The sequence below is a fragment of the Drosophila santomea genome, chromosome X (genome assembly GCF_016746245.2).
Source record: "Drosophila santomea strain STO CAGO 1482 chromosome X, Prin_Dsan_1.1, whole genome shotgun sequence".
Lineage (NCBI taxonomy): Eukaryota > Metazoa > Arthropoda > Insecta > Diptera > Drosophilidae > Drosophila > Drosophila santomea.
In genome coordinates, this window is record NC_053021.2 from 14,435,736 (window position 1) to 14,561,327 (window position 125,592).

The following is a 125,592-nucleotide window of genomic DNA, read 5'->3' on the forward strand; positions in this document are numbered from 1 at the left end:
ACTACAAAAAGGAAGAAACGATTTTAAATGTCAACTAAAACGTTCGTAATAAAATGTATAAGCAGTTTTAAAACCTATAAATTGATAACTATAGCTATAAAAGGTTGCCTTTAAAATAATACATTTTTGTGATATTTTCGAAGAGTATCTAAAAAATCTGCAGAACTGCCAACCAAGATAGACTTTTCATACAACTTGCACAACTCGTCCGCCACTCTTTCCATTCATTTCACATATATGTCACACAATTATCAAAGCTGTATCTATGCATCGCCGCCCCCAAAAAAATAAAATACAAGACAAAAAGGAGCAGCCTACGAGGAGAGCGTTTTGTTTACACGAATTACATGCATTTTACGCAACATAAACGAGATTAGTGCTCACATTTAAGCCAAACGGAAATGCCAAGCCCGCTAGAGATGTGCACTTTGCAGTCGTGTCACGACTATTCATAGAAATATGCATATATTTTAGGTATTTCCTTAAATATAAGCTCCTTAGATATTTCCTTAAACTCCTTAGATATTTTCTTAAATAGAAACTCCTTAAATATTTTCTTAAATATAAACTCCTTAGATATTTTCTTAAATATAAACTCCTTAGATATTTTATTAAATATAAACACTTTAGTTATTTTATTAAATATAAACACTTTAGTTATTTTATTAAATATAAACCCTTCTGGTATTTAATTGATTAGTTCTTCTGAATGAATGATTATAATGATAATAAGGAAGAAGGATATATGTGAAGCACCCATCTCTAGCGATTTGAAGCAACCCTTTTCTACCAGCTCCACCCCATAAAATGGCCCAACCCTTGACATTTTTACTAGACAAGAAGACTTGACTAAGATACGACTCAGAAGCATGGCGAAAACGAAGGAGTTGGGCGCCAATTGCTTTTGTTTTTTACTCGCCTTGAACTTTTACCCCCACCGCCCACTTACATACAAACCCCCTCCCCCTACCAGCATTCTACCCCATCCGTGTGATGTGTAATTGTTGTGGGGGCAAGGTTATACTCATATATGTATGTAGCAAGTATGTATGTGTATATGTGTGTTTGCATTGTTAACAAGCGTAGAAATTTTTCTCATCTTTCTGTTAGACACAAAAATTTCTATAGACCATGTCGACGTTTTTCGAGTGTCCTGCGTTCCAGCTACAAATACATACGTATGTACATATACCATATACATATACGTATGTGCACATTCTTATATCTATATTTTTTATGACTTTCTGTTGATCTTGGCAGCGAGGGCCGAGTTCTCCAAAAAACGGGCATGTTTATGCCTTACAATTCCCTATCAGAAGTTCTATAAAACGGATGCATCTTATTGTTTAAGACGGCGAAAAGTTGGTGGAACAACTTTTAGAATTGTATGGTATGCGTTAATCTTGTGCTTGGCCATAAAAAGTATTTCTTTTATTGTGTGTTTAACTGCAATCGTGATTTTTTAATTGGCTTTGCTTTGCTTACTTTTTACTCATGTAAATGTGTGAATTTTGATACTTAAAATATTGTGAAAATAATTGTGAATCTGTGTGTTATGATACTAACTTATGGTAAATCTATAATTATGTATAAAATTTGGCCAAAAAAGTAAATGGACTTTAAGAACCGCAGCGCCGTGCAAAAAGTTCTATTTTTGCAAACGCGCAAAACTCTGAGGTTTTTCACATGCAAAAATCGACAGGAGGTGGGGGTTTTGGGGCAAGGCAACAGCTGGAGTCAACTATGGGGGGGGGGGGGGGTAAGCAAGGACAAGCATGGGAAAAGTCAGCGAAGAGCCGGGGCCAAAGTGGAAAATCTCAAATCAAAATGCCATTAAAGCGTGTACCGCTTGACTATAACGGTAAAAGTGGAAGTAAATATTGTCATTACTCAAGCTTAAAATTAAAATTACCCACCTGAATGGATAGAGTGGTGGGGATAATGGGGCGCGTTGCAAAAATGATAAACTGCATAAGGCAAAACGGCAAAACGGCAAAACGGGAGCGCAACAACAGACGAACGCGTTTCCCAGCCAGAAATTTCAAATGCAAAACTTTATTTTTTCGCCCGTATGTTGGCTCTGCCCCGCCCCCAAAATGTTCGTAGCCGCCTCTTTTCCATAAATGCCGCAGAAGCAGCGGCAGCGGTAGCAAAGAGCAAAGTAATTTTCATAACGACAACAACAAAGTCGCCGAACTTGGCAAAAGGTGCGCACAGCAAAATCTCCTGATGAGCTGCAACCCAGTCCACAAAAAATATATATAAACCCATCCTTCCATGCTCCCCAAAAAACCCCCCACCCCAAAAAAAAAGTGAGACCCACTCCCACTTTTTCTTATGGAATGTGCCACGTTAAGCACATCTGTTTTTTATTGCTTTTAATTTGCCATTAATAAACCATTCCAAGGCGACCGTCGGTCGTCCAAAAATGCTAATTTATATATAGATAGATGTACTCACTCTCTCTTCCATTTTATAGTAATAAGTAAAATATATCTCTGTGCACTTTTGGGGGGCATCCAATTTGAATTTTAGCCAATTATTTTGGGTTGGGGATATTATAGCCCAGCTAATGCCTCATAAGTCAATGAGTTTTTGGCATTTTTATGGCTTATGAACAGACACCAAAGTGGCAAAGTGGCGGGCAATGGGGTCAGGTGGTGTCCCGCAGCTGTTGGCGGAAAAACTCTACTCAAGTTGAGTAAAACTTTTCCAGACGGAGTAATTTCTGCCTTGCATTTACATGGCCACCTAAAAAAAAGCACCAAAAAAGGCACAATATTACCTAATATATATTACAATTTGCACATACATTTCAATTTAAACTAGTTGCCAATAAATGCTGTAACAAGTCCAACAACATGCAGAATTCTACTGCTACAAAATATTATAATATTATATATTTTACGCAAATTTTTGTAATGGAATGGGCATCTTAACTGGGCCTTTTGTTGCAGACAACATCAAAGACTCTGTCGAGCGGCCTAAACAAGAGAACCTTTAGTACTCGAGGCTATTTTCACCAAGGCCTTCGGCCATTGGCAAAAAGCAGTGCGAAATTAGCCAAAAGTAATCCTTTAAGTTTGCTGCCCAAAAATTGCGCACAATTGTTGGTGTCTCACAGTGTCCTTCCTTCGTTCTCCAGCCACATCCAAAGAGTGGCCCCAAATCCCCAATCCCAAAACCCAAACCCAAACCCACATCCAACATCCAACATTGTCAGCCACCGTTGATGACATTGTGTAAAATTTTGTTGCTGCTGTCGTCGCTTCGTGTTGCCGTTGTCGTTGATGTTGCTTCTGCTGCACTGCAAACTTTGAGATATTTTTTAAAAGTATCCATCGGATTCAGAAATATGCACTCAGCAGCTACTTAAGATCTTTGCCATTTTAATCTTTCTGAAATACTAGGCATGATACTAACGAGTTTTATAACATTTTCTGTGCCTGGTTGCTTCTGTATTTCTATTTTTTGACAGTGTCATTTTCGCGGATGCTTCCACTGGCTGGCTATAAAACTTTTATAGTAAAAAGTAAATGCCACAAATGAGCAATCGAAAATTTCGCATTATAATGCAAACTGTGTGCATTTTTCGGGGTTATTGTAGTCGGCTTTTGGGCGAAAAGACAAACGCATACCGGCGGCAGGCAGCAAGGAACATGGAACAAGGAGCCAAATACAAGGACCTAAAATCCAAAAGCCAAGGCAGTCGTCATGGTCGCAACGCTCAATGCCTTCGCCTTCTTCTCCCTCTCTCTCTCACACACTCTTCCTCTCTCGCTCTCGCCTCTATTAATAATAATAGAATTTTCGGAAAATTTTGCAGCACTGGAAGGAGGAAAAAGGAAAAGGAAACGCTGCCTTTCGGCTTCGCGATTTTTGCATTTGACAACGAAAACGAAATGAACGAGTTGGGTTTTCTCACCATTCCATTGCTAAAAATGAAAATGAGTGCCCAAAACGCCCCATTTCCCCCCCCCCCCGGACTGCATTGCATAATTCAGCGGAGTCTGCTGCTCCGCCTGTCCGTTTGTCCGTCCGTTTTGTCCGTCCGTTCATTTGTCCGTTTTGTCCGCCGTGGCTGACAATAATGCTAATAATGATAATGATTATAATGCATGAACAAAATATTCCCGGAGATGCCGTCCTTTGTCTATCGAACCATGGACTCCACAGAGTCCCCATTTCCCCGCTGTTTTTGGCATCTAATGAACTTCTTTATGGCTGCATCATTCGCATAGTTAATGCGCCGTTATGCCCACGAGAAATTTGGCAAAAATGCAATACTACAAGTATAACACTAGTAACAATACGATTTCCAAGCAGTTCCCCAAACTTTAAATACTATATTCAACATAATACAGCCACCATAATAGTCGAATGCCTGCCATAGATTATTGATAACGGCAAACACCTTCGCTACGCCCATTAAGTTTTACTGCTTTTGGGTTTTCAATTTTCCGTAGCTCTCGCGGAAAAGCCACGTGGACCAGAATGCCATTTAACGCTGCATAGGAAATCAAACGCGTAAAGCGAAAGGTCAAAGACAAAATGGCGGGGTTATGGGGTTATGGGTTTATGGATGGGTTTTTGGTAGTGCTGGCAGTGGTGGGTGGATGGGTGGGCATGGTTATCACCTTGTGATATATGCCAAAAATGAAGTTTCTCCCTGTGTGTCTGTAGCATCTTTGTGTGCCAGCCATCCCATCCTCTGGAAAATCCGGCTATCCGGTGGACCAGTAACCCTTCATCGAACTGGAAGAGAGATGGACGGAGGAGGGGGCAGGGGGAGGCACTGGGGAAAGGGAAAAGGGTGGCCCAAAAAACCAGCAGTGTTGATTTAGGGTTGCAAACAGAAATTATGATAATGCCTGTGAAAACAACGGGCACGCGGAGATATGGAAACGAGTAGAGAGTCGCCGAAAGCGAAGGAAAATATATTAAATGTTATTGAGAGGAACTAATTTTCATTAAAAGGATTAAAAAGCATTTGGCGAATAGAGTAAGGAGTCTGCCCAAAAAGGGTGTGGAGATGGTCGCTTGTTTTTGAGAACTGGCAACCGCGACGTTGTCGCTGCTGCCACCGAATTAACATAAAAATCGTAAAAATATTACACTATGAGATGGCAGCACACCAGCAGCCAGGAACCATCAGCATTATCATTTTCGCACAGAGGCGCCGAGAAGGGATTATAATTAATATAAAAATATATACATTTCAAGCAAAAATATACTAATTTTTTAAATCAAATATAACTCAAGTCTTTCCGTAATTATTATGATTATTTTAGAAACATTTATTTATTTATATAAAGTTAAAGTTAGAAATATACTTTGGCTTTGAGTATATGTGCTGTTTAGTACCCTTTTCTTCTTCGGCGAGCCTCTGGTCATTATCATTACGATGATGACGAACGCATGATGCTCATTAGAGAGGGGGGCTCTGCAAAAAAGGGGCAACGACTTGAGTTTGGGTAAAAGTCAGTGGCGGCGACTGGCAGGGGGTGGGGCTTCCATTGATGGCAATGCGCGACAATCAACACGAGGCGGTGCTGATACCGCACAGCAGTGGGTGGCTTGGGTGGTTTGGGTGGTTTGGGTGGCTGGGTGGTTTGGGTGGACTTTTGAGTGGTTCGAGTGCAGAGTTACTTGGATTTCGGGTTTGGTTTGGTTTTGGTTCGGTTCAGTTCGGTTGGGCTGGAGGATTAGTAATGGCCATGGCCAAGGACTGTGTGGGCCAAAGGTGGGCAGAGGAACAGCATCGTTTTGATGATACCAAATGCTGATGACGATACCGTGCCCCACGAAAACCCCAAGAACCATCATCCGCCAACCCGCCAACCCATCAGCTTTCTCGTTTCTCAGGCCAATGCAAATAGCATTCGCTTTTGGGTGTGGGACGTTGTTTGCTTTTTTGTGGGCGTCGCTGCTGCCACTTAGTAACTCACCCGCAGTTTATTATTTTCAAAATATTTAAATTTTTTGGTAATAAGCGAAAAATGGTTTTAATATAACCGAATGGGCGTACCGAAGCGGACGTGCCTGATGAGGATGACGATGACGATGACGATGTTCATGATGCTATGCTGCTGCTTATGTTTCGTAGGTAATCCACCTGGTGGGGCGTTTTGGGCACAGGATAACTTTTAAGGACATTACGGGGATGATTGGTTTACTTGGCACAAACGGATTAGCCTGCGAATAAAGTCAGCTGCAGTATAAGAAACTAAGAAACTCATTCCCAATAACTCTCCATTTGTATTGAAAATACTTATATACTTATAAGAAAAAGATTTATTTATTTTCAGACATATGTACATTCTCCAAGTTTTATTCATCTCCAAAAGTGATTATTATATCCATGATCATTTGATACGACCTACATGATCGATTCGTTGTGCAATCAGTCAAGTTTTGCTATCAACATCGGAACGAATTTAACAAATGATGTCAACTCTGACGGAATTAAGATAATGGATCACTGATGTGACTGGGATATACATATACATATATATGATATATATTTTGGGTAATTCTGTTATGACTGGCACGTTAGGCGGTTTTTTTTTTTCGGGATTATTGATCCTTGGGGGACGACTCCACGTTCCTGCCCCAATAATTGTACTGCTGCTGATTTCTCTTCTGTTGCTGCTGCTGCTGATGTTGCTGCTGCTGATGTTGCTGCTGCTGATGTTGCTTTTGGTTTCGTTGCTGTTGCTGTTCTTGTTGCTGTTGCACGTGCATCATTTGCAGATGTTGCTGGCGATTGCGTGTGTTATCATTGCGTGCCCCACCCGGTTGCATGCCTACGTGTATGGTCTTGGCATTGCGCTTATACGTCCGGACCGTTTCCTCCCAATCGCGACCCATCACCTCACGTGATATCTCATCCGGACTGCGCATAAACTGTTTGCGCAACGATGTCGGCTCGGTTTGGCGGAAATTCGGTCGATAGGCGTTAGGATCACGTGGATTTAACCATTTCGTATCGATATAGCTCTGATCCCGCCACATATTATCCTCACGATTGATGCGCCGCTCGAATGCACTCGTATTCACGCCACGCGAATAGGCGCCAGCATCACTCATCACCGTCGATGTGGCACTGGCTCGCGGTACGCCAGCCCTGGGCGTATTCGAATTTGTTTTCCAATTTGAATTCGAATTTGAATTTGAATTCGAATCGCTGTTGCCATCACCCCGACCCCAGGAATCTGAGGCCATGGTCCTTCGAAGAGCAATCCATCCGCCGCCCAAAAGCCGTCCACTCAGGCGGGGTCGCACCATGTGGCACAGTGGATAGGAACGCTGCATGATGATGCTGCAACCAAAAAAAAAAAATAAATAAATAAATAAAAAGGATGTTACTATACGGTTTTCCTTTTGAAAAACTACACGCTTTTTGTTATCTAGAAAAAAAATTAATACTATCCGGTTTTCTTTTTGAAAAACTACACGCTTTTATTATCGAGAAATAAAGTTACTATTCGCTTTTTTTTTTTGAAAAACTACACGCTTTTATTTTATAGAAATAAAGTTACTATTCGCTTTTATTTTATAGAAAGAAAGTTACTATTCGGTTTTCTTTTTGAAAAACTACGCGCTTTTATTATCTAGAAAAAAAGTTACTATTCGGTTTTCTTTTTACACGCTCTTAATGTCTAGAAAAAAATATCAGTTTCCACTACACGAAAGATTTTCATACACATTCGAAAGATTTCCAAAATATCACAAAAATCGTCGTACCTTATAGATATACACAAATAATTCGGTTTACAAAATCTTATGCACCATATGTTTGTAAAATTTGGAATTTTAGCTTAGTTTTTTTTTACGATAGGATTTAGGTCTGGTCTTGCCGGTGGAAATTTCTAAGGTTGAATGAGAAAAACCCAGAGTCGCTACCAAATGCCTTGACAGGCCGAGTAACACGAAAGTCAAGGATAGCTTAATCTAAGCAATGTAGCATGCTTACTACGATTATGTGTTCATTTCATTTCACAACACATATATTTATTTCGCATACTTTAAGCACTGACTTGTTCTCGAATTCCCTTTATTTCGCACAACAAAGCAATATGCACATTTCGCCATGCATGTGGCTATAATTATAGGGAGCAAGTCTTGAAGCAATTGCAATTTTGTGGCAGTACATCCGCCCGTGGAAAATCCACTACTGGCGACCATTAACTGCCTGAGTTGGTACTTTCGAGCCACCCTCCTCCATTTTCTTGTTTTCGACTTAAACGTTGACACTTGAACTCTTTTTGATTTCGCATATGTGCGTGGTCGCTGGAACAATGGCACAATTATGTTAAATATCGACAAGTGGCCATCCAACTGCTGCTTTTGTTGTTTTGTTCTGGGGAAATATTAAACACTCGTGGGCGGCCACCAACAATCGAAATTCAAATTAAATATGGCAAAATGTTAAGAAGGGATAAGAAATGTTAAAAAAAAGGGGTTAAGCACCTTGCCAGAGTGCAAAAGTTGCAGTTAAAGAAGGAAACATTCGCGCATTCAAAACCAGTTTTTCTTGATATTCAAGATTTCAAAAGTATTTCCTTTTTAGTAAGTATTATATCTTTCTTCCTTTAAGAGCTACCAAACTTTGCCGCATTCAACGAACCCTTTCAGTTACTTCCATTGATCTCAGAAGAGAGCATTTTCCCGTTGGATATAACTTAATTATGCAATCTAAATGCATTGAATCACTTCAGCCAAATGACAATAATCATAATGACAGCGGTTGTGGGTGGCTGATGGCTGATGAAAATTGTTATCCACCAAAAATGTTAACTCATTTGTTGTCCTTTTTCGCAGTTGGCTCGCTGACAGCCAAGGAAACCACACAGAAGGGCAGGTGAAAATGGTTGGGGGGGGGGTGCTTTTCCTCGCAATTTTCCCATCATCGTTTTCTTTAGCGAAAAGAAGAGGGAACGACAAATCTTCGCAATTTATTTACGTGCCATTTCGTAGCGAACATTTTCGTTAGATTTTCCTCATTCGCCTGGCGGAATTCCAAGACAACTTCAGTCAGGAGGTCCAGGTTACCCCATGCCCCCATTCCAAATTTTTCAGGGCGACCCCTCCCCCCCCCCCCTTGCCACTCTCGGGGTTTTTCCCCGCCACTGCCATCTACCAGCTAGCATCTAGCAGCCAGCATCTTCTTTGGTTTTTTGGCGACGACAAAAGTCATGACGCGCTGATGACGTTGCCAGTGGAAGGATTTAATGGCACATTAAGAATTTTATTACCGCCCAGCAACAACAACAACAACAACAACGTGATAAGGTGCTTGGGCAGGGGGGTGGGGTGGTGAAGCTGTTGTAGAAGGGGTAAGAAAGGTGCTGTAGAAATGGGGCTATAGAAAGCACCCATCGCCTACCTTGGCAGAAAAATTTTTCGCCTGCGTACACACAAAATTTTTGACAAGCATTTGCCATGAAAATCTTTCGGTGTCAACAGAAAACGTTCATTTCGTTTTGGTTCATTTTCATTTGGTTTTTTCCTTTTTTTTTTTGTCGCTACTTTATTTTTGCGTTGATTTTTGGTACGCGTCAGCGAAAGGGTGTGGCTGTTTAGGGCGTACACAGGATCCTCGTGGAGCTTCATCTTCACTTCCTTAGACGGGAGTTTTCGACGTCTCGTTGGCTAAGACGATTGTCATTATTACAAGTTTTGCATAAATGAATGAATGACATTTATGTATTTCATTTAGCCAAAGCCAAGGACTCGACTTCAGCAGCTGAATGGTGGCTACAAAGAATGGATAAGAGAGCCTTGATGGGGCGGGGAGATGGTAAGCCAAGGAATGTCAGAGATGCGTTCAAAAGATGCTTAAGAATTCGCGTTTATTTGTAGGCTAACATAAAAATTGTAGACATATGTACATACATATTTTAAAAATAAACATGAATCAGCAACCATTTATATTTGAACAAAGTACACTTAAGATTCTGCTATTGGTTAATATATTTAGTATATATTTTTAATGCCAGTTTATTGTTAAAAGTGTTATCACCATTCAGGCATCACTGGTTGATAAAGGCGGTGGCAAGGTCGTGAAAAGAGGCAAGTAAGGTGGTAATAAGATGTTGGAGGCCATTTGGTTGCCTGAAATGATGCGCGAGTTTTTCAAATCTTTATGTCCTTTGTTTGATCAACTTTTGCGAGCGCTGCTCCTTCAAGAATTTTTGGACAAATGAGTGGAATGGGTTGCATTTAGGATGAGGTCAGGTGAATGCCATCGTTGTGCCATTTACCCATTATGTGTCAGCGAAAATTTCAATCCAACCACAATTTCATCATGACATTTGTGCATAATTGAATTAATTCCAAAATGAAATTCAGACATTTTCATTTTCGTTTTCGGTGCCTTGGCAATGGAGTGGCTAAAGAGCTTAAAAAGGATTGCGGATAAACATAAAGATTCCTAATTGCTGAATGCTTACAATTGAAGGCAAAAGAAAGGTAAAGAAATTTACCTACAAGTATATATTTTGATGAAGACAAAGAAATCTAGTTATATTTCGACAAAATCTGAACGAAAAAGATCTATGGAAATGAATGAGCTGAAGCTGAAGCAGCCAACCAATTAAAAAAGTATGTGACCCAAAAGAGCAGCTGTTGGATATGCGAAATAATCCCCAAACCAGCCAATTAACGTCGATCCGTAGAACATCTGGAATGGAATGTTGCGGATAATGGAAGTTCTTGTTTTCCGCCCTGTTATTTATATGCAATTTGGGCATATTCTTTCGCTTTTTTTCCTTCAATTTTTGTTTGTGCAACCCTTTTGTGGCCCAACCTCAACCCTGTACGCCTAATTTGAATGCATTTAAAAATGTTAAAATATGAGAATTACCAAGGCAAACGAAAAATAAAAAAAATTCAAAAAAAAAAAAGGAAGGAGGCTGAATTTATCTACAGAGACACGCACTTTGAACGTTAACTTGAGCGCGGGAGCTGCTGGCCATTCGGTTTTGGGCAGGCCTCGGTACACAAAAGATTTGTACGTGTTCCCACTTGATGAGGCCAACACCCCCACCACCCCCCTAAAGCCCGTCTTTGTCAACCCCACGCCCATGACAAATACTACGCGAAAAAATGCCTCGGAAAAAAAGCGAAGGAAAAAGAGTTAGGCGAGGATAAGGACTATGGTAAATGGAAGTGGAAATGGAAATGGAAATGGAAGGGGGCTATACACTACACAAATATCTATAAAATTTACAATTAATTAGAAGAAATATTGCAAACTAATTTCGGATTATACATATACAGATAAAGATATTTATACTGCATTTAGGTTATACATATACAGATAAAGATATTTATACTGCATATTGGGTGACACAAACATGCTACAAATGCACACATATTCAGATGTATTTTTTCCGGTGCAAGCATAGGCATTATTATAAAAAAAAGAAGTGGAGTAACAGCAAGGGGGTGGCGCATTACAAGGTCCTTCACTACCAACCCCAACCCCAATCGCAATCCCCACACCCCAGCCCCCTTGCCAGTGGCTCACGTTACGCCGAAAAAGAGATAATTTTATTTCATTAATCCTTTTTTGGGACAAATTCTCTGTCGTTCTATGTTTTTTTTCTTTTTTTTTTTTGCTGCCCGTCTCGCGTTTTGTTTGTTGCCCTCTTCTTTTGCCGGATTCAGCTTCTGTTTTTTCGTGTACTCCTCGGCTTGGATATTCTGGGGCGTGGCTCGAACGTAATATTAGCTTAAAATTGTGTAAATAAAAATTACATTCGTAAGAAGGTTCCCGTAGCACTGGCAGCAGCTGCTTAAGTCCCCATTCCCATTTCCATTTTTTTTTTTTGTTTCCATCCCATTTCGGGATGGGGATCACATGAATCAGTGACCACAAGTTCTGGGCTCCATTCACTGGGCTCGGTTTTTTTGGATGTCGTCACTATATATTCATTTTCGTGTACAGTCAAGCTCTATTTGTATCTCTGTAAATCTCTTCTATGATATATGGTACTTTCTAGGACATATACTGTAATATATGTATAACATCTTAAAGTTAGAGAAGTTGAAAGTCGTACCTCATACCCCAAGTCGTGATCAATATTAACACCTTGGCGAGTCATTTGTCTGGCAATTTACAACACTTTTTCGGCCAATATAATTCGCGCTTAATGGCCTTACGGCAGACACTTTGGCAATGGCCGGTAAGAGTGGTAAACTGGCTAACTGGCGAACTGGCAAACTGGTAAACTGGCAAACCCTTTGGCACGCATAATTCAAACGGCGCAAAGTTCAGAACACACACCCCGCCCCTCATTTGCAAATTAATGTTACATTTTATTTGAAGTAGAAAATATATAAATATTTTCGCAGCGCTACAAATAAATTTGCCAGGCGGCGCAGGAGTGCGCGAGCCGTTTCGCTTCTTCATTTCGCATTTTCATAAAAATTATAAACAGTCCAGGATGTCCCAGGGTGTCCCAGGGTGTCCTTGCCGCCAGCTACGACTCGTGGTCCTGGTCCTGGTCCTGGTTGGGTATATAACTCCGCTCATTAGTTGCCCTACACGCAATTAAGCACAAATGGCTTTCGAGGCGGGCACACGTAGTCCTGAGTCCTGAGTCCTCCGTCCTGAGTCCTTTGCCATCCTTTGCTCTGCTTTTTGGCAGGAGCTGAAGCTCTCTGCCTATGGATGTGGATGTGCTGCTCCATCGCTATGACAACTCGGTTTTAGCCAAGCACCCAGGATCCTGCTCCTGCTCCTGCTGCTGCTTCTCCCACTCGCTCAACTATAAATCCTTGGGCAAAAGTTATTCGCAGCGGAAACATTGTCATTGCCAGCGCCGTGGAAACTTTGACTTTTCATATTTCTTGGGCAAATCCAAAGCCGACTGACTGTACCTGTGTACCTATGTATGTACAATGCAAATCGATTGATCAGTGTTAAAAAAGTATATATTTCAATAATAAATATAAAAAATATATTTAAATAATAAATATAAAAAATATATTTAAATAATAAATATAAAAAATATATTTCAATAATAAATATAACAAATATATTTAAATAATAAATATGAAAAATATATTTAAATAATAAATATAAAAAATATATTTAAATAATAAATATACAAAATATATTTAAATAAATAAACTATTTGAAAGACCTTATGTCTCAAAGGTCTTTTGTGAATAAGGAACTCTGCGTATACTATGAAGTGATCATGAAGTGTTTATTTTCTTTTTGACACCATCTTAGTAATTTGACAGGCCAAACGATTTCTGTTGCGTATTACTTTCATAATTATAATTACCATATTACTTCGCATATTTTTCCACACGTTGGCAACCCTGTTTTCCTCCTGTCGAGGTCACCATTCGACATTCGCGGCTTTTTTCGCTGCTGAAGCCGAGCCGCATTAAAATTTGTCGTTCGTAACTTTGGTGGACGGGCGCATCCGTTGTTTCGTCTGGGACTATCCTTCCCCCATATCCTTCCCCCCATATCCTTGTTCCCATATCCTTGCCCCATAGCCTTCCCCTATATCCTGCCACCCAAAAAGCAACCGCCCGCCAATTTTCGTTGTAACATTCGGGGCAAAGCCAACAAATTTATTACACGTAAAATTTCACCTGCGCAAGACATTGCTTTGCCCATTTTAACGGTTAAATAAACTTTTGGCGCCCATTCCCCCTCTGAGTTTTATTATATTTTATTTTTTTGTTTCTTCTTCTCTTATTGTATTTCTGACATAAATATACATAAGCGAAGCGAAGTGTAGAGGAGAGGAGAAGCGAGGGGCAGACAGGCACACACAAAGGATTCATAAATTTCATAATTGTGAAATGTGCATTTTAATGTGCTCGCAAATGAGTTGAAGACAAATTTTTGAATTATTTGCAAAATTTTGTTGATTTATTGAAATTGCCCTGGTATGCCAGCAGCTCCTGGAATTATCATTATCCTGGCTGCACTGCTTGTTTGAGTAACCAACTGCTTGTTGATCGCTGGAAAAGTGGAAAACTGTGCGACTGCAACTTAATAACCATTTTCAAACTGTTGCGCCGTAGTAGTCCACAAATGAAACTGTAGCTGAAATGGAATAAATTTCAGATTTGAAAATCCCTTTTTTTTGTGTTATTAACTACCTTTTCAAGGGGTATATGTTTTTTCTCAATTAACTCAAAAATTACACACAAAGTACGTGTGTAACAGGGTTTTAAATTGAACTTTGATTAATAATTTTATAGTGGCATAACATTATTGATATGTGCTTTTAAGGAATATTTAGTAATTAGGAAAAGGACATTCAAAGGTCTGTCAGTAATTTGCTTAGTCGGCTGGGGCGCAAATTCAGCCATGTGCATGATTCGTTTATGCCTTTGTCAGGTTCGTCAGTGAGCAGCAGCAGTGAAAGCGGATGGAGAAAGCTGCAGAAATGTGGAGAAATGTGGTAGCGGCAGTTTGCTGCACCTGTCTGACCAAGTGGCCACCACCCCACCCACTCGCACCACTCGCACCACTTGCACCACCCAATCCACCCACTCAGTCTATCCGTCGAGTCAGTTGTTTGATTTTACAATTGTAGTCCAATTACGATTTTGAGCGCATACCAACCGCACAGATTTCTGCCTTCAGCTATGTGTGTACCACCGCAGTTGAGCTCAAAAAAATAGTACAAATCTTACAAAATTCATACAAATGTTTAAGGAACTGAAATTAAATAGTGACCATCTTCAAATAAACAAATTAGAAAGCCTAAAGAAACTAAAGCAGAAATTATGGTAAGAGTTATTTTATATATAAAATGCAAACTTCTAGTGTGCGAATTGCATGTTGATAGTGTACTATTACTATGAGCATATGTGTTCCGTGCTGGCAACTGTCTGTCAGCGCTGCAACATCGTCCTTTTCGTCCTTGTTTCTCGTCCTCAGTCGGTCATGCTCCTTTCGAACGGTTTGCACGCGGTTTTCGGCCAGCTCACCACCTGGATTCTAGATGGGTTCGTCCTGGCCTGCTAGTCCTGCTAAATTACATTTTAGCAAGTTAATTGAAATGGAAATTAGTTGAAATTGTAAAACGAATTGAATTGTATGTGATTAGCTGCAGCATTTTCGAATTGGTTAAACAGCAGCAGCAACAGGAGGCTGACTTGCTTTCCACCTGAAGAGCTTTTTGGCCAAGACTGCCCTTAATATTCGAAGGCACAACTGTACCTGCAAAGGAAACTCGTCAAAATATTTAGACGATTTAATTTACTTATTTAAGCGGTGCAACAAATAACCAAATAGTATCTCAACACTATTTCCACTATTAAATTGGAGACCAAAATTAGCAAATATTAAAAGAACTGTATCCCTTTATAGAAAAACGGTGTGTTTAATCACAGAAGCTACTATCTATTTGCATTCTTGCCCCTTCACTTCGAAATACTAACTCACTCACATCCTGCTTCACAACGACCGCAGACAAACGTAGCAGCTCGCATATATTTAACCGTAAGTAAAATTAATACCCATTTTTGTTAACCAAAAAAAAAAAAAAAGAAACAGTGAGGAGTATGCTTTATGTGCGGGTTGCTTGCTGGATGGGTGAATGAGTGGGTGGGTGGTGTATGGTGTGTGGTGTGTGGTGTGTGTAAAATTATTATCCTTCACGCTTAATATGCACAAACGGAAGCCGTCATTTGTACGCCACGGAGAGATGACGATGACCAAAACCCAGGACCGCTGGCCATTTAGCATACGCAACTGGGTGTGAGTGTATCCTGGTGTCTTTTTTCCAACTTTTTTAGCCAGGCGTTTTTTATGTCATCGTCCAAGTCGACGTCTACTTATGTACCACATGCTTCGCTTTGCACTCGCAAAAATTAATTAGAACTATATATAAGTATAAGAATAATAACTATAAGAACCATAAGAATTTCAAGAGTAATCGGCCGATTTTGCAACGGGTTTGAATGGTGACGCAAACTACGGCTTTTAAAGCCGAATCTTTATTTATTTAATGTTTTGATTTTTGGTAATTTTGTTTCTTAGTTTAGTAATATTTATGATGCTACCAAATGCAAACTATTAAAAACAAAAAATGTACCAAAAATGTCGTTCTTTAATGTGGACACCAGAAAAATTGTCTTTGGATTAGGATAACTCAATAACTCAAAACTGTAATTCAAACATCCATAACTTAGTTTATTGATTCTAGATTTGTAAGTGTCATGTCCTAAAAGTTTTGCAATTAAATTATCTAACTAACTATACATTAAACTTTTAAATTAAATTTTTTTACAATTTTAATAATATTACCCCTATAAAAAATGAACAATAATTGCAGCTAGCACTTTAGTTTAGATATAATTTCTCAATGAACAGAGTTGCGCATTCAATGATTCAAGAATTTTAAGCCATGTTAGGGATTTTATAAATTTTGTTAATTAATTGTTCGTGCTAATTTTGCACAGTGCTTTCTCCTGCTTGCTACGTGAGTTGTCCGTTGTCCAAGGGAGAGCGTGTCCTTACAAAATTAGTGCTCTTTTACATTCATATGCACACATGCATCTATCCCAAATATATACGATTTTTTTCACAATTCTCGTACATTATTTCGGTTGTACATTTAGCATGGGCTAAAAAAAAAAAATTATTTAAAAAAATGGGAGGGAGCAGCGGACAACCGGACAACCGGACAGCAATCGCAACGCTGATATATAATATTATATATTTTTTTTGCAACTGTTTGTGCCACTTTGGCGGAAGTATCGCAGCGACATCAGCACGAATAAACCCCACACACACCGCCCCCCCCCCCCTTTTCTTTAGCCCCATGTGCCCCACCCGAAAGCACATTTTTTTTTCCAACAGGACACTCTCGAGCATTATGCGTTTTTTGTGTGTTTAGCAAAGCATAGAAAAGTGAGCGCATAAAAAATTGAAACCATTTTCTCATATTAAATGTGTGCCGACCGAAGAAGAGGCGGCGGGGGCGTGACAGGAGTAGTTAATAATGAGTATGGCGCCCCCCATCGGCCAGCGTTGGCATCTGGTCGCAAGCAGTGAAGAACTTGAGTGCAAGCAGTGCCCGAAACATATCCTAAAATAACCATCTTTATTCTAGTTTTATTAACACATTTAGGAATATTTTTTAAGGAAACTTATATTCCAAAAATTACCATGTTTTCTGTATAATGAGGTTGATGATCATTTCTAAAGCCACTTTATAAACTCATATATTGTATGTATATCTTCTAATGTTTATTTCCAACGAAGTGCTGATCTGTTCGCTTCATTCTTCTGCTACTCTGGCATGATTTTCTCCCATTTCCCCCACATTTTACGCTATCCTTCTTCGCTTGACAGTACGTGTCTCCTTGTCAGATATATATACATATAAACATATATATATTCACATATATAGCTAAGACACGGAGACGCGACTGCTGATTATTATTCCGCTGACCGTTTCGTATTTATTTGAAAGGCATTTGCCGGCAGCCACCAACACACATGCAGGCGCGCAGGACACACACATCTGTGTGTGTGGTTCCTCCTTTTTTTTTGTTGTATTTTTGTCCTGCAGGCGAGGAACAAAACGACATATTCGTCCTGCATAAATGATGTAATTACAGCGCAAGATTTTTGCTATGAGCAATTTTTATTTTAATTTCTTCCCCCCGGTTTTTTCATTCTCTCCATTACCCCACTCATTTATTTCCCTCCTTTCTTTTTTCTATTTCTTTATTTTTTTCTTCTTTTTTTGCCCTATATATGCATGTATGTATGTGTAGCCTCTGAAATGCAAGTACGTACATATGCCATACACCACTTGGTCACATGCAAGTCAACCAGCTTGTGAAATATTTCGCATGCTTTTATCTTAGTTTTTTAATTAAATGCACAAATTACTATCATATTTATATATTCATATTTATGCGTTTGAGTTCTGTTTGAGTTCGAATCCTTTGAAAGACAACGATTGGTGATACTATTTCGATACTATTTCTTAGATGCTCCCATAAAAACATTTGTATCTTTTAAGATACTTTAAAAATGATTGCTGCTCGTTCTGTAAGAATATTTTTAATTAACCCCATTTCATGGTTGACTTTCTACCATTTATTTTCACCATTTTACCAGTCAAAGTCTCGAATAAAATCAACAAACAAGTGCTTATTTCTGCCACCTTTTTTTTTGGTAAACCTTTCTTTTTTTTGGTTTTTTGAAATGGAACGCTGATATTTTATGGCCCCAAAACGAGACCCCAAAAATATGAACCCACCTGCCAAACAGACTCTAATGCATTTCTAACATGGGTTGAATGTGGGAGGGATTCGGGGTAGGGGGAGGGGCACAGTGGGCAAAAGAGGGGGCGGTTGCGATTTGTTGACACAGCCAACGCCGCAAAAACATTGGCGGGCGTGTTAAATGAAATGAAAAGCCAAACGCGCGACCGCGAAAATCAAACAACAATAAAAAATAAAGGGGAAAACCGCAGAAAGGTAGCTACAACAACAACACCAGCCAAACTGGACCAGGAAAATTGCGATGGCAGCGGAAAAACATTAAAAAAAAAACACAACAAGAACAACACACTCGCATATACACACAAACAAAAAACAAGCGGCAAAAAAATAGTAGCTAAACCCAATTTGTAATTTGTTTGGCAAATCGTGGGAATGACGGTAAAGGGACACCTGAAAAAAATGTGCACATATTTCCCAGTGATTGTAGAACGTATTTAATGTACCCATTTTAAGTAGCAAAGTTAATGCTTAAGAGGTATACAAGTTTTATTATTTCCGGAACCATAAATTTATATGATTTCCATACGAAATAAATATTTTTTTTCCAGTGCGCCAATATAGCAACAGCAACAAGAAAAGCCACAAAGCTAAAAACAGCTAACGGGTAAACGGTAAACCAGCGACCGCCTGAATCCTGAATCCCGAGTCCTCAATCCTTTTCCCCCTCCTCTCTCTCTCTGTGTGTGTGAGTGTGTATATCTGTGTGTTGTCGCGATGAGAAACGTGCCGATGCATAATCATTGAGGCCATTATCATTTATTTCACTCAAAGGTGTCGTTGCCGTTTCGCTTCCGTTTTGCGCCGTGTGCCACCTGCAAAAATCAAAAACACACGCACCGCCAACAGAAACCGCCAACAGAAACCAACGGAAGTAACAACAAAAAAGCCCAAAAGCTTAGCCATGGCCAGGAGATTTTTTGGCCCTAAACACGGTTGCACGGTCCGATTTGATGAATTTTTGGCCAAATACAATTGCACGGCAATTTTCCAGCATACACATGGATTTCATATAAGTTATAAACATGAAACGTGTCAGAAATGCAGTTAACATAATTATTTGCCAACTACTCTCTTTGGAATGTGGAAACTTAGAACCACAACCATCAATTCGCCAAAATGCTATCCTTCTTTTTCGTGCACAGTGTAGGCGATTTTGGCATATTTGTTTAGGTCAAAAGCATAAAAATCTAACAAACTATAGCGTAATGAAATCAAAATAAAGTATTCCATGAATAAGTCAACAGCAAAAGAGGTAGCATTATATGGTGCTGATCAAATATTATTGCATTATAAAAATGAATGTAACTCTTCAATGCGAAAAGAAAAAAACATAGATATCATGGCGAGAAACGTAGGGTTGACTGTCACAGTTCTGAGGCTCACACATTCGAGTAGAGTTTAGTTTTCTCCCACCCGGTGAACGATAAGCAACAAAAAAAAATTAAGAAATACAATTCTTTATTTATTTAACCCTTTTTTTCTTAACAAATAACAAATTCGCAAGCAACTCCAAGACTTACCTACCAAACTGATGGCCTTGAAGATGAACCACAACCAGAACCAGGTCAAGATTAACTATGTGCAGCAGTATGTGGGCAGGATGACGAGTCCTTTGGTCGAACCCATATTCCCAGTGCCGCAAATGTCATCGGCAACCCTACGCGTTCGTCGTGCTGTCGTCGAATCCTATCGCGGTACCCAGATTGCTCCCGATGATGCCATGCTGCCCATGCCGCCCCACAATAAGCCCCAAAATATGGTCGAAATTCTGCAGGACCTTCGATTGAGGCTAAAGGGTTTCAAGTTCTGGCAGCAAGTCATTCGTGTGCTGAAGAAACGGGTCTAGTCATGTACATATATCTGATGGATCTGTGTCGTAACACACCTGAACCCCCTTGTCTACTCTCAAAATCCCAATTAAACTAGTTCGCTTTGTGTTCAATGTTAGGAGATTGTACAAGCTATTTTAATCAACGTAAAATCAATCACACATGTATTTGTAGTCCCGGCGTCGTCTCGAAATTTGTACACGCCTAATAATTAACAAATGTTATTCAAAATTAATTTTACAAATAAATAAGTGCGTGGTATAATAGGTGCAAATAATACCAAAAATTATGATGATCCTTCGCTAACCACACAGCTAGCAATTTAAATGTATTAAGAGTGGAGTTGGGACATCTGGCCAGGCCCAAATCGCAGAAGGCCAACACTGCCAACTGGAACAACAACAATGCCAAAAAGCGCAAAAAAAACGCGCACAAAAAAAACAAAAAAAAAACGAATTAAATTCCAACATTAAAATAAGTTTTTAAAACTAAGCACCGTGGCTTATGTCACAGAGGGAGAGTAGCAGTGGCACAAAACAAAGCATGGCAGCAAAAAAGCCCAGCAGAACCGCAGGACAGACGGCATTTAGAATATAAATTTAGTTAAACAAATCTCGGACGAGGCGGCCTCCCTAAGGTACGAATGCAGCCAGAGTTGCCACCGACATGTATAAGTTTTCGCGCGAAGAACTAACAGCGCGGCGTACAAATTGTGGATCTCCTGCCATTTGCTATAGGAAATATTATTTTAAAAAGAATTCAACAAATTTCTTTGGTTTATAGTTAATTAGGCAATAATTTATTAATCAGCAAAATCGTCGTTTTTAACTAAAACAAATGCACATAATAAATAATACCCTTTAAAAGCATTTAAAACTGGCTATGCCGACTGTAGAGCATTCGACCCCAGACCCCCAAAGTGCATTTCATACGTTTTGGGGTTAGGGTTAACGCGGCACTGTGCCTGCGACCCCCTTAACCCCTCAACCCCTCAACCCCTTAACCCCTGCATCCTTCTGCACTTTCTTGTTTTGCTTCTTTATCTTTTTGCCATGTAGGCTTCTCTGGCTCGTATTTCCCACCTCTTCCCCTACCCCTACCCCTTTCCGCACCGCCGCCAACCGCTGACAAACGTCAAAATATAATTTTTGCGTGGATTTGCGTTGGCCCAACAACACAGCAACAACAGTAATAAATGTGAGGGGGGTTTGGGGAGTGGGGGCTATGAAACCTCCCACCGAAAAAGTACAAAAAAAAGAAAAGAGTGAAACAATTTTTGCAACTGCTGCCTGCTTCTTATCTCAGGCACGTTAATGTGGCCTATGTGGCTATGTGGGGAAAGGGTTGCCGGCATTGCATGTCCTACTGTGAGACATAATTTTTAATAATCTACAACACAGCCCGGCCACCAAAAGGGGTGGCGAAAGGCGGGGAGGGGGGGAGAGCCGACGCCCAAAAAATACGCGCATGCAAATGGCTTAATTTAATATATAATTATACCCTGACATCGCAGGCGGGCACCCACAGGAGATAGGGCTACATCGGTTAGGGTATGCATTTATATCATCAGGAATTTCAGAATATTTAATATCATTTTTATAGAGCATTTTTATAGATTTTTAAATAAACATCCATCCTCAATATATTTTAGTGCCTTCCACCGCGCTTCTTAAGTTTTTAATAGAGCTATGATGTCTAATCTTCTCTTTTCAGTATATTTTTAGCTTCTTCTTCCGCGATCTCAACTTCTCTCTTTAGTATATTTTTGGTGCCTTCCTCCGCGATTCTCAAGATTCTTATATAGCTATGGCATCCTAGCTTCTCTTTTCAGTATATTTTTAGTTTTTTTCTCCGGTATTTTCAGTATATGTGTAGTGCCTTCTTCTGCGATCTTCAGTGTATGTGTAGTGCCTTCTTCTGCGATCTTCAGTGTATGTGTAGTGCCTTCTTCTGCGATCTTCAGTGTATGTGTAGTGCCTTCCTCCGCGATTCTCAAATTTCCATGTGGCTAGCGCCCTTCTATGCGATTTTCAAACGTCTTAAGTGAGTTTCCAGTTTCCTTATACCTTCAACTAGGGCATTTATTCGTCTGCCATTATTAATTTCTGACGCCCACACTGGCGGGGATTTCCACGGCTTCGGTTGTACACCGTGTGCCTGTTCGTTTTTTATCTAACTCGTAAGGTTGGCCACACGGTGTTGAGACTAAGATGCCATATACTCGTGTGTAAGATTGTCTTGTCTAAGCTCCAGATTGATGCCGCCTTTGCCGCAAAACCCAATCCCAGTGCTGTAATTAAATTATCATGCCAACAGCATAACGCCGCCTTAACCCCATCATCCCATTGCATGTGTTTTGTTGGAATGTGGGCGGTGTTGTAATTCAAACAGGAGCCAACGGGTTAACATTAGCGCACTTTTATGGCCTCCGCTGGATAAGTATGTGTCCTTTAACCCCCCGCCAGTTGTGAGTCTCTTTTTCCTCTATGATTAGCTGCGAAATTTATGCCAGCCGCAAAGGCAATCTGCGCCAAAGAGTTAAAACAGCTAAATCTGCTTAGAAAACAGGTGATTTGCATGGCGAAATATTCTAGTTAAAGATTAACGTTCAGTTTTCTATATTGAAAGCAAGTATAGAGCTTAGATCAGACTGTGACTCAAATGAAAATCCGTAGAAAAAGAGAAGGAGAGTGCGGAAAATCGTTTGGTAGCTTTTCCATCTTGGACAGCAGCTGTTGACCAAATGTGGACTTAGGACGTGCTTTTAATTTTTAAAAACTGCTCTTAGAACGCGATAAAACACGTTAAAATGACAAATAGAGGACGGAAGAGGGTGAAGCACGGAAAAAAAATCAAGCGACGGAGAGTAAAAGATGTAAATTAGTGGAAGAGTCGGCGAAGGCGGGTTACATATGTACTTAACCAGTTACATGTGAGTATGTGATATATATTTTATTCATATAGAGCCACAAACACACACACACACTCGGCCAAATCCCAAGTTGGGAAATAAAAAATATGTTAAAAAAATTAAGAGGGCGGTAATGGGTGGTGGGTGGAACTGCCAGAGTGGACAGTGCATCTGGAAAAAAATGTGTAAAGCGTGCATTTACATAATGAAAGATGTAGCAGTGCAAATGTGTGTGTGTGTGTGTGTTTTTCCTCGAGTATATGTGAGGCAAAAGGATTAGCGATGGTCGTCATGTGCGTGGCACAACCAAAAAATAAAAAAAAATAAAGGCAAAAGTAAAAAAATTAAATTATAAAATATTGAAGCGAGTAAGAAATGCGCAAAAGGGACAGAAAAGCGAGAACACTGCTTGCTCACAAATGCACTGAAAAATACTTTTGTTATTGCATTTTTAAGATTTCATTTTGTGAAATTCTTAAGGTAACGAAAACAAACAACGTATGTTTTTAACATTTTAATATTTAAGTTTTTAAAGGTACTCAGACATTTTTCGCATACCATTTGTGTTTCATTGTAAAAAGAAATTAAACATTTTTGCAACGTGCAACCAAAATGAATGTCCTTTTAGATACAAATGCAATTTATAAGCGCCATCCCATGTGTGTGTGTGTGAGAGGTTCCGAAAAATGCTTTCACATGGCTTCCATCGCCCACTCAGCCCACTCTTCTTAAATATATATATATATATATTATTTTTTTTGTCAACATAATTTTGAATAGCATTAAAATTATTAGCTACAAATGAATAAAAAACGAGCCGTGGTGCGGGACAGAAAATGAGGCTGCGGGGCAGCTGAAAAGTAAAAAAAAATTAGTGCGAAGGACTAGAAGTAAAGGAAAGAAATGGGCGTACCATCATTCTCATCCTTATGTTGGGGACAGCCCCCCATTCTCCCCATTCCCCCCATTCCCATGCCCGCCCAGCACAAATGCGCATAATGAGCTCTGGTCAGCCAGCCTAGACGGCCGTGGGTGGTTGCCATCGCAGAGATTTACGCGCGACAAGTTTTTCTTGCCCTTTTCCACAACGTAACTTATTTTGTAATGCCCTATCTACGGAGTTTGGGCATATGCCCTGCTTAGTTCCACTTTGCATCGAAATACAACGGCATCTTTTGACCCTTTGCTACTAGAAGTTATAACCAAACCATACCAGTCACATAAGCTATGCATAGATATTGGATTAATAGATTAAACAAATTTATTTTAGGGTATTAACCACTTGGCTGCACTCGTCTCGTATTTTAGGTAACATTTTTTGTAGCCTCGCAAACTGCAGCTAAACACTTTTCAGTTGATATCGCAAATCCTTTTTCGCTGGCGCTTACATAATGATATGTGGCCGCAGATGCCAAGTGAGGGAAAATTTGAAAAAAGTACATGTACAAATAGAAACGGGAAGGAAGTAGCGTCTGCTGCTCGCCTTCTTCCATTCGCATGCAATTTGCGTAAAATGTGGAAACGTTTTTAATTCGATCGAATAAAATATAAGTCCACAGCAGCATAATCACGCTTTATAATTAGTGAAATAGTTTGAGCAGAATATTAATAGTGACAGAAAGATAGATTTAGAAAATCACTTTTGTTGGAGGGCCACGCCCGTTAATTAAAAATAAAGGCTCGCATTATTTATGGTATATATTTAAAAATCAGTTTTATTCCGTTATATCATGCTTGCTGTATTGTGTAATATATCAGTTAAACGTAACTCTTAACTAGACAAAAAAATAATCGATTATATGGTAAATAGGGTGACCGTGAATATAGTATGTAGCTACACTTTTCCAAGTTTATAAATGTTGCATTTGATCCTCGACCAGCTTTTTGGGCCTTCGCTTGCGGCGTTTTCTTGCCTTTCGCCGTAGACGATCGAATTTTCGGATCCGGTCGCAAATGAAATGCTTGAGGTCATCGCCCTCGGCGGCCGATTGACGACTGCACGACATTGTGAATAATATTAGCGAGTTAAGGTAGAAAAAGAATCTTATATCATAGTCATCTAATGATGTTTTGCCCTTCGTTCGATGATTATTATTATTATTATTATTATTGTTATTTTTATAATAATAATAATCTTTCTGCCGGTCTTCCTTTTCCCATTCCTTTTGGTAGTTACTAAAGTTGTGCTTGCGCATCTTGGAGGCGGGATACATACTGGCCGATGGATGGGGTTCAAAGGTCGAGCGCTGGCGCTTCGAACTGGCAAAGTGTTGCCGTAAATAGTCGTAAATGCTCATGTTCCTTATAACGATCGTGGTGTTGGTGGTGTTGCTAATGTTTATTATCGGTCCCGATTTATGCGGCGCCACATGCTGTAGATTTAGCCAACTGCCGCCTGCCGCCTGCACGCGAGTTGGCAACGATGTGGCCACTAACTTATTGTAATTGTTATTGGCCAACATCGTTGTCGTTTTTAATGTATTTAGCATTGGCTCATTGGTGTTATTGTTGCCGATGTTATGGCATCGGTCGTTGTTGTGTTGATGGTTCTGATAATCTTGATTGTAGTAAGGTTTCTGTTGGGTTATTGTTGATTTGGTTGTATTGTAATCTACAGCAGTGACTGCAACCCGTCAATGATCAGCGACCAGCGGTCCCCAGAACATTTTCGATATCTTCGAGTCGTCCTCGGTTAAGAAGAACTGGCGGCCCAAATGCACAAACTCCTTGAGCGACAATTGGCCATCGCCGTTCTTGTCTATCACAGCGAATGAAACGGCAGCATCGTCTTCGGTCAGTCCCAGACAACGGAAGAAGAGCTTGTATTGTTCGAGATCCAAATGGCCAGTGTGATCAAAGTCCACAGCCTAAGAGAAAACCGACAAATTAGTTTCAATCAGTTCAATTATGGTCTTATTTCCTTAAGACGAACCTTAAACAAGTAGGGCAGGAAGCGACCAATGCGTTTGGCCATCTTCTTGTCGTTGAGACGATGGTGCAGATCGGTGAGAAACTGCTCGGCAGTCACCAGATTGTACGGGGTTATCTCCCCAAACTGCTCTTCCCAAGTATGTTTGATCACATCGTTGAACTCGGCAGCGACCTCTGGGGTCAAATGGCCCAGATCGTTAAAGCGTTTGGCCAGCAAACTGAAGTCGTCGAAGGACACAACGCCATCGTGGTTAACGTCCAAAATGCGGTGCAGAGTGCGCATTTTGCGGCGCCAGAAGGCTGAGTCGCCCTGAAAATGAGCAAAAATATACATATTAATTGGTTTGCCTTGCGTTTTCCTTATAAATTAATGTATAATTGAGTTAAAACAAGACACAGAAAGTCCTGAAAGCTTTCTAAACTACAAAGTTCTTTCTGATTCTTCTACCTTTTTCAAAGTACTTAGGGCCTCCAAAAGTAAAGCTCTTAAGCTTTAAAGGACATGGCTATCCTTAAGGACTGCTTGCGAGCTTTTAGATGCTTTTTACAAAAAGCGCTTCAAGGACTTTAAGGAACTGCTTGATGGACTGCTTGTAAAGCAGGATACTTTGCCATCAGCCAACTGCTTTAAGCTTCAGTTTGCTTCATATTGTTTTGGGGAAAAATTTTTATTCATAACCAAAACCAAAGCTTTGATCGTAATACAGTCCGTACTCAAAACCAGTTACTACTGTTAAATGACCGCTGTTAGCCAGGTTACAATGTTGAACTATTTTAAAATGCCGCTAAGCAGGTTCAAAAAACGACATTGAGCGCGATAACCAAATTTCGAAACACGTTTTCTTCGCCTGCCCAGCGAACACAATTGAAATTTCTCGTGGGCCACAAGCCACGTGGACCCGTGAGTTTTTTTTGGGTATATGGTTTGATTGGATTAGTTATGGTTATGCATTTCTGATGCAATTCAGTTCACTCACCCTTTCGCTGCGCTTGGAATCCATTTTCTGGCGACGACGCTCGAACTCATCGTCCGAGTCGGAATCGCTATCACTTTCCACCTCACGTCGCAATTTGGCCGCTCCGGCCTTCTTTGAATATTGACGGACAGCCTGGACCACGGCAGTTGGCATTTGATGCCACAGCAGTGAGTGCTGTGCTCCATGTCCACACAACATATTGTCACCAGTTGCCAGAAAGAGGCGCTGAAATCGACAGAAAAATTGGAAATTAGCTAATTTATAATATTGAATAATTTGTAAAAATTTGATAATCATTTTAAATGTGCTTGGGAAAACTGATGCTAATGTATCATTAATAATATTACCCAATCATTGTGCTATTGTTCTATTTAATTCGGTTTTCATAGCCTCCCATGCTGAATGCTCTTTTTGTTGTTGATATGATTGCTGTTGTATGCCCTTCGGTTTGTAAGCAATCATTATGTTTTTAATTACAACTCGGCGCACTGCTGTTTTCCCGTGTTGTTTTTGTTGTGCTTGTTGTTTTCCCATTGTTAAGGTCAGTTCTGTTTACACACAAAACAATTCTAAACCACATTCGTTATCTGTTTTTACGAGTTTTTCCATCTTTGGTTCGCCATAAAAGTGCCAAAGCATGACTGTCAAAATGTATCTCAAAAAAACTGACAGTTTCACAGTTTGAGAGGCTCTCAGCAATGGTAAGAAACCACGTGGCGATCATGCATGTTACAAACTTAACAGAAGAAACTGTAAGCTATGTAGTTGGTAAAGAATTTTCAATAAATATCAAAAATATATGGTATATATATAACAACTGCGTGGTATTTTACAAATATAATACAAACAGTGCAACAAAGATGAATAGATGAAAAAGATAAATACATATATGTGAAAGATGCCAAAAACCAGTTCGAAGAAAGGTGTTTTCCATCATCTGTTCGACAGCTACCGTCAAATGCCATTAGAAAAAAGATAAAAGGTTCGTCTCATTTTTAATTACAAGAAACTTTAAATTTCAATGGCTCTCGATAAGAAAGAATCCAATAACAGATGTTGCCAGCCACCGACGACGATGATATCATACAACACCATGCCATATAACATTATCATAAAGCCCGCACGCTTATTGTATTGGAGTGTTTTGGAACCTTTTTCGGTTCCAGTTGCTTCGTTTGGTTAAACGAACTTTGGATTGTTTCTGTTTTTCTTTTTTTTCGGTTTTTTCGTAAACAAGTTTCTCCAAAATTCGAATTAATGAATGCAAAAAACACGGGCCTCCTTTCATTTAAATGTCTGCGCGTCTCAACAAAAAAAATAGAGAGAAACACGTTTCGACCATAAGAAAATTGAACAAAAAACAATGCCAATGATTTATGTAGAAAATGAAGATGCAGAGTAACAAGTCGGCAAATAAAACCCAAAGTCGAGCAACAGGTCAATGTTAATTTAGCAGCAAACAAGAAGTAGAAAAATCGCGATTAAAACCACTTAAATCATTTCCTGTGATTCTAAAACTGCTTTTTCCGGGGCGCCAAGAGAAAAAACGGATGAGGAACTTTTGTTGTTACCATTTTCAATGCTTTTGCGCAGGATTTTCCTGCCACAGAATTTGCGCAGTTTTCCGACTTTCAAACTGAGGGGGTTGGTTGTTGTCGGTGAGAAAGGAAAATAAGCTTTCACCTGAGTACACGGTGGAAAATACCAATAAGTATTAACATTTGCTTAGCTGGTTACATATATACATACATAAGTATGTATGTTGTGTCAATAATATCAACATATCATAAATTTCGTTTCGAAACCGATACATTTATGTAAATACTGTGTTGACAAATGTTCGCCGGTATTTTCAAAGCTAACATAAAAATAAGATGAAACATGTTTAAATATTAACTGAATAATTTTGTGAATGTATTGATTTAATACCAATGTTTTTTTGTGTGTAGTTTTCTTTTGTTTATCTTACTGTATCTTGTTTTGTTTTATTTAGGGATATGCCTCTTTCGGTGCCGGTTTTCTTGTTTATTATTGATTGATTGAAGTGCTGCGCCCTTTAATGATTGATTTGCAAGAAATTTGCTTTTACCTAAATGAATTTTGCAGTCAATCATCAATGGAACTCAAAAATCAGAATGAAAATCAGAGGATTTATATTATTAATCTTGTATTGCTAAAATAACAGTTCAGAATAAATGAATATATTTCTAGTTATCTATAAAAACAAAAATTAAGTTCGAGTTCGTACAGTTTAGGATGCACTGCTACAGTTTACTTAGCACTGGCCTCGTTTCGTGAACATTCCCGCTCCCAATTTTCATTCTCCGCTTCCCTTTCTTGCCTCTATTCTCCCCTCTTCCTCCCCAATTACATTTCCCCTTCCCCCGCATGTTACCGTTTTTCGAATTGCGATTCTATTTCTCTGCTTTGTTTTGATGTACATATGTATATGTACATATCTTGCGGAAGCTGTTTTTTGGTGGAACATCTTTTGTGGAACTGGTTTTAAACTTTTTAACTTAAAACTGTTGCATTTCAGCTTGTTTTATTAACTGTTCTTGCCTGCTCTCTTTGTGATGCTAATTTTAGGTAAGTTCATTTCAAACTGCTTGTGTTTAACACTGCGATTTCTTTAACATACAGTTTCTTTCAATTCGCTTAGATATGAAATGCACTGTGAGAAAAAAGATGCACTTACGTGACAATCGCTGTGCGAAATGGGCGTGTTTGGGGGCGGGGAGGCGGTCTGCTGCAGAACGCCGACAGTTGCGGCCATGTTGCGTTCCAGAATTTCTCTTGAAGTGCGCAAAATACCACGGCTCACGATTGAGAATGCCATTTTGTTTTTCGGTCAAGTTTTAGGCTCGGTTTTCTTTCCTCAATTTTCGCTTTGTTTTCCTTACAGTTTGAGCTGCACTCGAGAAAATGTGCAACGTTGCTTTAATTTTTAGGGTTTTTGTTGTTTAACTCTTGCGATTATTTCGATTGCAACGCGCATTTAACAACCGGTTTTTTTGAAGATGCACCACAAAAAAATGTTTTCTTTGAAGTTTTTGTTTTGTTGCACTTTTTGCTTTTGAGTCCGCTAATTTGTGTTTCGATTTCTCTGAGTTTTCAGTTTTTCAGTTTTTCTTTTTTTTTTATTGATATCTTTGTTTGGGAGTAAACACAACCGTTCGCTTGAGCGTTCGAATTCGTTTTGAAAACCATCGCTGCGCAAAGAAAAGAAGTCGACGTCGACGCCTGTAAAAGCAGAGCGGTCTTTCAGTGTGTGTGTGAGCGGGAGTGCAAAAGTGTGTGTTGTGTGAGAGGAGTAGAGAGGAGAGGACAGCATAAGAAGGGAGCGGGGAGAACAGCTGCTACTTGGAATTGTTACCACAAGCAGGCAACACACACTACTGCAGCCAAAACAATAGTAGTTTCATTTTTAAATATTCACAAAATCCTTCTTAGATCTGCATACAAGTGCGTTTCAAGAATACTTCGAATATATTGGTTTACCAATGTTAATTTAATTTAATTTAATTATGCTTAATTTAATTTTATATTGTTTCTAGTTTTGCGACCAATGCTGTACGTATGTAAGTACAAACACACAGACAGGCCATGTAAGCCGGTTGAAGAAGAAAATGAAGAGGAAGCAGGAGCAAAAGAAGAGGCAAAAACAAACAAACACAAAACCCAGTGATTGTCAAACCTCGCTTAAATGGTGAACTTTATCCATTTACAAATGAAAGCCCAAAGGAAAATGCATTATATAAACATGGGATTCCACACACACACATGCATCACCGTTCTCCATTGATAACGTGAAGGAAAGAATCCAAAAACAAAAACAAAAGCCAAAACTCAAAATGAAAATATCATCAAGTGTGCGTATTTAGGTCGCTGCGTATGACAAACTATCGGTCCAATACAATATTCCCCAAGACACCCTTCCCCCCTCGCGGCACACCTCCCCCAAAAGTGCCCTCTACACACACACACACACAATCACACGTACACGCACATGAAGTTACATACACACGCACCAATAGTTTCTGTTTTTCCGTTGCTGTTCTACTTCATTACCCCACAGCAAAACGCATGTTTACACCCATACATATGCGGCAAGTGTAATAGGATCATTACAACATTTTTTAGAAACATAAAACATCAAAAGACTGTTCTTAGATACAGATTATTTTGTAGGAAATAGCATTCTTAGTTACCTAAAACTAAGTAATTTTCTCCAAAGTATCTAAAAGGATACGTTATATGTTGATCATTCTTCGCAGTGGAGCACTATTTCTGGTACCTTCACTGTAAACACCCAAACAGACTAGTTACATACATACATATATACGTATGTATGTACGTTTACGTGTAAGATTGTATAATAGTCTTGATCAAATAAGCGCCAGTGGACTTGGACCCAAAAAAAAACTCAAAGAAGAAAAAAACGAAAACAAAAAAGAAACTACCGAAAAATTAATAAGGGGGGGAGTAAATCCGAAATGGATATATCAGTGGCCGGTAAAAATTAAAGGGAATTATCAGCTCCACTAGTTTGCTATTATCTGGCTTCGTTTTAATAATTTTTACTGCCCATCAAGATCAATGCCTTCATAAATCCCCCTACAGTTTTGCGGGCACTGGTCCCCCCAAGAAGTGCAACATTTTACGTTACAATACAACGAATCGAAGGCCCCCCACTTTACCGTTTCGTATGCGGCAAGCGGAGTGCACTGCACTCTGCGGAGGCAAAAACTTGAAAATACAGACGGAAAACCAAAACATGTGAGCAGCCGGGAAGTTTCCAATGCGGATTATGCGGCGGTGAACTCGAGATAAATTGAACCTAATCCGTTTATAAAGATAATGGAGCATTTGGGCGAGAACGTTCTGCTTCTGGGGTATTCCTTAAATAAACAAGCAATAACTGTTGATGTACATAAGAGTTTTAATTCAAATTATTACAATTTCTATTAATTCGAATCAACAAACTTGCTGATAATACTAGATGCGTATTTGATATACCTATAATAGCTGTTCATAACATTCTCATAACGTTTTCATAATATTCTTATAATTTTCTTTTAATATTCTTATAATATTCCCATATTGTTCTCATAATATTCTCATATATTTATAATATTCTCATGATTTTTAACACCGCATAAACGTCACTTGTTTCGGGGTGGACGTGTGCTTGCAACGAGAACAATTCGACCGGCGCATCGGCTGTCTGCTGACTTTCCGACCGTCACGTAACACCAGGTCCAGGGACAACAAAAGCAACACAAAACAACTGCAAACATATGACCACGAAAACAGGGTCTCAGACATATAGTATATACATACGCATATATACATATGTCAGTATGTATAGGGTGTGTGCAGTTTAGCATGCGCCCGCTACAAATACATAAATTATAATCTATTTGCCGCTGCACCTGCAAAACTAAACAGAGGGGGGAGGTGGGAGATGGGAAAAATAAACAACGTAAATTGGAGCCACACGACCTGTGTCTAATGACGTCACAAATAGCATTTAACATTACACCCACGATCCACATGACATCTATCTACCATATAATATACATACATAAGTAGTTCCAAAAATCAATTGCCGAAAATTAAAATGCGTAATATAAAAGCGCGCGCAAAAGAGGTGAAAAAAACAGTAGATACTCGCAAGTTTGGCTTTAAAAAGAAAATTTTTTAATGAAAGAACATTTCAATGAAATGCTTAAAATCTATAAATGTAAGAGATGCATAAATCCAAAACTTAAAGCAAGAGTTCTTAGGAACATTTAGTACTCAGTACTTTTTTAGACTGCCACCTTAGCTAGTGCCCACTGTATTGTAATTGTAAGTCCGCTACCGCGATTTTGTTTCTGTTTTATGTGATTTTCGGGCGTGTGCCTGGGTTCCAATTGGAATGGGTGGATCGTTGTCGAGCACACACACACACGTGTGCGTTTTGAGGTACCCTAGAATATTGGACAAGATCGTCTCGTCTCGAAGCCTTGTGCTCCATGCTCCACGAATCTTTTCTGTTGTGTTTTCAGCTTCTTCTTCTGCTTCTTCTTCATCAGCTTCTGCTTCTTCTTCTGCTTCTGCGTTTCTAGTATTTCTTGTCGCGCTTTTCAAGGTCCGCAGTTTCACAGTTCCACAGTTTGGATGCCATTTCAGATTTCCGCAACGCCATTTATATTAATGTGCGTACATACACATATGTATGTATGTGAGTGATGAGCGAGTGTATGTGAGTGTTGTTATTGTTTTTCCAGCCTTTCTGTTTTTTGGCGTACGTGTTGCGCCCCAACGCCGGCTCAAAAAAAAGTTCAAAAAAATAAATAGTGAATTTAAGCACAGCAACATGTGAGCAGAAATTATTCTAGTTTCGCGTTGGAAGCTGTTTTAAACCTCTGTAATGACAACAGTTGAATATTCATGGGTTTTTGTCGAATATTTACGCAAAATAGAAAGTATTGCAACATTTATGTAATGCAACATTTATGTAATGTAATATTTATGTTATGTGATATTTAGAACAAAAGGTTATTTTAAATTTGAATTCAATATTCTATAGTTATTATTTTGAGTTTATAAAAATGTCATTTTTTTATGCGTTTGATTTTTTCTACTTTTTAAACTGTCCACAGTTTGTTTGTTAACATCGCTGTTTGGAGGGTTAAGCGAAAGGGTTGTTTTTGTTGCGGACTCACTAGTTTTTCTTTCAGTATGCGGATTTTGGCACGTCGACACACCGGCGACAGAGGAGCGACGTCGACGCTGGCAGAGAAGTCGTGCTGCGGCGGCTCTAAATAAAATGACATAAAATTTAATTGCGTCGTGCATTGGTGTGTGTGTGTGTGCGTGTGAGTTTTCCAGTTGCCTGCACCAAAAAGAACAAAAAAAGACAAGAAAAAGGCAGCGACTACGTGCCACTTGCAACGCATCCTTTTCCACGTTGTTGTCGTAGGTCTTTCATTTTTTAAATTCAAAACACTCTAAATTTCACGTGGAAAAACTTAAAAGGGTTTTTATACACAGTAAGAAAATGCAAGTTTACTTCTAATTATAAGTACGATAATTACAAACAAAGAATGTTTTTAAAAATTGAATGCAATATACATATTTGTAATTTCAAAATGCGTGATCTGTAATAGTTTGGTTTGTTAAAATGTATTTTTTTTTTTTCGTGTAATAAATTAAATTACATCTGACGGCCGCCTTATCAGCGACCTGCTTATAATGGCTGATAAAAGGCCAAAAACAACAGCAACACCCAAAACAAAAAATAACAACACATGACTTTCTGACCATCGCGGGTTACAAAACCCAAAAAAAGCTGGCGATAAAAGCCAGTCCAACTTTACGGTAAAGATTAGACCAGAAAACAAATACGAAATGGAAATAAAAATGAAAATGAAGTAGGCAAACATAAAACAGATTTAAAAACTCGGCATTGCCTTTCGAAAATGTTCGGTACACAAAGAGCTCGAAAATTTGGCGGGTAAACAAGGCTATTCATTTCGGATTACAGTTTGAGAGCCACTTAATGTAACGTGTTTGAGCGCTGTAAGTAATAATATGTTAAGTAAACAATATTTAAAAGTCCATATTGCATATGTAAGTAAATAATAACATGTTTGTTAAAAGAGACAGATTTCATTAAAAGTTCATCTTTGCTTAACTGAGCTAAAAGACAATCGTAATTTTATTTCAAAGAAGTAAAATTGATAGATTTATGCGGCTTGAGTTTGCCTTTATCGGTAATGATAAATAGCCTAAATTAATCTTTTATTTATGGCCAATAAACACACTTTTAGGGCTTGTGTAATTGGCCTTCAACCACAACGGCATTCTGAGAAAGGAAAACAAAAATCAACAACGTGGCCCAGAAAAACCAAAACCAAAACAAAAACATGCTAAAAATCTAAACAAACATAAGAGCCATGTGAGTGTTTTTTTTGGGTGGCAATCCACACCGGCATATAACATTAAACATTTAACCCTGATGTCGGCCGATTGAAAGCTCCTTAAGTGGCGAGTGGAGATCCACCACACTGAGAAAAAAAAACAAGTTTACATCGGTCACTATTGCACTTTCGAGTTTTACGATCTTTAATTTCAATACCATAAACAGTTGTACTTTGCTGAGTGGTTTTGAAACTGTATTATTTATGTAACCATTAACAGTAACATATGCTGTAAAAGCTTATGTAAAGTTATGAATTGTACTGATAATCATTAATTATTCCTTTACACAATTATGTACTATTTAAAGCAATATTTTTTCCTGTGCAGTGTGAACTCCCGTTTAAAATAATTGTAAATAGGTTGTTGTTTTTCCCATCGCCTACTATTTTTAGCTGCCAATTAGAATTTGCCTTTTGGCTTTATCTGGCTCCCAAGAAGAAGAGTGGAAAAAGGGTAATTTCATTACGACTACGTTGCTCCCGTCACGTTAACACAAAAATTGGCGTAAACAAAATTGTAAACAAAGATTACGCAGTAATCTAACATATCTCTGCATGCTTTTGTAATTTATGGGCGCTGGAGTGGGCGTGGCTATGTTTTTCGTTTGGCCAAAAACAAAACTCGTGACAGTTCTTCTGCAGTTTGAGGGGGATTGAGTAAAATGTAAATGGGCTAAACAGCTATTTTCTAAATTTAAGTAATGTCGTGCCAATTGCAAGGAGATAACACTAATTGAAAAACGATATCATGCATATAAAAGCACATTGCATTTGTTAAGAGCTAAGCAAATATTCTAAAATGTCAGGCTATACGGTGGTTAATATACTCGTACTATCACTGGTACTCCAAAGTCTGGCTGAGAATCTTTGCAGACAGGATCTCTGTCCCACAGGAACCACCCATATAGCGTGTGTAAGTGTTCTAAACCCAACTGATCTATTACATTAAACTATGGTTATAGTATAGTAATATTCATAATTCCAATTTTAAGTAATAGCCTAGTAATATTAATATTTTAATTAATATTTTAATTAATGGTATAGTAATAGTAATATTAATAATTTCCATTTCAATGTGAGCAGCAGAATGTAAACGGATCCTTTAGCAGCTCATGTCCCAAAGACGCCAGCGTGATTAAACTGAATCTTAAGGATAGGAAACTTCTGGTCAAGGCGCACAATTTGGTGAGACAAAAGTGGGCTAGTGGCCAGGGTAAGATTAAGCGGACCGCCTGCAAAATGGCCAAAATCGAATGGAACAAGGATCTGGAGAAGTTGGCGCTCTTGAATGCCAAAACCTGTGTTATGGCCCATGATGCGTGTCACAATACCGAGCAGTTTCCACAATCTGGTCAGAGTCTCTATGTGGCCACATATTCGCTTGGGATAAATGTGACGTCAGAGGTGATCCTCGAGTCGGCAGTGAAGTGGTGGGCAGGCGAGGAAAAGGACATTGCTGCCGAGGACCTGGAGAAATTTAACCCTTACAAACTAGCGTATGTAACTTACATTCTTTTCCTTATTTTCCATAGGTACAGCTTTCTGGTAACTTATCTTTTCAGATTGATTGGCCACCTGACCGTGTTGATCAACGAGCACAATTCTGCCGTGGGCTGTGGCTTGGTGTCCTATAAGTTGGGTCAATTCAGGCGTTACAACCTGGCCTGCAACTACGGGTATACCAATGTTATTGGTCAACCTGTTTACGGCGAGTGCGCCAAGGCCGGCAGTGCGTGCCCAAAGGGCATTGACCCCAGGTATGCGCCGCTCTGCGCTTAAATGCAAATGTTTAAATACACTTCAAGCAATTCAATCTGAATTATATTTATTTGACTATTTACTATAATATTTATGACAAGGAAAGGAGCTTCTTTTTTTGGTTTGGTTAACAGTCGGAAATCACTTAAATTTGTAGCTGACTAAAAACTAGTCTTACGTCTCCTACTTGGAAACGAGCGTCTTGAAAACGGTGGGGCATTTGTGGGCGGGCAGGTGGCGATAGCAGTACGTCTTGATGGCATCCAAATCAATATCCGCATCCGGCGATACAATGCATATGACGCCCAGGCGATGGCCCCACAACTTGTTGGGTATGCCCAGGACAGCCACATCGTTGATGTTGGGATGTGAGATCAATACCTTCTTGATCTCCGAACCGTAGACCTTGTAACCGCCGACGGTGAACACATCGCTGCTTTTGCTCAGAAAATAAAAGTTTCCATTGCGATAGGCGCAAATGTCGCCGGTCTTAATGAAGCCATCTTGGGTGCTCTGCTGCTGCTCCTGTTCCTTATTGTTTGCAGTTCTAGGTTCCATTTCCGGATTGTTGCTGGCCAAAGTGGGGGATACCAAATGGGAGCCAGCGATTTGCAGTTCACCAATCACAGTTTGCGTCAAGGAGGTGTCACCGCCGATATCCTCCACCTGTATGAGGCCATGGTCCACGGTGCCGCCCAGTTCGTTCTTGCAGGTGATGAGCTCGTTACCCGTATTGCTGATCAAACGGGCCGTGACTCCCTTCAGCGGCGCACCCAACGTGCCCGGCCGGTAATCATTGAGAGCGTTGCTGTTTGCGGCAGACACCGGCACAGTTGCACCATTACTTGCCCCATCGCGTTGCTGTTCGTCCAATGCATGACCGAGAACCAGGCCCGTTTCCATCATGCCATAGTATTCGTATATGTTTTGGCCCGTAATCTCACGCCAACGGTAGAACACCGAGTCCGGTAGCAGCGCAAAAGCGGTGGCCATCAAACGGATCTTTTGCCGACAATGATTCACAATGTACTCAACCATACGCGAGTCCTTGGCGAACATTTTCTCATACTCGGCAATCAGTCGCTTGTAGACAATGGGCATGGCCAAAAACAGCGTGACCCGCTGCTTGGATGGGCTATTAATGCCCAAGAGCGCACTCCACGCATTGTGACCGTCGAACTTTTGCTGCAGCACCACATTGCCACCGACATTGAGCACGGCACCCAGGGCGGCGTGCATGCGATTCATGGATAGGATGGGCAGCATACAGTCTGTGGGTCCCAAACGCCAGCTGGCGATCAAACAGCGCACCTGTGCGTCGATATTCCGATGGGTGAGCAGCACTGGCTTGGGATTGTTGACCGCATTGGGTGTGTAGATGAGCATGGCCGGTGCCTTGGCATAGAAATCACTGGGCAGCGTACTTTCGGTTAGTATAACACCATGGATGCCCACCAGCTGTTTGGCATACATCGTGGTGGAGGACACACTCTCGGCGGTGGGCACAAATGCGTGATCCAAAATAATGGTGGCCGATTTGAGATACTGCGACAATTCCTGGGCAAGTGACTCAAATTCCGGTGTGGCTATCAGTAGCTTGGTCTTGCAACTCGATGCCTGGCGCTGCAGTTGCTCCATCGCCTGGCCGGATTCCAGTGGCACCGCCACTTGCCCGGATATCCAACAGCTCCACTGTATGGCTATCCACAATGCGTTGTTCGAGCACAAGTATGTCACATTCGATAGTGAAGCGCTGCCTGTAAAAAAAGAATGAAAAGTATTTACCATTTATTAAATAAATAAAGTGATGTGAAATAGTTTTCACACTTACCGCAAATGTTGGAGATCTGAATGGCCAGACGCTTGGCGGCCAGATACAATTGGAAGTAGGTGTACTCGCCGGTCATGTCCTTCACGGCGATCTCATCCGGATAGAGCATGGCCCTCTTGAACGTGGGCACCACCAGATTGCTGCGCTCATCCTCGTCGAAGCTGTGGCGCAGCTTCTCTATAAAGCCATCCTGAAATTGAAAATTCATTACAATATTAAATGAAAATAATAAATTAGTTTAGATTGCTTACCTTATGTATCAATTCGGCGGAGCAAAGGCGAACCAATGGACGCAACTTTAACTTGTGGCAACGTCGAAGTAGCAGCATCTTTTATTTTTGTTGGTTTTCTGATTCGTGTGACCGCGAAAGCGCTTTTTTTTTTTGAGTGAATAGTACGGAGTGTTGTCCGTAAATTTAGCTCCGATTTTCAATTGCTATCGCTTGAAAAGCCAAAACGATTCTGAGATTTTTGGCATGGCATACTTGAAATAAAAGTCCGCCTTTAATTCGATTGGTTTGATTGTTGGTTGGTCTTTATTTACACAATAATAGTTTGCAGACACAAAAATTAATAATTACAATAGGCATAATCGTAAACGTAAAGTAAGTAAAAAAAAAATGTATGTATTTCAAGTAAAATGGAAGTCACAAGTTTTCTTTTGGTATTTCGTTTGTTCGATTTAATTGGTTTTTATTTTTATTTTGATTTTTTTTTTTTTTGTTGTGACCTTTGCATAATACTCAAAACTGTCGTTTACAACAATCCTGGCTTGAGAACTCGAACGTGCATGGGTTTTAGATGGGGGGTTAACTTGATTTTAGGGCTAAGAGAGGAGGTGCAATTTAGACAATTTTAACCACTTTCAAAAACAAACACTTAAGAAACCTATATTTACAGTCTAAGATTGGACAAGCGAATGGAGTCAACTGTTTTCGGGAGATTTGGGAGTTTGAGATAATGGCATTACACCGTTTGTTCCTATGGCAGCTATATGATCTAACATACAAAAACGTATAGGAATAACAATTCGAATAAGCAACCGATTTATGTTATATGTTATATGGCAGCAAAAACCTTGAGAAGACGGACGGATAAACCAACGGAGAAACAAGTACAATTGCAGTGTGTATTTTAAATCTAGTTACATGAAATATACAAAAAAACACATATATTTAGCACAAATCGCATACACATTTTGTAAATTTGCGTTACGTCCAGGGGATTCAATTGAGTTTCTTTGTTCGTTTCAATTAAACTCTACATTTTAAGTAAGAGCCGGGGGAATTTGTTTTCGAGTGCGATCAAGTGGCGGGCAGTGCTTGCTAAAAATGTAACAGCTTTACAATTAACAATACAATCACAGATTACGAATTTAACATAATTAACGAAAAAAAAACAATTACACGAAAAAAAATTGAACGATTCGAATGGTAATTTGTTTTTTTTTTTTGGCATGGCGAGGGAAAGGACAGATTCTTTGATTTGGAGATTCGACGCACTTCCTTTCCTCGATTTCCAGCCGGTTTCAGTTTTTTTTTCATTTTTCATTTTCATTCTTTTTGTAGAACTGTATAAGGCACTCGGCAGTCTCTTCTTTTTCACTTATACTCAAAATCGAAATGCGATTTATGAAAATATGTAGAAAGTTACTGGCACGTTACTGTTTTCAATATTTCGATTATTTTCCTTTTTTTGTTTAACATACATATACATTTCATTCTTGCAAGCAAATGCTATTTCAAGCTTATTCATCTGGCGTCAAATAACAATAAAAATAGTCATGCATTTGACGACTACTGGGAAAGTCCAACATGATTGTTTCATTGAATTGAAAACAGCAACAGTTCTGGGACAAATAAAAACTAGGACTATCTACCCCCGATCCAAACCACAAACCCCACTGCACCCAGTTCGATTCCAGGATCTCTGAATCCTTTGCCACCTCGCTACCCAAATCCTCAGTGCTTTCTACACTCGCTTCGGTTTGCTGACCATTGTGTAGTTGAGGCCATTGTAGCTGCGATGATCAATGGCTGCCGCCTCCAGGCTGCTTTTGTTGGCCGTGGCAGTGGTGATGGTGCTGCTGCTGATGCTGCTGATGCTGCTGCTGCCGCCGCCGCCAACGCTGCTGCTTATATTGCTATTGGAGATTCCTAGATTATTGTTGTTCGTTGTGGTGCTAGCCTTGCGCAGCACACCGTAGCCGCGATGGCTATCATCGGCCTTACGGAAGCTTTCCGTATCGGGACTAGCGATCAATTCGTATTCATTGGGCGGCGGTGGACTGCAGCGTATGCGATTGCCGGGTGTGACATTCACAATGGTCTTGTAGCCACTGGATGTCTTGTTGTTCGGCGATAGAAAGTCCAAGCGATCGTAATTGGATTCACTTATGGCCGTGGCACTGGTGCAACCCTCACCGATATCGATGTCTATGATCTTGGGTGTATTCTGGCCGCCACAATTGGATTTCGATACTGAACGCTGGCGCACAAATTCCGAGGTATCGCAGAGTATGGGCATACGTTCGCAGTGCCTAACATCGCCCACGCCCCTTGTGCGCCACGCCTCTGTGATATTCTCGATGCACTCGTAATCCCGCTCCGGTGGCGGTGCTGCCTTCGAGGCGCTCTCATTGCGCAGCGGCAAGTCGGGCGGTAGATCGGGTGTTGTCTCCGGCAGGGATATCGATTCACCCTCGTGCGGTTTCAGTATCACTGAACTGTTCACATCGGAGGTGGCGGATGGCGAGGATATTGTCGTTATGGCCACAGGCTCATATTTAACAATGTTCCTGTATTTATCACAATGGGTTGTCGGGCTTTTGCGTGGCGGTTTGTTGGGAATGTGTTTACTGCTGCTGCTGATGCTGCTGATGCTGTTGTTGTTGTTGTTGCTGTTGCTACTGCTATTTGCGGGCACGGATAGCGTGATACCACCAGTACTTCCCGTTGCTGTGGCGCCACTTGCTGCACCTCCACCCGCCGAGAAGTTGTTAAGCGAATCGTTGGAGCTAATGAAGCCCCTCAGGGATATGCAGCTCTGCGTCGAGTTGATCTCGAACTCGCCGCCGTGCGGATTACTCGACGGCGATGGTGGCAGGGGGCTGCGTGAGCCGGGCTCCATGCCAGCTGCCGCACTAAACTGATTCTCGCCGCACTCCAAGGTGCTCAGACTGTCGCCGCTAATCAGTTTCTTCATCGACTTCATTTTGGCGGACATGCAGCGGAATACCTCCTGCGGATTGGTGTGATCCAGGGTGAAGACGCCCTCGCCGGTGGTACATTTTCTGCCCGCCTCAAAGGTAAACTTGCCATCGCGATAGCCGTACTTCCTGATGAAACGATATGGCCACATGGCGATTGTGGCGCCCAAATCCTCCGATTTCAGCTGCAGTTCGGTGGGCGTCATCTGGAGCATGTACGTCTTCGGTTCAATGCAGCAGCGAATGGAGGCCTCGGATGGAATCAGCGTGATGATGAACAGGCCATCCTGCAAAATGTATGAAAGAGTTGATACAATTATTGTTGAAGTTCGTTTTTCTTAATATAATAATAGATTTAATAGTAATATAACATTCTTATGCTCAGTATTTGATTGTACTTTAAAAAGTTGGCTTTGTTTTTCCTTTTCAGTGTAAATTATATTTCTTAGAGCCTTTATTTATATACATTCACTACAGTTTTTTACTAAATAAGCCAAACAAAGAAAAACACCCAAAATCCAACGTTAAAAACTATTATGTATCCTCTAACATTATGTCCGAAGTATTTGAAAATCATATAAACGATAAAGAGAGGGAGACTCCCAATGAGGGGACTACAAATGAAGAAAATCCCAATAAAGAGAAACCCAATAAGGATAATCCAAAAGAGGAGAATCTCACTGAGATCTCACCCAGTGAAGAGCCTTGCAATGAGGATCCTCCGAATGAGAAGACTTCTGCTGAGGATACGATGGAAAGTAAATCGGAGGAAACAATTACAAGCGATAGTGAAAGCTCCGAAGTGACAGAAGACACGGAAAACAATGAGCTCTATAAACTGCCCTTTGAAACACCCTTTTTGCTGAAAAAGCCCTTTGATCTGCGAGTGGGCAACTTTGATCGTGTTCTAGATAAATTGCGCACCAGCTCAACGGCAATATGTTATCCGAGTATATCATTCAAAGAACTGGCCAAAAAAGTGGATCCAGATGAAACCATTGCTCATGGTTTGGATAAACTCTGGGCTAAAGTCAAAGGTCCGCGGCGTCAGGCAACCGGCGAAGCATTGCTGACAATGTTCCAGAAGAACCTAAGACCTGGTTTGATTGTTGTGGTTGAGGACAAGCAGTTCCGCTGCCACGCCATGGTGCTGCAAGTGCTCTCGAGCTTCTTTCGGCGACCGGAATTGGCGCCTTCTGAAATCTACCAGCTGCCCAGTTCGATGGTCTCCGCCCGGGCCTTTGTCGCCATGTATCGTTGGGGTCTGGAGCCAGCCGACACCATGTCCTCCACACTACTGATGCAGGTCTTCAGGGCTGCGACGTTCTTCGATTGCCAGGAACTCATTAACAACTGTTGGACGGGAATCAATGAGGGCACTCGTACTCCGGACCGGGCATTTTGCACATATCTGCAGGGCAATTTGATGGGTATGCGCCTGGAGGAGAATCTGCTGGAGCGAATGAGCACTCTCTTTTTGCAGTTCGCCGCCAGCAAGGAGTATTTGTATCTGGAAGCTGACACGGTACAGAGATTACTGGGCTTATCTTCGCTGGCTGTGAATTCGGAAATGGAGGTGCGTTTTTTTCGCTGCCATCTCAATGAGATGCTATCAATAGCTTAATCGTTTTCAACTACTTTAACGTATGTTTAGGTTTTTCTAGCCGCCATTTATTGGCTAAATCACAAGTGGCCACAACGCATCAAATATTCATATCTGATGATGGATGCCATTCGCTTCGACTGGTTGCCTTACACGTTTCTAATGTCTCTTCTAAAGAAAATCGATAGTGGGCCGCCAGTGCTGAAAATGCTGTCCCGCACTCCGTTTGTGAGTAAGAAGGCCTTCAAAGCCATCAGGGTCATGTAAGTCTCGGTCGTTGATTGTTATAACAACATAATTGTTATGCAATTCTCGCAATAGGCGGGGTTCGAGAAAAAAGTTACAGGGACGAGGCGGACAAACTGATCGCATCTGGATCTACGATCGCCGAGCTCTGCATCATCATACGGTTGAATGTCGCCGTGTCCAGTTCGTGGGCTATGACACCTTTGTGCGTTACCTGGAGTTTCTACAGACTGCCGGAAATAATCACTGGCTGTCGTTTCGCACCATCGACGATCCGGAAATCAGATGTTGCCCCCTGCATCGACGCTACTAATCTTTCAAGGCAAGGTAGTACATTAATCTAAGAGCAGAGTGTAACCCCTTTCCTTATTAAGTGTATCAGTGAAATGGACGTGCCCTGTAGAGTGCAAAATTCTTGTGAATACTTTGAATACATATGCAATGCAATAAGATTAACCAACTATGTATAACGACACACCCCAGCAAGTTTTGCGCGCTTATACAGAGATGATCCAACACTCACAAAGGAGCTGCAGTAGAGGTCGTTGTCCTCCTCGATGGCACCGATTCCGCCCGATGGTGAGGTGTCACAGAAGGCCACCGTTTGCAGGGCGGTGATCCAATCCTTGAGCTCCTCCTCGCTACTCGTGCTCAGTGTGAGGGTTGCCTGCCGCTTCACGATGTGGATGAGGCGTTCGGGCGGCGGCTCCTGGGTGATCTTCACACAGTTCTCGAGTGTGAAGATCTTTGGGTTGCGGTCCTCCTTGCTCTCGCACATCTCCAGGCGGGCGATCCCATGGCGACTGGCCTTGAATAGCAAACAGTAGCGGCTGCATGCTTTCTGCAAAATGATTCCAAAATGATAACAATTTACTAACGTTCTGTAGGAAAAGTATTCAAATGTGGCATATGAATAAGCATAATGAATTCGAAACTATCCTACATGGGTTAGTGCTGAATATTATGTGAGTAGAGTGTGAGTAGGGCTGAGAGATTCTGGTTTACATAATGGGCTAAACCGCGAAGTACTCATTCACCCTCACCCTGCCCCCTTCGTTGCGACCCCCCCTCCACCACCCTTTTCCCCCAGTTTTCTGCTGGCTCAAGAATTTCCTGTCGCACATAAACACAAATACCATGAAAAAGCATGAATCGCCAGCTGTGTGTGCCATCTGAAACTCCAACACTGCGGGTAAAGTTAATAGTACCTCACACAAGATCAACATAGACTATGTAATATGTTATATTATATATTATTTCACAATATCAATTAAATCTGAAGTTTAAAGATATTACAATGCTTTATTGTTCAGCTCTTGTTATGGCAACTATCGCAAAATATCAATTATATCAAAACTATGCGTGAAGCATTGTTTGATGCTAGTATTTTGGCCCTAACTGTGTGAAGTCGGCAACTCTTGCGCTCACCCGCTTAGTGCGTCTCACTTCCACTCGCACAGTGGGCCTCATTTGTATGCAACAAGTATGCAGACACAAACACACGCACACGCACACACTCACATAACACATAGGTCCTGTTTGGGGTTTGTCGAAAACTACGCACTTGTGAGATAATTACAAACAGCATAAACAGTTTTTCAAAACCCGATAAATGGTGAAATATTTAGAATGGAAGGGCGGAGAATACGGCGATTTTCCATACCTTTTTCGAGATGCGATTTAGCGAAAATCCAGTTTGGGTCGGCACATTAAGATATCCAGCCAAAACAGGTATTTCAACATCCATTCTGTGCACCACTCCTCCGCCTCTCCTCTCCTTCTGCCCACTCTCCTTCGTCTCCTGCTCTCTTTCCCTCTCCTTCGTCGATCTAGCTCACACAATGCGCCTCTGATTCCGAATTGTTGTTGTTCTTCTTGTTGTTGCTGGTGTTGTTGTTGCTGGAGTTGGGCTATGCGATTTCTGGAGTTTTCCTTCAATTCATCCGATTTATTGGGCTTTACGATAGCTTCGCGTTCGCATTTAGTTGATCACTTCATAGTTAAACATCACATCATATCGCACAGCGAATACCCGAGATTCGAATTTCGAAAAGCGCAGCCGCAGCACAAAAAAAAAATCACCCAAAAAGCGAGCAGAGGCAAGTCGACTTTATTTATTTATGCGCTGCACGGTTGCATGCAACTGCTGCAATCGTCATCGATAAGTAACGGCGATCGATAAATTATAGTTTTTCAAAAACAAACCGGTTTCGTGATTTCGTAGCACAAAAATAATAAATGAATAGCTTATATATAATGTTAAATATAATCTTGTTATATTTTCCTGCCTAGCGTGCACATTGAATTTCTCATAATTGCGTTTTTGGAGTTACCAACTTTTTGATCGACACAAAAAACCTGTTTACAAACAAATTCAATTTATTTATACATTTTAAAGTTATATATTTAAGATGGAACTATTTACTGTGAGCAAATATTTTAGTGGCTCTAAAGTTATTTTTAAAAATAGGCGACATTAATCCAACAGTCTGGCAATGCTAGTTTTGAGCCTCGCCCGTTCGCGATAGTTCAGCGCTGCCATCGTTCACTGTCATGTGCCATCACTATTATCAAAACTCATTGTTTCGCCCATCTGGCAACGCCGCCAGTCGTATTGTGCAAAAAGTAAAATATAATTTAGCCAAAACAAAAGCCAAATAAGGAACATGGCCCACGACCGCGAGGTGCTGCGAATGATCTGGGAGGGCCAGATAGGCATATGCTTCCAGGCGGACCGGGACGAGATCGTGGGCATTAAACCGGAGCCCTTCTATCTGATGATATCGCGACTCAGCTACTTGCCTTTGGTCACCGACAAGGTAAACAAACAATGGCTTTCAAATCGCAATGTTCGCACCACTTATAAGATTCTCACAACTGTCGTTTATGTCCCGGCAGGTGCGCAAGTACTTCTCACGCTACATTAGTGCCGAGCACCAGGATGGAGCCGTGTGGTTCGACTTCAATGGCACGCCCCTGCGCCTTCACTATCCAATTGGTGGGATTTCTATATACATTCACTTGATGATATCATATAGCTTGGCTACTTCATACTAATGGTACTGTCTTCAATGTTTCGCAGGTGTCCTGTACGATCTGCTGCATCCGGAGGAGGACAGCACGCCCTGGTGCCTCACCATTCACTTCTCCAAGTTCCCCGAGGACACGCTCGTCAAGCTCAACTCCAAGTATTTATGAACGAAATTGCGCTGCAGTTTGTGTGCCCTACAGATATACTATACTCACACTATACTATATTATAACTAATAGCGCAGTTGTGGTCAGCAAATCTTATCTATAACCCATCATAACTTGCGCACATATACACCGTGTAGGGTAAACCATTGTCTATCAGCCAAACTCCATGTTACAAGCGAAGTAAACCCAATATGGCAAGTTACGTTTGAATAGCGCCCAATTATAAAATATAGAGTATAATGATTCATAAGTTTAACTTGGCCTAAACAATAACGTACCAGAATAATTTATAGCATCAGTTGATTATATCATATTTAATGAAAAGCGTATAAGTTTTATCTACAAGGTTGCACAAACTGCTGTTTCCAAACTGTGAGTTTTAACCTAATGATCTGCCACTTTCAGGGAGCTGCTGGAATCGCACTACATGTCCTGCCTGAAGGAGGCGGATGTGCTCAAGCATCGCGGCCTGGTCATATCCGCCATGCAGAAGAAGGACCACAATCAACTGTGGCTGGGACTGGTCAACGACAAGTTCGATCAGTTCTGGGCCGTCAATCGGCGGCTAATGGAACCGTATGGCGATCAGGAGTCCTTCAAAAACATTCCCCTGCGAATCTACACGGACGATGTAAGTGGAAAACCAGGATTAGATGATCTCAGATCAAATCAGTTCAGTTTAGTTCAGTGCAGTTATGTGCAGCTAAAAAGAATTGATGCTTCTCTTTTGTCTCCATTATTGATAGGACTTCACGTACAGCCAGAAACTGATTTCGCCGATCAGCGAGGGCGGACAAAAGAAGAGTTTGGCCGATTTGATGGCCGAATTATCGACACCTGTGCGCAAAGCTGGTGAGTTGGGATTTTCGTTTTTAACCTTCGCATCTTTGGCTATCAATTACCGCAGGCACTCTAAAAAAAAAAAAACTCAAAGTCGTCTGTAAGGGAAAAGGAAAAACGAGAAAAACGCATTGTCTGCGCAGACGCAGCGTCTCTTGGAAATTAGGGAAAAGGTGCCAGTCAGTCTGGCATGGCCAAGTGCATGTCTATCTGTATCTCTTTCAGATGGCCTGGCCCACACCCGTCTGACTTATTTATTTTTCTATTGAATAACACAAACGAGCCGAACAGAACCGAAAAGAAAAATCCGCCCTGAGCGGACGGCACTCTCCGGCAATCATTCTTCAATTCATCAATGTCCCATCTGAACAAAAAGCCGAACCAAAAAATACAAAAACAAATAGGAATAGTAGGAATACGAATACGAATAGAAGATATAAAAGGAGATTCTCCGATGGAAAGACAATGGCCCCGGGGTGGAAAAGCGACCCGGAGCGAAGCGGATCGGATCGAAACAGATCGGAGATCGCAGATCGCAGGTCTTTTTGGTCATCTCGCTTGCAACCATTGAAAACGTGGCCAAAAATGCGCCCTGTTTCCCTCTAGTTCGTCACATTTTCCCTTTTTGGCCATTCAGACGGCGGAGTGCGTGCGAGACAATAATGGAATGGAAAATGCTTTGTTTGCCGCCTGAAAATTTCTCGACAATGAAAATGTGCGTGTGGATTTTCCGGCAGAGCAACAAAATCATCCAGCTAGAGCTGCAAATCAACGAAAAATAACAACCGAAAAAACCATAAGCGATTTCAGGCAATAGTTTCAAAATGTAACTGCCATTTTGAGCGACTTAAGTCAGCAATGCAACAAATAAATATATATTGGATATATATTAATGATTCATTTAAGTAGCAAACATAATTGTAGAACCTAGCTTAAAATAGCTACATTAAATAACAGACTTTAGTCAATAGATTGTGCAACATATGCAGCACCTGCAACATTAGCCAACTTGCTACTTGCAACAGCAACCATGTCAGGTGATAAAACACCAACAATAGAGAGTGCAACATGCAGCTGCAGTGTAAACTTAAAGCCACTTGTTGAAACATTCAAGCAGCAGCAGCGAATGCGTCATCCTAGGGAAGCTGCCACACAAGCTGTGCAACCTGCAACCTGCAACATCAACGCAAACGCACAGCAACAAGCGTCACAGAACCTGCAGCATAGAACTGCCACAAAGCCTGCAAGCTGCAACCTGCGACTGCAGCAACTGTTAGAAAATGCCACACATCGCTGTTGACCTGCGGCGCCGGCGACAGCACGAACCAGAGCGGGATGGCAATAACAGAGAGACAGAGAGAGAGAGAGAGTTCGAGCGAAAGAGATGGAAGCAATTCACTAGCAGCAAAACCTCCCACTCCAGTGGCTTAGGTGCAATAATAGCATTGGGAATTCCAAAGTTGGACAAAAGGCGGAACTAAATACCTGCGGCTGGGATTTACGAATTATATTGTGAGGGTTTTCTACAATTTTTTTTTTTCGGGAACCACTTGGATGGATGGATGGATGGATGGATGGATGGATAGCTGGTGCCTATGGCTATAGAGCTCTTGCCATTTCCATTCAGAGCGACAGAGATCCCTGTGTGTGCGTCCATATGTTTCGTGCAGGTTGGGTATTTCCCAGGTGTCCCTACCGATCCTCATCCTCAGCGTCATCCTTGTTGTTTCGTGTCCTTTGGCTACAGTGCACTCTAGAGTGCAATAGTGCACCCTAGTGCGCTGGCCAAGGTGTGAAATCTTTATTTGCATGCTTATGGCCGGCCTTCTCTGCACGAACGGCGATGATCCTAGGGAATTTCCCATTCGAAAGGTGAGACATTTCCAACGATTTCCCAAACAATTGCCAATGGATGTCGATCAACACGTAGTTTCCCAACCCAAAAGGTCATTCCGGCAACACTCGGCGTTGTCCTTGGCACAGGATTGCGATTGCGATTTCGATTCGGATTCGTATACGGATTTGGATTTGGATTCGGATTCTCGGATGCAGCAGGGTTTCCTCAACGGCTCCTTTTTAGCCGCACGCCTGGCTTAAGTGGGCCATTCAAGGCAATCCCCTGATGATGATTCTGGTTCTGATTTGGGTTCTGTTTCTGATTCTGTTTCTGATTTTGGCTCAAATCAGTGGATTTTCTAGTGTTAGGATCTTTTGGGATCAGTTTGGAATATTGCGTGTTTTTGGGGGAGATTTTGCGTGGGCAATGCAAACAGGTTTGTTTGACTTCTGACTGCTATTAAGAATTATTCCAAGTTAAATCTTATATTATATTATTAGCTTTCGATTCCCATAAACGAACTATCCATCTTTTTGATGCCCCCAACTGCAAGAATCCAAGAATCTTTCGCATTTTTGAAGTACACACAACTCGAAATTGAAATCAAAGAGAAATGCATTCAAAACATGATCAATTTGTTTCCCCGGTTTTTTTCTTTTCTCTTTTCATAAAACTCGGATGGTATTATGGATGGGGACAAAGAGGGGAGGAGGGGCCGATGGCTTGGATAACGATTGCACGTATTTGTGGTGCGTGCATTTTCATAGAAAATCGTATTTAAATTGAAATGAAATTCAAATATACAATGCAGTCGAGTCGAGGCGAGTTGAGTTGAGTCTTCCGATCCGTCGGAACGTGGAAGGTTCAAAGTAGATGCGATTCCAAGAAATCAAAAAACACAACAAAAAAACACAAAAAAAAAAATAAAAATGTGAAGAAAAAAACGAGGCGAGAAGAAGAAGCGACAGAGGAAGAAGAATCTAAGACGCGTCAAAAATAAAAGAAACGCATTTCTTTTGGCTTTGCCTCTTGGCTCCTGCTCCCTCTATTGCCGTCCCGCTCGTCCGAGCTGCCCCTTCTCGCTCGCACTCGTACGGCTCCTTGCACATTGGCATTCGCTTCATTTGTTGTTGCTGCTTTCATGATTTGCCGCCGGCAGCGACGCCGACTGCGCTGCCCGCGAAAGCAGCAAGCACAAATGCAAGTGGCTTTCAGTGTTGCCAGGCTTTAAAAGTTTTCAAAAATTTAGCATTTTTTTTAAAGCATTGTTAAGCAATTTGAAAAGTCCAAATAATGTTTGGGTATTCGATTTTATTATTAAGTATATTTAATTATATGCATACAATATAATCCATTGCTATATTAAACGATTATTTTCGATTTTTCAAATATTTTTTCAAGTGCAAAGGCAGTTTGCAAAATTTCTTCTATATAGATGTGTATATATTTTTGCTGTGTCTTCCGTTTTATTATTTCGTTTATTTATTTATATAAAATTATAAATTGCAATATTTATTATTCAAATATATTCAAATATTTTTCCGACTGCATTAGCCAAGAAATATGCTGCATTTTGCACAATGTCTTCTTTAAAAATGTATATATGTTGTATGCGTATATTTTTTGCTGTGTAAAAATAGCTAAAGGCAGCTTGAAACAAGCTAAAGCTAACTGAGCTGCTGCAGCGTGTGTGTGTGTGTGTGTGTGTGAGGCATGCTGGCTGCGCTTGTATTTGTGTAGGGTGCCCTCGAATGTGTGAAAAGGAAGTTCTGAGATATCACCTCCGCTTATTTGTATTTACACCTTCGCCGGCACCTCGATCCCCTGCCCCTCCTCCTCCCCTTCCCATCCCTCATACTCCTTGCCTCTCCTCCTCCCCCGCGCCAGCTGCACATATTTTTCTTATTTCTCGCTGCACTCCAACACAACAAAAAAAAAAGGAAAAAACTCCGGTGAAAACGGCGGCGCACGGAAATCGCACCTCAATGTTTATCACTTGCATGCCCCTCTCTGTCGCTCTCCCTCTCTATCCCTCTCTCTCTCTCTCGCTCGCTCGCTCGCTGGCCAAATGCCCCAGCCCCGCTTTTTCGATCTCCCTCTTGCTCGCTCTTTCATCGGCGCATTTGCTTAGTCCCATTTCGACACATTTTTCGTTTGCATTTCGTCAATCAGACAAACAATACAAATACAAATACAAATACAAATACAAATATACATATGTACAAATACAAATGCAAGTACATACATACATATACAAATGCCAACCTGCAAAATGCAACCTGGACAATGCCCATGTATGTAACTTAAATGTGTGAGTGTGTGTGTCCATGTGTGCAGCAGGTGTGTGTGTGTTTCAGTGTTTGTGCGACAATTGGTGGTGCCACGCCCCGCTTTTTGGGTGGGCTGTGCAGCTACATATGTGTGAGTGTTTGCCTGTTGATCTTCACAGCATCATTATTTAAACTCACCTTTTTTTTTTCTTCTTTTTTTTTAACACCCGGCGATCATCAATCATACTTCATTTGAATGATTTGAATGTTGCCGAAACCCAAAGGAAACCTTTTACATATAGAAGCATTTCAGAAATTTTAGAATTTTTAGAAGCTTAGATTTTTAGAAATTCTAGAATTTTTAGAAGCTTAGATTTTTAGAAATTCTCGAATTTTTAGAAGCTTAGATTTTTAGAAATTTTCGAATTTTTAGAAGCTTAGATTTTTAGAAATTCTCGAATTTTTAGAAGCTTAGATTTTTAGAAATTCTAGAATATTTAGAAGCTTAGATTTTAGCTTCAAAAACATTTGCATATCACAAAATACCAACAATGATGAGTAGTTTGTTTTTTAAACTTACTTTTTGTTATAATTATGTAATCTCTGTAATTTCCAGCGCCAAACTTACAAAACTGCCCACTGTTGGCATGCAAAGTCAAAAAAAGAGGGAGAAAGCACTTGAGAAGCCCTCGATTCTTGCACTTCCTGCCACGCCCCCTTGAGTGCATCCACTCAATTGCCCACTTTCTGGCTGTTTTTTCTGTCTGTCTGTCTGTTTGTCTGTTTGTTTGATTGTTTGTCTGTTTGTTTGTTTGTTTCTTTGTGCCTGGTTGATCGGCCATAATCGGGTGCAATCTAGAGTCTTCAATTCACAATTCACAACTCAACTGCACCGTCAACGAAATCCGATGATTTGATTTCTTTGCGCTAAACATCCGTAACCCCACACCGCCCCCCTTACAGTCGCACCCCTTTTGATCGCAATTTCCCCCACTTTGTAGCTGCATGAAAATAAACCGAAAATTCAAATTGAAGTTATGGGGCATACAAAATGAAAGAATGAACAAATCGTTGGCAAAACACACTGACAAACTGACAAACAAGAGCAAAAACAATTGATTAGCACTTTTCGAATTCGCACTCTTCAATGGCGTCACTGAACTGCAAAGAAGCTGAGTTTTCCAACTGCAATTCGCGAAACGTTTGGCATTCTGGAACCGGAGATAGAGTATCTTTTTTTTCACTTTTTTTCCTATTTCCTTTTTTTTTCATTTTTTTTTATATATTTTACTGCTATTTAATGGCTTTATGGAACACAATCTATTAAGTGATTATAATGATTGGGCCGCCTTATCAGATCGATGAGGCGTTGTTATTTTTAGCCATGAGCTATGCGCAATGTCGTTCGTTTTCCAACGCCCCCTTCGCTACCGCCCCCCCATCGCCCCCCATCGTACCTTCCACGTTGACGATAATAAAAATGGGATCAATAAATTTTCAGACTGTTTGGCGCCACTCTCGCGCTCTCGCTCCTTCTCTTTCACGCCGCCGTCTCGCTCCCACGCTGCCTCGCCTTCTGCGGGCTACACACATGTATACACACATATATCATCGAGATCGGGGGTATATATAATGCTTGTCTGCGGGCTTGTCGCCCATTTAGTATAGTATGGTATGGTATAGTATGGTATAGTATAATATAGTATGGTATAGTATAGGATGCCATATAGTATAGTAGGTAGTATATCGTTTGGGTCGGTTTCCTATGCAAGATTTATGATCTCTTTGGCGCTTTGGAGGTCTTGTCTTTGGTTTTATGGTTTTCCGATTGGACGACACCTTTAATTGCTTTACTTTATTATTTTGCCATAAAAGCGGATAAAGTTTTGAGTTTTGTGGGCTTAGAGTGATTTAGCTTATAGGGACGTACATATTTTAAACTCTAATTAGATTTTATTTCTTTGCAAAATGCCTATATTATGCGGTTTCGTATTATTATATTACTTAGCTATGCCCACACAAGTCATTAAACATTTTTATTTGCAAATGATTGTGCATTGTAATCGCTCATTTACTTTTTACCACTCGCTCAACTCGACGAACTTTGGAACAATCTAATAGATTTACATCCATCATTTTCACTTGTAGCGTTTAATATTTATTGCTTTGCTTTATTGCTTTCAACTAGTAACTGGCCTTAAATATACAATATTTATATTTATTTCTAGCTGGTAGTTATATTAAAATACAGCCCGGCTGTGAAACTGATTCGGCACACACATTCCAACATCTTAGCTTTCGCAAATCTGCGCATCTTTTATGTAAATATATATATATATGTATTTTGATAGTACATATTCAGGTGCCTGCCCCTGTATCACCAATCTATTTGCCACTCGAGGCAATTGCATGCCGTTCATTTATTATTTTTGGGCTAGCGCCATTAGCCTGGTCATTAAACTCGTGACTTGCTCAACCGCAACTTGATCTAAATCGAAATCAAAATCAAAATCGAATGAAATGGAATGGAATGGACGGTAGTATTGCCGGTTCCATGGATCCATAGAGCCATGCGGCCTACTTGAACTCGCGTCCGTTGCACAAATCTTATCGCCGCCACCTCCACCGCCTCCCACCACCTCCCAGTGCCTGTAATCAGCCATTATCAGCCCACACACACACAAACAGCAATACACACACATACCACCATATAAGCACATACATATAATAGTTATAAAGCCTTGTCCGTAACGCCAGTTTTAACCAATCGAACGGATGGCATCGGCAATTGGCAATTGGCAATCGGCAATCGGCAATCTATAATTACACTCTGTATGCTAAAATTAAAAATGACGAAATTGACACGATTAGTAGCCCAAAAAAAAAGAAAAAAAAACAAAATAAGAAATAAGAATAGCACGCGTTGATAAGGCGCCAAAACTTTGATTTCCAAGCCATGGCAAGTTTATGAAGAGCCCGCCTCCCAATTTCCATTCCGATTGCCGCAATCTTTATGGCTCGCCAAATTGATCATGATCCGCTGATCAGATGCGCTGTTTATGCGCCAAATGGAAGCTACTGCGATAATGCTCTTATCAGTGCAGTGTGCAGTAATCTGGCTAGCTGATCTCATTCATTATAATATAGGCGTACTTGCATATGTACTGCTGTCTCATTAATCAAATATTGATGGCTGATCTGTTATGTAAGCACGTTAGTTCGCTTAGTACGCATTTAGTAAATCAAAGTACTGATCGTGAATATCCTGTTTTTGATCCTGGTTTCATTTTTATGTGTTGTGCAAGCGAGTGTAGCGGTGCAATTGCTTTGAACTTGAAGTAAACTCATTAAATATTTAATATTTATGAAGATCGATTGTGTTTGGCGGTCTTAGCCAATGATCGATAATGGAAAATAGAAATACTAGGGCAATTTCTAAATTCAAGCTGACGCCTTGAAGCGCACCAAGTTGATCCTTGGAAATATAAATAAAATATATATTTGATATTATATTAAAATATTATTTATAATTATAATGCAATTACGAAAGGTGAGGACTTTGTTTTTAGAGTGCCATTTTTAGATGCCATTAATAACAATAGTTACCATAGTTACCATTGTTATTATAGATACCATAGATGGTGTAGATGGTGTTACCAATGTATTAATGCGATATCCTTCCTACTTACTTCCAGTTGGATGCCGCACCCACGGCATCGATCTTCACGAGGAGACGCAGCTGCAGTGGATGTCCGAGCACCTGAGCTATCCCGACAACTTCTTGCATTTATCGGTGGACTACAAGGATGCTTAGCCCTAAATCTATATGTATATAGCCCTATAATTTCCACGTTTTGCCCAGTTCGCTTGTGTGTGTGTGTGTCTATTTGTATTTGTATTTGTGCTTGTGTTTGTGTGCCTGTGTCCATGTGTGCTTGTGAGATTGTGTGCGTGCTGTTCTATTTTTCGATTCCAGCAAATCCCAGGGCGATCCTCTGCGATCGATTTACAGTCATATACGAGTATATATATATACATATATATATATAAATATATATCTCTAAATAATGAAAAACGCGTATAGTTAAGCTAATCTGTATGTTAAATTTACGATATATGTGAGCATTTAAAAGTTTAAAAGTAGCGATCAGCGCAAACCAAACGATTACTGAAACTACCCACTAACTAATAATACCAATACATATTATTGCATAAAGTTGCACTTTTTTCTATTCTGTAGCCTCCTAGCTGCCAATTTATGTTGCGGAAAACCCTTTTGAAATTTAAGCACAGTTTTTTTTACGTTTAAGTACTAGTTTTATACACTGAATTAACATCACGCCACATTAATGGATTAATGGAAGCTATTTTGTATTGACCCAATCAAAAAAATATATATACACAAAAGTTATATTTCGTAATATTGTATATTTTGGTGGGAAAAATAAGGAATAAACTAAATCATTTCTGGCAAAAGTTGGCCATCAAACTTGACTGATGTTTGGTATCAAAAAGTTATAGAAACACGATTCTATATATACATATATATATTGGATTGGAAAATCTGTGCAGGGCAGTGTTCATCGATCAACCTGCTGTGGTAACTTTTAAGCCGCCGGAAACTGGAAAAATTAAAAAAAAAGTGAAATAAATATGAAAAAGAAAAAGTACCGAGGGCGAGGTTATCAATTTCGGTCGCGATTTATCTGTCTGTCAAGATAGTGCCTGGAATTGGAAATTGGGTCTGGAGTGCTGGTGCTATATCTGTTTGCTTTTCTCTGTTTTTTTTTTTATTATTTTTTTTTTTTTTGTTATTTATTTGCTATTTGCAGACGGACCTTACACAATATGTTTTTGGCCAACCCCGAAATCGGAGATCTCCTTTATTTGAAGAGCATCGATTTGTGACTGTCAGCCGAAAGAAAAAAAAAACACCACATAGTCACAGTGTAACAACAACAAGAACAAGAACAAGAACAACTAGAACAACCACATTGTCCTGTTCTATAATTAGTTAACGCTTTTGCACCACTCGAGAATGATTTATTTGATTGTTATTTGTATCGTTTGTATTTGTCTGGGCGCGTTTTGCGTTTTGCCGCCGCAGCGCGTCCAAAAATAAACCGCACATCTGATAAAAAAAAAAAGCCAATCCAAATTAAAATCAATTTTCGTATGAATTATTAGCCCAAATCGAAGTTTGTAAGACATTTTGGGTTTTAGCATTATCACGTGTATCTGATGGATCCATCGAACTGCTGCCGCCGAACATTGATGGATCCCTGGGCAAATTGTGATCGATCGGGGATCTTTAGCATTTAGAAGTGCTTATAGCATACAGACATTCAATTCCTTTCACTTTTTTAGGAGCTGTATTGTGTAATCGTTGCTCGAATTGTACGGTAGCCAGAAGCCAAAAAGATATACATATATCCCAGCGATTGGTACAGTTCACAACTGAAGGTATTCATATAAGAGATTATGTCACGATCGCCGATTGGATCGCGCGAGATCCGTTCCTTTGATTACAACATCACTCGCTTGATCAATAACAAACTATATATCTATATATATATATCTACATATATCTATATCAGGTATATATATATATATCTGCCTGAGACGATCGCCATCTGCAAAGTACTCGAGATTCTAGACTCGAGACTCGAGTCTCGGGACAGGTGAATTCTATGTGCCAGTGCCTTCTTCTTCCCCTATTTACTTTGTAAATTTTTGGCTGGCTGCAAATCAAAATATATATATATACATATTTTTTGTTACGTCCGAACGATCGAAATTTGTCACGTGGCATCATGGGTGGCAGCAACAACAAACACATAGTTTCTTGGGAGATAAATGAAAAGCGAGCAAAAGTTTACACGGCAACGCGCTTCGAGGAAAATGGCACGAAAATAAATTGAAATTTAGCAATCATCTGCGCTCGCTCCTCCCACAGTTTTCCCAACACCCCAACACCCCTGCCCCTCTCTCCTACACCCATAAGATGCTCCTCTCGGGGATTCTGGCCCCGTGATCTTGGCCATCTTGGTACCTTCCACTTTAGCATGGTCCTCTTCTATGTATCTATGTATCCATCCTCCTCCATTGATCCTTCTCCATAGTTCCACGTCTTACCAAAACTTCCTATCGTTTTCAGACTAAAGATTATAGTACTGTACTTATACACCAAGTTAACTGTTTTTATTCACAAAGTAAGCTGTTTTTTAAACTAAGTAAGCTGCTTTTATAAACTAAGTAAGCTGAGTTTATACACTAACTAAGCTGTGTTTATACACTATGTAAGCTGTGTTTATACACTATGTAAGCTGTATTTATACACTAAGTAAACTATTTTTATACCCGTTACTCGTAGAGTAAAAGGGTATACTAGATTCGTTGAAAAGTATGTAACAGGCAGAAGGAAGCGTTTCCGACCATATAAAGTATATATATTCTTGATCAGGATCAATAGCCGAGTCGATTTGGCCATGTCCGTCTGTCCGTCCGTCTGTCCGTCTGTCCGTCTGTCCGTCTGTCCGTCTGTCCGTCTGTCCGTCCGTATGAACGTCGAGATCTCAGGAACTACAAAAGCTAGAAAGTTGAGATTAAGCATACAGACTCCAGGGACATAGACGCAGCGCAAGTTTGTCGAATCATGCTGCCACGCCCACTCTAACGCCCACAAACCGCCCAAAACTGCCACGCCCACACTTTTGAAAAATGTTTTGATATTTTTTCATTTTTGTATTGGTGTTGTAAATTTCTATCGATTTGTCAAAAAAAATTTTGCCACGCCCACTCTAACGCCCACAAACCGCCCAAAGCTGCCACACCCACACTTTTGAAAAATGTTTTGAAATTTTTTCATTTTTGTATTAGTCTTGTAAATTTTTATCGATTTGCAAAAAAACTTTTTGCCACGCCCACTCTAACGCCCACAAACCGCCCAAAGCTGCCACGCCCACACTTTTGAAAAATGTTTTGATATTTTTTCATTTTTATATTGGTCTTGTAAATTTCTATCGATTTGCCAAAAAACTTTTTGCCACGCCCACTATAACGCCTACAAACCGCCAAAAATTGTGTTTAAGACTCTCCTTCTCCCTTCCACTAGCTGAGTAACGGGTATCAGATAGTCGGGGAACTCGACTATAGCGTTCTCTCTTGTTTAAACTAAGATAGCTGTATTTATACACTAAGTAAACTGCATTTATAAACTAAGTAAGTTGTCTTTATAAACTAAGTAAACTTTTGTATATAAACTGTTAGTACTTCCCAATCTGATGCAGTGCTCCAATTCGCTGTGTTCTTTTGACTTTTGTGCTGATCTATCTGTATCTGAATCTGTATCTATCTATCCTCCCAAATCGATCCCCCCCTTCCCCGTTCCCAATTTCATGTGTCGCCAAACGTCGTCAGCAGTTTGACTTGACTACGTGGGAACGATCACCTGAACGCTCAAATCGCATAGATGCCAACAGTTCCGATCTGCCAGCATCATCACCATCACCATCAGCATCAGCATACCCGCCCTTTTCTACACCGAGCGAAATTTCGTAGTTTAAGTAATAGGAAACAATTCAGCATTTTCCCACACAATGTGCATAACTTGTTCCATATAATGGGTGCTCAAAGTGCTCAAGACTAACACAATACCCATTATGGTTCTTATAGTCTAGTGCATGACTATAGGGTATAGTCTTGTGACTATAGGGTATAGGGTATAGGATATCCCATGGGATCTGCGATCGCTCTCTGTCCGTCCGTTTGTTTTGTCCGCAAATGTCGCAAAAATTCTTTGGCAGCGATCGCTCGGATTCGCCATTTGCTTCCCTTCTGCAGAAGGGAAAGCGCGTCAAGTGAAAAACAATGAGTGTGCCGCTCTGTCTCAAGAACCGATCCCCCAAAATCCAATCCAATCCGATCTGATCCCATAAGATACGATCCCAAACGATGCGATAGCTGGCGGCGGTGGCAATTGCGGTGGTGCTGATGCTGATGTGGTTGTGGCTGTGGCTGTGACTGTGGTGCTGAATGCTGAATGCTGAGTGTTGCGGCTCGGGGCTCGTGATTGGCGCACACATTGGCAAACGAGAGCACTTTATTTTTAAACGTTTTAAAAATACGATCATTATAGAATTTGCGGCTTAGTCATAGCCCGCCGTTGAAATGTGCCAAGCGAATTTGACCAGAAATCGAGTTGTTCGTGTATGGGGGGGCGGTGGGTGGTCTCCTCTCTGAGGGGGTAGGGGTAGGGGAGGTATAGGGGAAGGGATAGGGAAATGGAAAGCCACCAAAGCCTTAAGCTTGAGTGACGGATAACCCATGAGTTGTCACAATGAGGCACGCAAATAACGCAAACCAATTCGAATGGCACATTCGCCATCAACGCAGAGATCAAACGGCGATATCGGTTCTATAAATGGGGTCTTAAAATCACCTAAGAGCTAAGAGCTAAGAAGCATTACGAAGCTGAAGGCAGGGCGATATTTCTAGAATCTAGCATCTACTATCTAGATTCTAGCATCTATCATCTAGATTATACCATCTAGCATCTAGATTATCCCAATTGATGGAGGAGCATTTGGCCAAAGATACAAGTCAGTGCTTAGGCGAAAAGTTTTAGAACTGAAAGATAGGGTATATATAAATATATATATATTATATTATATATATTATTATCGATTATAGCCATCTGCAAAATGTAACCAACTGTTGAATGCCAAAAAAGACAGGAAGATCTTATGAAATATTTGCAGCGATATTTGAAAGCGAAAACCCAACACACAAATTCAATGATAAAACCAGTTCAATTTAAAGTTTTTTAGTTTTCTGTTGTTAATTTAATCAATTCGTTTTCTTTTGGATTTTGTTGTTACTCTTGTTGTTGTTTGTTGGCTTATGGTCACACAATTATTGTTGTTGTTGTTGTCAAATGTAATATATAAAAATACTGATTTTATATATACACATGCATATATGTATGTATCTCTATGTAATAGGCTCATTTAATATTTCCCTTGGCAATGAATAAAAAAAAACGTTTTCCTCTTGTTTGTATATAAATATATTGTATATATGTATATTGTATATCATTAGAATTAACTTTAAGATGTAACCCTTAATATTACGTTCAATTTCTTGCTCTCTTTTGTGTTTGTAAATATATATATATTTATATAGATATATAAATATATAAAAATAAATGTATAGCTATATATTCAATAAGCTTCAGTTTTCAACAATTTTATTAAAATTTTGTTTTGTTGTCATATCACAAGAATTTTCAATTTCCAAATAAAAACGTGTGTATTTGTAAAGGTGTGTATTTGTTTCGTTTTTAAAGCTTTACTCTTAACAATTTTCTCAGTTTTTCCAGTTGCATTTTTTCACATTTCCTCACTTAATATACTCCATATACTCCCACAAGTTATACAAAATGAAATGAAGCGTTGAAATTCTTAAGCAAATTCAAATGTTTCGCCTTCTTTTACTTTTTTGTACACAACTATTTACACAAGTTAATACAAAACGAAATAAAAAAAAAAACTAAACTTAAGCTTAATTTGTTCTTAGTAGGTAACCAAAAAAAAAATGTAATATAGATGTATGTATACCTAGGGTTGGGGTTTTTTTTGCTGATATGCTTGGAAGATATATGTTTGCGCTTAGATGTACAATTTTGCATTAAGGTTAACTTAGTTGGTAGGGCTAAAAAAAAAGGGTTTTAAGCTTAAATATGGCTTAGGGTACTAAAAGGCCAGGCCCAGTGACTGCCATTATAACATCCGATTGGTGGGATTGCTGCTTCCTTACTTTCTACTCTGTGTGTGTTGTTTGTTGTGTGTGGGTGTGGGTGTGGTTGTGTGTGTTCTTAGGCCACCAGGGTCAGGTTTGTGGGCGCAGTATCCGCCACCAGGATCAACGGTCGGCTGACCGATGAGCTCCTCGCATTGGCCAAGGACTCCTGATCCAGCCAGCGCTGCAGGTGTTGCTGATGTTGCAGGTGATGTTGCTGCTGCTGCTGCTGTTGCTGCTGCTGCTGATGCTGCTGCTGCTGTTGCATGTACATCAGATTGTCGTTGTAGACGGCATGCAGCTGGAGATTGAGGCTGTAGTTGCTGCCGCTGTCGCTGTAGGTGGATGAGCTGCTCTCGTAACCGGAAACGGGCGATCCTTTGGGGCAACAGAAGCCGGTGGGCGAGAGGGCGGGCGCCGAGAATGGGCTGAGGGGCGTGGTGGCTTTGCTGGAGCTGCAGTTGTCCTGAAATTGCTGATTAGGACTCCCGCCGGCGACGGGAAATGTCTGCGTCTGCTGCTGTTGCTGTTGCACATTGGTGGGGCACTGAAAGCTGCCGGGCGATGCACAGCCACCGGGATACGGATGATTGCTCCAAATGATGGGCTCCCTTTGTTCGTTGATTGCCGCTGGCTTCTTCTTGAGGCGACGCTGTTTCTTGTCGGACGACTCTTTGGCGTCCACCTCATCATCGTCGGCATAGCGGGATTCGTCCTCCTCGTCGTCGTGCTCCTCCTCGGCAGCGCCCTCATCCAAATCCTCTTGCCTATGGTAATGGTGATGATGATGATCCTGCTCCTCATCATCGTCCAGCAAATAGGGCTTGAAGAGCTTCACCTGTTTGGAGGGCAGCTTGTGCTCCTCCGGCTGTTCCGGCTGCTCCGTCTCCACATCCACGTCCACCTCCACATCCTCGTTCTCATTCTCCGTTTCCGTTTCCGTTTCGGGCTCCTTCTTGATCACCTCCTCCAGCTTACTGATCTTATCCGGCTGCATCGGACTAGTGATGACCTTACGTTTGCGGAAGGTGAGATCCACACCAGATGGATCCTTATCGTTCAACTGCATTTGACGGCGGGCAGATGATCCAAGGGAGAGATCCATGGGCGCTGGTGTGGCAACCGCCTCCAGTCGATTCTCCAGATAGCCATGGTGATGGTGATGGTAGGCATAGGGCATGTGTGGAATGTGACTGGCTGACGACGTGGATCCCGGTGATCCACTCAGGATTGGCACTTGTATTGGCACTTGGTTGCTGTTGCAGTTGTTGCTGCTGCTGCTGTTGTTGTTGTTGCTATTGCTGCTCGGCAATGTGTTACTGTTGCTGCTGCTGCTGCTGGCGGGGATGGTTGCTGTCGGTGTGGCATTGCCATTGCTGGTGGCCATGGCGGCGGCAACAACAGCGGCTATTTTGGCCGCCGAAAGGGCACTCGTTGCTCCCTGATTGCTGCCGTTTGTGGCAATGGTGGCCGGTGTCTCCTGCTGTTGCTGCTCCTGCTGCAAATGCTGCTGCTGCTGCTGCTGCTCCTTGGGATGCTGCATTTGAGGATGCATTGCCACCGGGACATGCAAGTGTGGATGGGCGGCCAGGGGGTGGGGTACCATGCCATTGGCCGCCAGCAAATGGTGGGCGGCATGATGGTGGGCTGCTGCTGCCGCGGCTGCTGCTGCTGCTGCCGCCGCTGCTGCTGCCGCATGATGATGATGGGCGGCATGATGGTGGGCGGCATGATGATGATGATGACCCACCGCGGCGGCATGATGGTGATGCAACTGATGCACCAGCGGATGGCTCAGCTGATGGAACACCTTGACCGCCGGTGTCGGCGATACCGATTGCTGCGGGAGTAGTTGCTGCTGCTGCTGCTGTTGCTGCTGCTGCTGTTGTTGCTGCTGCTGCTGCTGTTGCTGATTGTTGGCCACCGATGAACGCAAATTTGACTCGCACTGCAACCATTTTTGGATTTGCCGACGGTGAATATTGTATTTCCTGGCCGTGGCCCTCTGATTGCCCTTGCAATCATTGTCGTTCCTGTACGATTCGAGGACTTGCAGCTTAAAGTGGGGCGTGAAAATGCGACGACTACCCATTTTGGGGCTGCCCGAAGAATTGCCATTGTTTGTGTGGCTGTTTGTGGCATTCTCCGATGAATCCTTGGGCCGCTTGAAATTCAAAGCTCCCGAGCCGTTCAACTGTTCGCTGCTGCTATCCATTATGTATTATGTATGATTTTCGTGGCGTTCTCTACAGAGTGTTTGGTTTTTTGATCTTTTCCCAAGATTCTGGACAGTTTTGTTGATTTTGTTTTGGCAAAAAAAAAAATAACAGCTACAAAAGTGTGTTGGCTGGTGTTCTGTTTTTGCAGTAGTTGTAGGTAGTAAGTTTTAGGTGCTTTTGTTGTAGCTGTTGTTGCTACTTGCGTGCGACGCTTGCGCTTTCATAACTCGCGATCTGGCAGCTCTGTCCCCAAAGCAGCGACGTCGACAGCGACGCGTCTCACATACACACACTGGCACACACTCGCTGAGATACTCTTGGAGTTTATTTGAAAGCACTTTTCAAAATCCGTTTCAAATCTATATGGTTGTGTATATTTCGATTGGTATAGATCGGATATATAAAACACAGTTAAAAAAATAATATATGTCTGCGTGCTGTTGCTTCTTCTGCTCTTTTCCTTTTTCTTGTTAGCTACTTCTCGTACGTTTTACTACGCTCTTCTCATAACTCGCGTTTGCGATCCGCACGGCAAGGAATCCAAAACACAATTGTTCTGCCCTCGGCGTTCTAGTTCGAAGATACGTTCTAGACTGCCGCGCCTCGGCCGGCGTCGCTGCCGGCGCCGCTGTCGACAGCGGTTCACTCAGCAATGCTCACACGCACACAGGCGTAAAGTGCCTGCCTGTCTGGTGTGCGCTGCTGGCTCTTGTTGTTGCTGCCGCTGTTCGTGTGGGTGTTCGTGTGCGTGCAGTGGGAGAGTGAGTGAGAGAGAGTGAAAAAGAGTAAGAGAGAGGGGGAGCGAGAGAGCGAGCAACAAAGAGAGAGCGCATGGCGCTGAAGCTGAGCATTGCAGACAAACTGACGACAATCGTGTCGCGAGGTGTCTGCGCTTGCATGTGTGCGTACTTGGAGTGCAAGTGCGAGCGGGATGCCAATATACCAGTTCGCTGTAGCGGCGCTTTTGTTGCTGCTGTTGTTGTTGCTGCTGTGCCGTGCTGTGCTGTGCTGTGGTGTGTTGTATGCACGGTGGGACCGAATGGACAACAGGGGACGGAACAACCCATTCCCCCGACCCTGTGCGCCGGCCCCCCCTCCCTCTCTTTTTCCACTCTTTTCGATTGCCACAGTCACCCGACTGACTGACTAACTGACAAACACCGCGAACGGCACAGTGGGACCAATTCGCATGGCATTTCTGTGCATAAACAATATTAAATATATAATTTGCTTATATTACAAGAATTAATTTACCTAGAATAAATCAAATGATTAAACCGAGAGAAAGTATAAAATATTTATTTCTTTAAGAAAAATAGAAACATCGAGTCAATTACTGAAACGGTTTTTTAAAATCATTTAATTTTAAAACACTGTAAGCTTTTTACCAAGAGCACACTTGAGTTATTCATAACTCTTAAGCTAACAAAGGTACGAACAAGTTAGATATCACTTTAAATCCCCGTTTACATATAACTTATTTTAAAATGTAATAGTAGGCTTAGACTTAACCCTTGCCGGCAGCTTTTTGCGCCACTGTGCTGCGACTTTCGTTAGCGGCTGCGGTTGCTGTTGCCGTGTTGTGCTGTGTTGTTGTTTCTGGCTGCGCTACAAATTCGCTGGCTCTGCCAGTTGCCCGCACAGATACACACATGCACACGCGTGCAAAAGGCACCTTTGAATGGTGTGTGTGTGTGCGCCAGAGTCGTGGCTGCCAGACATTCTGGCACTGCCACTCCACACGCCCCCTTCCCGCGTAACCCCTTCCACGACTGCCATAGCCCCCACCCCTTTTGACCCACACCCCTGTGCCCCAGCCCCCCTCCTGACAACGCACACACACACATCCGTAGAAACGACGCAACAGATCGCCGAACGAACTTGTTGAGCGCCGCTCTCTCGCTAACCAAACCAACCGAGAGAGAGCGGGTTCTTTCGCTCTCTCTTGAATCAACTGTTGAATGCATTGCTGCATTTTTTATATTTCACACACACACATAGAGCCGTGCAAACACAGAGGTTTCCAACTATCTTGGTTGTTTGTACTCGTTGTTATGGCCGTGGGTGCATATACATATACCATATAGACTTGCATGTAGCTTTAGCTTATTTCTGTCGACGTTGCCGCCGTTCTGTCTAAGCTTAAAAAAATTTTAAAAATAAAACAATGCAACCAACAACTAAACTAAAAGGGCATGCAATAAGTGCAAGAACATTATGTGTACGAGAGAGCCAGCCTCTCCGCACTTGTTGCAAATGACAAACCAAAATGCTACCTCTACTTGGCTTCCTCTTCTTCTTCTACTTCTTCTGTTCTCCTGCTTCGGCAAAATCTGGAATTCATGAATGAAACACACACACACTGGCGCACACACCTCGCTCTCTTTTGCTATTCGCATGCGAGTTTGACTGTGTGTGTGTATGTGTGTGTTTTTTTTTTGTCGGTGACAGTGGGCTGCTTCGCTTGCGTGTGTATGCAAATTTATGAAAATAAAAATAGAATAAATGACATAAAACAAATCAAATATATGGTGTTGTTGTTGAGCATCAATTTGCGCGTGCGATATGGTAAGATGGAGTGCGAGCGGGATGGAGCGAGCGATCTTTGAGTCACCTATGTAGCTCTCCAAAAGAAAAAATAACCAATAACCATAAAAAGAAAAAAATCAACAACAATCCATAGATACCCGGGGTCCAGATTCCCACGTCTCCGACACTTAGCCGCCCCGCCCCGCCCCACTGTACCCAAAACCAAACCTCCGCCCCCGCCACCCGTCCCACTGTGCCCACGAATCAAAAGCCGACGACGGACTGTCTGGAGCGATCAAGGAAGCTGGAAAGGGATGGCAAGACAAGATGGTGCCTGCGAAGCGCCTGCACACGAAAAAAAGGAATACAACAAGCGGGGAGAACAGCGAGAAATAAACTTGGATGCACTGACAAAAAAGGGCTTACAGATGCGATCGTGACGTAATAAATCCTTGGATCCTTGAAACTAAAAAGAATGGTAATGCTGGGGGTAAAAAAACTTAAATTGTTCAAATTTATAAATTAAAAATCAAAATCCAACATTTTTAAAAACCAAAAATATCACAAATAAATAAAAAACCAAAATCTAATTTTAAAACGCTACGAAATACACAGAATTGATAGAAATGTTGAAAAAATCTGTAGGACAACCAACGAAAAAAAAAACCCTTTGAAAAAGGCGAGAGGAATATATTTTTGAATTGCATTTCCAAGTAAAGCGGCCACAAACAACCCAAAAATATGCCGAAAAAACGCACACACACTCGGGCCGAAAAATTTAACCGACAAAAAAGTTCAAAAGCAACACACACGCACACACACTGGCAGAGAAAAATCAAAAGAATTCCACTTTTTTTTTATTTAGACCCCGTCGGCTTCTAAATCGATTTATCAAAAACAAAACAAAAAAAGAAGCGGAAAAGACGAAGGCGAAGAGATAAAAATTGAATATAAAAAGGTAACGTAAAAATCGAAGAAACCTATACACACATCCACCCATACCCATGAATTGATTAAAAAGTTGAAGAAACAAAAAAAAAAAGAAGTATAAAAAATTGGGAAAGGGAAAGGGCGCGGCAGCCGACGAAAAGGGAAAAGGAGGAGAACGACGTGCTGGGGCACTTATGATCTCCAATCTCGCAGAGAAGGGGCAGGAGGTGAAGGTGGAGGAGGAGGTGGAGGAGACGGAAGACGAGCGGTAGGAGTAGAAGAACCTCAGGTTGCTTTTTTCAACGACGCTGCTGCCGCCGCGCTGTCTGCGTTTGAATAAGCCCACACAAACAAACAGAAGAACAGTGAAGCAAGGAGAGAGATGAAGGAGCGGCGAGAAGAACGAGCGCTTGAAGTCCGAAGAATCGCAAGATGGAGCCCCAAGAAGATGAAGCACATATGCCAGGATACGCTCAAAGTTCCGAAAATGGAATAGTATCGAAAACCATACCAATCAAAACCGTAAGAAGATATGGTCCCTTGAGTATCCAGCATTGAAAAAATCATATATTTGAAAAAGAGACAAGATACTATGTTTTGAATGTGTTACTATCTACTGTTAATCCAAAAATGAACCATATTGAATGATACACCATTTTTTATAGAGCCGATATATTGAAGTTGGTGTCCCTATTATGACTTTTGAACATACATATGTACATCTACCATAAATGTAGGTCTACCCAACAATTCGGATGACAGCTCTTTTGATTTATACCCACACCTACATTTATGTAATATAATAAGAAAATAAAACAGGAAATTCCTCGACTGTGAAGGCAGGCATACTCATTTAGCCTATGACTAAACGCAAGGAAACAAAAATATAGCTACATATACATATGTACTTGGGTACCTTATCAGGTGATAAGATCAAACAAAGGCGATTCAAGTGCCAAGTTCTACTTGTCGGCCAATAAAAGTCGATTCTGTAAACAATTTTCGACGGAATGGGGTTCGAGCAATTACAAAGTGCACTATATAGTGGCATCCACAATCAGAATCGTGAATATGTGTATCTATGTATGTATGTACATACGTATGTACATATGTATATGTGTATACTTATGCGATCGCACACTCATGTCGGCACTATCTATCTGAACACGTAGTGCCCCCGGGTTATCGGTTGGGGGCCCCTGCTGCAATCTCTTCGCCACCGGCCACATCGGTATCTTTATGGGGCTTTGGGGGTACGTCACCCCTCGAATAAGCCCTATTCGCTAGTGGCCCCCACCGATCCACGCGGATCGATCACGTTTCGGGGCGGCGAACAAAAACTAGATCCAGGAAAACATTGTACGAGTGTTAAATTATATCAGTTGAAGGCCTAAATGATATACATAGTACGTATACGTATACGAATGGTGATTTTAAAGTGCACCTATAGTACTATATATGGCAAGCGATCTTGGAACACGTCTCTTGTGCATTCAAGATTAATTCATATCAAACTGTTTATGGAATGTAAAAAGAAGTAATCCATCTTAAATATAGCTGATTGGCTTTATAAACAACTTAACCCCCATTATTCTTTGTAGACTGTTCTCAAATGCTATGATTATTACGTCTATTGGAAAGAGTAGCTGCAATCCAGGATTTTATCAGCTCTTAATCGCAACGCATTGCGGCTAGTAACTAAAGCTTTTCAATGTTTTATATAATATAATATATAATATTACTATATATGTATATAATCTTATTTTCACTAATGCGATTAGTAAGCTTCCCAGTCTGCGCACAAATAATGTAGTTTGGTCTTTATTAAGTGTCCTGGTCCTTAAACATCATGAAGATAATTGCGCACTCGTTGGCTTTTCCTTTGAATGACGCTTGCATTTTCCGATTTTCCGGTTAATTATGTGCTGTGGCACTGGGAATGTGTGAAATATCCATTTTCAGTTCATCTCCTCGAACGTTTTCCTTCCCTTTTTCGAAGTACTGGTGTTTGCCCAATCTTAACGACTTCCAATGGTAACATTAAGGATCGTTGGCTGCACGATCGTTTCAACGTGGTGCCTCATCCAAGCCCCATGCCTCATACCCCATACCCCATACCCAATGCCGCATGCCCCATTCTCCTCTTCCGATTCCCAATTCCCGATTCTCGAAGAATCGACTCGCCAGTCCGATTCCAGGTAACTACGAACCGAAGCGAACTCAGGCGCCTAATGGATAGTTCTTCTCGGAAAAGAAAGCGGCCTGCCAAAGCTGCGAGCCAAAAAGCCAGCGTCATGGTAAAGTAACGTTGTCGTTGTCGTTGTCCCATCCCCAGTATTCATCCCCAGTAACCCCCACCCCCTCCCCCTCTTTTGGATCCCCGTTGCTCTCTGCCTCTGCCCCCTGGAATCTCAAGACCCCCGTTGCCCCCTTGGTTGCTTGTGGCCCCTATGGGCCAGACATTTGGCCGCCTTGGCGGTTGGAAGGCGCATAAAAATGCACGCTGACCATATACAAAGGAAAAAAACCGCGCCACGTACATAAATACATATATATATACATACATATATATCTATACATACATATATGTACATATCTATAAGGAAGGAAGCGGAAAGAAGTGGCGGTTGGGGAGTGGTCAGGAGGGCTGCACTGTAACAAGTTGAAGATTTAGTTTATATTATAAGTTACCATTTTCTATTCTAGTTCTGATACAAAGTAGTGCACATCCTTATGTATGACTCATACTTAATTAGATCATTGCATCTATATTTATACACATGCATGTATCTTGCGGATAGCTTTTTGTCGCAGTGCACACATGAGAAAGGCAATGCGCGAAGGCAAAACTTTTATTAACTTTTCCGAGAATTGGAATTTCTTGGATCCTTGTGTTGCCTGTTTTCGCCTCGCTTCGCCTGACTTTTAATGCGCTGCCTCTGCCTCCTTTTCTTCCTCTTCCACGGCTCCCTCTCTTTCGCTCCCTCCTTCGCACAAGCACACGCACACACACACACACACGCACACATGCGAAGCTCAGCCTGTGAGCTTCAGGTGTTTTGTCGCTCCCGTCTTCTTCCTTTTGGCACCCCTTCGTCTCTCGCACACCCCCTCTCACACTCTCCTTCTGGCTCTCGTCCTCTTCTCATCCTTTTTTTGGTCTTTGGCTAGTTAGCAAACGTCGACGCCGGCGCTGGCTGCGCAATCGCTGTTGGCGTCGCAGCTTTGCGGTTGCACTTTTCTGACCACGGGCGGTGCTAAAAGGGGGTTCGCAAAAAAGGGGGGAAACATCGCCGATTTGAGTCAATTTCTGTTTTGCAGTCGAACGTGAACGAAGCGCATAAAAACGTGAAAAAACAACAAAAACATATAGGCATAGAGCCCCAAGAAAGGGGTTAGGGGAGGGAGGGAGAAGAAGCAGCAGAAGAAGGCGCTGCCTGGGGCCTGTGCCTCAACAAAAATATTGGGGGCCCTCCAACGCCAACACACGCACACACACTCGCGCACATTGAAATAGAAGCACAGAAGGCAGCTAACGCACAGTGCGGGTCAAGAAAATGCAAATTTCTTCTTGACTTACACATGTTTTATTACTTATTTTTACTTACTTACTTATTTTTATTCAGAGATCTTATCTTATCAGGTGTAGTGATTTACTCGTGCTCGAAGCACTAATCATGGCAAATGATTAATCAAAAATAGCAATCTAAATTGCAAACAATTTCGAAATTCTTTAAATGCTTTAGGATTTAGAAGTTACTCCTAAAACTCTTTTTTTCCAATTACGACTGTGGCTGCTATTTTCGTGGCTGCGTCTGTGCTCACAGCGACAGACGAACGGACGCCTACGTGCTTGCCCAGCAGCAAGAACTACAACAACAGCGCACGAAATGTTGCCTCTGCCGATGCAGCTGTGTGCACAGCGGGCCGTGTTGTGCGGGGGGTGGGGGTGGGGGAGCTGAGCGCGATAAAGGGGGGCAAGCGACGGCGTCAGTGGAGGGGGCGAAGAAGGGCTGGGGGAACACAATCGAAGACTGTGTGGCGCACTCTTGGCAGACAAACTGGCAGGCGGTTCTTCCTCTTCTTCTTGGCTCTCCCCCTTCTCACAATGTCTCACTCTCTCTCCCTCGCACTCACTCTTTGCATTCTGCCGCTGCTTCGGCTTCTTTGGCTCCTCTTTTGCCGCTTCTTCTTCTTCTTTCGCTGCGCTCCAAGCAGCGCAGCATAAAGCGCCACACCGTGTGCGTGTGTGTGTGTAAGTACAGGAGTGTGTGCGAGTGCGATTACGAGTTCACTCTCGCACTCGTGCTCGTTGGTTTTGTTTTTTGCCGTTCTCTCTCCACCGCGTCTTCTTCTTCCACTTCACAGCTTTTGTGTGTGTATCTGTGTGTATTTTTAGTTCAAAATTGTTGTTTAAACAAACAGGTTTTTTTACACCGCCAGCCACACATAACTCGTCTGTCGAGCTGTTCTCCCCCGTCCCCGTCACCATCATCGTCCCAGTCCCCCTCCTATCCCCTCTCACTCTTCCTCTTCTGCCGCCCCCTGCTACCTTTCTTTTGCAGCGCCACACTTTGTTGTTGTTGCGCCGTTGTCGATTTTCAATTGGAAAGACAGACGGAGCGGCAGCAAAAATGAAAAAGTGAGTGGGAGAGAGATGTACAGAGAGAGAGAAAAAGAAAGAAAGAGGGGAGCTTGGCTAATTTAATATGCCAGCCCTGGCGCCATGTTCCATGTTGGATTTTCAGCCCTGGTAGCTGCACACAGGAAATAGCAGCGATCCCCCCTCTGTCTTGCTCACTACCTCGCTCTCACTCTTATTCCTATTTCAGGAGTGAAGCAAAACTTTGCAGGATCTTGGCTTTTGCCACGTTAACAACAACAAAACAACGGCGCCTCAATGTCTGCTTTGGCTACAAAAGAGAGGGAGAACTAGCCAGAGAGTCGGAGAGCCGCACAGTGGCAATCGCAAGGTGTACCAAGCTAATGTTATTTAATTTATTTTCGTATTCACACATTGTGCTGGTACTGCAGAGCGCTAGAGCGAGATGGCGCATGGAGAAGCGGACGTGGGCAGCAAGCGCCAAAGTTTAAGCGTGTAGGTGTGTTTAAGTGTGTGTGTGTGTGTGGATGAACGCCAGAGAGAATGAATAAGAGAATAAGGAGCACCGCACTGAGTGTGAATGGGCGAGGGGAAGATGGGGACGGGGGCTGGAGTTGCCACACATTTATTTCATGTTCATCCACATTCATCGCTGACGTCGCTCTGTCTGCTCCAAAGCGAGCAAAAGGGAGAGAGCAAGCGAGAGCGCCCAAACAGGTACTAGAAGAACAAGTGAGAGAGACAGAGGGAAAGAAACTGACAGGGACAGAGAGCGAGCGGATTCAATGAAAAGTGGCAACGTTGCGGCGATCGCCACCAGACAGAATGTCGCCAGTCTTGCTACGCCGCCAGACACTCTGTCGTCGCTGCCGACAACTCTGCCGCTGTCGCTGCCAACGTCGACGCTCTGCGGTACAGGCGAAATTCCAAAAGTGGCTTTATACTTGTGATCCCCACCAAACATTTGATTCGTTACCTCAACTCATTCAATTGTTCAAAACATTCGATCTGCGTCTGCATTTCCCAGCATTACAAAAGAATCTCCTGCTCCATAAGAATCTAAAAGATGCTATGAAAATTGTATCTTTTATAGAGCCATTAGTATTTCAAATCAGCTACTAAGTTGTGCTTGCGATCAACTTCAATCTGGAATGCCTTGTGATCGCTGTTAAAGGTTTCACTGTAGTGTTTAGGTGCCCCCTAGGCTTTTGTTTTTGCGCACATGCTCATGCCACCCTATATACCCCCATTTATTCATACACAGATGTATATTAGTACATAGTATACATACATATATACCCCTTTGTGGTGCGACCTCGACTTTGGCAAACTGATCGATCGATCGATTGCTGCACCACCACGCAACCAACAATCGCCAGCCAACTACAACTACTGAGTTCGGAATGTGGCTCGGTACTTTTCCACTTAATGGGTATGACTATAGCGATGACTAAGGTATATAAACTATATATAATATATAGTTAATAAGGTTCTTATTATGAATGCCTATACTCACGCAAGCAATCAATTGATAGAGCCCAACTCAAAGGGTGGGAAATGTGAGAGTTTTATTCGGAAAAACAGCACAATAAAGGGTTTATCTTAAAACAAACAACTATAAACAACTGGAATGTACATATATGTAATAAAAATACATGATAAGACTTTAATATGATTTAAGCTTTGTCGTGCAATTTCAAATGCATTTTGCAGCTCTATATGTCTTTAAACAAATTCTAGAGCCCCAAGAATTCCTTAATTGTTAACCCATAAAATGCAGTACGTTCGTATATATATGTATGTGTGTATATGGGTGCAAATGAAGAACAGCCATATAAGGCCTTTTGCTATGCAGTTCTTTTGGGGTCTCGTAGATACATACATACATATATGTATCTTAAAACTGCACATAAATATGTATGTATGTATATATGTATGTATATTCAATGCATTGGTGGGAGTACGTTGTGAATGAATTTGTGTATTCGAGATGGCCATAATTGCAACGTTTTTCCGCCCAGTCAACATAAAATTAGCTAAATATGTTTGTTTGTATAGCACGGCTTGCGTGTGTGTATGCATGTGCACGTGTATGTATGTATGAGGGGAAGTTCTTTCACTTTCACTCGCTTTTGCATTTCCACATTCAACATTCCCCACTCCCCACTGCACCTCCCACTTTGATCAGCAATATTTTCTGGTAATTTCAGCATTTTCCCCCCTTTTTTTAGGAGCGCGTGTGGGTGGCCTGGCCAACGATCTTTTTTCTTTTTTTTTGGTAATGCCCTGATCTATTCTACTTGGCCAAATATTTTTATATATGTATAAAGGTGTATTTAGATTTAAATTTTGCATAGGTTGGTGATTTTGTTGTCACCATATTGTTACTCTTTGTGCTTTCGAACGTAGCAATAAAGTGGGTGGTTCAAGAACTACGAAAGCTACTAAATCTAGAATTTAACTATAAATTAAATATATGGTTCAAGAACTACGAAAGCTTTTAAATCTAGAAATTAACTATAAAATTAACTATAAAATTAACTATAAAATTAACTATAAAATTAATTATAAAATTAACTATAAAATTAACTATAAAATGAACTATAAAAAGATGAAATATTGACATTATTACTTAATCATATGATCGCATTTAAAGCCCAGATAATTGTGCAAGCCGAAGGTGTGGAGAGGATGGTCAATCTGCGGTGTCTCCATTAAGAGCTTCTCCCTTTTCATCGTGATCGGTCGGAAAAGCACAGAAAAGTAACTGGCAACGCGTGATCTCGCTGTATGGAGGTTAATTTACATAGTTACGAAACTTGTTTCTCACACAGCCATCCATCGTCGATCGTCGATCGTTGATTGTCGATCAAGCTGAAAGCTGAGGTGAAAGAAGATCGAAGTGCTCGATCGAGGAAAACTGATGTGGCATTCGATTCGAAAAGCAAAACCCTATAATTGTGCAACGCAGAAGTTTTAAGAAGGCTTAAGAAGTCCATGGATCAGTTGGTGATCATATCTTCAGAAATCTGATCACAGATCCATCGCCAGTTGGATGGATTTTTGGATCGGGTGGATCATCTTCTAGGTCTGATCCTCTGAGTTTGTAGTTCCATAATGTTTGTGGGGTATTAGTTGATTTATAAATATCATTCCTTTTATATTAAGGCATATAAAACTCCTTAAATTTGGTAAATCAAAAGCAAAGATCGGCTTATGTATAGACCTATATATATATATGTATATCCCCTTTATCGTAACCGTTTATTATGTGGCGTTAAGGAGATACAGTGGCGAGGTTCCCTAAACGCCACTTGATAGTTGGCCATGGATTTTGTTGTTGTGGGAATCTCCCAGAGGTGCATATCCTTCCAGGGAATGTGAACCTGTGTCGGGTTTGAAACATGTGTTGCCTCTGGTCCAGCTTGAAAATGGGGCTTTCCCGTCCAATGCAAACACACATGTGTGCCTGTGCCCTGTGCCTCTAACTTTGGCTTAAATCGAAGGAGCGAAGGATCGGTATCGGGCTCGGGTTGTGTTTTGGATTTCCCGTCGGATTAAGCAACTTAGTGCACAATCCACAATCCATTGCGCTGACCTGCCAACAGTTTCCTTCAGTTTTCATCACTCTACACTTTAGTTTCCTTTAGTTTACTTCAGTTCCGACTGCCTCACAACCGTGTCTTTTTGCGGGTCAGCTCAGGTCAGTTTGTGTTCGTCCGGCTAATTGTAATCGTGGGAAAAACCAATCAGACGCAATATTCGTCCCTGGACCACTGGCCGTTTTTATTAGGGGGCAATATTAGCGTAATCCACATATAGGGTTTGTGCCGTACAAGCCGTAAAGAACTTGGCTTGCGTTTATGGCCGCACCATAAACCACTGCGTTCCTCAGCTATTCACCTACCTGCAACCTACCTGTTCGATCTTTTTATTGGGCGTCGGATTCGGGAATCAATTCGGTCTTTGGTTTGATTCAATAAAAGGTTATCAATGGCTTAATAATCATATCAATTTTCAGTAAAAGTAACAGAATTATTATAGCCTTCAAGTATATTAAATCATTTTTCATCATGTAAGTTTGAAAATGCGCCCAGTATAGTTGGAAACTTATTTCAAGTTATTTAAACGTTAACAAGCCACTAACAAATGTAATATTTTATACATTTTATTGACGTTTGGCAATTGAAGTGGCACTTTCGGATGTCATCCCACAAAAAAAAAAAAAAACGAACAAACCCCAGTCGTTTATCATAGCCGTCTAATGATGATGGGTCTACCGGAGATGTTACGATGATGAATGGATCCATATCCGGTAGCTGGCAAGATTATTGGATACGTTGGTCATGTTTATGCATATAGCGTCTATTTCGATGTCGATGTCGATGTCGATATTTGGTGATTCAGCTGGGGACATCGCAGGTGGCCATAATTTAGGCGGCGGTATCTCTCGTTTAAAAGTTAAATGAGCCACCAGAGACCTCATTAGATACGCACTCCCCGTTTGTCCGTTTGTTCGCCTGTCCGTTTGTCCGTTTGTCTGCCTATCTAGCAATCTATCTATCAATCCATCTCTCTATCTATCCACATATATGCATGCTACTATATCTGCGATATACGCGCGTGGCATGAACAATCGTGTGAGGAAATCGGGTGCACAGTAGCCAGCCGACATCGCCACCTGTCCATAAATCGCTCAGACCGCGAGACCCTACAGTATACTACAGTATAGCACACAATACGAAGTATACGCAGTGTGTCAGGGGGGAAACGCAACCGAAATACTAATTATGGGTATGAAATCTATGGGGCGTCATAAATCAAATTCGAATTCCGTTCGCAGGCGTTACATTGGCACCAAATCGTAGGTGTTTTTTTTTTTGTTTTTTTTTGGATCTATAAGCGACGTACCATTTCGGGTATCTGAAATCTACTATAGAGGCGAAAGGCAGAGATTGCAGATAAGAATCAGATGGGTTCTCTATGGCATACCAAATACTCAAATACTAGGCAACCTAGGAATGATTTGTGCCCGAGTGTCCCATGTCAACGGGCCATCGCATTTGTGACGGGGTAAAAAAACCCTTCGCTGAGGATCGTTTTAGAGATTTTAAAAACTTAAGAACCCCCCATATCTGGCACTTGATTTGTGGCCCTTTATGGTGGTGGGGGGATTTGGGATTAGTCCTTCTTCAAAGTCGAAAGGAAGTGCTTGTGAGGTGAGGAGGTACTGAGGTGAGATTATTATGATACATAGAGTAAATCCTAATGAATCGGAAACCCGAAACTTGTAAGAAAAGTTCTCTTTGATTAATAATATAATAATAATTAATAATCTAATATAATAGAAATCAGCAATTTTATATATTATATAAGTACATTCGGAAAGCTTTGCATTTACGCAGTGGCTCTATAAGATTGCATTAGATTGTTTTGTTGTTCCATGGATAGTTTTCTGGATCTGCTTGGATGTGGTATTTATGTATCCCCCGCTGTTTTCAGTGCCCACCTCTGTGAGCACACTTCTCCAGTGCCTACTGTACGCGGGACATCCAACTGAGCGCACCGAAATGGGGTTTGTTTATAGGGCTGGGGTCAACTATCTATGTAAATCCAATATTTGGGGTCCGATAACGCGCATGTACGCTGAACATATGGGGCATATAAAGCATGCTGCAAATGCAGCAGGCGGTTGTTGATGGTGGCTGTTTGTGGGTGGCAGGGGGGTGAGAGGTGGTGAACAAATAAAAGTTTATTCCTTGGGAGGGCATACAAATAAACTTTTGGGTTCTGCTTGCGGACAGACATTATGTGCGCATTATGTCGAAAATATATCTAGATAAATTATTTCCGAATATTTATGTGTGCACGTCTTTGTGCTTTTTGGATTTTAAATAGATTTGGTATTTCTCACTAAAAGTATATGCGTTTTTTGGATCTATTTACTTGTCATTTGGCTGTATAGCAAGTTTTGCACTTTATAAGCATTTCCAGCAGAAGAATAAGGAATATTCAGGCAATTAAAGGCACTCCGGGACTTGAGCACCGGGTTTCCTTTTCCTTCTGAAGGTCAGAGTTTCAAAAGGGAGCAAGAGCAACCCTTTCAATGGTTAAGTTCAAGCTCTACAACGAGTGCCCACTGTACGTGTGACTGTGAGTGTTTGCGTTTTGTTTTCAGCTTGGACTTGGACTTGGGCTTGGGTTTGAGTTAGAGTTTGGGGTTCGGTTTCGGTTTTGGGATACCTACAATCGTACAATCCAGCACTTCCAGCCGTCCCACAATAATGCACTCAACAACTCACCAACACAGCAACACACACCAACACCAACACACACCAACGCCAACCCATCGAGAATCCATATCAGCACGGAGGAACAATAACAAAACGCCGCAATAACAAAACATTCGTGCCCCGGACAAATGGACAAACGGACAAATGGACAAGCGGACAAACGGAGCGGACGGAAAGTTCAGACATACACACTGGCACACCTACGTTCTTAGAGCCACTGGCACACACACGGACAAGAATCTAGAGCCAGGATATTTTATTTAATTCAGATAATATTCAGCAAAAATGTGTTACAAGTTCTTTGAAAACTTGTTCATATTTCAAGTAAGAAAACAAGAAACTGAGATCAAAATCATTAATATTTGATAGTTTCATTATGTGATATAAATAAATAAACGAGAAAACACATTATATGCAATGTAATTTACAAATTTGAATAACACAACAAATCGTCGTATGCCATAATTGTTATCCTGTAATTTTTTTTGTTTTGTTGCTATTTTTGTGGCCTTTGGTGTGCGCTCGCACACACTGACGCGTTCGCCATATAAAGGCAGGCCAAACAAACGCGCACAGAGGCGTCGCAGTCGACGGAGGCAGCGACGCGGGCAGAGGCGTCGGCAGAGTCGGGCCAGACAGTCTGTCGCCAGAAAAATCCACGCTCACACATGCAGCACTGCACTCGCACACACACACACACGCGCCCGTACACTGCGAGAAACGGTGGTTGGGTGAAAGGGTAAGACGACGGCGGACTAGGCGGGGGTGGGGGAGTGCGGAGGCGGAGGCGGAGGCGGGGGGCAGCGAAGGAGTTGTTGTATCTCGGCTGAGAAATCGCTGGAAAAAGCAAGGCTCAGAGCAAAATTGCAGTTAGATTATGCTCTGTGGCTCATGTACTTCTTATTCTCGTTGCACTCAAAGAAAAAATGCATCTTTTGCAAGCTGCAAATTAATCTTCCTAAGAGTGCTCCAACTTCCGAGGAACATGTAGCTAAGTTCTCTGCTTGATAGCTAAAACGTTGGTTATTCAAGTGCAGCATCGTTGAATTTTGCTCAGTGTATTATTTCATGTTGTTGTTGGCGCTTTTGACGAACTGAACGCGCTGCTTCGGAGGTGTTACTCTATGGGGTGTGCACACACACACACGCACACGCCATGAACCCCAGCAAAACGGCCACTCTATGTGGAGTGTGTGTGTGTGTGGTGTATTTGCGTGTGTGTGTGTGAGTGAGGTGTGCCAGTGTGAGTGCGAGTGTGAGTGCAGTGTGCATTGCATTGGCAGACCGTCCGGCGCGCATAACGTCATCGCCACTTGGAACAGGCACAGAGGCGCCTTCTGCGAGGGGTTTTATTTTTTAAAAAGGAGAACACAAAAAAGAGCGTGGAAAATGTTTTGCAACTCTGCTCCTCAAAGTATGCAGCACTAGAATGAAAAACTTGATTTTACGATACTATTTGATCAGTAATTTGGTTAATTTTTGTAGCCCCCTTTGAGTGCCGCCCCTGGACGCCAGTTTGAGTACGAATTTTATCGCCCACGATTTTTGGTTTTTGTTGCTCTACTGTTTGTTTTCGATACCCAGGCACACAGACGCACACAGACGCACATTGAAGTACGCAGAGGGGGGTGGGGATACTTGAGTTCTATGGCACGACCACCCCCCCTCCCCGCATTCAGTCCATGAAAGAAAGAAATATTCAAACAAATTTCATCAACTAACAATCGAACGCTAAGTTTCATTTGCTATGTAAATGCGAAGCGATGGTGATAAGTCGACAGTGGCTACTATCTTGTAAAGCTCAGCCAGTTTGAAAGATTAGAAAGTAAGCACACTTGGAATAAGTACATAAATAAATAATTTATGAAAAAAAGGGACATTTTAAGAGAGAGTTATAGGTATTTTGCAAAGGTATATATAGAAATATAAAAAGAGATACTTTGGTAAATTCACTAAAATAATAAAAAGAGATCGATTGATAAATTCACTAAATTAAAAAAAAGAGATCCTTTGATAAATTCACTAAAATAGTAAAAAGAGATCCATTTACTAAAATAATAAAAAGAAATCCTTTGATAAGTTCAGAGTAAGAGTAAGTAATTTTAAGTGGCCACCTGTTGCAGTCACTAAGAATGGGCTCGAAACTATTTAATCTCGTGGAACTGCAAATTGAAGTGAAATGAAACCGAATCCTGGCCATGGCATTTGCACTGATACAAAAGATGGATTATCCCGCAAATTCCTTGCATCTTTCTCGACCCTTTCGGCCTGTCAAATGGCATATTGCTCAGGTGCCCGGCTGTCTGCAGATTTTATTTGTTTTTTTTTTTTGGGGATAAATCAAGTAAGGTGGTAGGGGGGGGGAGGGGTCAGTTTGAAGATCTCCAGTCAAACTGTACTAAAGATAGAGCCGAACACGTTCGCAGTGCCACCACCACACAGATACACACACACACACACATACACACACCAATACTGTGGCATAGGAAAAAAACAAAACCTAAAACTGAAAAGAATACAGGAAACGCGGACGCCAATGGTGGCAAAATACAGGGGCGGGGCAGCGGTTGGGGGAAGGGGGATAAGTGCATATGCGGCCCCTGAAACTTAACACTTCTTTGGCTCCGGCTGCGAATATTAAAATACCCACTTAAGGCCAACAATAACAGCGGCAAGAAGCGGAGGAAATGTGAAAAGGAGGAGCTAGAATTGAACTCAAGTACTTTCGTCGCGCACAGAAAGAAAAAATATATATATAAATGAAAATGAAAAATATTTGTAAAATATAGTTATATTTTATATAAAATCGAACAAATAAAATACCAATTTAGTTAGCATAAAAGTTTAAAGCACATTTAAAAAATACTTTTATCCTTGCAAATGATAGCCAGCATTTCTTGAAGTGCATGAACATGATCTGGCATTGGCGCCCATGCGTCTGAATATGGAAATCGAAATGGGTCCGGTATGGGTGCATTGCACATACTTGTATTTGGATGTGGGTATGGAATGGGATATGGATAGGACACTTGAGTTTTAGACCGGGCTGATCTGCAGCCTAGGAAAAGGGAATGGAGAGGAAAGGAAACCACTTGAAAAAAGGAGAAGCAGGCAGTCTGCATGGATATTAACTAATTGTCGGCCACAGAAATGCACGGCAAGCCGATCGCAACACGCCATTTAACACATTTGCACGCTTTCAAAGTATTTCCTTTTCGAGTTCACTTTGCATTTGGTGGTTTACGCAGCAGTGAGACGGAATTTTTGATATTTTATTTTTAGTTTCTGCTTCACAGAAATATTTAATATCTTAATATCTTAGCTAAATGTTCCTGCAAACGATTGATTACTTTCGGTTAAACAATAAGTAATGGTAGAAATCCTACTTGAAAGTTATATTGCATTAAAATGATTTTTTGTCGAGTAATATTAAGAAATTTGGAATATTTTGAATATGGCGCCAACAGTGTGACCCCGACGGGCTCGCAAAAAATATATTCTGCTGGTATGTGGCAACGCTGGTCTCAAGTTTTTCCCCATGCTCGTGCGGTCACACCGATTTCTTGTAACGCATTATCGATATACTATCGATTGTTGAGTAGTGCAAAAAAGTGGGCAAAAAAGGTGCAATGTTTAGCGTTTAAGTGCGTTAAGTTGCATTGCGGACGACAACAACAACAGCAGCAGCATTGTAATGCCGGTCAAATTGATATAATTGATTTTCGGGCAGCGCAACAACAACAAAAACAAACCAGCCAAGTAATCCCTGCATACATATACACACACACAGTCACTAACACAAAGGACGAAAAGCGAAAAAGGAAAAACAAACACAAACACAAAGAAAAGGAAAAAAAAGGAAGGGAAAAGAGAGCGCAGCTTTTCCAGAAATTGGGTCATTTGTTGTTGTTGTTGCTGTTGCTGGTGATTTTCAAACGAATTTCATTTGTTGCTGTCGTCGTCGTCTTCGTTGTTTTGTTGTTGTTGTTGTGATGGTTGCGGACGTTGTTGTTGCGGGCAGCTAAATGTTATGGCAACACTTGCAACCTGCATTTGTGTGGGTAAGTGGTGTTTTTATTTTTATTATCGTTGCATTTACTTAATTTACCCACTACTTCTTGGTTTTCCTCTATGAAACAATGATTTTTGCTCCCAAAGAGTGAGGAGTGGAAAGCGAAAGGATAATAGGGAAATCGGAGAGGAAGCCTTATATTTCCACCAGCAAATCCTGGCCCAATTTATGGCAGCTCTACACTCGTGTGCGTGTGTTGGTGAGTACACTGAGCTTAGCTTTCATCTATTGTTAACATGAGATATTAGATATTTTAGACATAAACATATGTATGTATGTATACTTCATAGGGTTTATTTGCAATGTGCATAGGTGTTATTTTGTTTCATAGTTTGGTCAACTACATTTCACAAAATCTTATTGGGTAAAATATAATTCTGCAGTATAAATATAGCTTATTTAACATTTAATAATTTTGAAGTATTTTTGTATCTTAACGTATTTGTTTTCCCCCTTATTCGCAGAGTGAGACAGCGGAGTAGCTACGAATCAAAGGATACCAGCCAGCCAGGAGCCTTAAAAAGCTGTTCAGCTTGAGAACCCGATCCGCAGACTATAGACAAATAATACCAGTAGATACCGTGCACAATGAGCGTGGTGGGCAAGCAACTGAATCCGGTGCAATCCTCGAGTGCGGGCGCAGTGACCACGTCGTCCTCCTCCGCGGCCGCAGGATCCTCTTCCGCGGGCAGCGGTGTGGAGGCCAATGGAGGCAGTGGCGGATCGTCGGGAGCTGCGGCAGCGGGCGGTGGTGCCTCGAATGACGCCAAACGAGCTGCGGAGCCGTGCAGCGTGAGTCCCGATGAGGTGCTGCACCTGACCAAGATCACGGACGACTATCTGTGCTCCGCCAATGCAAATGTGTTCGAGATTGACTTTACACGGTTCAAGATCCGCGACCTGGAGAGCGGTGCCGTGCTCTTCGAGATCGCCAAGCCGCCGAGCGAACAATATCCGGACGGACTGTCCGTGGAGGAGACAATGCTGGCGGCAGCCGAGGAACTGTCGCTGGAGGACACTGCCGATCCAAATGCCGGACGCTATGTGCGCTATCAGTTCACACCGGCATTTCTCAACCTCAAAACAGTGGGTGCCACGTAAGTTATGCAGCAATTGTTACTTTCAATTTATATGTAATTTTTTGTGGATTTCAGTGTGGAATTCACTGTGGGCAGCCAGCCTGTTAATAATTTCCGTATGATCGAACGCCACTTCTTCCGCGATCGCCTGCTAAAGACGTTTGACTTTGAGTTCGGCTACTGCATTCCATATTCGAAGAATACGTGTGAGCACATCTACGAGTTTCCTAATCTTCCACCCGACCTAGGTGAGCCACTTTTACATAATCCCACCCAGCAGGACACGCAATTGAAAGTTGCTGCCAAAAGTAGCTGCGGTTTGTGGGTCAAGGTCGCTTGCGATTTGCGCCTGTGAGATGAGGGTTGTCCCTGGCACATTTATGCTATCATTTGTATTTTTAAACGAAATTTACAATTTGTTGTATGCTAGTTTATAAGTGAAAATGCATTGCACATAACTAAGTCATTGCTGTTTGCCCTTTGCAGTTGCTGAGATGATATCGAGCCCCTTTGAAACGCGCTCGGACAGCTTTTACTTTGTGGAAAACCGACTCGTCATGCACAACAAAGCCGACTACGCCTACGACGGCGGCATTATAGTCTAGAAAGCCAACTAAAGTGGAACTACAACTAGAGCAAAACTAATAACTAAAGAACTAGAAACTACAGAAGCTGTGAGACAAAATCAATGACTTGTCACACAAACACACACAAACGAAACACTCACAACACTCGAAACACCCACTCGAAGTCAACAATCACACAACACTCACAATCACAACACATCGAATCGAATCGAGGAATATTATCACAGCCATTTTAGCCTTAGCACAAGAGTTTTACCCACCATTCCTGTTTGATGTATTTAGCAAAGGATAACAACTCCTGTAAACACCCACTTATACACACCAAACACACAAAACACAACAACACACACTGAAGCACGCGGACTGTGTTCATTTATCAATGATTTCCACTTTGACTATATAATTTTAAGTGCAATGTGATTTCCCCTGATTTATATCTGTATTTATACACATTTATTTATTCCTAATAAGTAAGGACACTCACACATGCCCAAAAAGAAACAACATATATATATATATATATATAATACGTACGTATACACACACGAAACCAAAGGAAAACCAATTGGAAATTTTCGAAAAAAAAGAAAAACAAATTGAGGAAAACACACTTGCCGTCAATTTTTGTATGCAGCATACGATCATACGAGATCTATCAGCTTCTTCATGGCATTTTTTTCGTGTCTGTGTATGTATATTTTTTAACAAAAACCAAATGGAAAATGAACGAAACTGGAAATCTAAAAAAAAAATCTAATGATTAACGATTACACGCCGAACAAGAATGATAAATTAAATTACATTTTAAATGTACATACACCACTACAAATCGCAACTATTTTAAGGCGGGTAAATCCGATAAAGCTGACGTCATTTGCAGTGCATTTCGTGACTAAAGGTGCTTGAGCAATGTATTATTAACTGAAAAGCAAACAAGTTCAGAACACGCACCGTGGTTATAAAAGTAATAATGCTATCCCGCTCTTTTTGGTGAAGATTATTGAAGATCTGCGAAGATCGTTGAAGAATGTCCCAATGTTCCCAAGCCCAAGAGAAACAAAGGTGTACATTCAATTTAGCTAAGGTCGATCTACGATTGACTTCTTTGTACAATTGGCTATTTGATATTCTACAAATTTGCTCTAATCACTTCTGTTCAGGAACTCGCTGACTATTGTTAGAAACTCCTGGGGCTTTTCGAAATGCACCAAATGTCCGGCTTCCAGCCAGTGGATCTCGGAATTGGGGAACATTTCCTGAATCTGCGGCCATTGCTCGCGTCTAAAATGGTACAAAGATTCATTGATTAAGGTTTCACAGCGCTGAAGATCCAAGTTACCTCATGTAGGGGGAACGCGTGCCGCAGATGAACGTAGTGGGTCCCGTGTACGGCGGCAGTTCCTCCAGACGCGTCTGGTATTTGTCGAAGCGGGTGAGGAAATCACGAAGTATCTGTGCATTGCAGGCCCAAGTGAATCTACAGGAAGATTACTGGGTTAAGACGACTTCAAGATAACTATATGTGGCCAACTTACGCGCCGGTATCGGGATCTTTGCGGAGATTCAGCATGATAAAGTCGACGGTCTCGTCTTCGGTGGCCCTGAGCAGCTTTTCCCGCGCAATTTTCCTACCCTCCGACATGGACATGGTGGGCGAAAGGTCCAAGGTGAGCATCGCATCGAAGATTTCGGTCATCTCGCCCGTGGAACGGGGCACGCTGATGGGCGATATGTCCACCACAATCAAACGCTCCACCAACTCGGGCTGTGTGACGATGCAAATGATTATTTAACACCCCGTACGCCGTGGAGAACTCACATATTTCCTGGCAAAGTACATCATGGATCTGCCGCCCATGCTGTGGCCCATGCAGGCGGCATGCGGATGGTTGCGCTGCTCCAGAAACCAACGCAAGTCCTCGCTCATCGCTCTGGAATTGTGGACACTCGAATGGGGACTCTCGCCATGATTCCGCACATCGATGGCATACACCTGCATTTGGGGGGGTGGTGGAATACTTGGGGTTACTTGGGGTTGCAAACTCCATGCGGCACTTGGTAGCCCACCTTTCGGGAAACTTTCCGCACCAGAGCCTTGCTGATGCCGCGCCAATTCTGCTTGGAACCGAAGAGGCCGTGATATGTGAGCAGTGGTGGCCTCGTTTCTGCACTCTCGCCGCTGTACGCATCGAACTTCAGCTCCACGGGCTCCGGCAGTTCCGAAGAGTACTCCCGCCTGACCCCCAGGGCGGTCCATGTCGCTGGAGGCCGGAGCTTTTCCGCGGAAAATGGAAGTGAACGTAACGATCTCGTCAGGCGCTGCATTTGGTGGGCCAGTGTGTACACACGCAGTTGGCGGGAAAACTCAATGGGCAGTGGTAGGTATGTCGGCGAGGGGGGGTTTGTTTGTGTTCCTGCAGTTGCGTAATTAAAACGAATTTGCTACAATTTTGTTAACTTGCAACATTTTGCCAATTGTACAAAGTCCAGCTGACCGGTGTTTGGTTTTTCGACTACATGCAGGCTGGCACTTGTCAGGGGCGTAGACGGAATCACAAATTTGAGTTCTTTTAAGTCATGAATACAAAAATATATGCGTGCTGAAAATTGTGTGGTTATAAATTTATTAGACATGTAATGTTCTGAAAACTCTATCTATGACAATTGATGGTAATCCCACTAAGCCATTTCACCACAAATAAGTACATAAAACATATTCAAATAAGTACCAACTATAAAGGGGATTCTCAGCCCCTAAAATTGAGCCTCCTTGTTGACGCCTCTGTTGACAGAGTGGCAGCACTGGCGAACATACCACCGTTCTAGCCATGACACAAACCAATTCGAAATAAGCTAAGACAACGGCACCGACTAGGCCCACGCTTTTCACGGCATTTCCAGCCACGCCACCCACGGTCACACTGACAGCCGCCATATTTTCTGCGGCGAGCGTATTTTCTCGGAACAGCGTTTATTCTTTGGCGCAAATCGCATCCAGAGCATTTTCCGCAGCCCCCAATTAGCGAATTTCCAGCGCTTCCAGGTAAACCAGTCGCCGAGCCGCCGGAAAAACGGGCACTCCAGTCCGTCCCCAGCGGTAAAAGACCTCAAAGGGGGAAAGCGCGGCGCTGACGTCGGCAGAGGTAGAGGCAGCGCAGCAGCGCTCCTGCTCGCACTCACACTACTCAAACATAGGTAAGCAGCAACAACAAATCGAGCATATTGTCAAAACCAGAGCAACAAATTGATATATTTTCAAGTATTCTATTTTTCCCCTCCAAAAAAAAAAAAATTATATGAAATGAAATGAAAACTGAACTAAACCGAACTGAAAAAAGTAAAAAGTTAAGTTTGAAAAGTAACACAGTAACCAGTAAACCGTTCAAGTCAAAAGTCAGTAAGTGAATAAAAGTGGTTAAAGTTGTTAAGAAAATTCAATTTCGGTCGCGAAAAGTGCGAAAAAAGTCCGCAAAAAAATCCAAATAATTAACTCTCTTCTGTGTGTGCGCCTGTGTGTGTGTGCGTGTCCTTAACTGTGTGTGGTGTGTGAGGGGAAGAGAGCGCCAGAATAGAAAGAATTTTTCAAATTGCACTGCGCTTACAACCTCTCTCTCCCTCGCTCTCTGTTGTCTCTCTCGTTCGCGTCAAGAAAATTAATCGAAATAAAGTACAAAGAGAAAAATAAAAAAGAAAAAGAAAAGAAAATAGCACACACACAATATAATCAATAAATTAAAAAGATAAAAGCTTATAAAAGAAATGAAGGTAAGAACCCCACTAAAAGTTAAAAGCAAAAAAACAAAATACTTATTGATCTAAACTTTGATTCTCCCTCTCATTCCCACAAATAAAAAAAAAATGATCAAAATATCAAAATCGATTGTTATGCCCCATCGCGTTATCGGAGCTATCGGCATTTGTTTGGGGCTTTTGACCTTGACTTTGGTTTCCCTTTCCATTTAGGCCAGCCCCTATCAGCCTCCACAATCGATAATTGGTTATCGACCTTGGGGGATGCACTTTTCGTTTATTCTGATTGCATAATGTTTGCTGCTATCGATTTTCGTATCGGTTTTTGACTTACTCTGTAATTTAAACGTACAATACCACGTGGTTTCAACTGGTGGCACGCCTGAATCATCATGAATCGAAAAACCCGACAGACAAATGACTGTATTCTTTAGAGGGGCTTAGTAATCCTTGCTTTTTGGATTCAAAAACTTGTCCGCTCGATCAACCGGTAATCGCCAGTAGCCAGAAACCAGAAGCCTCCAACGAAATATCGACTTGCTCCACTAGTTTTGCCCCGGTTACATTCCCCCCACCAGGACGCGGTGGCTCTTTGTCGTCTTGTCGAGACTTGTCCAAGGCGTGGAGTAGGTACAGCCATGCCAGCACAACTAATTCTCGATCTGTTCGAATCTCCTGCAGAAACGCCAAGGAACGAGTTGCCCGCACCGGCGTAAGGCGTACCCATGGTCCTTGACATGGAATCGGACGATTCTCGTGCCAGTTCCCAGTCCAATTCCTCGGAGTCGCGGTCGAATTCGCCCACCAACGACAAGGAGGAGGTTGCTCCGGAGCAGGGTGACGAATCGATTGGCGGAGGCGGTGGCGGTGGCCCCAATCAGGATCGATCCGCTAGAGCACCCTCCACCAGCAGCTCATCGTCCAACTCCAGTTCCAGTTCGAGTCGCAGTGACCTGTCCAAGAAGCAGAAGAAGAGCTCAAGCAGCAGCAGCGGCAGTGGCAGCGGCAGTAGCTCTTCCAGCGGCTCCTCCAGCGATGAGGAGGGCGACCAGGAGCCGGTACAGGAGCAGCAGCGTCTTGCCCAGCAGCAACATGAGCAACAGCAACAGCAGCTACAAAATGAGCGTGAATCCAATGAAGCAGAATCCGAGTCGGCTGCTGTAACGCCTGTGGAAGCGGAGCATCCTGGTTCGCCCAGCGCCAAGTCACAGCCCAGCTCGTTTCTCTCATCCGTTCGCAGTCGGAGCAACAGTCCCCAGCTGTACAATCAGGCTGCCGTGGATCTGAACATCAGTCACGAGGACCTTAGCGATGTAAGCGACCTCGAGGGCGAGGAGAAGCGAGCTCCCTCCAAGAATTCGCTGCATCCGGCGGATGAGATTGAGGATGACGCTATATCCAATGATTCACTGCCCACTCTCGGCGAGGAGGATGATGTAGAGCAGAAACAGTCGAAGCAGAACGGCAAGGCGTCAAGCGGGGATGAGATAAAGACTACCGCAAAAGAAACCCATGTGAGCTCTAGTTTTGAATTGTAGTTTCTAATCTATATAGCCATATAGCTGGAACCTTTATTAATTCATATTTATTCCAGTCCGACGATGCGTCCAATGGGCACCAGCGAGCACCAGCGCCTGCTTTGGAGGAGGACTTGGTCAAGACGCACGACGACGACGCCCTGGACTTCGAGGCGGAGGAGGGCGAGTGCCCGGAGCAGGCAAAGGAGCCACCACCGATGGAAAGCAAAGCCAACGAATCAAACCAGGCCAAAAGTACGGCCAAGGTGTCGCAAGACGAGGATGATGATGACGGCGAGGTGGACTGCGATGAGGAAGAAGGCGATGACAATGACAAACGCAAGGACGGCGCAGGCAATGGCAGCTTGGAGGACGGCGAGGAGGCAAAGGGTAAAGCGTCGGTGTCAACTTCACCCAGCCAGGATAAAGAGGACGATGAAGAGCTGGAGGAGGGCGAGGTATCCGACGAGGATGAGAAGCGACCGGAGGAGACTGAACCGAAGCCGGTGTGTCGCTTCTACACACGCGGCCAATGCACTTGGGGCATGAGCTGCCGCTTCCTGCATCCCGGCGTAACGGACAAGGGCAACTACACGATGTTCGAGAGCCTGGTGCGTTCGGTGCCGATGCAGGGAGGTTCGGCTGGAGCTAGCGCCCCAGCAGCGGCATCATCGAGCGCTGCGGCTCGTGCCGGAGGCAGTGCCTATAGCTCGCACGCCTCGGCGTCTGCCGACTATCATGACTACCGGAATGAGCGCCCACCGCTGCATCACCGACCGGCGCTACTCCATGCGCCCAGTATTTATGGTGCCCACGTCCACGACGCCCGCACCCTGCTGCCTGACGGAGCGCCGGTGGTGGTGGAGAATGCCTGGGAGCGTGGACTGCGCACCGCCAAGGAGATGATGCGCAAGGCCAACAAACGCAAGGAGCAGGACATGGACTTTGAGGACAAGAAGATGAACCTAACACTGTCGCCCGATGAAATGGAGAAGGACTCTTACTACCTCAAGGATCGCGGTGGCAGCAGCGCCCGATCACCGCCGCCGCCTTCGGCCTCTGTGCGGGAACAGCCACTCAATCCACTCAGTATGCCTATGTCCATGCATCCGCATGCCGTTCCCCATGCCAATCCTCGTGCTCTCCTGCCCTTGCAGTACTCCGTTTACGGACCGCCGCCCGATCGCTACGGCCGGTCGCAGTATATGCCACCGCAATACGAGGATGTGGATGCATACGGCCGCATGGCTAGATATCGCGAGTTGCCGCCCCATCGGATGCCGCACTACGAGGACGATCGGCGATCGAGGCCAACGCGCGAGGTCATCGTACAGCGGGTAGAGGCCGCCGGACGGGGTGATGAGTGGAGTGATCCCTGGATGCGATCCAAGTCGATTGACCGGGGGTCATACGATCGCGAAGAGCGACGGCGTCGGGACAGGCGCAGCTACAGCAGCAACTCGTCGTATTCCACCTCAAACAGCTCGCAGAGTGACTCCAGTTCGGACTCGTCGCGTTCGAGCAGTCCGTCAGATCATAAGCGGCGCTACGGTGGCAGTTCGCACAAGCTAGCCACCGGTGCCGCCACCACACGCCGACATGGCGGTCGTGCGGCCCGTTCGCCCAGCCAGATACCGCGACGACCACGGCACACTTCCAGTGAGTATTTGCTTGAGTCACTTAATTGCTGTTAAGGTCCTTCATACCACAATTTTCTCCTTACAGAGGGAAGCCTCTCGCCTTCGTACAAGAGACCCGCGCTGGACAAGCGTGGCGTTGGCCACAGTCCGGCCTCCAAGCGCAAGAAGCTGTCATCGCCAGCACCCAAAAAGTTTGACAAGTTGAGACGCCGGCGCAGTTCGAGCACTTCCGACTCAGGTAAGCCATTAATCGTATGTAAACAAACGTCTCATTCTAATATGGATATAAATCATTTGTAGACTCATCGGATACCTCGTACTCCGAATCGGATTCGGGTTCATCGTCGTCGGACAGCTCGTCGGGATCGAGAGATACGCCCCAGAAGCGAGTGAGGGCCACCGACAAGGCGCTCAACGAGCGCAAGCTTATTAAGAAGCGTAAGCATGGCTTTGAATTTTATACTTTGTTCTTCATATCATATTCATTATTTGTATTTGTGTATCTTTGCAGCCGCTGAACAAGCAACCAAGAAGCGTTCGCCTATTTCCATTGAGATTAAGAAAACGTCAAACATGGTGGGTGTTTCGGCGTTGGCCTCACCCAACAACTCAGCCGACTCCGACAAGGAGAAGGAACACGGTAATGGCAAGGATAAGGAGAAGGATCACGTTAAGGACAAGGACAAGGATGGCGGCAAGGAGAAGGACAAGGATAAGGACGGCGGCAAGGACAAGGACGGCAAAAAGTCGCGACGGGAGGAGCTGCTGAAGCAACTGCGCGCCGTCGAGGATGCGATCGCCAAGAAGCGTTCCAAGCTAAACTGATTAAGCTGTATGCTCTCGTTCTCCCTTCTTGTAATTGTCGAACCACTTGCTCCCTTCCACCTCCTCCTGCTCCTCCTCCTCCTCCTGCTCCCTGGCGTACAGCACCTCCCGAAAGCACCCACCCACAACACTGAACACGGGCCGATGGATCTCTTGGATCGGCATCAAAAAATACTTAGAGGTTACGCAACATTCGCATCGTATTCGATATTGCCTTCGCCTGCCTGCAGCCGCTCGATCGTAATACAATTCAATGCATTTAGGTTTAAACATCATTGTCCTTTTTTTTCCTACCCTGACTATGGCCAACTCTGGAGCATAAATACTATGTTTATAATAGAATATAAATAAATGCCAATACTAAAAACGAAACTCCTACTCCTATCGAATCAAAGATTCTAAATACTTGAAAATTATAATTTATTTGCATATTTGGGCTACTGAGTCCTGCAAATGTGGTTGGGTTACCCCTTTCTCCACAATCCTGCCCAGCTGCGTAGTATTTTCCCATAGATTGGACAATTTCCCCACCCCCGCCCGCGTGTGTGTGCGTCTGTGTGTAATGCGTGGCAATTTCGCGCAGTGCGTGTGTGTGTTTGCATTGGTGTTGGTGTTGGAGTTGCGGGGGGTGGGGAAAACCTATTTAGATGACGAATCACAGAAATTTGGCCTCATCAATGTCTGTGGCTCGGGGATCGGTGTGCGTGTGAGTGTATTACATTTCAGGGTTTCATTTTTTATACATGCACATATATATTATGGTTTATTTATTTTTTTTTTTTTGCAATCTCTCGTGCCCGTCATCGTGTCCCATTTTTGGCAATCACTGGCGGCGGCAGCAGCAGCAGAAGCTGTCAGAAGACATTGTCATCATCCAGCGGCCGAGTCAAGAGCGACACCCCCACAAAAAAAACACCACCCACCCGACCAGCCATCCATCGACGGGGGAGGAGGGGGGCAATCCACCCACCTGGTCACGTCTCCATGTGCGTGAAACGACCATACATGTGTCCATAATCGACTGAGTTCGCAGCACAGGATACACTTGCAGAATGCAGCGCTTAAAAGTATGCTACAAAAATAACGCACATACGAGACTTGTATAAGACATATTTAGACACGCGTATAATATTATATCTAATTGTTTGGAGTTAATTCTTTGAGAGTAACAGTACAATTATTAAAAAAAAATATATATATGAAAAACATTATAGTTTAGTTTATTTAGTTTGGCATTTATATTATTTGGCCAATATATTATTTTCTACTAATTATCCTAAATATCCTTAAATAACGTAGAAATTCAGAATGATCCATACTTAAATAAAAAATATCAAATAAAATACATAATATCAATGTTAAAATAAAAAATAGTACAAATATCAAATAAAATACTTAATATCAATACAAACGAGTAACGGGTATAAAAATAATACAAATATCAAATAAAATACTTAATATCAAAACTAAAATAAAAAATATTACATATATCAAATAAAGTACACAATATAAAAACTAAAATAAATAATAATACAAATATCAAATATAATATCAAATATAAAATCAATACTAAAATGTAACATATTACATTGATAGTAAATTGATAGAAAATAGAAGATAGCTGTGTGGAAGTGCCTTTGATTTTGCTCAGTGCATCGCGTTGCTTTCCTAAGCCTAGCGGACTGCTTAGGAAATAGTGTAATAAAGGCCAGCTGAAGCTGCCGCCAAAACCGCAGATTTACATTCAGATTTACATTCGGCTGAAAATGAAACTCAAACTGAAGCTGAAGCTGAAGCTGAAACTGAGACCGAGTGCTCTGAACTCCGCCCCTTTGCTCGGGATTAGCGAATTGCTCTGCCATTTTTTTTTTTTTTTGGACACCTCCGCACCACCCACAATCCACTGAAAAAACCCACATGTGTGTGTGTGTGCGAAAAAAAAAAAAAAACAATCACGAACAGATTTATCGCATTCATATTCAGCCTGATGCGAAATGTGAGCAGGAGGGTGAAAAGCGGGCGGGGGAGGCCGCAAAAAAATGAGTCCAACTCCCCCGCACCCCCGCTACCCCGCTACTCCGCTACTCCGCCCAGCGACCAACTCCCCTCCAAAACCACGAAATGGGATTACATTACTCAAAGAAATTTATTTTGACAGAACTAATATTTTGTCGCAGAGATCAGGCCGCTCCTCATGTGCTCGCCTGCCCATGGAAATCTGGACTCTGATTGCCTGCTTGCCGGAGATGGGGCTGAAGGGGGAAGGGGGGGGGTGTTTGGGGGGAGGGGTGGTTGTGTGTGGGTGGGTGGAGCCGAGTGGCGTATGTGTGTGTGTGTGTGTTTGTGGTTACTTTGTGGGCAGCCACTTGCAATATTACATTTGAACTCAATGTTCATTAGGAACTTCAAGTTTGGAAACAAAGGTACTTGTAATGCAGTGATCTTGCTCATAAGTCAACTTGCTTAAATTATATTTCTAAATCTTAATAAATATTTCAATTTCCATTTTTAATCAAAAAGTGTTGCACATTTCTGTGCGAAGTAAGGAAAATATAGTGCTGATTGCGAGTATATTACACTTTTTATTGGTTTTCTTTTCCCCTGGCCAATTGTCAATTTCCGCGCGTTGTCTTCATAAACGTCTGCAAAGTTGGGCGTAAAGCTGAAATGTGGGCGTGGCTAGGGACTCGTTGGCTCGCTTCGATACACGCAGCAGTACATAAGTGGGATATATATACATATGTATTGGATATGTACAATGGTACAATGTACACATGAGCATTTGCACACACGTATTTGTCCATGTCCTTTGGCGTTGTCCCCTGTCCGTTTGTTGCCATGGCCGTTTTCTTTTTGCCCGCCTGCTCAGTTTTCCCCACTTTCCCCCGCAATTTCCCCGCACTTTCCATTGCGACTGCGTGTGGTGTGCTTTATTTTTACCCAGGCAAAAGTTTTCTTTGATGCAATATGTACAAACGACCCGACCAGCTAACGGCCACCAGAAAGGACCAAATGCGAATGGCTGATGTCCTGTGAGCAGGCTCCCCATCCAACCCCTCCCAAACCCCATCCCCCCACCTTTCTATTTGCAACTCGACCCTCACGTACGAACTTTGGCCATAACAACAACTGTGGCCATTACGAAGCCAAGCCATGTGATGCGAAATCACACACACACACATGTACACTCGCCGAAAAAGCGGCTGCTTGTGCTGTCAAAATCAACTGGAGAGTAGAAAGCACTTATTGGTATATGAATTCAAGGATTATTGCATGTAAAATGTGGGAATTTTAGAAGTTATTATTATATTTAATAAAAATTTTTTAATGATTATAATATCTATTGTTACACCATTACATTACATTACTAAATTATTTAACTCTCTGTTTCTTTGCAGTGCAGCGGGTCCCTCGGTCCTTTTGGACATTCAGTGCAGAGGCGCGTTGGCAACCGCCTGCTACCTTGCCAGGACCAGGACCAGGACGAGGACCAGGAGTAGGACCAGGACCTTCCGCCACCACCTTCCGCAACAAGAAGCGCGCTGCTGGCGAACAACGGCAGCATCCAGGGCAGCCATCAAAAAAGGCTTTCAATGGTAGACGAGGTCCTGCGACTGCCACTGCCACTGCCACCACCCACTTGCCACTTGCCACTCCCCACCCCTGCCTTGTGCCGCCTTCTCGTCGACCTCCGCGAACTCGCCATCCTGCAAAGTCTACATCCGAAGTCCTGTTGTCCGTTTGCCTGTTTGTCCGTTGCCTGTTTGTCCGTTGCCATGTTGGACGGCAATGGCGATATTTGCTTTCCTTTCCGCCATGAAACGGAATGAAATGCGAGTAGGCGGGATGGTCAGGGGGTGGAAAAGTGGGTGGCAGGGGGTGGCAAGGGGCTGGAAAAGGGGGTGGCCGGACTGGCCTGCGAAAATGCGAAATGTGGGTGGGCCGCGCACATGGGGTGGATGGATATTTCGCCATTATTGTAGCAATTTTGATCAATGGCCCTATATTCCTGTCCGCCCAACGAAAATGGACGTAGCAAAGGACCTGCGTCCTTATTATGCGGTAGGTAAAAAGGATGTTTTTGCCACATATTTAAACTACAAAATATATCTTCCTACCTTTGCCCATTAGCACTGCTGTGCTATGTGTCTTATTAAAAAGATCAGACTTGCTTATATCCAGGGTATTTGCTAGTCGTGCTGTTAGTAGTATTCCCCAGCAGCGGCTAACTTCTCTTCTCTCGACTCACGACTTTTTATTATTATTTATTTTTGCCGCGTATGCAGAAATTCGATGGCAAAATCCAGGGGGTTGGGATGGGTGGCATATTATTTGAGTCCTGGCCCCATGACCACATATACAAATATAAAACCCCACCCACACACCCAGAAAACCGAAGGACGCAGGACGGCACATATGTGCGACCACAGGCCATGACAACATTTTGGGCTAATCGAAGTTAACCCCTGGCTGCCAGCCCCTTAACCCCACGCACGCCCGTTGGCTTTGGCAATTTTTTATGCATGGCTCCCAGTTTGCCATTCAATTCGATTCGTTTCCTTTTCGATTCCGCACACTGCGACTGCCCATTAAATTTACGACACAAAACGCAGTCGGGCAGGCAAACAAACAACAGCACACACTCACGCACTCGCATGCACTGGAAAAAACTAACTACCAATAAATATCTAAATACAATTAAGTATTTTATGGGAGCATATTTGGCATATTTATCTTTACTTAGCAGCGAAATTTCGGAGCAAGAGTGATCGTTTTTGAGGCACATGAAAGTAACATTTAGTTTTTCGCTCAGTGCACAGACAGACAAACAAATCGAGGCATAGACAAACAAACAAACCGAAGGGCAAACATTTTTATAAAGTCGCCGACGACGCCAATGAGCAGCCAGCAAAGAATAAGAAAGGAGCCAAAATAAAAGAGTTGCTTATGATTGGGGGTTAAGGGTTCGGACTTGGATTCGGATTCGGATTCGGATTCAGATTGGGATTCAGTTTTTGGGCATGGGGGGATTTTTGGGCCAAAATGAAGGCAACTGTGACTGGGCCACATGTTTGTGGACATTTATGCAAACTTTTCGCAATTTTTTCCACTTGCGCATTTGGTTTTCGATGATGGGGAAAGATAAAGGACGAGGGCCAGTGGGGGGTTAAGGATATGGGTCCAGCAAGGGAATGTGCGTGTGTGTATGGTGGGTTAAGGTCTCTGTGTTTGTCTATTTGGTTACTTGGTGGCCTGTACTCAAATTTGATTTAGTTACGATTTGCGTTTTATTCACGTGCAAATAGTAGCAATGCTAAAAACGCAACTTAATCTTTACTTTACAATGCCATGTTGTATTCATTGCTTAGTTTTTCCAAGGATATTATATGTTATAAGTTATATGGGTGAACAGATCCTTAGCACCTTGATATCATTTCAGCGATCCAACCAGCATATTTAGCCTCACCCTCGTGGAAGTTACTCCATCGATGGGAACAGATGTTGCTAGCCAGCATAGTAGTTGTATATGTATATAGAATTACCGACAAGCGGAGCAGATAACAAAACAAATAATAAATAAAAAAGTAAAATTGCCCAACAAGGTGCAAATTAAATGAATTCAAATTTCGACTGCGGTCGCCACTATTTTTACGTGCAGGGGGGTTGGGCGCACAGGGGCGAAGATACACCAATATATATGGGACAGATGTCTTTAAAAGCGACTTTTTTATGCAACACACACACACACACACACACGCACACACGCACGCACACACTCGAGTGAGTCCTGTTTCTATCTGTCCATTCGGTTGGAGGTGGTTTTCAAGGACCTGGGGTACATGGCCTAGGTGGCTGGCTCTTATCAACTGTTGCAACTATTTCTGTTGTGCTATTTAAGTTTAAGTTAAGTTTAAGTTATACACAAGTTTTCACTTGACTTACAAGAAATATTCCTTTCAATAGTATCCTTTGCAATAGCATCCTTGCCTCAATAATAAAATAAATGCTCGAATGCCGCACAAATCAGTTTAGTTTGTTTGCTGTTCATAATTTAATATATATGCATATTTAAATTAAATATTTATTAGAGTATTTCCGCTTCGTTGTGCTGTTGAGTGCAAGGGTGTGCCTTACTTGTTTTTGAATAAAATGAAAAATTTGTAAACGTTCGCGATCTCATATGACGAAACGGGACATGCAAACTACAAAGGACGAGCAATAACAACAACGCGGCAACATGAGGGCCATTTCCACTTGGAACTTGTCTGTGTGTGGCAGTGTGTGTGTGTGTGTGCCGCCAGATTGCCGCAAGGTAAAATGAAAAAAGTGCACACGAAATCAACGCGACGAGTATCTCGCATGTCCTGTATGTCCTGTGTGCGTATTCCGTTCTTCCTGCTTTTTTATTTCTACCTATTTGGTTACTTCTTCTTTTTTTCGTTTTTTTGCATATCACAGGGGGTTGGAATCATCATTTGAATAATTCGACATTTGCGGCGTCCTTTTCCGAGTCCTTCCACCTTTGATTTCCACCTTTCCACGCGCCACAGCCGCGCATCGAATGACGAAAATTTCGTAATAAATAAATAATCCTTTCTTTCCCCCCCCCCCCCCCCCACCATGTTTTCCTCTCCGCGTGCGGGAAAAGCCGAACTGAAAAACTATGCCACGGCAGCGGGGAAAATTCGCTCGCAATTTGAAATTATGGATGAAAAGAAATGAGGCCATGCAAATGTTGTGCGCTCGTATGTAGATACAATGTGGGTATTAGGGGTTGTGTGTGGTGCTGCAAGGGGTTAAGCGGGCAGTGGGAAGGGGGAAGGGGTAGGTGCTGGTGCCAATATCCGGAATCCGGACCTCATAAGCCGCATGGCAGCTATCCCAACGCACGGCAGGCACACACAACACCTGGCCAAGCCAACATCATCGACCTGGCAATCGATATCCGCGGACAGTTGCTAGCCCAAATTCCCAAATTCCCAATTCGAAATTCAATCGGATGAGCAGCAGGATGAGCAGAAGGATGCGGGATCTCAAATTATACATACATATGTATGTATTTACATATGTGCATACATACATAGCTGCTTTCGAGGCAAGGAATTCGATTGATCTGAGTTGATGAGACCGCCATTTATCAGCTCTAATTTCCAAACAAATATAAAATATTTAGTTAAATACCTAACCAGCGCTTTAAAGCTTTTATTCAATATTTTATTCAATTTTAATAAACCTAAATTAAATAAATATAAAATATAGTTAAATACCTAACCAGCGCTCTAAAGCTTTTATTCAATGTTTTGTACAATATTTTATTCAATATTTTATTCAATATTTTATTCAATATTTTCTTCAATATTTTATTCAATATTTTCTTCAAAATTTATTCAATATTTTGTTCAATATTTTATTCAATATTATGTTCAATATTTTATTCAATATTTCATTAAATATTTTATTCAATATTTTATTCAATATTTAATTCAATATTTTCTTCAAAATTTATTCAATATTTTGTTTAATATTTTATACAATATTTCATTCAATATTTTATTCAATATTTTATTCAACTATTATATACCTTTTATTCCATATTCAATTCAATTTCAATAAACCTCAATGTCTCTAAGCCTTTTCATTACATTTACATCTCCAACCTTTTTACCACCCAAAAAAATCATTAAATTATTATAAAAATATTAAATATCAACAGTATTCCTGCACTACACATAGCTGTAGTTTTGAACACGCAAAATGCACCCTTCAATTCTCGCAGTGCATCGCAGTGGGCATTAGCATCGTTAGATTTGTGTATTCGAAAACAGTTTTTGAAAAATTCATATCCATTCTTTACGCTGCTGTCGTTTTGCAACCCTAACAACAAATCAGCGAAATTTGCCTGTTGTGCCATTTTTTAATTTTTCGCCTTTTGTCATTGTCCTTACATCCTTACGTTCCCGATCCCTTGTAACCCTCTAAAGCCCTTAACCCTTTTTTTTTTTTTAGGTTTTTGCAACCATCCGGTAGACAGACAGACCCTCGACCCAGACCAATTGCAGTTGCGCCAATGTGCCGGAAAATGCAGCAAATCGCATGCGAAAAAAGCGAAAGTGAATTGGAAATAAAATGGAAGGGGTTAGAAATTCGGGAAAACCCAAAACCGAAAACCCAAATCCATCACGAGGTGTACAGTTGTGCGAGCTTATCCGATCCGATTTTGCGATTTCTCTCAACTCATTAACCACTTGACTAATTGCTGCTGCAGCACTCAATGGCTATATGGCTAAATCGAATGGAATTTCCCCTCGTATTTTTCACCCAAAAAAAAAATGAGGAAAGAAAAGCAGGAAAATGCGACAGACAGCAGGGCAAATCACAATGGGATTGGCGCCTTATCGCATTACACGTACACGTACTCCTGTTTTGGCTTTGTGGCCCTAATCGGTGCCTTCACACCTTGAACAATGCGCACAGCATCCGCATTGGTATCCGCACTCGCATCCGCATCCGCATCCGCACAGCCTCAAGTTCACACGCACTTTGAACCCGGAGCGAGAAAACAGGATCGGAATGGTCCAGGTTCGGGTTCAGCATCCCCTCTAACCTCTCTCATCACCAACAACAAAAAAAAAACAAAAAAACAAAAAAAGGTTTTGGGGTAAAAAACAAAGTTTTTGACATTAAACTGCAAACATGATGTTATATAATACACATAATTGCTCGGCTCAGCATCATTCATTGGCTGGGCCGGAAAGTCAAGGACCCTTGAAATGATCTGAAAATGAATCCCTTTTTCCCCGCTTCCCCTTCGTCTCTCTCTCTCTCCCTCTCTCTCGCTATGTGTTTTCATTTATTATTATTTTCCACCAATTTTTGTTGTCCTTTTTTTCTTTTTCTTTTTTGGGTGTTTTGTTGCTCATAAATTGCCGCTAAATGGCGCAGGGGGTAGCCTGTCATTGGTTTGTTTAGGGTTTGATGTGTCAATATTTGACAGATCAAATTGATATTTATACGTTTATGCTATAATAAGGACTCCCCCTCTCTCTACCCAGTGTGTGTGTGTGTGTGTGTGTGTGTGTTTTGGCAGCGACTACTTAAGCCCGACTAATTGCCTGATTAATGAATTGGCCCGAAATTGAGAGGTCAGTCGGCGGACCAGGGGTCAGTTCACGCCATAGCCACAATTATTGGGTTAATCATTGTGTGTGACTTATCGATCGCTATCTATTGTATGCCCTATTATCAAGTATATATTGTATTATAGTATTGTATACTATTATCAAGTTATGGAACTTGTAGCTCACAGTGTTTGTAATTATTAGTTTGTAGTTTTGTGTCAAATTAGTGGCTGCTACTATTTGATTGCACTTTGTTTGCTGGTAGAATGTGTAAATATTTCTATGCCTAATCCAAGTGGGTTCTACGTAAGAGTTCGCTGAAGATAGCACAGTTATCCTTACCACCCCAAGACGAGGTCCTTGTGGCAACCCCGTTGCAAGCCGATTGTGGATCAATCATCTCGTTATGGAATGCGCCGCAGGCCATTGTTATGCCGCGATCCCTTGAGTCCTTGGAACCTGCGAAATTAAGGATCACAGCTGGCCAAGGCAGCGTCAGCAGCCCGGGTCCTTGATGGCCGACCCCTTGCCGAGGGATGACGCCTCTGTCGCGGTCGGCAGCCTCCGTTATCCTGCGCAGGATCTACCCCCTCTCGACCCAAGGATGCGGCCGTCTTTTCGCTGCAGCAACTGTTACCTTTTCACTTCGTTCTTCGAACGGTACCTAATCATTATAAATTATAGATGTGGCCTCGAAGGGGTTAACAACTTTCTCACGATCTACAAAAAAAAAATTGAATTGGTAAAGGAAAAGGAAAAGGAAAAAGAATGAGATTGAGAGGCTGGCGATGCTAACAAATGGAAATCCATTAAAACGGATCGAAGGAAAACTGCAAATGTCTTGTGCAATAATTCTTTGTTATGGAATGTAACGGGTTTTCAGAGCCCCTCAAAAAAACGGAAAATAAAATTACTAACCCATTGAATGGGCAAAATTGTTTGCCCAGATCTGTCACTTGGATTTATGATCGAAATGGGGAAAAGCCAAAGAGTTTGGCGGCAAAACTGGAAGGGTAATGAATTTGGCTTTCTCTGAGAAATATTTGTTCAAATAGTAACAGTTTTGTTTAAATCATGGGTATATCGTATTCTATCAAAACACGTGAAAGCCGCAGCAAAGTTCGATATTCAAATCAAATTACGGCCAAAAAATGTTTTCGGTTTGCTTTCCCCATGCTACCATGCGAATCTTGTTTGTTTGGCAACTTTTCCTATTTTCAGTTTGTTTGTTTATCGTATTTATTCTCGTTACTCTCGTTATTATTGTTATTATTGTTATTATTATTATTATTGGCATATGGGCTTGTCTGTCCGTGTGACTGAGTGCAGCCAGGGAAAAGTGTATAATTTCATTTATGTCCTCGCCCATCCAACCACTCGCCATGTCCTTGCCTTCGTGTCCTTGCAGAATTTAGCCGGCAAATGTAAGAAAACGCAGCGCGGCAAAAAAGCATTGCGGAAAAGCGGAGAGAAAAGTTCCAAATGAAGCAGGACCATGTAAACTGGATAACATTTCAGAGGCAGTGGGTCCCAGGATCCAAACATCCAGGGATCAGGAATGAAGAGTGGAGTGTAGGAAACAGGAGCAGGACTCGGCGATGAAGTTGCTACGGAAATTCGTTATTGTGTTACCACAGGCGATGTGTCTGTGTCCCAATGTTGCCCCATCCACCATCCACCATCCGGCGTCCACATCCACATCCACATCCACAGTTCCTAATAACAACAGCTTACAGTGGGCTGAATATGAGTGAAATACTCAAATAAGTAGGCAACTTATATTATATTTCTTATATTTATGAACAGGTGAACTCCAGTGAAATGCCAGCTAATGGGAAGAAGCTACTTCTACTTCTGAATTTAGCTTTCCAAGCTTGGCATAAATCGCATAAAACTTAAATAAGCAGTATACTTTCATTGCTAATAGCAGTATTTATTACAATTATAAGATCCATGAAGTTGCAACCACAGTTCGGCAAAGTGTAGCGACGCACGGCGCCGGGCACCTTTTTCCTTTTTCCGTATTCCTTTTCGAAGTAGCGACCTTTGCATGCACGACAATATTTTAATATGCAAAATTTCAAATACAACGGTCGCGCAAACACACACACACACACGCACACACACACACGCACGCACGTATAGCAAGTCGCAGGACCTGGCTTTTGGTCAGGACGACAGACGACAGCGGTCCGTTGAAGGGGCAGGAAGTGGAGAAAGGGTGAGGTGGTGAAGGGGAGAGGGGGGCGGCTGTGCCAGTGCCATTGGTATCCAATTCAAAAATTTCGCAAACCAACCGGGCGGAATCGGCAAGGGCGACAGAACGCCACGCGGACTGTTCGTCCTGTTCGTCCTGTTTCTTTCATTTTTATTTTTTCATTTCCTCTTCCGCTGGGCGGCGTCCACCGAAGCGCATCATCAACAAGAAGCACCCGCCCACACACACACACACACAGTTACACACTCACACACACACAAACACCCACACACACACAGACTTACGCATGTGTGAGCGGTCCAAAAAGGACTCGCGCAGAAAGTGCACACTGTAGCAAAGTAACGTACCAACAAAGATTTCGAACAGTGTACATGATTGCATATTTTGAGCCTATACAAAAATATATTTTTAAGCGAAGAAAAAACCAATTTTTAATTATGATACGCTTTGAGAAGACGAAAGTGTTTTTTTCAGTGCAGCAGGCTTCGATTCGCTGGCTTAGCGGCATATTGCGCTGACACAGGAGATTCACTATTTGCCTGCTGGGTCGCCTTGCCTCTTGACCAGTTATCCTTGCCAGGACAGCTCCACCATCAGCCACACCCCCCCTCCCCCGCCACCCCCTCCCTTGTGGCAGGCAGTCAATCAGAGGTCCTGCAGATCCTGATTTACGCAGGTGGGCTGCCATGGGCATTGTTGTTCTTGTGGCCAGGACATTTGATGTGGGACCCATATGTATCACGTATTTCATGTGCGTGTGCGTGTGTGTGTGTGTGTGCGTGTGGCAATGTCCTTGTACACTATGTAACCACCTTTATTTACATAGGCATTGGGCCGTGGTGGATGGAAATCGTTCGTTTTTTTTTCGTCCTTTGCATGCCAGCCATAATGTGTTTGCCTGGACAAATATTTTGCGCAGTCTGTGGCTTAAGTTGGTCAATGGAGTGAAGTTGAGCAACTTCGAATGCGATGAGCTGACAGCACACACAATTTTCTGCAATTGAGGATTTTGAAGGCGACAAAATCAATCTAACAAACTTAAAACCTAGCTAGTAGCTAGTGGTATGCGGAATTTGGGAAGAGAAAGATTTTGCAGTTGAAGTGTGGTACTATACACTTTTCTCAATTGAGAGTTCGCCAAACATGATGGCCTTTAATTGCTGCGTGGCTGTCAAATCGATTGGGCATTGGGCATTGTTCTTCGCAGATGAAGGCAATGCTCGGAAGGATGTGGGATTGGTATCCATTGGGATGGTGGAAGGACAACAACAAAGGCAGCCAGGGAAATCGCCAACTTGCATTTGTCGCCTCGCAGAAGCAGAAATAAAAGGATGTTTACGATGCGAGGGGCCAAGGGATGGGGCAAAGGAGGAGGAGAAGGAGCAGGAGAAGGAGCAGGAGCAGGAGCAGGACGAGAAGCAGGAGAAGGAGCAGGAGCAGGACGATGAGCAGTAGAAGGAGGAGGAGCAGGAGAAGGAGCAGGAGCTGTCGGTCTGCCAAGGCGCTTGTCGCAGGACTCGCGGTGCCGTCGCTTCCGAATGATATGATGCGTGCCTCATGTGTATCAGTATGCACACACACATATACACCACATATATATATATATATGTACACATATATACTTTATAAATATATATATAGATATATACCCGCATTAGATACATATGTACACATATTCATGGGCGATGTTCAGGTTGTTTTTTGGAGCGTGTGGCCGTGTTGTTGTTTTGACAACCGGCGAGACAAAAGGAGCAGGACACCAAGAACACCAAGAACACCAAGAACACCAAGAACACCAAGGACCAAGGACCATGGACCATGGGTCCTGGGCACATCGAGCGTGGAAAGTGGAGCGTGGAGCAGTGGCAAGTGGTTGGCGGGAAGCTGGGAAATATTTAACAGGAAGAAACCAATAAAACCTAATGATATGAAAAAATGCAATTTTCTGAAACTCGAACGAACGCACACAAACACAAACACACGCGAAAACGAAAGGGGAGCGGAAGCATACATACATACATAAATACATACATATGTACATGCATACATAAATACTACTACTACTACAAATGGGCCAGTGTTTCGTCCTTCGACGCCTCAAGTTCCGTTTACACCGGATCCTATAAGGAGATTTTTCACTTATCAAATACATCATGTTTCCTTGATTTCCACATTTATAGCTATTCATTATATCTATTCCATTCACTTGTTGTGTTAACCAATATGTAAAGTATGTAGTGCACATCAAACTAAATGCCTAAATCGCTATTTGAAAAATGAGTTTATTTTTTTTGCGTTACAGCATTCCGGTATAAACAGGACTTAGCTTTGATTTTCCGCTTCGAAAATCACAAACATCGCGAGCAGCGGCGTGTGTCTTTGGCCATCTCGTCCTTCGGAGGTGGCAGGACCTCCTTTACCAACTCCTTTGCCACATCCTTTACCTCCACACTCACGTTTTTTTTTGTTTTTTTTTTTTGTTTTTGGAGCTCCTCCTTCGATTGTGCCCCGTTGTCATATGTGAAGTTCTGTGCGCGTTTGTGGATTTTATATTACCGACTATACAAGCGACAAAGAAAAAATTTCTAACGCGAACTTCGCTTCAAACGGAATTTGCTGCCTTCCATTTTCCATTTTCCAGTTTCCAGGGGGGTTTCTCAAATGATAGACAACGAGAAAACATAAACATGGCACCCAACACTTGTCCACCGGGCCGAACAAATGGATTGGGTGAATGTTGTTCCCACTGCGATGTTTCTAGTGTGAGTTGGAGTATTATACATAAATGACATTGTATTACCACCGCTAAACGAAGGCGGGCAGCGGGCAGCGGGCAGAAGATAGCAGACATGTAAGCAATTTTCCAAAGTACTTAGTCAGCAACTTTTACCCCTTTTTCATCCTCTTTCTCATGCGCGCCCTTTGACCTCTCCGGGGTGACCACACACACACACACACATCTATACGAAGGAGCAAGAAAAGGCGCCCACGCATGGCTCACTGGAGATACCGGGGGTTATGTTATGTCCTGTCACTGGCTACAAGGATAGCGATAAGCCAGCCCCACCCACACCGCCCAACGCCCCCTTTTTTTTGCGGCAGCAGGAAAACATTTTTTCGCCGGCGGTCCGCATTTATTTATTTCCATTTTTTTAACACATATTAAGCCGCAAAAATATGGCCTGTCCTTTCCACTTCTTTTTTTCTTTTTCTATTTTTTTTTTTTTTTTTGGGTGGTGGTCCAGAATTTGCAAAAGACGCAAAAAGTGCGAGAGAGTTACACTTAGAGAAAAAATTCTTTAGTTTGCTTTCCAAGTACGAATGTTTAATATACTTTGGGTTACACTTTTGTGTGACTTTCAAATTAAGAATGATGATTAGCAAATAAATGTTTAAGCACACAAAGCAGTCGCATTTTCGCCAAGTGCAGGAAAGTGGAAACATTCTAGCTGGTCGTCTAATTCAGTCGATAGCCATTCATTGGAAACTCTTGATTGATGCTCTGGCCTTGTCTGCAGTTCGTTGATAAGCGGCAAAGACTATGCGACTCTCTTAACCCCACACAGCCCCCTGTCCACCAATCACCCCCTGCGTAAGTGTAACCAGGCTGATTTTTACAAATGCTTGCGATTCAATTTTTCACTTTACATATTTCATGGATTAAACGGTGGGTATTTCTCCATTTTCCATTTTTTTTTTTTTGCCGATTGAATGTGGTTGCGTTGGATATGGAAACTAGCATAAATGGTAATTTGTTTGCCGGGGGTTAAGCCAATGGGATGGCCTTTGAAGATGGCCTCGCTTTATGGCTACCACCTTGCCCTCTCATATTTGCAATATTAAATGCATATTGTTGTAGGCATTCGATTACTTTCAAGTGTATCTGTATATGGAGTTGTATTTAGGAAATTCCCCTTAAATATTATTCATATTCCACTCACTTAATTTAATTTATTTACTCATTCTACCCATTCCCATTATTTAATGGTATTATATACACGCTCACTTCAAGAATTGTGTTGACGAGGTAAGGAATTACGAAGAAGTATCCTACGAAAGCCGGGGGGGATCCTTGAAAACAATTTGAAGTACAGGGTATTATACTGGCTATACTACTGCAAATGCTTTCGACGGCGGGCATCCTCGAGTTTCTTGAGATACTTGGCAGCCATGCTGAGAATGGAGGGCTCCTCCACATCGGAGAAGTTATCGTAGTCGTCCTCATCCAGCTTATTGTGATCCATGCTGAGTGGCGCTGGAGTTGTAGCCATCGGTGGACTCTGGTTGGGATTGCTGTCGCTGTTGGAGGCGGTGCCCTTCAGCTGGTTCTCCCGATGGCTGGGCATCACGGTGATCTTCTGTGCCTTGGCGCGGTTCCTCTTGGTCAGCTGATCGTCGGGTGCGAAGGTCACGTGCTCCTTGGTGCTGGGATTATGCCTCTTGCTGCGTCCGTATTTGAGATTGGAAAATCGCAGTGAGCTTATGGATTCCACTGGAGCAGCTGGCCTAGCTGCCTTGTGTTCTTTGTCCTTGCTGGAGAGCAGGGAATCCATATCCCTTTTCCTGCCCACGGAGCCACTGCGTCCGGCCAACGAGCCCTTGTGCAATTGGTGCTCCAGTATGTTGGTCACCCGCTCCTCGACCATTCGATTGACGGTGGCGTTGAGCTGCAGCATCTTCTCGTCCACCACCTCGTTGACCGCCGTCCGGATGGCCACGTAGATGTCATTCATGTACATGGAACGCGTATTTTCGGACTGGGAGCGAGGCCTCAGCTTGTCCAGCGCATCCTCGGTGATCAGTGCGAATCGCAGCTTGGTTGCCTTCGACATTTATGCACTTTACCCACACAATCAGCGCTCAATGGATATCTATATATATATTGAATTTGGTTTACTTGGAATTTTGTTTCGTTTCTAGAGAGTGAGAAAAAGGGACATAAAATTGTTACTACTGAACTACTCTGTGACTGTTTTGGCTCTGAATTGGAGCCCCGAACGAATCACAAACGTGACAGAGCGTCGTTTAAATTCAAGGACTACTATTTAATATATTTTTACATAGCTGCGATTTGATTTGGAGTAGGCCTTGAGTGGTTTATTGTTCGGGCTTTCGGCTTTCGGCTTTCGTTTATTTGTTTGCCAAGTTGACATGTGACAGGTCGAACTCATTGTTGAGTTTCAAAAAACAATGGACGAGTGATTTCAATTAGAGAGCGAGTTGAATAAGTCAGAGTTTCTGACCGTGTGACATTTCCACTTCCACTTCCACTTCCTCGTTTCTTCCTGTTTTTTTTTATTCGGCTTTCGGCGAGTCCTTGCGCTGACATTTCAGCCCCTTTGCACTTCCTTTTGTGGGCACTTCAGGATGCGGATCTTAACATTGCTATCCCTCCTCGCGAGCAAGCCAAGCCAGATGTCAGGCCTCAGGCCTCAGGTCTCAGGTCTCAGGATCGAATGAAAAATGATAATTTCCTGCTGCTTACCTGGCCGGGATTAGCGGCGCTTAACGATTCACCCGAAGGGGTTACACTCCGATCTCAAACGATCTCAACCGATCTGAACCGCTCTGAACCGTTCCGAAGATGTCCCAATAACATGTCCCATTTCCATGTCGCGTTCCCAGGTAAAAAACGTGCTCCTTTCGCAACCCCCTTTGTTTTCCCTGCCCCGGTTAGGGAATCGCCGCCTATTTAACCCCTTTTTCTGCCAGCAGCGGGGGGAATATAGGCAAATCCGCGAGTCATCCGTATTCATTCACTCACACTCACATTCACTTTGTATTCACTTTTTCACATGCCGATCGGCTGCCGCGAAGATCGGATGGACGCGTTATCGCTCGACGAGCTGCAATTACCGCTCCCGACACTCATCGCTATCGCCGCTCCTCGATCGGATTTGCGCTTTTCGAAGTCCTCAATCATACGGACAGACGGACGGACAAACGGACGGACAAACGCACGGATGAACGGACGGATGGAGCGATCCAGTCAAGTGGCACCGCCGAAGTGCCATCAATTAGCCAATTCGCATTGTTACCCTATCTGTGTTCCCATCGAGATCACTTCGTTGAAGATCTCAGCCGAGATATGGCCAATATGATTTCTCAAGAGCTTAAGGGGTTTGCCAGTTTTAAATGGGAACAACACATTCCCAACACATTGCAAAACTGGCTTTTCCATATGTACATACTTGTATTATTATACTTTCAATTAGAATCTTTTAATTACAATCTTTCAATTTTAATTTTTCTATTAGAATCTTTCAATTAGAATCTTTCAATTATAATCTTTCAATTATAATCTTACAATGAGAATCTTTCAATTAGAATCTTTCAATTACAATCTTTCAATTACAATCCTTCAATTAGAATCTTTCAATTAGAAGCTTTCAATTAGAATCTTTCAATTAGAATCTTTCAATTTAAATCTTTCAATTAAACTTGCCTAAATCGTGTGATTTACTAGTATACCATATTAGTAGTTGCTTTACTTCCTTTTAATGAGCATATTAAACATACATATCCTTAAGTTATTTCATATTTTTGATCTTTTCAACTAGAAATCACACAGATGGAATGGCGACTTTAAGTTATTCTGCTTATGAGCCATTTATAGACTTTCTATGCTAAAAATTAGCCATAAGTTAAAGGGGTGAGTGGCCCCAATCTCAATTTCAAGAGCTTGGAGGTCCTCGATTGTCTTCGCTTTCCCCCCTTCTCTGTGTGTGTGTTTGTGTGTGTGTGTTTTTCCATGTCGTCCTGTTTGATATCGCAGCCAGGCATTTATAAATGTAATTGTATAAATGGGAATGGGAGTGGTGGGTGTGGGCTGTCCCGTTCCAAGGACACCGGCTTCATGGGGTTGAATGGCAAATGGCCGCTTCAGGTCCGTTCTTCGTTCTCCGTTCACCGTTCGATGTTCTATGTTCGATGTCCGGGGGTCCAGGCTTTGGCAGCTTTTTTGGTCGCTCTTAGCTGGCCATTAGGGGTGGACTTTTCGATTTCATTGGCAAACGTAACCAAACGAAACGAAACGAAACGAAATGTAACGCAGGACATTCGAAGCAGCAGCCAGGACCTGTCCGGGATGGCTGGTCAAACGGGTGCGAACGGGAGGGCAGACAAGGTGAAATATGTGCGATTTCAATCCACGAACGGCTACAAAACTGCCACTTCAGCCACTTCAGCTCCGTGGGCCGTCCATCACCGGGCCACCAACACTAACGACCAGCGCGCACAATGTCCTGCGAGTCCTGTGAGTTCTGCGAGTCCTGTGAGTTCTGCCAGTCCTGCGAGGGGGTGGTGGTGGGTCAGAAATAAAGAAACAGCCAGCAAAACGAGTCCAGTTTAGACAGTGAAAAAATATACCTCTGCAAGCTTTATACAAATGTAAATGCAGCTTACCTTAAAAAATACTATAGCTCATCCTGGAATGTTCTTTAAAAAGTAAATAGGAGTAGATATATAAATTTCTGTTAAATTTCGCCACACTTTTCTCTCGGTGTGGTTTTTGGTTTTGCGTCTAAGCGCTCCAACAAAGGGGTCAATAAGGTGGGGGCTTTAACGACTGCGACTGCCCCACTGGCTTGTGCAGCCCCCTTGGCCACCCGTTCCACCCCCTGGCACCACCTCGCACCCCCTCGCACTCCCTGGCACCCCTTTTCCACCACCACCCCCCTCCCCCAATCCGGCTGCTTAGCCCATTTGTGGACTGTGTTCGCATTCAACCCCCTCAGCAGATTGACTTTTATGTTGATAACTCTGATGTCGTTCTGCTGTTTCTGCTGCCTCTCGACCACCACCCCCTTCCCCTCTCACCCCTCTCCCCCATCCACATTTGCCACCCCCTACCACTGACCCACCTCCACCTCCTGCTTTTTGTTTGTGTGTGCTGTACAAGTTGTCCACTACAGCAGAGAACTCGCCGCTGGCTTTCCACTCACCCCTCAAGTGGCCATTTTGAATTTTGGCCATTTCCCTTAGCATTCCCACTGCCAGCTTTTGGCCACCTCCTTGGGAACCTCCTATTTATCCAGCTCTTAGTCCGTCGCAGGATCCTCCTTTTCCTTGTTGCCACTTCATTGATTGAGGCAACTTTCTGGCGACTGAAACCCACCCATTCAGCTGACCATCTTCGATGTAATGCTACACAGCGAAAACTGGCAACCAAATAAATATATTATATATTTTTAAAATATTTATATTAAATTTAGCAATATTTATTGTTTAAAACTGGCATATGCACACCATGATATAGCGTCTTTTAAAAGAGTGCTTCACTAAGGACTAACGTGTACATTATCCTTGGGGCATAACTCCTTCGCAGCTAGCACTTAAGTCGCTTGTCAGGTGTGGGTGGCAAATCCGTAAATTAGTTGCCTCCCCCAATAATACGGCTCTAAGCTGGCTTTCTCTCCCTCTCCCCCCCCCCCCCCCCCCCCCTGCCTCACATACATACGTCTCTATTCGGTCCGGTTTCTGGTCTCCGGACTACGGACTACGGACTACGGACTACGGACTCTGAATTCCGAACTGCGGACTTATCCCATCGACTTGACGATGTTTTTATGATGCCCAAGACAGGAGCTCGTGCTCGTTGTTCGCCTGGCCGTATTAAGACAAAAGGTTAAATTTAAATTTGAAATGATGAAGGGGTTGCTTTCACCAGAGGCGAGTGTGTGGGTGTGTTCTCCATGCTCCATCCTCCAGGTTTCATGCTCCAGGTTCGAGCATCACGTCCACATTCGCTGGCTGCGTGCTCCAAGCGCCCTGGCCATACATTGCAATATGGCTGCCCCTTTGGCTTACCAAAAGCCCCTTTGCCAATCCCCCCACTCTCCACTCTCCACCCTTTACCCATGACCCCTGACCCCTGACCCAACCCCCCCTCCTTAACTCTCTCTCTTTCGTTCTGTCCAAGTGAAACGAAGCTGCGGAGCATATTGTTGCCTCGGAATTGGATTGTTGGGTTAGGTGTAAGGTGCGGCAGCAGATGGTGTGGATTTTCCTCTGACCGTGTGTGTCTGTGTGTTCTCTGGCCAAAAGCGGAGCCAACCCGAAGACCTTTGCCTCAATCCCCAATCCCCCATTTCCCAATCCCCCATTCCGCAATCCCCCTACCCCTCTGCCCGTGCTCTAGAAGCATCTGTGTGGGTGGCAAGTTGCTGAGTGGTTCAATGGCAAGGAGAGGAGCGCAAGAAACTTCCAGCCAAAGGCTGCAGACGTGGCCAGGATAACTCGGAGGTGGGCCAAGGATACTGTGGATACTCAAGGAGGTGGCCGTTGCCAAACGGGTTGTACTTGCAGTGGTGTAGGCAACGTGGGGATTTACTGCATTGTCAATCATTAAGAATGCTGCCAAAGATATAATAGTAACTAAAACAAAAAAAACTAAAACTAAAAACCAGAAAATACATAGTAAATAGAATATGTTAAATAGCTACTAAAAAAAAGAGCACCCCTCTCACAAAATAGCTGTGACTACGCCACTGAAAACTGAAAACAGGGTATAGGTGGATTCGTCGTATGCTAATGGACATTCGAGATTTTGGTTTTGGGTATTTTGAGCAGTTCAGCTCCTGTTTAGTCGGTCTTCGGCCGACGAGCTCGGGGAAAAGCCGATAAGTACGCTTTATGCCCTTAGAATGCTACGTGTGCGACTTGAAAAAGGGGGGAGATTCGAAAGGAGAAAGGGGGTTTTGGGGTTACGACTGGACTGGGCTCATGATACTCATTTTGTGATTGTGTGATGATGGATGGGACATGTGCCGGCGGAGGCGGAGGGCTGCTCCTTGGTCCTTCGTCCTTGCTCCTCGGTCTTGCCCAGAATGCCGATGGCTGAATGAATGGCTGCCCAAAAGGACATGGCGAGTGAGAAAGAGAGAGTGAGAAAGATAGAGAGAGAGAGAGAGAGAGGGAGTGAGAGAGTGTGGGCCGATTTGGGAGGCCAAGGGCCAGTTGCATTTGTCCTTGTGCTATTGAGCGTGAGCTCTCCTGCTCGCTGGAGTGTGCCGGAAAAAGGATTCGAACGATTTAGCATTCGGAATAAGTTGTCCCGGATCTGGGATACCCGGATTCCCCGATCCCCGATCCCCGAATTCCCGGACTCCTGGACTCCCGGATCCTTTGGCATCTGTTTGTTTGCATTCCACTCACCTGATACCCATACGTATAATAGACCCACTCCACGTTTTTTTGTGGGTCGACCATTAGATCCATGAAATATGCATGCTGGATAAACATAATTCGGGGCATGCGAGTAAATACTTTTGTCAAGATTTGACCATGATTGAGTGCGACTTTGGGGTCCTTTGGTACTGCGAGGTCCTGCGAAAAGGTTAACTAGCCATAATTTATACGCTCGATTGGACTTTGCATTTGGTAACTTCATTGTTTGGCCCACAAAGTTTTGTGCAATGAGAGGATATTTAAGTAGCTGGTATTATGGGTATAAACTGGTAAAGTGGTAAACTATTTAATAACTTATAACTTGAGATGTGGTCACTGTAAACCATTTAAAATGGCAGATCTTTCAAATTTTATATTTAATTTATTTTAAACCATTTAAATTTGAGAGCCTTGCCTCCAAGTTTGACCAACTTTTTGCTATTCGAGTCCACTGATGAGGTAAATCGCAAAGCTCCCATCCAAAAATCCTGTGCAACCATTCGCAAAAACTAAACGTTTGCATTTCGCAGACAATTTCAAAATAATTGGGCCACAAAAAGCGCGACGCTGTCAGCGATTTGGATTTCAATATGAATATGAATACGAATACGAATATGAATGTGCATGTGGCTGTGGATGTGAATGGGGATGTGAGTGTGAATGTGGTTGTGAGCAGAGTAAAAAATAAATAAAGAGCACAACAAAATAATGGCTGTGTCATTTCCTTATTTTCGAGTGCTATTATTAAGCGTTTGAAATATCATACCGTCATGCGGGAAAAGTGTGGCAGTGGATAGGGGGGAGGCGGTAGGGGGAACAGGACCTAAGGACGAACGCCCATGTGTGTGTGTGTGATGTGTGTGTGTGTGATGTGTTTGTGGCGGCGCGATATCCATTAGCTAATATTAAAATCATTCCATTTTTTCGTTTGTGGGGGCGCAGACTGAATGGCGCTGGGCGCCAGCAGCGGAAAAATCTCCGCACTTTTCCCGCTCACTTTCCCCGCTGATTTCCGCTTTCCACTCAAAAAACTGACAAAACAGCAACACACACATGTACGCACAATCAACAATCACGCACTCACACGCTCACACGCTACACTGACAGAAATAGGCCAGTGCTATGCACGTAAATGAAAAGCGCTTAAAAGTGGAGTGCCATTTCATAAAAATCATTATTGTATATTCTCTTTTGTTTATATTGAAAGTAATATTATAAACTGCAGTTTGTAGAGTTAGCTGTAGTAAAAGTTAACGCATTTTCTTGCAGTGCAAGCGGACCAAACCAAACTGGGAAGCAGGACGACTTGGAGCTGGAGACCTCGAGTCCTGTGAGTTCCGAGTTCCAAGTTCCGAGTTTTTGGACCTTCGTCGGCTGAGTCGCATTGTTTAATGAAAGTTCTTTCCCAAAAACTTTCAACGGCCCTTCCACATGAAACGCATGTGTGTGGGTGTGTGTGTGTGTGTGTGAGTGTGTGGGTGTGTGTGTGAGTGTGTTTGTCCTGGGACATTGGCCGCACGTATGCAAATGTGGCTGTGTCCTGCGATAGGAATAAAATCTAGTGGAAGGAGGCGGCACTTGGCGGTGGGCGGTGGGTGGTGTGTGGGTGGTGGGAGGTGGGAGGTGGAAGGTGGGAGGTGGGAGGTGGGAGGTGGGAGGTGGGAGGTGGGTGGTGTGTGGTGTGTGGTCGGTGGGTGGTGGGCGGTGGGCGGCAGGGACGTGCGATGTCAGACGGCAGTTGACAGCATGTTTATTTGTTTGGTGCGGCACAGGAAAACCCACTTCCATTCCCAGTATCCACTATCCAGATTGTCCAACTAGAGTTTGCAAAAAGTTATTCGAATCACTGATTCCCTTGAAAGAATTTGTCATATACCTAAGAACTAATCAATCGAGCGCCTTAATGAATGTAGAAACATAAAATATGATGTACACAAACCCAAAGGTTTTAAAGTCCAAAGAGCCAATCGCAGCTTCAAATTCGCCACACAAGCAGCTGGTGGCACCTATGGTGATTCGCTGTCAGTCGAGAGAAGAAGGATTCAAAATGCGCTGCTGCAGGTCCTGTGTTCATATGCAGTATGCAAATGAATACCTCTCATTCACAGCTGAAGTACGAACAATTCCAGGGGCTTCTCTTTTGTTGACCCAGCGCTCTCCCCACTCCTTCCATTTCCAGGACATTCAAGTCCTGCAGCCACCAGCCTCCACATGTCCACTCGTTGGTCCGACGATTTCAGCCAGGACATGCGCATCTTGCACTACAAATGTGGCCAACTGAGATGTGAGTGTGTGTATGTGTGTGTGTGTGAGTGTCAGCATCCTTGTGTGTGTGGCGGCATCATTGTTGTTGGTTGTCAGGACTTTTGGTCCATTTAACATGTCTCATAATAATTGTGATTGGGGTTTATTTCGCATTCATTTGAATATGAATTAGCATCGTTTCGTAGTTGCGCAGCCTTTATACTCGAGTGTGTTTAGAGAGTGGGTGGGTCATCGTTGAATGGAGCGAAATGTTATGAATTGCCGGGTTTCTTCTTTTTACGTTTTTGCCAATTTAGCTAAAAGGGAGAATCTGCCAGTGGACACACACATGGACACACACATGCGCAGACACAAGCAGCAGGACATTTGAGCTCCTGAGCTTCTGAGTTCCTCAGTCCTGTGTCCTGAGTCCTGTGTCCTGAGTTCCTGAGTCCTGTGTCCTGAGTCCTGAGTCCTGAGTTCCTGACTCCGGTGGTTGACACTCGTTAAGACGTAAAAAACTATGCGACATTTTTTAGCTGTCAGTACAGTAACCCAAAGGATTGTCCTTAAATGTCCCATGAAGAACCAAAAAGGACCAACGAGAAGGAAGAGGGAGAGAGTCCTTCCGCTGGGGGAATTTACTGTTATTAATTAGTGCAAAACGGCCCTCGGGGGCCCCTTTGGGTTTTCTTTCGCCTTGCCATTGGTTTTCTCGGTTTCGGTTTCGCTTTCAGTACTTCGGGTGGCAGTTAGAGATCTTGGCCTAACCCTGTGTCCTGCGTCCTGTGTCCCGTGTCCTGCGTCCTGTGTCCTGTGGGTTTCCTGATTAAGGACACAGGAGGTAAAATGATTTTGCGGAATGTCTCGCCGGTCAACGAGGGGATATGAGCTGATTCATCCTAGTGGGGTTATCCACTTTAGTTGGATTGCCACTTCAACCAGATGGGATTGTTGGTTTTCAGAATGTATTTAACTCATGCTGAAATGGAAAAGATTTCACTTATTTCCATTTATTTATTTTTGTTGATGGTTATGGGTGGATACTATAATAACTATCCTCAAATTGCATATATAATAGTAGTTTAATATTCTTATTATATTTTATATATTTCCAAATGTGAGTTGTAACCATTCTCTAATTAGTTAGAAAATCATTTCGGCGTCACTTTCACATCACTCGCTTTATTGAATTCCATTTCCCTTTTTACTCAGCGCCCCTGTTGATTCAGTTTCGTTTGTATTGCGGTAAGTTGAACCAACAAAAAAAAAATAGCAGAGAATTATTTTAAAAAATTGCCCACCGCCCAGTGACAGGATGAAAGGAAAGAGGACACAGGATACAGGACACAGGACACAGGACACAGGCCAAATGGCAAACAGAGCGCGTAAATTCAATCGGCAGACAACGGGATATCAATCCGCAGATACATGCCCTTTCACACTTATCCTTCGAGCTCGAGTCCTTAAAATCCAGCCTGCATCCCTGCACCTATGCTCGCGGATTTTGCGATTTTACGATTTTCCGATTTCCTCCCGATTTTGGCATTTTCCAATTTTCCCTCGGCACATTAGATCATAAATAAAATTAGAGCGCAGTGTCCATTAGGAAGCGCATCGATATCAGATACGCCTGGTGTGCGTGTATCTCTCGAATGGGTTGTGTAATATTGATTAAATTGGTGAAACATTTTTTTTTCTCTCTTTTAAATTACTGTAAAATTTCGCACACTCACTGCGGACACACGGGAGTGGTGGAAATTCGAAAGCCACGCTGCCTGCACAGCGAGAAAAGTCTATGGGTTACTTGGTGCAAAAAATAGTTTCGAATTTAACTTGTTTTGGCTAAACAAATTTAAACGGAATATACCAATAATAAACTCAAAACTTGTGATGGTTAATAATTAGGAAAATAGGAATACCTTTTTGCATATGATTTTTGAAATCATACAATTTTGCAATATAGGCTCGCTGACTTTGGATTTTTGTTGCGGTGCATTTCGTAACCCAGTGCCCTGTCACCCTTTCGGCCATTATCCTTTCGATTGCTTGGCTCGGCTGCTGCTAATAATATTGACACAAAGGATACTCTCTGGTCGCGCACTCCACACAAAAGGTATGGCACAAAAAAAAAAAAATGGAATGGAAAGGACGCAGGACGCAGGACGCAGGACGAAGGACGAAACTGCAGCAAAGCCAGAGGCAGGACGGCTTTGATCGGCGAAGTCAATTGTAACACATCGAATTGTTCGCATTGATAGATTTTGATTTATTTGCAGTTATTTATAGGCTGTGTGTGTGCTATAGTGTGTGTGTGTGTTGCGTTGACGATGACTCGCCGTGAGTGGCAGATCCTTGCGACATTAGATTATCCGTTCTTATCCTCGATTTTCGGTTTGCCTCGGTTTTTACCCCCTCTCCTAGCCATTACGCATTACCCCCTGCCCCCTGCCTGCTGCCCCCTTGTCAAGATTCGCACAGTTGCAGTTGGCAGGATGAACGTGCAGAAAGGCTGCAAAAACGGTTGACAGGACTCGCAGGACTCGCCAAGGTGGTCCACGGTCCACAGATGCTACGTGCTGCACACGGTCCACATGACATCTGCATCTGCATACATCTTCCTCATATCCTTACATTCTCTACCATTTCACCCATTCTTTTTTTTTCATATTCCGCATCAACTGCAACTCATTCCATGCACATGACTCGACGTCAGCGAGGGCAGCTCAAAGACTTGCGTAAAGTAAACTACAAAGTATGCAAATATCAGAATGTACTTAATGCAACACTTCAGATAAACAATCAATTGTAAATATTATATGAGTAATTTTCTATTGGGCATCCCAAACTTGTTTATAATAAATACATATGTCTTGCCTTGAACAAAATGATTGATTATTATAGTAGTATTTTCATAGTATTAAATGCAATCCAGATCTCTAGAAGTCTTTAAATGCCCCTCGTTCGGCCTCGCGTTGGCTGCACTAATTGAAAATGCTCATGCAGCGCTCAGCACGGTATCTGTATCTGTGAGATACTTTTTCTGCATCCGTATCTCGCGTATCTTTGTGGCTCCTGCGTTCCATTCAGAGCCCCACCCAACTACCCAACCACCCAAACACCCAACCAACTTGCCCACTTTCGGCTGGCTTTTACGACTGACTGCTGGGCATGCAATGGGCCAGGATAGCAAGGATATGGAGGATGTGGATACGGATGGGCTGCAGATGGCAATGGCGATGGTAGATGGGTCGTCGCCTGTCCAGCCTCGAAATGGGTTGCTTCGCCGACGCTGGTTATCTCCACACATCATTCCCAGTTCCCGCATCCTTGCCTCTTGGGCGTGTGTATATGTGTGTGTGAGTGTGTGTGTGGGTGTGTGTGTGTGCTTATTGCATATCCTTAAGGTAATCACATTCACAATATAATAAAACCATGTGGTGGCGTTTCTTTTGCGTTTCAGCTGCCTTCGGTCAGAAGCATCAGTTTGCCAGACCTGCGAGCACCCTACTTTTTTTAGACTTGGTTCTTGTCTAACATATAAGTATGCAACTTCCTTGGAAAACCATATCAAAAATGGTCAATGCATTATTAAGAAAGAGAGAATTAAAATTCAAGCTTTTGGCGACATTCCTTGGTTGCTTTTTGATCGCGAAGGGCATTGGTGTGTATCCACCTGGCCGAATGTCCTTGCTGCTGCTCCTGGCGGCTTCTCCTTCGTATTTTCTTCTGCGTTTCGTTTATTTTTTGAAAAACTTTGTTGGTATCCAGCTACAAGTCCCTTGGGCAGCATTTACCACCCCATTCGCTGGCGGTCCTTGAAGAAGACAACCCACTACCCACTACCCACTACCCACTACACCACAACCCACACACACGCACCGCACACCTCGTTGGATGGAAATTCCTCTCCGAAATGGACATATGGCCACTGGCCCACACTCACACCCCATAGCACCACCCACACATCTATCAGTATCTTTATGTATGAGTGTATGTGTGTGTGTGTGTGTGTGGGTTTTAAAACCTTAAACAATTTTGGCAACGGCTTGCGAATAGACTGTAAATTGGGAAATTAATGGCCCTGTTACAGCTCGTGTATTGTTTTTTAAAGGCTTTTCATTTTTTGTCTGTTCTCGTTTTTCTTCTCTTTTTTTTCTTTTTTTTTTGTTGGTGTGCAAAGTGGTTGAAAAATTGTGGGTGGGTCGCATTCCTGCGGCTTCCTATTCGAAAATGGGTTTTCTGTTGGATAGCCCAAATCATATCATAGACTTGGCTCCTTTGATTTGTTAAAAAGGTATCGTTTCAAAGGCGAAATTTCAGTTGGAAATGAAACAACTATTTCTTATTTAAATGAAAAAGTTAAATTGTTTAGAATTACTTAACATCTTTAGCTGTTTAGGAAAAAAGAACAAATTGAAATGAATTCAAATTAGCATTTATTTTTGTGTGTTGTATCAAAGAAAAATATTGTTTTTAATATAATATATGAGCAGAAACAAAATTTCCGCAAAGTAACAAGTATGACAAAAAAGCGAACCAAAATGGCGTTGGCCCAAAAAGGAAAAGGACCATATGCAAAAGGTAGGGCCAAAAAACAGAGGACAGTAAAATGCAAAAAAAAAAAAAACAACCGAAAACAGAAATTTAAAATAATAACAACCCAAAGGACAACAACATTTGCAGATGCGGTGAAGTTGGGTTGAAAAACTGCGCAACTCGGGCGTGGGTAAGGGGAAGGGGTCGGAAAAAAGGGGGAAAAAGGCGGAAAGGCCGGACAGGACAGCACAGGACACGGGACGCAGGACACACGCACACAAACGCCAATCGAGCGACAAGCAAACAAACAGATATCCCAGCCCCAATACCATAACATTGGCAACAAACACGGCCATAAACTCACACACACACACACACACATGCAGGACGCCAGGACTATAGATCCTGTCGGGCGATACATATTCGAATGCCCATCCTTGGACCTTCGGGGGGTGGCAAGTTGGATACTGCCGAATCGCCGCCGCGCAGGACGCTGCAGGACCTTTTACATGGTTTAAAATTTTAAAAAGGACTCGCTGGGTGGGACAACGACCCCCCACACCCCTCAACCCGCAAAGGACCTTGGCATCTGCTTTGCATATGTGCACCGAAAAAAACAGTTTTAGCCAAATTTATGCTGCCCAAGATTCCAATTGATAAATCAACTATGAAATAGTAACATATATTTTTAGTGTTATTTATTTTGTTACTCATTGAAAAATCCTGATATTTGTTTTCCTGGTACTTATTTATGGTAATTTATCATGCATGGAATATATTCAAAAAAATATATCTGACACAATGGGGCTTTTCTCGCTGTGCATGCGTGTGGGTTGCCTTTTCCGGGTGTAGTTTTGACAACCAAATTGTTGCTGTTTTTGTTGTTGCCGTGGGCATTGTGTATGCATGTGTTTTGTGGTCCTTTTGGGCGCCGCGGTCCAAGGAAAGTCCCTGGGTTCCATGGTCCCTGGTCTCTGGTCCTTGGTCCTTGGTCCTGGGTCCTGGGTCCTTTGCCGACTCTTGGTTCCGTTTCATTAGTTGGACTCTCTTCTCGTTTCGTCTCGTTTCATCTCGTTTCGTCGTACCTTTTTGCACACACACCCGCAAAGCTAACGGGGATCCTTGAATCCTTGGATCCTTGGACCCTACATGTATGCCGCCGAATGCCGAATTGGATTTATACGTGTGTAATAAAAGTACTTGACGGGAGGGCCAAAACACTAAATGACTATAAAAAGCACTTTGAAGAGGGTCAAATGGAGATAAATTTGTATATACGCGCCACTGTGTTTGTGTGTGTGTCTGTGTGTTGGTGTGTGTGTGTGTGTGCAAAGGACATGCGACTGCGGAAAGGATATTTGCTTGTATCTAATGTGTTTTTATTCTTGAGCTCGTTTTCGTCTTACATTTTTACGATTCGGCCGGTCACTTCGAGCATTTGGACGAGGGATAGACCCTTACTACTACACACATAAGCTTTGCCATATAGAGAGGGTTGCTCTGTCACTTCTGGTGGCTGGGGTTTTCCCAATTCGAAACATGGGGTATTTTATGGCCACTGTTAAGGCTTTTTGCGGCAACAAGCATTTCCCCCCCACCTTCCGCCCTTCTCTAGGCATATGTACATATATCCCTGCCCCTGGCCATCTATCACTCACTTATTTGAATAGTCCCTGCCCCACGTCCATTCGCAATTTCTGGGCTCTATTGTGGGGGTGCGAGGGGGATTCCAGGCCATTGAATGTCCTGGTCGGGATATTGGGCTCATTTTGTGATTAACTGAAATTCGATATACACATTTCTATCGGCCAAAAAGCATATGTAGCGATAGTGAATTGATACAAAGACTTTTGGGGTGTGGCAAAAAAGTACAAAATAATAACTTGATCTTATAAATCGATTAATGCTTTATTAATGCATTTAATGCCGTTTTGGAAGAAAGAAAATTATACACTTTCAATTAATATTGCTGTAAAACACTCATATTTGACATGTTTCAGTGGGATTTTCGTGAATATTCAAACGTATCGATTACCTAAGAATAAGAATATTATTGAATATTTTCCGAGTGAGTGTCCACACAGCAGGCAACACTTTCGAATTCCCGGAGGAGGTGGCATTCTCCGACAGTTCCAAACTGACCCAGCTTAAACCGGAAACCATAAGCCAAATCAACTGTTTTCCAGTTGACTCCACCAGCCGGCCAAAAAAAAAAGAAAAGAAGGAAAAATTGCCCCAACTGGCTCACCCCTAAAAACGAAAAAAAAGAGGAAAAGGTGCGAATTGAAACGTGATACTTTTTGCTATGTTGGCTACTAGGCTTTTTGCATCGATTTCTAATTGCAATCTGTCAATTACTCGCAGAGTTATGGCCCAGAAAAGTTGGAGGCCGAACTCCCGGCGGGAATTCGCGGACGTCAAGTGGCCCATCTGGCAAATGGGCAGCCGGCGAGTGTGCAATTTTGTTGCTTTTTTATGGCTTATAAAAAGGCAATAACAACACTGACAGCGCTGGAAGGAAACCCGACACCGTCGGCCACTTTTTCAAATAGTCCTGGCGAGTCCTGGCGAGTCCTTCCATTCCGTGGCAGCAAAAGTTGTTCATTCTTTTTTGACAAACAAACATGATTAATTTTAGCGCTGATTTCGCTGTCAGTTGTCTTTGGTTTTTCCCCCCCCCCCGGGGAAAATGCGATCAATCATTTGCATTTTCCAACGCTAATGAAAATGCGCCTAATTGGGGTTTTGCCACTTGGCCCCTGGTCCCTTGACCACTGTCCAGTTGAATGGCCGAAGTGTGTCGACTGCCATCTCAAGGACCTTTGCGAAGGACCCCCTCCCTTTCTCTGTGAGTTCTTGAAGAACCCCTTTCGCTTTTTCGTCGCCTTTCGACGAAGGGTTGCTCCTGATCTCCGGTCGCTGGTCATCTTGGCCCTTGGTACTCAGGATCCCGGGTCGAGATCTCTGCCACTGGTCATCTTGATTAGCAGCGGTACAGAGTTCAAATTGATTAAGGTGTCGATGGGCTAAGACAATTATGCTCAACTAGGGGTTGCATCTTGGTTTCATTTTGAAGTTAACTTTGTAAGCTAAATTTACTTAGCTTGTCAGTTTTGTTTTAATTTATTATTGCACAAATTTTGTATTTTAATAGCAAGGCAAATATTCATGAATGCCTCTTTTTTAAGTGCTTCAAAATATTGCATATTGTGTTTGCAAACAATTAATATACTTAATACACATCATTTAAATATCTGCAAAGAACCTTCACAAGAAATACCTATTATAGTTCTTTCCTACTTACATAACTCGAGGTAATTGATACCTATCAATCTCTCTGGTAAATCTAGTTTGAGTAGCCAGTAGAGTGCCAAGGCAGCTGCCTAGTTCGTCGAGGGAATGTCTACAACTGAGCACGGATCCTAGAATGCCGCAATCCTGCACGCTGCCTTTTGTGACAGTCACGTCCCGAATATTGGTCCCCATTAGAAAGGCAGAGGTCACAGGGAAGGCAACTCCCCGATCTGATCAGAATCTCTGGCGGCCAATCGCTCGTACTTCCCTACGACTTAGGGGTTGCAAACGATCTCTAGCGTAGATCAACCCCTATTTTCCATGAATTGCAGGACTCGCAGTGGGTAGAGCAAGCGAGATGACTATATAGTCGAGGGGGTTAGAAAGGATATGGGAATCGGAGCCGGAACTCATGTAACTTATGGAAGTGATATATCGACGGGAGAAATGCGTGCTTGTTGGGTTATTTACATAATCGGATTAAGTTTCAGCTAGTTTTTAATTTGAATCGAACAATAGGTTGTAAATCACAATTTCTAATTTACATTTTCAATTGTTACAACTTTCTTTGCGTAGATGGCCATCAAAGGGTTAAGTATTCGTGTCCTTTTCATTTTAAGCAGAATTAGCTTTACTGGCTGGCTAGTAAGTCACAATTTTCCCAAACTAACAATATTGCAAAAGAACGTTTAACAAATATGTTCGTTTTGATTGTAGTTTGATTAGCAAAATGCCATAGCATACATTTCAGGGCCCGAGAATGTGACTTCGGCCAATGTTGGCTTCATAATCCTGGCAGGAGCAACGATATTCGACAATCCTTGAGGAGGGACTACCCGGGGCATCAAAGTGATGCGAGTTGGGTGGGGCAGTTGAAATGGGTTGATGTTGATGGGTAGATATTGTTGGGATATTGTTGAGGAAATGGCAAATGTTGTCTAGAGTCTAGACCTAAAACAATGAATGCCCAAATATCTGTTTGTGATTTGTTTGGAATACTTTTTCCTTCCCTTCCAACACACACGCAGACGACACACATGCGTTATTTAAATATTTTTCAAGTAGTCTCCAATTAATTTACACCCACTGCACACTCACACACACCCACACACACACACGCAGACACATGCATGCCATCAAGTGACAATTAGAAGGCAAAAAAGCCACGCACACACGAAAGGATGCGCCAGGATACTCACACACACATACATACATATAACGGATGCCTGGGAAGACAAAAGGTTAAATTCGCTTTCAAATGGTCAGAATCTTTTAATGAGTATGGGTCCTTTGCCTGTGTTTTAACCCCTTTCCCTACCCAGCGCCACTGCGAGTCCTTGTGATGGCGGACAGGCAGGCGCACTGAGTGGGTGACCCACACAAAGGCAGCGACTTCTCCATGCTGTGTGTGTGTGTGTGCCCGTGAGCTGGAAAAGGGTTAATGCTGCCGGCAAGTAAACACCACCGGCGCTATGGCCATCCTTCGTGGACAATCGGACACGGGGACACGGGGATACAGGGACACGGGGATACAGGGATACAGGGACACGGGGATACAGGGACACTGGGATGCGCGGACAAAAGGGATATGCGGCCACATGGACATACGGACATACGGACATACGGACAGCGGACCATCGAGCCGTAAATCCAGCGATCCAGAAATCCACCCGCTGCCGCCATTATGCTCCGCCTCACTCTACCGCCGTTTGCCTCTCGCTCTCGCCCACTACTACGAGTATATTCAACCCAGTTGAATGGGTTCCAAGATGTCCGTTGGCCTCGGGATTACCAATAATTAGAAAGCGACTTAGCCACGCCGACTCGCCCATGTACGCATCTCATTTGGGGGCTTACGAGGCAATTGTTCCGATTATTTAATCAATTAATAGTCTTGCCCTCTGGTACTGGTAATCCGGGAATAGATGTCCTTCTCCTAAGAGATGTGTGGTCTAGTCTTGCACTATTAACATGGAATAGTTTTCTTAACTTTAATATGTTGCAGAGTGAGTTTGATTAAAGGATTTGAATTATATATATTAATTTATTTCCGTACTTTTAAAACGGATGTATATTTTTTATATGGGTATCTAAAAGTAACAGAGTTTCTGAGCAACTGCTTCAAATTAATTAAAGCAGTTAAGTAATTGAAGTAATTCTCTCTTTTATACCCTTTATACCCTTTACTCGTGGAGTAAAAGGGTATACTATTCGTTGAAAAATAAGTAACATACAGAAGGAAGCGTTTCCGACCTTATAAAGTATATATATTCTTGATCTATATATATATGATATATGACATTCTTACTAGAATGTTGAGATTAAATTTTAGCTTGCAATTTCACCAGCTGAGTGACAGGTATCTGATAGTCGGGGAACTCGACTTAAGCATTCTCTCTTGATTTTAGCTAATGTTGACGTTGATAGAAAATAAATAATATATTAAAATTTATAATTTTAAAAAATAATTAA

General features: G+C 42.5%; 13 protein-coding genes across 15 annotated transcripts; 6 read left to right on the forward strand and 7 right to left on the reverse strand.

Annotated features, from left to right (window-relative positions):
* Positions 1-6,276: 6,276 nt before the first annotated feature.
* LOC120457004 (ras-interacting protein RIP3) lies at positions 6,277-7,903 on the reverse strand. The gene is made up of 2 exons (XM_039644157.2): positions 7,747-7,903; positions 6,277-7,321 (listed from the first exon to the last, which is right to left on the reverse strand). The coding sequence occupies exon 2, from the start codon at positions 7,312-7,314 to the stop codon at positions 6,577-6,579; it is 738 nt and encodes a 245-aa protein (XP_039500091.1). The 5' UTR covers positions 7,315-7,321; positions 7,747-7,903; the 3' UTR covers positions 6,277-6,576.
* Positions 7,904-19,673: 11,770 nt separating this feature from the next.
* On the forward strand, positions 19,674-20,403 carry LOC120455930. The gene has a single exon (XM_039642456.2). It carries the CDS (start codon positions 19,820-19,822, stop codon positions 20,132-20,134), a length of 315 nt encoding a protein of 104 aa, XP_039498390.1. The 5' UTR covers positions 19,674-19,819; the 3' UTR covers positions 20,135-20,403.
* Positions 20,404-24,725: 4,322 nt separating this feature from the next.
* Positions 24,726-30,139, reverse strand: LOC120456647. The gene is given in 4 exon segments (XM_039643573.1): positions 24,726-25,895; positions 25,961-26,269; positions 26,937-27,161; positions 29,635-30,139. Coding segments are annotated over 4 exon segments (1,692 nt in total). The 5' UTR covers positions 29,776-30,139; the 3' UTR covers positions 24,726-24,878.
* A 5,533-nt stretch (positions 30,140-35,672) lies between these two features.
* Positions 35,673-36,725, forward strand: LOC120454938 (antigen 5 like allergen Cul n 1). Its single transcript, XM_039640706.2, has 3 exons — positions 35,673-35,819; positions 35,990-36,402; positions 36,469-36,725. Exons 1-3 carry the CDS (start codon positions 35,706-35,708, stop codon positions 36,683-36,685), a joined length of 744 nt encoding a protein of 247 aa, XP_039496640.1. The 5' UTR covers positions 35,673-35,705; the 3' UTR covers positions 36,686-36,725.
* Positions 36,715-38,962, reverse strand: LOC120454935 (malonate--CoA ligase ACSF3, mitochondrial). Its single transcript, XM_039640701.1, has 3 exons — positions 38,747-38,962; positions 38,496-38,685; positions 36,715-38,421 (listed from the first exon to the last, which is right to left on the reverse strand). The coding sequence occupies exons 1-3, from the start codon at positions 38,822-38,824 to the stop codon at positions 36,848-36,850; spliced, it is 1,842 nt and encodes a 613-aa protein (XP_039496635.1). The 5' UTR covers positions 38,825-38,962; the 3' UTR covers positions 36,715-36,847.
* A 41-nt stretch (positions 38,963-39,003) lies between these two features.
* Positions 39,004-45,686, reverse strand: LOC120454934. Its single transcript, XM_039640700.2, has 3 exons — positions 45,216-45,686; positions 44,076-44,393; positions 39,004-41,990 (listed from the first exon to the last, which is right to left on the reverse strand). The coding sequence occupies exons 1-3, from the start codon at positions 45,297-45,299 to the stop codon at positions 40,467-40,469; spliced, it is 1,926 nt and encodes a 641-aa protein (XP_039496634.1). The 5' UTR covers positions 45,300-45,686; the 3' UTR covers positions 39,004-40,466.
* Positions 42,140-44,004, forward strand: LOC120454936. 2 transcript variants are annotated; one of them, XM_039640704.2, is made up of 4 exons: positions 42,140-43,279; positions 43,358-43,569; positions 43,628-43,874; positions 43,927-44,004. In XM_039640704.2, exons 1-3 carry the CDS (start codon positions 42,257-42,259, stop codon positions 43,863-43,865), a joined length of 1,473 nt encoding a protein of 490 aa, XP_039496638.1. In that variant the 5' UTR covers positions 42,140-42,256; the 3' UTR covers positions 43,866-43,874; positions 43,927-44,004. The 2 variants fall into 2 exon arrangements, with proteins under 2 accessions (XP_039496638.1, XP_039496636.1); XM_039640702.2 differs by having other exon boundaries at positions 43,628-44,004.
* Positions 45,687-46,138: 452 nt separating the features above from the next.
* On the forward strand, positions 46,139-56,108 carry LOC120454937 (autophagy protein 5). Its single transcript, XM_039640705.2, has 6 exons — positions 46,139-46,371; positions 46,451-46,550; positions 46,635-46,740; positions 47,156-47,381; positions 47,497-47,602; positions 55,393-56,108. Exons 1-6 carry the CDS (start codon positions 46,219-46,221, stop codon positions 55,509-55,511), a joined length of 810 nt encoding a protein of 269 aa, XP_039496639.1. The 5' UTR covers positions 46,139-46,218; the 3' UTR covers positions 55,512-56,108.
* A 4,819-nt stretch (positions 56,109-60,927) lies between these two features.
* LOC120456427 (alpha-protein kinase 1) lies at positions 60,928-64,280 on the reverse strand. The gene has a single exon (XM_039643259.2). The coding sequence runs from the start codon at positions 63,708-63,710 to the stop codon at positions 61,572-61,574; it is 2,139 nt and encodes a 712-aa protein (XP_039499193.1). The 5' UTR covers positions 63,711-64,280; the 3' UTR covers positions 60,928-61,571.
* A 17,362-nt stretch (positions 64,281-81,642) lies between these two features.
* On the forward strand, positions 81,643-84,636 carry LOC120454948 (protein unc-119 homolog). Its single transcript, XM_039640717.1, has 5 exons — positions 81,643-82,130; positions 82,228-82,340; positions 82,606-83,238; positions 83,296-83,468; positions 83,707-84,636. The coding sequence occupies exons 3-5, from the start codon at positions 82,730-82,732 to the stop codon at positions 83,823-83,825; spliced, it is 801 nt and encodes a 266-aa protein (XP_039496651.1). The 5' UTR covers positions 81,643-82,130; positions 82,228-82,340; positions 82,606-82,729; the 3' UTR covers positions 83,826-84,636.
* Positions 84,637-84,876: 240 nt separating this feature from the next.
* On the reverse strand, positions 84,877-86,413 carry LOC120454947 (protein ABHD11). Its single transcript, XM_044006530.1, has 6 exons — positions 86,273-86,413; positions 85,875-86,221; positions 85,627-85,800; positions 85,343-85,572; positions 85,147-85,284; positions 84,877-85,088 (listed from the first exon to the last, which is right to left on the reverse strand). Exons 2-6 carry the CDS (start codon positions 86,130-86,132, stop codon positions 84,950-84,952), a joined length of 939 nt encoding a protein of 312 aa, XP_043862465.1. The 5' UTR covers positions 86,133-86,221; positions 86,273-86,413; the 3' UTR covers positions 84,877-84,949.
* A 286-nt stretch (positions 86,414-86,699) lies between these two features.
* On the forward strand, positions 86,700-91,911 carry LOC120454946 (zinc finger CCCH domain-containing protein 18). Its single transcript, XM_039640715.2, has 6 exons — positions 86,700-87,002; positions 88,239-89,071; positions 89,152-90,733; positions 90,800-90,952; positions 91,015-91,152; positions 91,226-91,911. The coding sequence occupies exons 2-6, from the start codon at positions 88,283-88,285 to the stop codon at positions 91,537-91,539; spliced, it is 2,976 nt and encodes a 991-aa protein (XP_039496649.1). The 5' UTR covers positions 86,700-87,002; positions 88,239-88,282; the 3' UTR covers positions 91,540-91,911.
* Positions 91,912-106,807: 14,896 nt separating this feature from the next.
* Positions 106,808-107,898, reverse strand: LOC120457067. Of its 2 annotated transcripts, XM_039644246.2 has the most exons (2): positions 107,892-107,898; positions 106,808-107,633 (listed from the first exon to the last, which is right to left on the reverse strand). In XM_039644246.2, the coding sequence occupies exon 2, from the start codon at positions 107,613-107,615 to the stop codon at positions 106,989-106,991; it is 627 nt and encodes a 208-aa protein (XP_039500180.1). In that variant the 5' UTR covers positions 107,616-107,633; positions 107,892-107,898; the 3' UTR covers positions 106,808-106,988. The 2 variants fall into 2 exon arrangements, with proteins under 2 accessions (XP_039500180.1, XP_039500179.1); XM_039644245.2 differs by lacking the exon at positions 107,892-107,898 and having other exon boundaries at positions 106,808-107,867.
* Between the last annotated feature and the right edge of the window lie 17,694 nt (positions 107,899-125,592).

Excerpts from the sequence above, each read along its gene's own strand:
- LOC120454948 (XM_039640717.1), top strand. The coding sequence starts at position 82,730 with ATGAGCGTGGTGGGCAAGCAACTGAATCCGGTGCAATCCTCGAGTGCG. Across the intron at positions 83,239-83,295 it reads CTCAAAACAGTGGGTGCCAC|TGTGGAATTCACTGTGGGCA; the intron begins GTAAGTTATGCA and ends TGTGGATTTCAG. Across the intron at positions 83,469-83,706 it reads TAATCTTCCACCCGACCTAG|TTGCTGAGATGATATCGAGC; the intron begins GTGAGCCACTTT and ends TGCCCTTTGCAG.
- LOC120456427 (XM_039643259.2), bottom strand. The coding sequence starts at position 63,710 with ATGGATAGCAGCAGCGAACAGTTGAACGGCTCGGGAGCTTTGAATTTC.
- LOC120454947 (XM_044006530.1), bottom strand. The coding sequence starts at position 86,132 with ATGCAGCGCCTGACGAGATCGTTACGTTCACTTCCATTTTCCGCGGAA. Across the intron at positions 85,573-85,626 it reads TGTACTTTGCCAGGAAATAT|CCCGAGTTGGTGGAGCGTTT; the intron begins GTGAGTTCTCCA and ends ATCGTCACACAG. Across the intron at positions 85,285-85,342 it reads AAAGATCCCGATACCGGCGC|ATTCACTTGGGCCTGCAATG; the intron begins GTAAGTTGGCCA and ends ATCTTCCTGTAG.
- LOC120454934 (XM_039640700.2), bottom strand. The coding sequence starts at position 45,299 with ATGGATGTTGAAATACCTGTTTTGGCTGGATATCTTAATGTGCCGACC. Across the intron at positions 44,394-45,215 it reads TAAATCGCATCTCGAAAAAG|AAAGCATGCAGCCGCTACTG; the intron begins GTATGGAAAATC and ends ATCATTTTGCAG. Across the intron at positions 41,991-44,075 it reads ACCTCTACTGCAGCTCCTTT|GATGGCCTGTTCATCATCAC; the intron begins GTGAGTGTTGGA and ends TACATTTTGCAG.
- LOC120454937 (XM_039640705.2), top strand. The coding sequence starts at position 46,219 with ATGGCCCACGACCGCGAGGTGCTGCGAATGATCTGGGAGGGCCAGATA. Across the intron at positions 46,372-46,450 it reads TGCCTTTGGTCACCGACAAG|GTGCGCAAGTACTTCTCACG; the intron begins GTAAACAAACAA and ends ATGTCCCGGCAG. Across the intron at positions 47,382-47,496 it reads TGCGAATCTACACGGACGAT|GACTTCACGTACAGCCAGAA; the intron begins GTAAGTGGAAAA and ends CATTATTGATAG.
- LOC120455930 (XM_039642456.2), top strand. The coding sequence starts at position 19,820 with ATGGCCTTGAAGATGAACCACAACCAGAACCAGGTCAAGATTAACTAT.
- LOC120454946 (XM_039640715.2), top strand. The coding sequence starts at position 88,283 with ATGGTCCTTGACATGGAATCGGACGATTCTCGTGCCAGTTCCCAGTCC. Across the intron at positions 90,734-90,799 it reads ACGACCACGGCACACTTCCA|AGGGAAGCCTCTCGCCTTCG; the intron begins GTGAGTATTTGC and ends TTCTCCTTACAG. Across the intron at positions 91,153-91,225 it reads GCGCAAGCTTATTAAGAAGC|CCGCTGAACAAGCAACCAAG; the intron begins GTAAGCATGGCT and ends GTATCTTTGCAG.
- LOC120454936 (XM_039640702.2), top strand. The coding sequence starts at position 42,257 with ATGTCCGAAGTATTTGAAAATCATATAAACGATAAAGAGAGGGAGACT. Across the intron at positions 43,280-43,357 it reads CTGTGAATTCGGAAATGGAG|GTTTTTCTAGCCGCCATTTA; the intron begins GTGCGTTTTTTT and ends ACGTATGTTTAG. Across the intron at positions 43,570-43,627 it reads TTCAAAGCCATCAGGGTCAT|GCGGGGTTCGAGAAAAAAGT; the intron begins GTAAGTCTCGGT and ends TTCTCGCAATAG.
- LOC120457067 (XM_039644245.2), bottom strand. The coding sequence starts at position 107,708 with ATGTCGAAGGCAACCAAGCTGCGATTCGCACTGATCACCGAGGATGCG.
- LOC120454938 (XM_039640706.2), top strand. The coding sequence starts at position 35,706 with ATGTCAGGCTATACGGTGGTTAATATACTCGTACTATCACTGGTACTC. Across the intron at positions 35,820-35,989 it reads GAACCACCCATATAGCGTGT|CAGAATGTAAACGGATCCTT; the intron begins GTAAGTGTTCTA and ends CAATGTGAGCAG. Across the intron at positions 36,403-36,468 it reads TTTAACCCTTACAAACTAGC|ATTGATTGGCCACCTGACCG; the intron begins GTATGTAACTTA and ends TTATCTTTTCAG.
- LOC120454935 (XM_039640701.1), bottom strand. The coding sequence starts at position 38,824 with ATGCTGCTACTTCGACGTTGCCACAAGTTAAAGTTGCGTCCATTGGTT. Across the intron at positions 38,686-38,746 it reads CCGCCGAATTGATACATAAG|GATGGCTTTATAGAGAAGCT; the intron begins GTAAGCAATCTA and ends TTTCAATTTCAG. Across the intron at positions 38,422-38,495 it reads TCAGATCTCCAACATTTGCG|GCAGCGCTTCACTATCGAAT; the intron begins GTAAGTGTGAAA and ends CTTTTTTTACAG.
- LOC120457004 (XM_039644157.2), bottom strand. The coding sequence starts at position 7,314 with ATGCAGCGTTCCTATCCACTGTGCCACATGGTGCGACCCCGCCTGAGT.